The sequence below is a fragment of the Mytilus californianus genome, unplaced genomic scaffold (genome assembly GCF_021869535.1).
Source record: "Mytilus californianus isolate M0D057914Y unplaced genomic scaffold, xbMytCali1.0.p SCAF_1, whole genome shotgun sequence".
In the NCBI taxonomy this organism is placed as follows: Eukaryota; Metazoa; Mollusca; class Bivalvia; order Mytilida; family Mytilidae; genus Mytilus; species Mytilus californianus.
Genome location: NW_026262581.1, coordinates 104,317,342 through 104,461,520, shown reverse-complemented (window position 1 = coordinate 104,461,520; position 144,179 = coordinate 104,317,342). Strand labels below are relative to the sequence as shown.

Below are 144,179 nucleotides of genomic sequence, written 5' to 3'. Positions count from 1 at the left end.
AAATATTAAATGTGGCGTGGTTAAACATGTTTGTTAGCGCTCAACCCTCTTCCCAACGACTCAATATTCATGATGACTGGCAGTTTTCGTGGACTTATATAATCGAATACTTAATCATCTGTCGTATCTGTCGTAGAAAAATAACACCAGAAATACTTTTCATGTAATAATTAGAATATTTTTTCAACCAACGAACGGGTATAATGAGAAAATTAAGTCTGAGTTGTAGTTCTGTTGGTTTGAAAAGTGCTTATTAGTTTGATATTAAATGTTTGAGAAATAAATAGCAGGTGAACAGATTTAACATATATATCCAATCTTCCTGTGAAGTTTTAGGGATCTTGGTTGAAAACTGTAGAAGGAGTTGAATACACAAAATAGGTACCCACTTTCCCTAGCCCGCCCATACGCCCGACATCATCATACTACAAGCCGGTTTTACTTCGTCCAACCCGCCCCAAAAGTCATAATAACTGGTTTTATCCAAAATGACCCCGTAACAATGTCTTGTTGGCTGTAATATGCACTGTTTTTACTTTGTTAATAACATTTTTCCTCTGATTAGTTTGTTAATAAATGTATTAAGCAATGGGTGTTTTCATAATGACGCTCTTGTATGTGTCCTCGGTCAATGATAATGGTCTTGGATGCTGTAAAGCTCTTCGGCATTGTCTTGGGTTATTACAGACACCCTCAGACCATTATTCCAGACCTTGGTGAACTCCAAAAACAATTGTATAAGGATTTTTAACTCAATTTTAGTTTGTACCCATATGAATATCTATGACTTTTCGACAAACATATAGTGCTGTATAATCATAGGTTGTCCGAGGAAGAACGTCTGTCGTGAAGTTGTCACATAATCAGACGTATATAAAAAAATACAGATAAAACTGGTGGATTGGATCATTTTTTGAGGACAGAGCTCGTCTTAAAAACACACTGAATATGTGTATTTTAAATGGCGGTAAACGATTTGAGACATATTTATCAGTCTATGACTGGAATGTTTCCTGTGAGGTATTGACTGGAATGTTTCCTGTGAGGTATTGACTGGAATGTTTCCTGTGAGGTATTGACTGGAATGTTTCCTGTGAGGTAATGACAGGAATGTTTACTGTGAGGTACTGACTGGTTTGTTTCTTGTGAGGTATTGACTGGAATGTTTTCTGTGCGATACTGACTGGACTGTTTCCTGTGAGGTACTGACTGTGTTTGTTACTTTTGTGCCGTTCGAAAGACAGTGATTAGTTACTGATGTGAGACTTTCGTTTTCGCAAGCCTATGATATTTTTCCAATTGATGCCAGATATGTTTTGTCTGCCAAACCCTTGGTATAAACTGGTTCAGGTTATTTGACAAGCAAAGAGAATTCAATATATCCTCCAGAAATAGTCATCTCTCAACAGTGTATTTGAAAATCAGGAGAAACCATACGGTTACAAGTAGTTTATAATCTCATAAACATCTAATAGTAACGGTTGTCACTTGAAACTGTAACTGTCACAGCAAATTTAAGCCATGCCTAGATTATAGAACTATTTTTACTGCTTTATCATATTATATATAAGCGTCCACTATAAAACAACAAGAGGCTCTCAAGAGCCTGAATCGCTCACCTGCATTTCAGAGGAGAAGATTTTTAAATGTTAGCAAACTTGATGAACAAATTGTGTAAAATTGTCTTAAAAGGGCAATAACTCCTTAAGGGGTCAATTGACAATTATGGTCATATTAACTTTTTTGTAGATCTTACTTTGCTGAACATTATTGCTGCCTACAGTTTATATATATCTATAATAATATTCAAAATAATAACAAAAAACTGCAAAATTTTGTTAAAACTACCAATTCGGTGGCAGCAACCCAACAATGGGTTGTTTGATTCGTCTGAAAATTTCAGGGCTGATAGATCTTGACCAACTGAACAATTTTACCCCATGTCAGATTTGCTCTAAAAGCTTTATTTTTTGAGATATAAGCCAAAAACTGCATTTGACCCCTATGTTCTATTTTTAGCCATGGCGGCCATGTTTGTCGATGGATCAAAACTTCGGATACAATTTATAAACTAGATACCCTAAGGACATTTAGTTAAAGTTTGAAGGTATTTGGCCTAGTAGTTTCAGAGGAGAAGATTTTTGAAATAGTTTACGACGACAGACGACGACAGACGACGACGACAGACGACGGACGACGACGGACGCCAAGTGATGTCATAAGCTCACATGGGGCACTTCGGGCCCCGATGAGCTAAAAAGAAGAGAAATCGTATCTGTCAACGGTTAAGTACCATTAAATTCAGAGAAAAGGAACGCAGCTACCAAAAAATAAAACAATAATAATAATAAATAAATTGACATTAATGATATAAAAATTACAAAAAAATATAAAATTTCAATAATTCACAAATGATTAAGGTTAACTAAAACGTGATTTTATGAAAAGCTGTAAAATCATTAGTATGTGTATGATTGTTTGATATTTATTTAAAAAAAAAGGAGAAGGTTAAGAGCTTATAAAATGCTACAAGTGTCTAACAAACGCCATGCCTATAAGTACCCCCTACCTCCGAATCTAGTTATGTATTTTCCAGTTACGTTTATGGCCTCCTATGAAAAAAACAACAACAAAAACAACAAAAATTTTAAAAAAAAACGCTTATAGCATTACAAAGACGGTTTAAGTAATTTTATTTCATCAAGTACCTTGTTTATAAACCAAGGTCTCTTTATCACTCTGTAAATTCATTTTGTGATGACGTTTTTTTTTTTAATATCTCCCATGAAATGTTAAATACTTTAGACAGTTTCGCAGGATTCAGATTGCCATTTTGTTAACCTTTGGTAGTTACACCGTGGACACTTTTTTTTTAATTTTTGCAATATCACTTTCCAAATTTTTAAGGTCAGACCTTGGAAAATAAAAATTCAATCATCAGTTTATAACATATCAAACAACAAAAGATTAAATTTGCAAATGATTTAATTGCAGGACAATGGGGCTTCCACTATTCACAAAAAAAAACTGCATATGACATGTTTTTGCAATGTTGGGTATACAGACGCATTTAATATGCAATTTTAACGTGATATATAATAATTTTAACGATCGAATATCAAAATATTAAAATTGAGAATTATTATATTTGACCAGATAATTGAAGAAAACCTTATAGTAATCATGCTGTAATTTAGGCGGACTATAAGTAACAATAACTAAGGTAGGTTTTATGACGAGATAGTTGTCTGAGAAATCATTTCTATTATATCAAGATCTCAAATACAATGTGTTGCAACGTTTGATAAATTGCCTCTGTTTGATTAAAATCCATGATTGCATCTCACTTATAGTTATTATTTAGTGAAAGTTTTGTTATTTCTTTGTGGTTTTTAATTTAAAGATTTCAAATCTTTGAAAAAAGTTAACACCAAACTAATCTTGTACAACCATCTTTGATTATTGAGGTCTATATACAAATATTACACACCCTTCATATAGAAATAAAAAAATCAATTTTGAAATCAAACACGCTGCACTTCATAGTAGTAAACTTCTGAAGCCTGTCATCAAAAATTATGACCACTGCATTATTTCGTGTCATATTTTGCATCTTGCAGAAAACAGTTTCAAATAACCCAAACGTACTTATATCGGACAAAGTTTACACATGCAGAGGAAAGCATATTCATTCAGAAATTTGATACCGGCTTCCTTCAGTACTGTTGTACAATCTAAATATACCATACAATAACAAATACGGTTCGAATGAAAACTATTTCATATATTATTTCATACATTTTATACAGATTACCATTGCATCGAATTATTATTATGACGAAACTGAAAATAGATTAACAAGACTATGATTACCGCACCTGGCACCGTATTTTTATAATTCGTGCACTTTCGTTTCGAAGACGAACCATGCAGTCTCTTGACAAAAAGACATTGATAATATACCGGAACGCTTTTCGAATGTATTTATACGGTATGCAAATAGCTTTGTAACTGCCAATCAAATTCATTAAAAGCAAGAAATAATAAATAACTAAAATTCGACAGATGTAATAAAGTGGAACAATATATAAAATATAAAACAATAAAAGATAGTAACACTTACACAAAAGTAACGAATTTAACATAAAGGTCGAAGTAAAAACCGTCTTATGTTACAAAAAATGATCAAACTAGACCCCCACCGACAAAGTAACGTTAAGATTGTATCAAACATTGTCATAATTTGTGATTTATATAATAAACATGTCAATTGTATCAAAATAGAAACACACATTTAACGCTGTTTAATTTTGTTTTGGTTTTCTAAATTTCATATCATGTAAATCTACCAAGTATATTTTTTTTCAAAGTATGGATCTGCATATAACTACAAATATATAAATAACTAGATGTGGTACAAATGTATGACTGCCAATGAGACAACTATCCACCAGAGACCAAAGGACGAGGATGTAAATAACTATAGGTCACCATACAGCCTTCATCAATAGGCAAATCCAATACTGTATACTTGTAGTAGGCTCTAAAAGGAAACGGAATGACAAAATGTGAAACAATTCAAAAGAAAAAATCTACGGCCTGATTTATGCAAAATCAATGAATGACAGACAAATACGGGAGACAGCAACCAAAGTCAACCACTAGGTTACAATATCCTGACTTGGAACATGCATATGGAGAATGTGGTAAGGTTAATCATGTTTGTGTGCGCTCAACCCTCAATTAAACTGGAACAGCACTGTAGTTGGTGTTACAGCACAATATAAGAACAAACTGAAAATCAGTTGGAAATAGCTCGACTCATCACATAGACATGAAGCACAACACAAAACTTTACGAAAAAACAATAAGCCAAAAATACCGATCTAAAGAGTATTTGCAGTTACTGGAAACTAGTTCAAAGCCAGTTATAATTAACAAATAAACCATGTTTTCCCAAACTTTAATATTTTTCAGTACACATTTAACGGATTTAGCGTAAAGACGTTGTAAACAGTATGATTTTAAAGCACGATCTTCTGCAATGCAAAATTATAATGTTCGTTAGGATGTAGGAACTTAACTGTTCATAACTGTGATACATAATGATTTATGTTTTAATTCATTTAAAAAGAAGATCAATGTTATTACCGATAAAGACAATATTAAAAGATCTCAAATGTTGAATTGAGATACTTAGGGAATAAGTTTGCACTTTTTGATAGGATATTCGCGTTTTTTAAGGACATTTGCGTTTCATTTTTTATGACATTTCCGCTTTTGAAAAAAGACATTTGTGATTTTCTACAAGACATTTAAGCTTTTTTTTTTATATAAAGACTTCCCTCCTCCTGTATCCGGGCTTAGGACAAGAAGGTTTAACCTGGAGGAGTTAAAGAATTTAAAAGTTAATGAATATCCAAACCACATCATGTTTATATAGTTATTTACAGCAATTTAAAAAAAGCATGTAGAACAAGTTAGTCATAACATGTCAGTTTTTGCTTGATCCCAGCAGCCAAAAGAATGAACAGAATAATTTGACTCTCGTAATCTGTAGTAACTGGTATGTACTCCAAATATTACAACTATAAATTCCTGACTAATGCCGCGCTCATCAATATGTCTGATTTCGATGAAGTTGGCGGATTGCTGTTCACGGTTATTCTACAAAAGGCCAAAGATTGCAGGATGAGACGAGTAAAACCAATTATTACATAGTTAGCATAAAATGATTCTGTACCATTTGTCTCGTTTGCAGTATAAATGCTGCTTTACCAAAAGTATTGGCTGCAGGCGAAATACGCATATGTCCGATCAATTTAGTGCAGGTGTATCAAGATTTAAGCGCAAGTGTCCATCATGTTTAGAGCGCAAATGGCCGTTCGTGTTACAGGTAAAACGCGCAAACGTCCTGTGCCCCTATAAACAAAATTATCGTAAAAATTGGGAGGTATATATCCCGTTTATAATGAGATTTCTACAGGTACATCATCCACGTTGTCTAACTTTGCGGGATCTGTAAACGTTAAAAGTTAGAATGATATATCCCGTTTGTAATAATGTTTCTTTTTTAATTAAGGTGGCGCGGGTGTCTTCCTCCATCCTGGATTTTGAAGTAGCAGATAACAATTGGTCTAGATCTTTAATGAAATGTGCAAATTTTGAGAGTAGTATGTAATTCATGTGTAAGATTTTTCATGTTAATATAGAAAATTATGTGTTTTATGATATTTACGGCTGTTTTTTCTAAAAAACTTATTATTTTTGTTTGATTATTTTTTTTTCAACTTTGCCACATAAGGGGAGATAACTCAGATAGTAGGTGAGATAACTCAGATAAAGTAATTTTTATAATAGAAAGTGTTGTGAATTTACCTTTTTTAATATGTAACAAGAAAACAAGTCCGGTGACCCCATTTTTTCTTTTTCTTATCTGAAAGCATGTTATAAGAGATATCTTTTCACATTTTATCTTAAAATTCTATAGTGTAGTTTTCTTTTTATCACACTAAATTGGATTTTCCATGCATAATCTGTACAAAATCTGACAATTTTGCACAACCTGTAGCGTGAAAAAAAGTCCGGTGACCCATACTTTTTATTATATTTTTGAAAAAGCATGATAAAAACTACATGTTGACAAACCCCCCCAATCCACCTTAATGCAACAACTTCCTCAAAGTGTTCGCTTCTTAGGTTGATTTGCTTCTATTTTGAAATTTTCCTTATACGTTATAACAACATAAACAATTCAAAAATATCAAAAATTATAACGTGTTATAGTTAATTTTTGTACTTGTGACTTGTGTAAAAAAAAGAGTCCTAAAGTATAGATTTAATTATTAGAAAATGCAGATAATTTTTTTAAAGTATCTTTAGTAATAGATACGTGTAACACTTCAATTAAAAGAACAGTTACCATATTTCTCTTTTTTGTTAAGTTTCGATCATGTAACACATTTTTTGTCCATATTATATTGATATTTGATACATGAAATAATGATATTGCCGTTAATGTTCGTCAAAGGTGACCTCTATAGTATCATTATAAAAAATCTGGTGTGTTCATTACAGCTCTATTAAATAAAAAATGAATAAAACAATCCCGAATAAGGGACACTTCCATGAACCTATAACCAATTTGTAATGATCAGGATGATCTTTATACCTCACGTTCACAGCATTTCCAGAATTGAGGCTCACTTAATTTAACCTGCATGGCTATTAACATATGTCGCACCATTTCTACATTCATATGAATTCTTTAAAAATGTATGAAATCGTAAAACAATTTATAAATTAAAGCTCGATTAAACGATAAACTTTCTTGTTTATAGGCTGACATAACTGTGTAAAGACATTTTTATGCAATGCCACTGAATGATCAAGGTAGAGTCCTGTGAATAGTATACGACTAGTCTTGCTACTAGTCATGATTTGCCCTCTACTATCCTGGAAGAATTTTTACTCCCTATTACCCCTAGTACAACTTTCTTCTTTTTGACAGTGGTGTTCCTCTAGCGGTATTGTATGACATGTACATATCAAAACTAGTTTTATATCCTTGACATAGGAAGGCAAGTAAAGGGAGAGTGTTCTTTTCTATGGTATATATCCTACGAAGTCTATTCAAAAGGTGAGGGGGTAATTGACAAATCAAAAAGAAGTAATGCAAAAAGACAAACAATAGTTCACAAATCAATACGCAGAACACTAGATTGGGCAATACGTCAAAACCTACTAAAACAGGAATTGAACTCAGTATTAAAAGGCATTACAAGTTAGACCATTAGCATAATTCACGAACGGATGCTTTAATGTTTGTAATCAAGATAAGATAAGCAAGGAGAATTTAAAGAAAATTGTTTATAAGTTGAAATATTTTCTTTACCTTCTATTAAGAATCTACTTGTACAAGACTCTTATAAACCCGCTGCATTTGTTTGCACCTGTCCAAGTCAGGAACCTGTTAATGTGGTTCTTAAGTGTTTCTCGTTTTTTATATAGATTAGACCGTTGGTTTTCCTTTTTTGATTGTTTTACACTAGTCATTTTGGGGCCCTTTATAGCTTGCTGTTCGGTGAGAGCCAAGGCTCCGTGTTGAAGGCCGTACTTTGACCTATAATTGTCTACTTTTTACACATTGTGACTTGGATGGAGAGTTGTCTCATTGGCACTCATACCACATCTCCTTATTTATATCTAATATACACCAGCATCATCAACACCCATCATTATTATCGCTTGACGAGTTATATCCCGAATTTAGTAACAATATATCTGGACAATGAATTCTTTTTGATATACATTGAAGTCTAGTACATTTCTATTCTTTATTTTTTTGTATCAGAACATTCATTTTATGACAGCTAGACCGTATTATATCAAGCTGTCTGCAGGAATATTTTGATATGAAAAATAATGTTTAAAATGTGATGGCGCTGCTTATTTTGCTAATGATAATGATAGATTGGTGTTGTAAGGGACAACTATAACAGGCATATCAGGACAAGATCATCTTTATGTGATATTTTGTACTGGACCGACATATTGGAACGGTGTTAGTTCACAAGGTAACAGTCCACAAGAAGACATGGATTACTACCCGAACACATTATCCCTACTCCAAGTATTTGTTCTTACTCTAAATGCTCTGGTGTTTAGTGGAGAAGCAGCAAATACCCATTTTCATTTCTTTAGTTGCGCCTCCCGCACTCGTAGCAAGCACACTACCACGCAATCTTCCAGTTTTTATATCGGAAAATAAACCTGACATACAACAAAATTAATTTACATCACGAATGCTTTTAAATGGCGTAAAACTGCAATTTTGATCGAGTTTTGGTTTCCCTAAAAAAATTGGATACATTCCACATTTTTATAGGGCATACCAAAAACCATGAGCATGTAATCCAATGCATGGTTGTCGTTTGTCATCCACATTTACTTTTCGTTTTCACATTTTGTCATCCCGAGACCTTTAAAGGCTTGCTATACGATGTGACTGTTGTTCATTGTGAGTGAAACCGTACAGTTAAGCTGTAGTTGATCTCTTTTGGAATCATACCATATCTCATTATCTTTATATGCGAAGACAGATGTCAAGCTCTAAATATCTCTGAGTCTCATAAACTAGTGAATATGCAAGAGATTATCACAGATCTTTCATCAACACCAGAGTCCCTCAATTAACAAACACACAATCAGATATATGAAAAGACAAACGACAAGCACTAACGAGGTTCCTGACTTGAGACGACAACATGCACATGTAGTGGGTTTAAACTACTTTTTGATATCTCAGCCCTCCCCCCTTTTTTTTTTATCTTAATCAGTGGACTAACAGTAACGTAACTAACTCTTTAACAACGATAAGAAAACAAAAATAATTCAAACAAAGCTATAATAAACAAATATATTACACCGTTTCAAAGAATGCATGTTGTTATTGTAAGAAAACTCAAATTACTTAACCTGCTGATACAAGTTACAAAACTATAATTTAAATAATCTTGACAAACTTGACTCAACTAGACACATAGTTTCTCATAGAATTTAAAAGAAAATGACTAACTACAATGAACAATTACAGAAACCTACGATTGGAAGCTTTTGGTTGAAGGATGAAAGGATCATGAGAAGAAGAAAAATCCTTGCTGAAATTCGATTCGAATATTTGTATTTGTTGTGCTTTTAAGTTTCTGTCGGCTAGATCATACAAGAAATTGTAAATACTAGATATTATATCAAAAAGCAATAACAACAAAAACATATTATTGAGATATATTTCATTTTTAATTTTAATTAAAGTATTCTGACAGATTAAAGTGACATAGTTCACCAAACAAATATATTTTTGCAATTTTATTTCAAAATCATAAAAGTGTTTTTTGAAACATAACACACTATTTCAATACCAAAAAGATTGCAATCTTATTCATGTTCATAACATATAAGATAGGACATCAACTTGCTACAAATAATTTTCATTTATAGCAGAAACATTATCTGTCTATGCTATTGTAAAAAATTCTCATAAAGATGTATATCATTAAATAAATGTAAATGAATTTTTATTTCGAAGTGAAGCTTTCACAGTCCGTCAAGAAATCAAAATATGTAAAAAAAAATAAGCAGGAATAGATATGAATTAAATGTTCAGAAAGTTGACTTTTAGGGTTCATCTGTTTATCTCTAATCTTGATGTGAAATGGTGTGTATACTTTACTTTTATTTTATCTTTGCCCCCTACTAGCGGTGAATATTCTAAAAAGAGAAACTATGTGAAATCTGACACGCTTTGTATTCACAAATATGCAAATTCTTATTTTGTTTTACTCTGAGGTAATTTCCCTTTATGCTTCATAGGATTTGTTTCATGTTTTTTTTGATATACGTTGTTGTCTTTCGATTATCAAAAGTAAAGCACAATTCTCGCCTAACAATACACGTATCGTCGATACTCAACACAAATTTGAAAAAGACTTTTAGATTTAATACAAAGATGTCCTCATATTTTCAGGCAATGTATATTTTTTTATTATAAATTGACAAAGCATATATGCACCTGGTGCATTGTGGATGTATATGGTGTAATACCACTAATTCGGGCTCGGTCAGAAAGAACATACTGGAAAGTAGTACATATTTAAGAAAAAATAGTTATTACGCAGGGGTATAACTTACAAAAGATGCAGAGTATTTGGGGATTTTTGTAATAAAATGAAGCTAAATGACTGGTGATTATTTTAGAACACATTTTGACTAATAATTTTGAATAAAAAAAATGCATTACATTTAAAAAGGAGAGTACATTTTGCCTGTTTCTCCGATCTGAAGTACCTATGTCGGTACCTCCTAAGTTCCGGGAACCAGTACGCTCTTATATGCAATTAAAGGTATGATGATTTTTTTCAGTAAAATACAAGCTAAGGTAGTGCTTTGACATAAACTGACTGTCAATTTAAGACAAAAGAACAGTTCAACCTTTAGAAGTAGTTAATAAGCAGCCTGGGGAATCTCATTCAAAATTTGTACGATCACGGAAAATTATTGAATTAAATTGGATTAAAAAAATACAGACAGTCTATACTCTCGGTCTTAATGACAATATCAAGGGAATTGGTAATATATCAAGAACAGATTCTGTTAATATTTTGGATGTAATTTCTAAACACGTTCGTAAAAACCGTTCTCATGGGCGTAGAATAAATCTCAATCAAAGAAAATTTCATACCAACAATACAAATATTTCGGACCTAATTTCTATTTCAAAAAACAACGGTAGACATTATCTATTAACCAAGCTCTGTTCTTTACCTGTTAATAAATTACATCAAATTTTGGAGGAATGCAACACAATTCCATATTGCAGTCCTAAGTATGAAATCGTCCAAATTATAATTGCATATTGTTATTCTAAATTGTTTCCCAAAATTGATCGCCCTGAAGATCACCAAAAAACATTTTATTAAAATTAAATATGTCAATAAAGGTTTTGATTTTGTAAATATTGCCGGTATTTTTAATGATCATTCTGTTAAAGAACAAATTCCTGGCTATTTTGATAATACTGAGCTCCCTCTTATATGTTACAAAAAATCTACCCGGAAATATGTGTTTAATTACAGCGAAGTGTGTAAAGATGTTAATATCAGTGACAATACACCTACGTCATGAAATTGCAGTAATTCTGAATACATTTATGGCCCCAGTTCCCATGTTATAACAGGAGACCTTAACATCGTTCGTGACCGAGAGTTGAAATCATTCCTCAGTAAAGGACCTAAATATCGTCCCCCGTCAATTGTTAATTGGAATGAGTGTCGTAACATCATCCACGACTCACTCCGTACTTACTGCTCTAAATGGATAAAACGAGAAAAAGCTGACAAGAAATCATTAGATTCTTTTTTTAATTCGATAATGAACATAGTTGATATACGTATTCAACATTTTAAAGAACATTTTACTCCTAACAACAACCATAATAGCCCTATTTCTCGTATCAAACATAAGCTAAAAGAACTCGGCAAGGAATTTGTTTTTGTCCCGGCTGATAAGGCTGCTAACAATATCATTATTGTTTGACGTAAATTTTACATTGCGGTTCTGAAAAAGGAAATCACGAATTCACCAACATTCCAACTGACTCTATTTTCGGAAAATGACATCTGTAACAAACATAAACTTTTAGCTACCTCTTTACAAGCAGAACCAAATACAATGAAAGTTCCAACTATGTTCCGGCTTCCGAAGCTGCACAAAACTCCTTACAAATATAGATTTATTTCGTCTTCAAGCCATTGTTCCACTACTAAACTATCTATTCTACTTACTAATACACTTGGTACAATCAAAAACGTGGTAATAAATTGTTCAAATAAGGCCTTTGAAAATAGTGGAATTAATTACTTTTGGAGTGTAAAAAATTCGTTGGAAGTACTTGATAAATTGCATGCTTATATTGGTGATTTCGAATCTGTTCAAAGTTTTGATTTTTGTACCCTATATACCACTTTGCCTCATAATCTTATTAAGAAAAAATTCACACACCTGATTAAATGGGCATTTAAAAAGTCATAATGCGAATATATATGTTCAAACTCTTTCAGGTCATTTTTAGTAACAACAAACAAAAGAACTATGGCAATTGGACCTGCTTAGATACTATAACTGCCCTTGAATTTTTACTAGATAACACTTTTGTTCGCTATGGAGATTCATTATATTCACAAGTTATTGGAATTCCCATGGGGACTAACTGTGCACCACTTATTGCGGACCTGTTTCTGTATTGTTATGAGTTACAATTTATGACTAAAATCAGCAAAGACCCATCGAAACAACATCTGATTCAAAAATTTAATAACGCTCTTAGATATTTAGATGATTATTGGCTATCCAATAATGACGACATCAGTATGTACACTAAAGAGATTTATCCTGCCGAACTGACCTTAAATAAAGTTATCACTAACAATGAACACTGCCCTTTCCTGGATCTTGATATCTATATCTTTAACGGGAAGCTTAATACCAAAATTTATGACAAAAGAGATGATTTTTCATTTCCTATTGTTAATTATCCATTTTTAGATGGTGACGTTCCCTTGTCACCATCTTATGGTGTTTATACATCTCAACGTGTTCGATTCGCTCGTGTATGTAACAACGTATTTGATTTTAACGAAAAAAATCTCTGTATTACTGAAAAATTATTACACCAGGGTTTTCGATATCACGAACTAGTCAAAACATTTACTAAATTTTATCATCGGTACAAGGACATCATTCCTAAATATAAATTAACATGCAGACATCTTATACGTTCAGGTATTTCACATCCAATCTTCTATGGTTATATTCTTTACAAAGCACAAAAATGTCGGCATTCACCTCAAAGGCTAACCAACCCTTTAAACAGACTTATTCGGAAGGGATATAGTTACGAAACTGTTGTCAAGTCATTAAGGACTGCATATTTTGGTATTAATATTGATTCACTCATAGGGTCTCTGCATCGGAAATAAACACATTTATTCTAAAACCAGTTGTTGGCATGATACGGGTTATGTTCTTCTCATATATTTTATGATGGTATGGTACTAAACCCCTAACGGAAGGGACTGTACTTGATTTTCATATGATGATGAAGACATAATCTTTCAATCAGTTTAATTGAGGTCTGGAGCTGGCATGTCAGTAACTGCTAGTAGTCCTTTGTTCATTTATGTATCATTGTCATTTTGCTTGGTTTCTTTTGTTGCCTATTCTGACATCGGACTCGGACTTCTTTTAAACTGAGTTTTACTGTGCGTATCGCTGTGTGTTTCTTTATTCTACATTGGCTATAGGTATAGGGGAGGGTTGAGATCTCACAAAACATGTTTAACCCCGCCGCATTTTTGCGCCTTTCCCAAGTTAGGAGCCTCTGGCCTTTGTTAGTCTTGTATGTTTTTTTTTAAATTTTAGTTCATTTATATGTTTTGGAGTTTAGTATGGCGTCCATTTTCACTGAACTAGTACACATTGTTTTTTAGGGGCCAGCTGAGGACCACCTCCGTGTGCGGGATTTTCTCGCTGCGTTGAAGACCCATTAGTGGCCTTCGGCTGTTATCTGCTCTTTGGTCGGGTTGTTGTCTCTTTGACATATTCCCCATTTCCATTCTCAATTTTATAAATGCTTGAAATTGAAGAATTTAACATAGAAAGCTAAGGGGCCAAAAATTAGTGGTGTGTGTCCATATGTCAGAAAGAATAAGCGTATTGTACCAATTACAGTGCATACAAAACGTGTTTCAGGAATAAAAACAAAACTTCACCAAGTACACTTGAGACTAAATTATTTGTAAACAACATACAGGAAAATCGAATGACATTGAAAAACATCTGACTAACAGAAATGCCAACATCGTCTACGGTCATCTTTGACTAGGAGGTAGCAACTCTATTTATCTCAGTACATTTACATAGTATATTTATAGACCATAGATATAAGAAGATGTGGTATGAGTGCCAATGAGACAACTCTCCATCCAAGTCAAAATTTATAAAAGTAAACCATTATAGGTCACAGTACGGTCTTCAACACGGAGCCTTGGCTCACACCGAACAGTAAGCTATAAAGGGCCCCAAAAAATTACTAGTGTAAAACCATTCAAACGGGAAAACCAACGGTCTAATCTATATTAAAAACGAGAAACGAGAAACACTTATGAACCACATCAACAAACGACAACTACTGAACATCAGATTCCTGACTTAGGACAGGTGCAAACAAATGCAGCGGGTTTAAACGTTTTTATGGTACCAAACCTTCACCCTTTTTCCGAAACAATAGTGTAACATCACAACATAGAATGACACACTATAAAATATCAACTGAAATAGCTTAACTCAATCAAAGGACATATTAACACCATTGAACATACACTGAACAAATAAATTTGACCTATGACACAATGTAAATACAAAATAAATAAACTAAGGGAAGAATAATAAAAGTAACATGTTATATCGGTAAGAAATGTTAAACAATTAAAGAAAAACAATATGCTCGAACAAAAATATCAGACATTCCACTTAGAATGTATCATGCAAGTACCGATGTACTGGCTGCCTAAGTGACTGACAGTACATAACGCACGAATATCGACCACAGAAGAATTAATATTACATATGATGCCACATAATTACGAAAATCGAGAAGGGCCATCCAGAAGTCATCATTCAGAATTCCGTATGAAGTATGACCAGATAAGCAGAAGATATTCATCATAACTGCTTATCGTTTCTTTTCCAAGACTTTATTGTTTTACACATTCCGTCGATCTAGGACGATTTTAAACAAGCTGTAATTTTGTAAAAGAGAGACGAATGATACCAAAGGGATATTCAAACTCATAAGTCGAAAACAAACTGACAATGACATGGCAAAAAACGAAAAACGACCAAATAACAAACTTGTAATTTTCTTTTAAAAATACGCTCCTTAATGCTAGATATTTTTTGACAACGGTATAAATCACTGTATTTGGGAAGTTTTTATATAATGGCTAAGTCTTCGTCTTTTTCTTTCGATCAACGGGTATAAAGAAAAAAATGGAAATTACCAGGTACAGAATTTGATTCCATATCCCATATGTGCATCTTAAAAAAACATTAGTGGTGTTAGAGACCGATCGATAGTCTACCTCTATTATAAATAGGCAATATGATTATAATGGTAATAAATTAAATGAATATGGTCTGTCCAGTGAATCGAATTCAAATGCATTTTTAAAAAGAAACTTTAATTACACTTTAAAATCTCATGATCAACTGTCACCTTTGAATACTTCTTTCGAAATTATCAGTGACATATCCATAGCTCTTCAGGCTTTTCCTTTTATCAATGAATAAATGTCCGTAAAAATAACAAGAAATGACCCCACGTAAGGAACCAAAAAATCAACCAGTCAAATCGTAATATTATAGAGTTCACAAATGGGTCATACTAATGGGAACCATTCAGAAACTTAATATTTCCAAGTCAGGATCCAGTAATTCAGTGGTTGTCGTTGGTTGCTATCTATCATATATGTTTTTCGTTTATTGTTGTGCAGATTAATTTGCTTTCTCGTTTGAGTTGTTATATATTTTGTGACGTCGGGGCCTCGTAAGTTAAACTATAAATTTAAGTGCAACCAGGAAAAACCCTCAGAAATTTCTTTGCACTTTTCTATAACGATTTGTATCCGGCTAATTTTGAAAAGCCTGAATTTTGATCTGATGTTATAAAACATTCAAGGAATGTGAAAATAATATAAAATTTGTTACAACGTCTGTGGTATCTAAACACTAGTATAACCCCGTCACATGATCATGTGCTTGTTCAAGGTCAGGAACCTCGTTAGTTTTAGTTTTTTTCCATGTCTTAATGTGGTTTTTATTTGTGTGGATGGTAGGTCTTTGATACCAAATTAACCTTATCTTTTTCAAGATTCAGGGCGAAAAAAAAAAACCAACGAAACTTGTAATAAAGCAAATGTCAGAATCACTGTCCATTATTGCACAAAATGCCACTGCTGATGCCACAAATTAATGATTGACTCTGACGGAACTATTTACTTTTCTTATATGGCTCGCTAACGCTCGGTGTAAAGATATTAGCAAATATAATGCCTACCCATGTAAAAATGAGCATAGATCATGTACAGATTTTTTTTCTTAAATTGACACGTTTGTTTCGAATATGAGCTTGAAGATTTTCTAAACAATATGTGGAATTATATAACCTACATGTATTAGCTCAGGAATGTCCAATTAACTGACTAAATTTTGTCTTTTATATATATATATATCATTTGGTTCAAACGAAATCATCATTAATGAAACAATTGGTTTACTTAATTCAGACGCTTTTTTTCTGTGTACAAACCACTTCACTAGAATTAACGACAGTCCTATGTGATTCAACAAAGTAACAACTGAGCAATGCACACAGTCACAAAGTACAGATGTCAAATCACAACTTGCAACCCTGAGGTTCATATCTTTGACCAAAGACAAACAAAGATTATTGATCACATACAACAATCATCAGGACTTAACGATGCAATCCTTGATTCATTACCTCATAAACATTTTCTCTTCAAACCTTATATGGTTGTATTCTAATGTTTTATGAAAAGAAACATGCATTTATTTTTTCAATAGTTACATACTTGTGTATAAATTTTAAAATGGTGTATCGCGGGCAGAAGGCTAGTAGAACACATTTTAAATACCAATACTTTAAAAGTGCAAAACACTCTTCAAGATATATTAGAAATAAGATCCATCTGTTTTAGGTGTAGTAACCGCTCCTCTCAATCAGTCCGAAAGACCGTGGCCTTGGATACAAAAAATTCGTCAAAGTTTTCTTGGCTTCTATGAAAGGGAATGATTTAATATTTGGTCTGCAGTTTTGCCGATAGTTTGAAATTGTATAACACTCATTGTACAAGGGAATTTTCATCCAAGTTTTTTTGGCTTCATAGAAATAGAATGATCAATTATGTTTCCGTATACATGTTCCTCAATCAATTGCATGCAGCTACGCAGGTCAACCACCGGTATTTGTCTTGTTCTGCCTTGAAAGAGAGATTTTAGAAGACCAAGGAATCGAACTCGCCAAATGATAGCGAAATCAATGCAAGTTAGTTCTAGGTAATACCATTACTTTCTCATTGTGAACTTTGATTAACCGAGTTTTAATGCATGCGCTTGATAAATGATAAACTTTTGTCTGTAGTTGCAATGACGTAAAAATAAAACAATATTTGATATTTATTTTCATGTTTTGCTCCAGATAATGATGCCACCTGCACAAATCTTTTGTATGATGGGATGGTAGGCGACGTTTATGTCAGCAAGTTAATTGTGCATTTCTGTAATCAAAATACCTAAAAAATGCAATGTTTGAAAATAGACATTCTTAAAATGATTAAATTAAAAACATTCATTTTTCTCAAATTAATTATAAATATGACAGACTATACGCGTTAAATTGTCATTAATATTTTTAATAAATGAAAGTAGAGATACTGTCGTATCATTGTGACTATTAACTTTAGACGGTCGTTTCTCTATACAATAGTTTAAAAAGGCTTAACGTATTAACCATCAAATTTCAAATTATAACATTATAATAAAAATAGTAATTTTCACATCGATACATCTAAACAACGTCATTATGAATAATTTTCAAGGTAAAGTTGTAAAAGACACTCGCTTTAATTTAGCCCTAAAAGCCCACACCTGTCCTGATGAGGTTTACAATAACATACTCGATGGTTAATGCTGCTACTGTAAAAATTTAAAACGCCCATTTGTATTGTTTTCATATTGTAAATTGTTGTCAATTGCGGCCACATTTTGTCATTGATGCATTTTTATTTTTCAGTGATAATTCGATATTTTATAATAATTTGTCTGCTTAATTCGTATATCATTTGTTAGAAAATATCAACATTTAGTCATCTGATATAGCAATAACTGCGAAATTGCAGTTGTAGAAAATTGAAAGTTGAAAGTTGTAATCCTTAGATTGATTCGGCTTTTTTAAGGTCCTTTTTGGTCATGTAGCTCTTCAACTGTTTCTGTTCTTATACATCCCTGCATGACTTTCAAATATTCAGCACTGTGCGTTCCTGATGGTGATAAATCCAGAAGAGTCACTAAGTGGTCGGGGCCATATAGTTTTACCCTTATTCGTCATCAATTCCCTCATTCCGCAACAAATAGTTATACGGACTTTTTTCCGTTACGCCTTCACATATTGAGCTGATTTTTAGTATGTGAGTCCACTATGTGATTTTCGAGTTTTCGTTTGGTTCCGCTCCGCTGATTTTTGCTGAAATTACTGGCTTTGGACTTTGAAAATTTTCAAGTGGGGCCAGCCGTGTAGTTCCGACACATCTAGTATATTTTGTAACACATTTTCTAATGGTCAACATTAAACATTGCAGGGCCTCGGTGGTCGAGTGGTCTAAGAAGTAGTGTATCACTAGCCTGTCAACACTGAGGTTGTTAGTTCGAATTACGCACGTTGCAGATGCGCTCGACTCCAATCTTTTTGACTAGACTTTTCAGTTTTCCTACCAAAGGCACTCCGGCTTCCTCCACCAATAAAAACTGACCGCCACGAAATAGCACAATAGTTAAACACCAATCAATCAATCAATAAATTTACATTGTGCACTTGTATATATAGATATTGTAATGGATGCTAAAATAATTTATTTCTTATCATATATATAAAGTTTTATTTGTTATCAATATAGCCGAAATTAATCGTATCAATACTGTAGAAAATTATCAGTGAGAATTGATCAACATTAGTATCAATCCATAGCAGCAAATATCCTTTTGAAATGGCAAGTAGCATGGTATAGTGCAGGGTCTTGGATTATGATTAAAGGGGCATAAGCTTCGATTTAGACAAAACATTGAACATTAAATTATGAATTCTTTTGTTTCCAAACTTTATAAAAACGGAATGTATAATATTGTTTTGCTATTAGCAACCAGTTTGATTCACTTTTGTCAAAATAAGCTCTAAAACATCGCTTATGTATTATTGAATTGTAAGTCAATAATTCAACCCCATTTGAATTCGTATTCATGCGACCTTCAATTTGACCCTTAGCTGGAGATGGGTTACGCATTTGCTAAGCATGTTCAGTTATTTAAAAGAAAAAAATGTCAACACAAAAAGTGAAACAATAGAGCCATCGAAAAGAACTATTTCGTTGACTGATTCTGCCCACAAAATCATTCTTATACAGCTAAAACAATGATTTACATATTTTTTTTTGATACAAGACATGAAATTATACAGTCGTAGAAAAATCGTCATGATGCAAGGCTCTAGCTTGTCGTTAATCGGCATTTCTCGATGGTTAATATAATGGCGTCTACTATAAAATACACACGAAATGCTGATACATCATAATGAGTCCATGCATTGTTAATGTGTCTTTTGGACTTTTTGTAATGTTATAAATCATATATGAGCATATGAGTCAAATCGATAAACATAGATTTGACAGCTAATGCTCGTCATTTAAAATACTAAGATAATAGCAATACCAATAAGGTCAAGATAAAATTGATCAAAACGAAGTTTTTAGAGATAGGCATCACATGGAGTTATCATCTGGAAAATTAAAACAACAAAAATGCAGAAGAAGGCAAGAGATGAGCGAATGCATGGTCAATTACATTTTCATTGATGAACTCTGGTTATTGCCAACAAAATTTCGTCATGATAAAAGAAAAACTGTTGGTATTAACAAAACAGGAAGTATTAAATACGAAATCTAAAAGAATACTGTTTAACTGAAAAAAATGCCTTACAAATATATGTCCTGTCCGCAACACTGTTTCATACATTGATTACGAAAGTTATATGGCATTCGTATATTTCAAAATAAAAAAATATAAACTGCTAAAGATAAATTTGAAATAACCGTATAGTTCAATTTCTATTAAATGAATTCAACGCCTAAAGTAGTAGGATGTAAAAAATGAAGAACAAAATATAATAAATAAAAACCGTCCTGTTTGCCTAAGCAATATTTAACCCTTTCTTGATTGGAAGATTAAAACGAAGCTACCCCATTCGACAAAAGAAGCCGAATTATTATGTATACATTAAATCATGACTAAAAACAAAGGGTATAGAAATATGGTAACCGGGACATCTATTCGGTACTAACCCCAATGCTGAAGGGGTGTTGCATGTGCCAGATGTCTTTTTTGAGTATTATTTATACGAAAAGTGCTCTTTCAGTAGGTCAATTCTCCTTGATGTATCACTTTAAGTTTTATCAAATGACCCCAAAATTATCATTTATGATTTCCAACTTTTGATAACTGGGATGCCGTTCTCTTCACTGAACCAGAATGTATATGAAATTGAGTTTGATGTGTTAAGAATACGGAAAGTATGTTGGATATAATTAAGTCTGAAACAACCCTTTTGACATTGTTGTGTTACATTGCCGGAAATTTAAAGTGTAACTAAAGAAAAAAAAACATCGCTCAAATCTTCAGACGCCAATAAAGCTAAATGATAACATTGAATAATAATCTTATAGACAGTTTGCCTTATGAATTCGTTGCAGAGAATAAGAACTATTTGAGATGTTATATTTTGTTTGAATACTGTTTTGCAATATCACTAGAAAATAATTGCAGTTTTTGTTACCTTTTGTAATATTATCTGTAGTTAATTAAGTATTGCAGGAGAGTTTTAACATGCAACAATTGTCATTCACAACATCAAATCTTAACAAATGATATGTATGACAAAATTAATAAAATTCAATAAAATTGAAATGAATAATTTTATTTTACAGACAAATTATTGCAATTATGAATTCAAATTTTTATTTGGCCGAGACGATAAAAATATCATGAACAAAACCTTTTGATCATTTGATGGAGGTTTTCTTATCTTCAAATTAAAACGGATTTGACTGTCAATTCACAGTGTTGCCAATATAAATGAATGTGATTTGTAAAAAATCCATCTTGAATCGGCAATTATGTATTTAGTGAAAGTAGTTCTCATAATTTTGATGTCATATCTTTTTTTCATAAAGATTTTGATTCAAAAATTAGCTGTCGAAAGTTACATCACAATGGCGACCACAGAACAACAAACACAAAAGAGCTAATCTAAAAAATAAACGTATTGTATAAAATTTTACTATCCAAGACAGATTTACATTTCATTGTTGTCTCAATTTAAAAGAAATATGAAAAAATTATCTATACATGCAAATTTTGATATTATAATAAATATAATATAAGAAATTGGAACATTTAAATATTTCCTTCTGAAATTGGATATATGTTGCAATATTCTTTTCCTTAATATTTGATACAAGTGATATTGTCGTCTGAAATGTTGTAGGAAATTTTATCATATAATTTCATCAAAATTGAACATTTCCCTGTTATATTGTTAATTTATCTGATCTAGACCTGCTCCTGTACTGATAGCCCACAAACGGGTACAGTGGTCATGTTAACAGCATTTTTTTATTTTTACAAATTGAAATTTTCTAGGAAAAGTCCTAGTAAAATTGAAGAAGGTCGATCAAACTATTTTACAAGCACAATCGAAATATTGTTTAATTAAAAACTGTTGTTTGCTTAACCAGCGGCAATATGTCATACATGTTCAGGACGAAAACAAATTACTTTTTAGCTTTCAATAAATACAATAGATAGGTCATGAATTAGGGGTCGACCTGGATGAAGGGCGGTAAATTTAGAATATCACTGGAAAATTAGGATATTGTGGATAGTGACAGAAATTAATCCTTTCAAAGCTTGAATTTTATTAAAGAACAAATAATGTATGCTTCTTACAGTAACTCTAATCTGGATACATTTTATACATCTAATCCCCCAAACAGTGCTTAATTATCCAGTTTGTCTTTAAATAAACATTTAATATTTGCCACTGGACCCATATTAAATAATTTGTTTTCCTCTGTCAAATTCTAGTTTAAGTATTGGGTATTTACAATTTCTATAGATATTTTTATTAGACCTGTACGTTAGCAGCCTGAAAATAGTCCGAATTGATTAATAAGCTAGGGTAAAGCGTATTTTGCGAATGAAAATTGGGAAGCAGACTTTTTGGGAAATATAAATAAGGATATCTTGTTGCCACACGTCGCCATGATGGGAGCGGCTATGTTTAAACTACTTGTCATACAAGTTCACTCATGACCAATTTAGGCACTAAATCTCACGCCATTTTCAATGATTAAACGTCAACCTTTAATTAAAAGCTCAAAAGACAATGAAATATTGGTAACAATTGTAACTTCAAGGGTATTTTAAGACACTATCTATTGGTCTACTATCGAATCAGACCCCCACCGCTAAAACCATTGTTTTGATCCTATCACACAGAAACCAATGTTAATGTCGTGTGTCACTTTCAGATGATCTATTCATTGATCCATAATTGTTACTTTGTTGTTGTTTTAATTGTAGAAAACCGACCTTATGAATGAACGATAGCAGACACGCTGCTTAAACTTCAGTCAATTAACCTTAAAAAACAATAACACACAAAAACCAAACCCAAAGAGAAACGATATTAATACATGAAGGTACTGTTTGAACCCTTAAATGGTTCAGGGTTCATAGTGTTAATTAGTGTAATTCATTGTTTTTGGTTGACGCCTAGCATTTATTCTAACAATGTCCAAAGTCTGAATTGTTGAATCGGCCTATCGTTAAAATCCCCTTATTTTTTTATAGAAAGTTCTGTCACAAATAGTCTTCATAAAAAATCATCATCTTCTTGAAGATGACCATAAATTGCATTCTTTTTAGCAATGCTTTAATTTATAAAAAAATGACAACTATCAATGCAAATTCTACAAAAACATCTACGGTCATTTTAATAAAAAAAATCCGTGAATTTATCAGAGATCTAATCTTTTAACATTTTGAAGTGATTTTTTTTTTTAACAACTGAATAAACGCGTTTGAATTTGTGTAATGCGGAAATGTGTTGAAAACGACCATCATTGCTTTCGTGATTTCTTGTGAACGTATAAAGTTGTTGAAGCATGCTCTTATCAGCAATTATCAACGAGTAAACGTTCCTTAACGTGTTTTTCTGGAGCCAAAACAGAAAAGACAAGGTTCAATAAAATAATCCTGACAAAATTGTTATCAATACAATTTAAAATAATTATAAGTTAGAATTGTGAATTCAACTGGTGCAATAAGGCGATAATTCATTATGTTACAATGGTCAAATTCAACACAGGCTTTTCAATTTACACAGCGTAAACTGTACTATGATTTAGATGGAGAGTGACAAGAAAAGTACAAAAGCGACTGCGTCACAAACTAAAACTTTAAAAAGTGTAGAACATTTATTGGACCATGTACTTCCGATGACCCCTTCCAAATATACAAAATTAAAGAAAAGAAAAGAAATAAATAAGTTGTCTTTTCGTCTTTTTTTATCTTTGACCATAGAGTTGTCTGTTTTTATTGAACTTATTATTTTTAGATGACAAAGGTTATCTTCTCACTCAATGTATATAATATAAAAAAATTTACAGCACTTAAACCCCAGTGTATTGACTGTGGTCTAGAAGTATAGAAATATGATCAATTAGAATTCCCTCGTTAGACAGCGAGACATTTTACTGTGAAGAATGTATACATACGTAGTTACGTCCGACTTGAACGACGGTACTGGAACTAAAAACTCCACCCGAAACAACAGTCAACCAATAACATAACTGCATTACTAGTACTTCACAAAACATGTTAGATCGTTAGATCACTGCAAATAATCAGTTCAGATCACCAAAACCAATACATCTAATAAAACATTTCATATCACTGAGATTAAAGTTATTTGAAACTTCAAACAAGAGTTGATTATGTCTTATATACTTGAATGATTAAATTTTACTATAAAACAAGTGTACATGGACTTTTTTATAAAAGAAATCTTATCAAATCTTCAGAAAAGTATTGCTATTTTATTATAATTGTCTTCTCGTACTCTAATTCACCCATACCTTTTCCGCAGACCTCTCGTTCGAACTTCGACAACCACACAGCGCAGTTTGTTTCCGGCCTGTTTTTTGTTACCTTTGTTTTGTATCTGACTTGTACGACGTTTCAAGAAAGAAGTAGTACATCTTGCATTTAGAAGAGGTAGCAACACTAAACAGATTAGAAACTTAAATGGCCATATACCAGTTAAGGTAAGTTACAGTTTAAACAAACTTTATTTTCACTTCCCTTCAGCCGAGAGTTTTTTCTCAAGAAATTCAAGAATCTAATAATTTTATAAAAAAGAACCATGTCAAGTAAAAGATGAATTTCGTATACATTTGAGACTTTTTAAAATACAACTTCGCAAGTAACTAATGTATGGAAAACATTTCAGAGGTAAGCAAGCTAACATTTGAGGGAAAAATGAATTTTAAATAAACAGGCTTGATCCTTTTTTGGTTCAAAAAATGCAGGATGTGCCATTCCATTCCCCCATTCCCCCTTAAAAAATAAAAAAAAATCGTACGTTTGCTCCCAAATATAAGAATACAATATATATGAATTCAATATATATGCATTCAATAACAATATAAATGCATAAAAAGAATGAATTTCCTATTTCATTAGTGAATGAAATGTTATGAAAAAATGGATTTTGTCTTGTTATTAGATATATATAGGCATATATTTTGGATTTTTTAAAAAATTTTCATGCTTATAGGTTTTTATATTTCTCTAATAGTGTTGATCAGGATTAGACATGTGTCATAATATGATCCAATCGCAGCTTACCGTCCAAAATTGGTGACATAAGTTGAATGATTTTCTTCAAGACTTGCTGCCTATTTAAACATGTAATACACGGACACTTTTTATTTATAGGATCAATCGTGCATTGGTGAGTTGATAAGGATTTTATCTTTTGATTAGATTTGATTTTTTTTATATATATGTCCTGTCTTTTTTATTGAAATATAAACGTCGGTACCAGCATTTCTTTACTTTCAGCATTGTCCAGAATACTATTCATGTCCATATATTGAAAAAAAAAATACATTTAGCTTCAAAAGGAGAGTATGTTTTTTTCTGAGTAAGAAAATTATTTCGTTTTTCAACGCTATCACCCAAATATTTTTTTTCGAAATTAGCACTATTATATACGGTATTCGGAAAATCAGGAATAAGAACATTATTTTGTCATCTGCTTGACCACAATATATTTTTTGTCTCATAAAATTGGGGATCAGAATATTTTTTTAGGAAAAAACCATAACCCCTCTTTTGAAGTTAAATGGTCAATCCCTAGTGTACTGATATGAATAGTAATATACTGGAATTGTTTGAAAAAATATAGTTATTGATGCCAACGTAAATATTTTAATAAAAAAGACAGGAAATATGTCGGTAAAACAAAAAGTTCAAATCTAATTGAAATTTAAAGTGCCCATGAACCCACTGATCATGCACGAGTGATTCTATTCATAAAAAGTGACCGTGTAACAACAAAAAAGTGTCCGTGTATCATCTAAAAAGTGTCCGTGTAACAAATGTCACGATCCGGTAAACTTCACCAACAAACCAGAAGATTTATTAGACGCGAGATTTTTTAGATCAACACTCACTGAATGACATATTTTCTGTAACTTATACATCATGGGTTTGTAATAAATGTAAAACAAAGTGCATAGTGGATTTATTTAAGTATATATTCATGCATTGGTTCAATAATTTCCATAAAATTATAATTACAAGAAACTCGTTTCATATGATTTAAAGACATTTAACATTTTTCTTTACTGAACTTGATGCATGTAGAAAAACATTTAACATCACTAGACACCACATTTTCACATAACAAATTCGTTCATCTAAGGAAACATCCTATCATCAAATAAAATGAATCAAACTTAGCAGCATATTGCATATTACCTCTGACGTCAGAAGACCAAAGATAATTACAATATAAACCACTACAATCCCTCAAAGTAGCCTTGGCCTGAACTTTTGCAGGAAAAGGTTATCCCGCTCCGCATACTGATTCCGGTAATATTCGGTATATTATCTTATAAGAATTTTCGGTAAGTAAGCATTTAAATTTATTGATTGTTCGTTGTTTAACTCTTTTGCGTTGGAAAACAAGAACAGATTTAGTAGGGTTTAGAAGTTAAACCTTAACAGACCACCAATGGAATACGCCGAAAGCTGATGATGTGTAGAGAACGTGGTAGATTCCCAAACACGTCCTTTAGTATTACGTCTATAATCAGAAAAAAAAAGTTTCTACATAGACATACATACATTCCGAATGTTTAGGCGGTTGCCCTTAAATCAATGATATAAATATGATAATGAAATTAAAAATAAATATGATAATGAAATTAAAAATAAAATTTCTAAAAAATACAATAAAGAATAAATATATCAATTTCAGTTCAAATTTGTATTAAAACTGTTTAATTTATTTCAGTTTTACCTACATTCAAACAAAAGTGGTCGAAAAAAGCATTAAATCAAAGTTAAACATCATCGTTACAACTATGTTTATATAGTCGTTCAATAAAGCCTACCACAGACTTTGATCAGTATCAAATATCACTTAAGTATAGCTATCTAGTTACTGGTACATTAGAAATAACCAAGTGACAACTACTTCAACAAAAGATTATACAAACTGTGTAGTCCATTAAGACCATTGTGGTGACATTATAGTACTTTTTCTGTCACACAAGATATCATGTTAAATAAATTCGTCATCTATTTGTCGCCGCTCAAAAATTAACTTCCGAAGAGCAAAAGTTATGGATAAACTTCTCTATACTATAACAGTATCACAAATTAAAAAAAGTTCAAACTGTTGTGAAAACTTTACTAAATGGAAAGAAAAAACAACAACCAAATTTACCAATATTAAAAACCTATGAAATATAACAAATTTCAAATTTTGAAGACAATTATCACTCTTGGCACCATTATTCGTTCAGAGAAAGGCCTTTTGGGCCGTATTTAAAGTAAAACATTTCGGCCTAACTGTTTATGTATTACTTGTGGCAATCAATATTCAGCCCCTTTTGTGTCTCATCCTTTATTCAACGTTCCTGTCCATTTCATGTTTATCGCTCGATATAGTTTTATGTGATGCTTGAGGTGGGATTCATTAAAAAAAGCATGGTGATCATTTAACACTGCAAAGAAATGCATTAATCAGCGAAATGAAAATAACACGTGATACATTTCATGTGTTCGATGCGCTTTTCTGAATTTACCCTCATCAGGAATACTACTATAGGGATGTATAAATGCGAAGAAACAAAAAATTATTAGTTGAGATATCAGAAAAAATGTTCCTTACACTTCAAAGCTGCAAAGAAAACATAAGAAGCCATAATATTTCTCACTGGATTCTATTTATACCCCCAGTCTGGTCTTTAACACATCTAAGTTGTGCTACAGTCTAGCATTAACATCAAAATGCAAAAAAAGGACAATTATAATTCTTGTTTTTTTTGTTTAAATGATATTGCCATAAAAATTTGGTTTGAAATACCACTTTTGATTTAATTCTGACAGGTATATGAACATTCTGCCACAACAAATATTTCTTTGTCGTGAAAATTTTTTTTGACCAATTCTAGAACATTGTTGTAAAAGTTCGTAAGTTGCATTCTTTTGTTTTTTGTAAAATTCTGCATCGAATGACATCGTTTACAAACAGAGATTAATTGTAAATGAATCGTTATAGATTAGACCGTTGGTTTTCCTGTTTGAATGGTTTTACACTAGTCATTTTTGGTGCCCTTTATAGCTTGCTGTTCGGTGTGAGCCATGGCTCCGTGTTGAAGTCCGTATTGACCTATAAAGGTTTACTTTTACAAATTGTGACTTGAATGGAGAGTTGTCTCATTGGCGCTCATACCACATCTTCTTATATCTATATCCATCAAAATTGTAGATTGGCCCATTTTAAGAGATTCATAATTTGGTCACATGCTAAAAATATCCCTTAATATTGTACGCATATATGATACTTTAAGTTTTAGTAAGATTGATAGAGTTTTTAATGACGGCCCTGGTGTGAAATAAATTGAGTGGAATTTAGTTCTATCTGTTTGGTCTATATATTATGAATAGCGGCATTTATTTATGGTAAATAAATAATTTACTGGAATAATTAGAAATGTAACTAGTATCAATTAGCTTACATTGAGAGTATTTTCTATCATTTAGAAGTTACTACGCTTCATTATGCTGGTAATTTCATTCATTAAAATGTGGTATCTGTTTTCACATTTGACAATTTAACCAATCAAAATCTCGTTTGAAAGGTTAGCATATGACTGGATTTTAAGGAGGCAATTAGGAAGTCATCATAATCAATAGATAATCTTACATACCAAATCATTCATGTTATTTAAGACTAAACACCCGTTATTTGTTTCAAAAGAATTACAACTATAGAGTTTCACTATCAATACCTACCCAAGGTAATGGCTATTATGGCGAAAGAATGTTACACTCGCACATGTTCATCTTCATAATAAAGGTCGAGTATCAAGTATCCGTCAACGTACGCCATGGCACCAGTATATTCGTCGGGACTTTCATTTACACGCAGATGTGCAACAAAGGAAAATGAAACACTACAATACTATATCTGATAAAACCGATAAATCATAATTCTACATGACAAGAAAAAGTTTTTTCAACTCATCGTAAACAAAGGCGGAAATATTCTCTATGTAACACTATGTAAACTTAACAGATAGCAAATACTATCAGTTTAACAAAAAATTAAAGAAAACTATAAAATTTCTTTTATGATTTTATTTAGCAGAAAGCAAACAATGCATAGATATATAAGAAACGGTCATTTAAAGGACAACTTTAAAAGATAATATCAACTACAATTGATTCATATAAAAACAAAAATCATTTAGACATATCATATTTTGTTTATTTTAATGGTTTGATGATTACATAAAAGAGTAAACATGACTGTAGATATATCAATAACAAATATTTAAGGACGTAGTCGAATAAAAATCAATAAATGAAGGCAACTAATATATTCAAGTTAATATCTTCTTCTGCACTCTTTGGAAAGTTCATGTTTGTTTGGTCGAAGGAAAGAAAAGACGATATGCATTGATTGTCTGGATTTTTTCAAGAACAATGCCAACCACGAGTTTCAAGTTAGAGTTGTTTACAGGTTAGCGCTACGACCTATCATAAATGTCCGAAAATTGTATAGAACGAAAAAAAGTTATATTGTAAAATTTTACTTTGATGGAAGTTCTTAAAAGAAATTATAACCTCTTTCTCTCTCTCAAACGACTCTTATAAGTTTGTTTTTGTTAATATGTTACCAACTTATATAAATGTTTAAAGATGGCTCGAAAGTGCTACTTCGATAGATTTTTCATCTTCAAATTTTTAGTAATTATTCAAAATACGAATAACAAGAACATCCCAAACCCCAACCATCCGGTCAGAATGGGGACGTTGGATCCTATGCCTTGTGTAGAGAGAGAGTGCCACATTTTTTGTTAAACTGATAGTATTTGCTATCTGTTAAGTTTACAGAGTGTTACATAGAGAATATTTCCTCCTTTGTTTACGATGAGTTGAAAAAAACAAATAGACGCACATACAAAGACAAACAACAACGAACAACACAAACTTACTTCTGATAGATGGTTGCTGGTTTGGTTGACTGATTTTTGTTCTCTTTACGTCTAGTGGCAAATATTTCATGAATGTTCAGGACGAGAACAAATTAGCAATTTTAATAGATACGTATAGCAATAGGGGGTCGACCGGGAGGAAGGGCGGGAAATTTGGAATGTCACTTGAAAATGAGATTATATTGGATATATACAAAAATCAAGCCACCTACTGACCCCCAAAGAGTTGTTGCAATGCTTCCTATTGTAGCACTCTCTCTACACAAGGCATAGGATCTAACGTCCCCATTCTGACCGGATGGTTGGGGTTTGGAATGTTCTTTTTATTCGTATTTTAGATAATTACTAAAAATTTTAAGATGAAAAATCTATCGAAGTAGCACTTTCGAGCCATCTTAAAACATTTATATAAGTTGGTAACATATTAGAAGTCCAGACATAAGTTTATTAGCAGCATAAATTGCACATGAAATCTATACTTTTATTTGTTTTTAAAAGTGGACCCTCTGCGATTTAAATTACGGTGAAATTGGCCACACCTCTTTTGATGATCATCACAGTCAATATACGGGTATAAGGCATCACGGCAATTACATAATCTCAAACATACACATTTGAATAAATTAAACAGATTAACTGTAATTCTGACTAATTTCAATTTTTTCCCATTGACGTGGCATTTTGCACTTAAGAAAATTTATAAAAAAGTAAGTGCAAGAAAAGAAACTTAGTGTCAATTATCAGGATTGCATATGCTCGTACGATGATTTGTTACAAGCTGTTGACGTGCCTTTCCTACAAATAAGAAGAAAAACAAGGCACAAGACACCTTTATAATAGTAAATTAACTTAACCCATAATTGTCTATCGACTCCCATATATACAAATATTCAAATTTTACTTCCCCGTTATTAAAAAAAATGCATGTCTTTGAGTAAGCTGTTGCTAGTTTAATGAACAGTCTTCCATGCCATTAATGGACTGAAAAATAGTTTTCTGAATTCTGGAGTCTCCATTAGTTACGGCATGGTTGGACATTCCTGGGAGTAGATGTTTTATATATGTATGCGCTACCCTCTTTGTTGTTTGTTTCAATTGACTATTATATGTACTAACTCGCATATTCTAAATAAATGTCTTATTATTTTCATAACATAAATCTTCTATACTTATTTCCGTTTTTAAATCTGAAGCATACATGTTTAGCTATATGTATATAACACTTCACATTGTTAAAATTTTTCAAACTTAGAATCCGAGGTTTATCAAGAATTTTGAAATTTTAAAATGGAAAATGGAATTATCGCGAATGGCTGCATGTTGTTGTCAACGGGGTAAAGTTGTAGAATCTGTTGCTCTAATGATCTAATTGAAAATACCGAGTGAAATGGATATGGCGGGAAATTACAAGAGAAAAAAATTAATCAACGTAATTTAAAAAAACTGGTTAGAATAGTTTTTATGCATACAAAATAAATATATAAATATACATAGAAACTGCATAATATGTGAATATAATTGTTGACGGTGTTATATCTATAAAAAAAATCCCTACTCAAACCTTATTCGCGATTTATCAGTATGAGCCTTTTTGGCGCGTTTGTTGAGCTATCTTGCCGAGAATAGCTTCCCTTTTTTTTACTCGCGGTACCTTCAACCCTTTTATTATTTTACCATGTTCATTATTATAAAATGCAGTTATATTGACATATTAAATGTGAATTGATACAGAATCTCCACTCTGTCCCAGAATACATACTTAGTAGTTATTTCATCTATTTGACTATGAATACTATAGTAGATTGGGGTTTATGAATGTTGATTTTTTTAGTGAGCCGAAAACTAAAATTTAAGATTTTAAAAATCAAAATTTCGAATTAGAGTCGAGATTTAAAATATTAGATGTCAAATTTTCGAATTTACAAAAAATTCGATCTATCCAAAGTGATAATTGTATATCCATTATAATTGAAAAAATAATAAAGCAGACAGTCTATCAATGTAGCACATTTTGACAAAATTTGAGTATTTGATACTTTAATTGAGTATAATTGATAAACCATGAATTATGTTTATACGTTTGTTGACACGAAGGACCTGTCAAGATACAGATAAAGATGTACCATAAGATAACAATCTCTTCCGTTTTTTTATTGAGATAAATAATCTTAATTTGCTCTCTCTTACGAATTATCTGCATGAATATTCCGACGATTTTAAAAGATACTATGTTCACATGTTAAACTTTGGCGTCAGTTCATGCTTGTGGATAAAATTTGAAAAAGCAAAAAAATATACATTTTGAATGTATTTTTGCAATAAATCAAAATATTAACAAAAAAATATGTATGGGCGTTATAATTATGGAAATGACAATATTTAATGATGAAACGTGTTGTGGCTCACCTCTAAGTCTGTAACACGCTGATAACATCAAACCGAAAGAACGCCTATTCGTTCAATGTCACGAAATTCATATTTGTATTCCTCGGTTTTTACATATGTCTGGTTTTTCTAAAGTGTACTTAAAACTTCACTTTTAAAAGTAAATTGGAAATCTTCTTTCTCTTAAAGAAATTATTACGAAGAAATGTTAAGGAATGCCACTTTCAAGGAAGATGTTATTTGTTTTCAATCAACACATAATGTAATTAAAGTATAGAAATAATGTTATATAAAAAAAATATTTCGTTGCTGATTAATAGCAAAACTTTCTAAAATTATTCGTTAATAAATTTTTAAATTATTTAAAAGCTAAGGTTCAACTCTGCGTCAGGCAAAGTTGACCTTAGATGGATTTGGCTTCATTTTAGGTTCTTGTAATATAAATCACATAGCTCTTCAACTGTATCGGTTCTTATACATCCTTGGCTCTCCGTATCCGTATATCTTTATTCTCAATAAACCATATACATAGGTATAGAGAATACATTTATGTAGAATATTTACAATAAGACAGAACAAACAAAACAATTTCTAAGACAATATATGAAGTACATTTAAGCCGTGAACACATATACATGTATTGATAATCTTTATAAATTTACAAAGTTTAATCAATTGTGATTTGTTTTTTGAAGATATAATCTGCTTTTATTTAATAATATTTGCGTTTTTAAAATAATAATGTGACATACAATTTTTCTTCAAAGTATTAACATTTTAATATGTAGTGGAATTCATCGCCAATAACATTTTTATTACATCGAAGACAAAGTCTATTATTTCTAAGTATATTATTCCATCTACCCTATATATTCAATAGGATGCTTGTGATTTGTGGTCCTAAATCTACACAAATCAATAGATAATTTGTTCCCAAGAATATCAAAATAATCTTCTTTTTTAAAAGAATCTTTAAAAAGTTTGTAGTTAAGTGCTTTTGATGAGTTTTCAAGAAAAGAATGCCAGACTTGTACAAATTGATCTTTAAGTCTGAGCTTGATGAATGAAACTAACAATTTGCAATTCATAAATGATTGCGTTTCCCACACATTAGGGGTAATATATATTTCAAATATTCGGCTTTGAGCGTTCTTGATGATGGTAAATCCATAAAAGCGCTTCAGACTCATGAAATTATAAAGTGTTGTTTTCATAATTTTATTTTGCAAAAGATAGAGACATCTTCTTGAAAGTTTAACCTACACCTTTAGCGACATCTCCTTGAAAGTTTAACCTACACCTTTAGCGACATCTTCTTGAAAGTTTAACCTACTTTAAAAGTAACCTATCTATACATTCGACCTTTTTAGACGAATGAAATTAACATTGACAGTGAAGTACCTGTTTCATTTGATAAATAGATACACGTTGAATAGATTGTATTTATTTCAATTTTCGGCTTATTCTTACCGAGCAAACAAATTAAAACTGATAATAAAAGTAGCGGAACTATTCAATTGAATTGCGATTAATAAAAGGTAACAACTTATCCAATTGAAATATGACGAACATATTTATAGCTTATGAAAAGGGTAAATTAATTGAAAGTCATATGTATAAACCATGGATTAATAGATAAATAAATAAATAAATAAGTAAGGAGTGTATGGGGAATTTGCATCATTTTGTTGCTAACACATTTTTTATGGTAATTTGTTGAATTGAATTGAATAAAATTGCCATGCGGTGAGATTTGGTAATGTTTCTGGTTTTGTTTTGGTATTTAATAAGATTTAGGCTGCAAGTTATCAAAGTTTGAAGGAAAACGATGTCAATCCTTTTCAAAGTAGCATAAAGAAATTTGCAAGAGACAAGATTATTATGCATTATGACATGAATAAATATGTGGATAAAAGGGACACCTATGTATTAACAAATTCTAGTAACAGTATGCAGCACTGTCATTAGAGGCCAATAAATCCCCATACGGCAATAACTAAACACGAAGTGTACTCCACTTTAAACATTTTCTCATAAAACACCAGACATCTGTAAACAAATTGTGGAGAAAAAAATTAACAATCATTATTTATTTTATTTTAATAAATATTTGATAGATTTGAGATAGCTTTACATGATCGGCCAGCCGCAAAGTGGTATCATTTTTCTAGATTATTTTAGACAAGGGCGTAAGATACATTTAGTTTTGTTTAACAGGTTTTAATCATTCGTGGTCTGCGGTGGTTCAATTCAAGATCCCATGGCTTAAATGGATTTAGATATAATAAAGATGAAAACTTATATAAATAGTTATGAATTTAAACGAATTTTATTCATATTTGAAAGCTTGATAGATCTTTAACGCTGATTTTAAATGTAACGACTGAGGAAAATGATACATCAGTTGATAAAATATTTATAAAACTTATATTCGCATACTAAACTGCTAATAAAAAAGATCTGAAACAGGAATATAGATTTTAACTTTATGTTTTCGTTTAACGCATCAATTAAGGGTAAACTTGACCAAGTCTCAAATTTAGCAAAGTTAAAAATGTTTGAAAAACCTCGGAAACCGTTATTTTATTTACAAACTGTTGATTGCAGTATTTTCTATCTGTATATAATTTTTTTTACCTCCTTAAAATTGAAGCGTTGTGAGATTCGGTCAAATATTTATATTTTTGGTATCTGCAACCTCAATATTGTCATAGTTTCGAAAATATAATTAAAACAATCATTGCAAAATATTTCTAATTTAGTGTTATACTTTTCTTTAATTCTGCACCTTTGCTTCGATTCTGACACCCATTACAAACGTTCACCGTGCACAAATACAGAGAATTTTCCAATGCTTTATTTGTCATTCCCTTGGTATTTTTGACTTATGACTGGATATGAATCTGTATATATATCTCTGATTTATGACTGGATATGAATCTGTATATATATCTCTGATTTATGACTGGATATGAATCTGTATATCTATCTTTGACTTATGGCTGGATATGAGTCTGTATATCTATCTTTGACTTATGGCTGGAAATGAATCTGTATATATATATATATCTTTGACTTATGGCTGGAAATGAATCTGTATATATATATCTCTGACTTAAGGCTGGATATGAATCTGTATATCTATCTTTGACTTATGGCTGGAAATGAATCTGTATATCTATCTTTGACTTATGGCTGGAAATAAATCTGTTTATCGATCTCTGACTTATGGCTGGAAATGAGTCTGTATATCTATCTTTGACTTGTGGCTTAATATGAATCTGTATATCTATCTTTGACTTATGGCTGGAAATAAATCTGTATATCTATCTCTGACTTATGGATGGATATGAATCTGTATATCTATCTTTGACTTATGGCTGGAAATGAACCTGTATATCTATTTTTGACTTATGGCTGGAAATGAACCTGTATATCTATCTTTGACTTATGGCTGGAAATGAACCTGTATATCTATCATTGACTTATGGCTGGATATGAATCTGTATATCTATCTTTCACTCATGACTGGAAATGAACCTGTATATCTATCTTTGACTTATGGCTGGATATGAATCTGTATATCTATCTTTGACTTATGACTGGAAATGAACCTGTATATCTATCTTTGACTTCTTGCTGGAAATTAACCTGTATATCTATCTTTGGCTTATGGCTAGATATGAATTTGTATTTCTATCTTTGACTTATGACTGGATATGAATCTGTATATCTATCTTTGACTTATGACTGGAAATGAATCTGTATATCTATCTTTGACTTATGGCTGGATATGAATCTGTATATCTATCTTTGACTTATGGCTTGAAATGAACCTGTATATCTATTTTTGACTTATGGCTGGAAATGAACCTGTATATCTATCTTTGACTTATGGCTGGAAATGAACCTGTATATCTATCATTGACTTATGGCTGGATATGAATCTGTATATCTATCTTTCACTCATGACTGGAAATGAACCTGTATATCTATCTTTGACTTATGGCTGAATATGAATTTGTATATCTATCTTTGACTTATGACTGGAAATGAACCTGTATATCTATCTTTGACTTATGGCTGGAAATGAACTTGTTTATATATCTTTGACTTATGGCTGGATATGAATTTGTATATCTATCTTTGACTTATGACTGGATATGAATCTGTATATCTATCTTTGACTTATGACTGGAAATGAATTTGTATATCTATCTTTGACTTATGACTGGATATGAATCTGTATATATATCTTTGACTTATGGCTGGAAATGAATTTGTATATCTATCTTTGACTTATGACTGGATATGAATCTGTATATATATCTCTGACTTATGGCTGGAAATGAATCTGGTTGTCTATCTTTGACTTATGGCTGGATATGAATCTGTATATTTATCTTTGACTTATGACTGGAAATGAATCTGTACATCTATCTTTGACTTTTGACTAGATATGAATCTGTATATCTATCTCTGACTTATTGCATGAATCTGTATATCTATCTCTGACTTATGGCTGGAAATGAATTTGTATATTTATCTTTGACTTATGACTGGAAATGAATCTATATATCTATCTTTGACTTATGACTAGATATGAATCTGTATATCTATCTCTGACTTATGGCTGGAAATAAATCTGTATATCTATCTCTGACTTATGGCTGGAGATGAACCTTTATATCTATCTCTGACTTATGGCTGGATATGAATTTGTATATTTTATTTTTATCTTATGACTAGATATGAATCTGTATATCTATCTCTGACTTATGGCATGAATCTGTATATCTATCTCTGACTTATGGCTGGAAATGAATCTGTATATTTATCTTTGACTTATGACTGGAAATGAACCTGTATATCTATCTTTGACTTATTACTAGATATGAATCCGTATATCTATCTCTGACTTATGGCTGGAAATGAATCTGTATATCTATCTCTGACTTATGGCTGGAAATGAACCTGTATATCTATCTTTGACTTATGGCTGGATATGAATTTGTATATTTATTTTTATCTTATGACTGGATAAGAATCTGTATATCTCTTTTTGGCATATGACTGGATATGAATCTGTTTATCTCTTTTTGACTTATGACTGGATATGAATCTGTATATTTATCTTTGAATTATGGCTGGATATGAATCTGTTAATCTATCTTTGACTTATGGGGTTTGATTTTCTCCTTTCTAAATAAAAGATAAAAAATAATTCATATTAAAAATAAATTAAAATTTTTTACAATTATCAAAAAGCATCCAAAGTTCATTGAAATTACAATTATCTCAATAATGAGGTAGAACTGAAATTATATTTTGAATTTATAACACACTCTTATTGAACACTGGTCAGTGCTTGCACCAACAGAAAGTAGGAGGTAATTAATAAGGGCATTAAGGCCAAGTTAAATTTTCGGTCAAGATTTTATGCAATAGAAAAACTGAAAATCACTTAATTGAATTATAATGTTTCATTGCACACATTAGTCAATTCAAATAAACATGTTCATTGATCTTTATATCAAAAGTCGTCTTCAGCTTCATTGCTTCGGCCAATTACATCTGAAATTAGCACATTATCCTTTTACTATTTACTCGTCACAAAGATAATTGACTGTGGGGAACTTTTAGGTTAAAGATACTTCAAATGGATCTATTTCAACATCTTTAACCAAAGTGTGGCATTAATATTAGTATAAGTGTTAAAAGTTCGTAATTCATTTTTCAATTGAGTCGTATTTATGTTAGAAACCTCAAAGCGCATATGCTCAGGTAGTTTTACCAGGAATATATGTTTTAAACGTCTGTTTGCTGTCACTCCTTCGTGTGTATCCAGTCTAGGGGTATTATCAAATGTTAAAATGTAATTTACCAAAATCAGATGGTCCATGAATTTTGTGATGTGTTAGGGTTAGAAAATATATATTTAAAAAATCCTCTACTGAGTGATGCCCAATCACCGGATATGACTCATCAACGTATTTTAACAGTAACATGGTGGGTGTCACTACTGGAGCAGGAACCACTGATCCTTCCCGAGCACATGTATTTACCCCCTTTGTTTGGTGGTCTTCGTGTTGTTCCATTTTTAGTTTTCTGTATAGTGTTTTCTGAACCGTTGTTCTATTTTACGTGGTTTTCTAATGCCCTCACTGTATTTTATACCTTCTTTTTTTACCCAGAGGTATTAAAATTATAAACTTATACTCTACAATAACTGATAATGCCCTCATTGTATTTTCTACCTTCTTTTTTACCCAGCGGTATTAACAATACTAACTTATACTTTTACCCAGAGGTATTAAAATTATAAACTTATACTCTACAATAACTGATAATGCCCTCATTGTATTTTCTACCTTCTTTTTTACCCAGCGGCATTAACAATACTAACTTATACTTTTACCCAGAGGTATTAACATTATTAACTTATACTCTACAATAACTGATAACGCAACTCATATGATAAGAAAATAGAGATGCAGGTAATATGACATGCAATGATTGGTCTTTTTAACCTGATTGATTGATTGGTTGGTCGATTGGTGTTGGCGTCAGCACTTATGGACAAATTAGTTCAAATAGGATTCATATAAGTAACAGTGGAATAATGGAAGAATTATGGTTTAGTAAATCTGTATGAAGTTTAAAAAACTTTAATACTATGTATAGAAATAACACTTCATAGATGTGGTTCATCTTTTTTGATTTATCATACTCAGCAACGCTCAAGCCAACAACAATTGAAAGCCAAGGATGTATAAAAACTTGTATACGCTTGGAGCTTTATGCCCAAAAGGAACAAAAAAGGAATAGCCAAATCAACCGTAGGTTAATTTTGCCTAATGGAGTTGAAGCGCTTTTTTCGTAATAATTTGTCAATCTTTCAATGTAGAATTTAAAGGTATGTTATAAATCATGTCAATGGTAAAGCCCTGAATACTGGGTTTATGATACACTCCGGACAAGCACTCTAACAGCAGCGATATTGACCCTGTGCCAGAAAATGAAGAAAAAACACACTTTATAGATTTGGTGCGTCCGAAGCGCTTTTCAGGATAAACCTTAACCAGGAACGTTCAAGCAAAAGAAATAATAATAAAAAAAAAACAATAATGTATAAATACTTGATATATAAGCGTAGATATTTGGACCATAAAATACAAACAAAAATAATTGAGGTTTCCCGTCGGTGGCTTTCATAAACAGTTAATTTTTGTAAACATAATCCCAACTAATGATTAAAACCAATGTCCACACACTTTATACAGAAAGGCACGCGTCATATGGGCGGTTTAATAATCTCCAAAGATCATTACTAAAAGACGGTAGATCATTTGTTCAAGCATATATAGTTGTTAACCATAAAAAATCAAAGTACTGAAGTACTGAACATCGGATGACCGCAAGTTCTTGTGGATGGTTACAAGCACTTGTCTATACCTGAAAGTGAGGTTAATGTACAGAGATATATATTTTTCTGAGACAAGTTCGTGCGTGGATGATGAATAAATGACGGGTATTCAACCTCACCGTAATAACTATTATATTGTAGTGATACCAAGGATTTGTATAGTAAGATCTTACTATACAAATCCTTGGTGATACAAATCAGTATACTCTGGTTTGTTGTTGCATATCATATTAATATTTGTATGTAACAGTTACATGTATATATAATTTTCATCCATTTGTATATCATTCTATTCTACTATTCTAATGATAGTGCAGTGCAAGTGCAAGGTGGACACTCTTCTGTAATAATTCGATTTTTCTAATAGATTGGATTTGAGTAGGCATTCATATTTTCCCGCAACACGTTCTTGTGATATTCTTCCGCATGCGTTAGCACAATTTTTCTGTACGTGTGCATAGATATTAATGATTTTTTTACTTATTTATATATATATATATTTCTAATGACAAAACATTTTTATATTATTGATTTAAGTTCTAAAAAAAATATTTTTATGAGCATTCATTGAAGAAATGAATTTATAACAAGCGATAAGGAATGTTATTTTGCACTCGATAACCAGTCAAAAACGAAAGTCAAATCTCTGTGGCAACAATACATCGGAATGCCCTCACGGTCATCGCGATGTAAAAATGGGAATACTCAAAATATAATTGTTGAAAAAATCAGATGTGATTGAAAGAAGCATCTTAAACAACGAAAAACTGCTACAGACACTAGTTCTTTAGGATAAGAAATAAAACCTTTTCCTGATTTCAATTTCTTTGGTTAAACGAACTGTAATATATTCTCTGAATGAAAAAAAAAAACATTTAGGAATAAATTCATATATTGATAACGGGTTCAAACTGCTTTTAAAATATTCTAAACAGTTTCATACAAAAGTAATGCATACTTGTGTTCAATCGTTTACAGTGTTGTGTTTGTGAGACCGTTAACGAGCGACCTGATGACAAACTTTCATAATGGCATGCATTACATTTTTATCAAGAACAATAGCTCTAGTGTTCCGTGAAATACAAGCGAGAACACCACATACCACCCGATTGAAGCATCATCCATCCTTATCTCACGTCTCTTGCTTTTTCGTTAACAAAAAATCTGAAAGCAGACGTTGCCTTTCCTCGAATATATATGACAATTTCTGCTCACTGCTCAAAACCGTGATGCGAAAATTAGGGAGCGACTGAGCAGGATGATATAGGCGAAGGGAAGGACGATCAACAAATGATTCAAATGATTAAATAAGTCAAATGACTGTTTATTGGAATAACTGCCCTTGAAAATGAACATTTTAACCTGTTATTTGCATTTTTTGTTTACGATCATCACTTATGACATAACTGACCCAATTGAATCGAAAGATCACATGCATTAACCTTAGTGTGTTAAAATTTTAGATTTTGAATTTGTAAATTATATTTGTTCTATCAACCAACGAGTCTGCCTTGACTAAAACAGAACATTGTGTTAACATGCAAATAATATTCTTATATATATGGTAAACTGTAATAGAAAATATGACAAATGCTAAATGCTTCAGATGTTTTGTAAAACTAGCAAACAGTGACCAACAAATCATTTCATTAGTAGTTGGTATTATAATAACTGCTTAGATATGGCTTTTTGATTTGGGGAGGGGAGAGAACTTTTGTAAATATTTAGTTTAAGGAAATATCTAGATGAACGAGTCGGGTCTTTATTTATGCTCTCAAACCTTTTTATTTATTTAGTTTACAAAACATTTCGGTCATTTAAGACGTGCGTACTGGGAGAAGGAGCAACAGTGGTTTATCGATAAAAAAAAAACTCGTAAATTTATTTCAAATATATTCATCAGGAGAAAAAGCTCGAGGAAATCGCTACAACTTAAAACGGTGCGTCGACAGTTTTAATGACTCCATATATATATATATATATATGCATGCGTTGTCCGCCATAGATATTCAAAATCAGTTAAAAAGGTACCATAGGAAACGTAACAATTCTTGGGTCACAAAATTATAGTTTTATCCTTGTTTCTCTAATTCTTACCCGATTTATATTCACACCCGATTGATTATTTTCTTATGATTAACGTGTGGTTCGTTTGATCTCAGCACTTCATTGGTCGAAATTAAATTATAAATTCGTTGCTTTCCTCTGTATTTTCTATTGTGACATCACGAAAAAAGGCGACCATGCATGATGACGTCTCATATAAAGGACACATCGTTTTGCAGATCATTGAAAAAGAAAGATAAAGTTTCTCCATCATTATAGAAACAGATTCCACATCCAAATGTCGTGCAATACGATATTTCTCCTCTCTCGACAGTAAATATTTTAAATATCTTAAAAGCTCGGCAAACCTCGCGTTTCAAATATGAAAATTTTATTATCTCGAGAGAAGAAATATCCACTTATGGAAATATTTTGTCTCCCTCGATGCCGTGGTAGTATCATTATTGTAAGACATGAGTTGTTCTGTGTTCTAATGTAGAACGAAGGTCAATTATCCTGTCTATATACTTATACCTCCCTGTACAGTTTTTTTGTATGTATAATTTATGCAATTTGTTAACAGATTTTAATACTACAATTGTTTTGATACGTCTGTTGTATGTTAGATATCAAGAATGACAATGCATATATCATAAACAAATGACGGGATTTCCTAGCGCAAAACACGTGTTTCTTGATTAACCTTCATGGTACTGCACGGCTCACGTGGTACGGCTCGTGATCGAAAGTTTGGAAAGCCAACAATATGATGCGTTTGGAATAATAAAAACCAAATGTTCTGATAGAATAGCCAAACTGACGCGTAAGAACATCTGAGGAAGTTGCGACCTTAGTTTATGCACAATTACATAGTTTTGATGAGGCATTAGATTATACAATGTATAAGATACAAGCAAATTTGACCGTAGATGATTTGTCTATTTTAAGGTCCCTTTTGCATGTCATATATGCTCTTCACGAGTCTAGGTTTTAAACATCCCTGGTTTTCAAAAGTTTTGATTTGAGCGTTCCTGATCTATTTATAGGCAAATCTAGAAAAGTGCTTCGGACGCACGAAATTGATGAAGTGTTATATATCAATATATAGATTTTGTTATACCTAAGAGCCTACAACATTATTTCTGTAAGCTCATATGGTATTGATAATAAAAAAAAATCAGATATATTTAGTGTTATAACAACTTTTAACAAGTATTGTCGAGGCTGTAATATGTAAGAAAATTATGAAATTCATTGACTTCTGGTCAATATTGAAGGAAGTCGAATCCACCTAATAGACAATAGATATCTTGACAGGGAATGCTAATTTCTATAATTATAAAACAATTAGTCATTTTAGGCACATACAATAATTACAAAATTAACATCATGGGAGAGATACAAATTCTGCTATGTCATTTTCCTGTTTACTTACGATTATTTATTACTAAACATCTCCTTTCAACGGTCTTTTCAATAATTTTAATAATTTTACAGGTATCAAATGTACCTTTTCATTGTAACTTTTAAAATTACCCCGTTTGCGTCATGAAATTGATCGCGGAATCTTATTTAAAAAACAACGTTGATTATAATCATAGCTTAAATATTGAATTTGAACCTAGTTTCTCTTTTTACGGAACAAAACTTTACATATATATCTTCATCATTTTTTATATTATGTACAAGTTTCTGACGCTGGGGCGAACGAAGTGTTTTTTTCTCTCGAAATTATCATTTATGTTTATCTATTATATAAAACTCATTAATACTTTTTTCCATTTGCACAAACGCATTAATACTTTTTCCTTTTTGCACAAACGCATTAATACATACTATCTTACATAATCATTATATACAATTACATGCTGTCACATTGTACAGTTGCAAATGATGCAAAAAAACTAAATCTGAATCTGATAATTTTATATTAAGAATTTGATGATGGTTGTTAATCAATAACGATTTGCCAAAGGTATAGGATTTCAAATGTTATAAAGATGACGAGATTCCTACGTGCAAATGACCAGACCATGCAATTTCCTACCTCATTGGATATTCAAAGTCGTTAGATGTCCAGATAATTTTATGATTTTTTATAATTACTGCTCATGCTGATGGATATGACTTTAAAAATCGTAATGCCTTTCAAAGAAAAAGATAGACTGGTGGAGATTTGGTATTACTGTCCTAAGTGGTCATTTAGGATGCATTTATTAGTGGACCAAATAGATCCTCATTGTTCTAAACTATATAACTGCTTATAACATGTCACATAAATCTCAATTGATGATCTATTTACTAGCATGTTACTTCAAAAGAAACATGCATTCAATATTCCTATTTAGTTTGATTAGATCCACAGCTGTTCTAAATATGTTAACGATCTGGGTTGATGATCTTTTTCTTTCCCGAATCCATTCATCACATGACACAGAAGTGCTATCGATGTTATAAGATACAATAGTATTACATAATACTCGCATGCATTAGATCACTTCATGAATAAAAAATCTCAGATTTAACTGTAAGGTACATTATGTGGTGTTTTTTTCGGAATCGATATATGTAAATCTAAAATGAAAAGGGTGCTTAAATTTCGTGGTGAAATGTTTTTCGCGAAGATAACCAAAATTTCGCCGATATACGGTATTTTCATTGCCATCACATTCTGAGTTTAATTTTTCAATGACTGATTCGAACCCTTGGTCATAATCAGTTAAAGAGTGTCAAATTTCAAAAGTACATGGTATTTTATAACTTACCAACAAACATTGCCGAAGTCATTACAAGTAAAACGGCAAAAGGAGATTTTATTACTATCCCTTTATGGAATAGTTGATTATTTTTAGCAAACAAAAGACTACCAAAACGAAAATGTAAAGAGTAACGGTAAAATACACGATGAGGGTTAGTTCAGATAACCTTCACAAGTAGCAAAGGACCAGTGAAGATAAGAGGTCCTTTTGGTTTTTTGAGTAACTGTTCTTCAAATAATTTTGTATTCCCAGATTATTTACTCCAAGAGTTTACTGCTTAAAAAAACTAATAATACTTTTTTTTACATTATTAATTGACTACTAGTATTTGACATCACAATAATGAAATTACCCGTACCAATTGTACTGTGTCAGATTCGACAAATAATAGAACAGAGAATGAAAACGGGGAATGTATCAAAGAGGCAACAACCCGACCAAAGAGCAGAAAACAGGCCAAGGCCACCTTGAATGGATCTCAGCTGGCCCATAAACAATGATGTATGACAGTTCAGCGAAATGGAAGTTAAAAGGAGCCAGCTGAGGCCCGCCTCCAAGTGCGGGATTGTCTCGCTGCGTTGAAGATCCATTGGTGGCCTTGGCCTGTTTTCTACTCTTTGGTCGGGTTGTTGTCTCTTTGACACATTCCCTGTTTCCATTCTATATTCTATATATGTCATTTCACTGAACTAGTATACATTATTGTTTATGTCCCTGCTGATTACCGCCTCCGGTTGATGAATTTTCTCGCTGCGTTGAAGACCCTTTGGTGGCCTTGGCATGTTTTCTGCTCTTTGGTCGGGTTGTTGTCTCTCTGACACATTCCCCGTTTCCATATCAAAATATAAAGGTATAATACAGTGTAATTTTTCAATTTATAACTAAATCATACCTTCTCCTTTTATTAAAACAAATTCGTATTTTCATGCCAGTACCAAAGTACCAAGCTACTTAGATACGACCGGGAAATAACAGTCCATCAGTAGATGTATCAAACCAGTGGTACCCAATTTTACTAGATAATGGTATAATGCTGTGGTATTTGTCAATTTATAGTTGAATTTAACTGCCCCCCCCCCCCCCCCCCCCCCCAAATGGCAGTGCATAATACAATGTACTTTAGTTGTGAGTTTAGAGCTGTTGGGGAGTCGGATTGATATGACATTCATAACACTAGAAAAGTCTGATATATTTCCTCATTTTGTACAATTTTCAGATTTTTAATCAATTTTTCTCTAAAAGCTATTATTACGTGGGATATCGTCTTGGTCAAATTCTTCATGCTCGCTTAAGAATGGATTCAAGTTCATTGAATTCTCACCTATTCCTTCGCAATTTAGTAGACTCTCCAGATTGTCGTTGTGGTGATGTAGAAACAAATTCTCACTTCCTGTTATCTTGTCCAATATACACTGATTTAAGACATGAACTATTAGCTTCTGTTTCAGTTCTTCCTGTCCAAGTTGACACAAAAATATTGCTTTTTAGATCAACGGTACTCTCAGATGAGCAAAATAGTCATTTATTTAGTTTGGTGCAGAAATATATTATCAAAAGCAAACGTTTTAACCCTTGATGTTACTGCTTCACCATTCAATAGGAACCCAAGCATTTCACACTGTATACATTACAAAAATTCATGTTTATTTTTGTATTTTTTTCTTCTTCTTCTGTAATGTATTTTCTACTTTTAATATTCATATATTTATTACAGAGCATGTCAGCATTTATATTTATGTATTGTTCAATAAGTGTATTATTTGTGTAAAAGGAGACAGATTTGTAAAAGCAAATTTGCTTGTTTCTGAATCCTTAATATTTATTTCATTTGTATCATATCGTTTAATGTTGATTTATCTGAATAAATATTGCTTAAACTAAGTATTGAATGCTTCTTTTAGTAATTTTATAGGGTTGTAAAAGCGTTGACCGTGCGCACATTTTTAGAATGAAGGGCTTCCGCGCTTCATACAAAATGTACTTTGGTCAACGCTTTTACACCCCAATAAATTTACAAAAAGAAGCATTCAATTCTTAAATGAGTTGCTTAAAAATGCCATTTAAATGTTCTTTGTATCTGTCATATTTTCTTCAAAAGCAAAAAAAAAAAAACATTTTACCCCTATGTTCCATTTTAGCCATAGTGGCTATGTTTCTTGACGTACAAGGAAATAAAATACAAAATTTATACTAGATACCCTGAAACTCATTCAGCCCAAGTTTGGCTGAAATGATTCAGCATTTTCAAAGGAGAAGAATTTTTAAAGTAAGCAAACTAGATGAACAAATTGTGAAAAATTGTCTTTAAAGGGCAATAACTCCTTAAAGGGGTCAATTGCCAATTTTGGTCTAGAAACTTATTTGTAGATCTTACTTTGCTGAACATTTTTGCTGTTTACAGTTTATCTTTTTCTATAATAATATTCAAGATAATAACCGAAAACTGCAAAATTTCCTTAAAATCATCAATTCAGGGGCAATAACCTAAAAATCAGATATCCGATTTGGCTGAGAGTTTCAGGGCATGTAGACCTTGACCTAATGAATACTTTAACTTCTGTCTGATTTGCTCTAAATGCTTTAGTTTTTGAGATACAAGTCAAAAACTGCATTTTACCCTATGTTCTATTTTAAGCCATGGCGGCCATGTTTTCTGAGGAAACAGAAAATAAAACAAAAAGTTTATTCTAGATAATCTAATAATCATTCAGCTTAAGTTTGGTTTAATTTGGTTTAGCAGTTTCAGAGGAGAAGATTTTTTAAAGTTAGAAAACATGATCAACAAATTGTGTAAAATTGTCCTTAAAGGGCAATAACTCCTTAAGGGGTCAATTGACAATTTTGGTCATATTAAACATATTTGTAGATCTTACTTTGCTGAACATTTTTGCTGTTTACAGTTTATCTGTATCTATAATAATATTTATCAAGATAATAACCAAAAACTGCAAAATTTCCTTAAAATTACCAATTTAGTGGCAGCAACCCAACAATGGGTTGTTAGATTCATCTGAAAATTCCAGGGCTGATAGAACTTGATCTAATGAACATATTGACCCCCAAGTCAGATTTGCTCCAAATGCTTTAGTTTTTGAGAAATGAGCCAAAACTGCATTTTACCCCTATGTTCTATTTTTAGCCATGGCGGCCATGTTTTTTGACGAAACAAAAAATAAAACACAAACCTTATTCTAGATACCCTAAGGATCATTCAGCTTAAGTTTGGTTGGAATTGGTTTAGTAGTTTCAGAGGAGAAGATGTTTGAAATAGTTTACACCGGACGGACGACGCGTCGGACGACGTGATATCAAAAGTTCACATTTCCTTTGGAAAGGTGAGCAAAAAACAGGATATAAGCGCGGTTAACAGAAATGTACAAATACATTTTACAAGCAAAAATTACTACAATGTTTACCAAATTAGGTTTCAAATATACAAAAAACGGGTGCATGGAAATAACAAATAATTTCCGCTTCCAATAATATATTATACAAGAATTTAAATCATACTTGATCCAACATATTTGATTTTCAGTTAAATTCAAGTGAATTCAAAGATTGATATTTTAGTCTTAGATGCATATTTTTTTTTATTAGTTGTCAGTCTGTCAGTAACTGCAAGTACTCTCAGATCTGTACTTAGTGTCTTTTTGTTGTGGGGATGTAAAAGTATCCTGCCACGTCCACTCTGTGTTTTTGTTAGATGTATTTCTATTTGTATCCATCAGAAAAGTTAAGTCTTTTTCAACTGATTTTTATAGTTTGTTCTTGTGTTGTACTGTTACACCACTGTCCCAGGTTGGGGTGGGGTTGACGCCTTCAAACTAGTTTAACTCCGCCACATTCTATATGTGCCTTTCCCAAGCCAGGAGTCTGTAATAGAGTGGTTGTCGTTTTTTGCTGTTTCTCATAGTTGTTATTCGTTTATTGTGTTTCATAGTCTGTTCTTGTGTTGTGCTGTTACACCACTGTGCCAGGTGAGGGGAATGGTTGGCGCCTTCAGACTAGTTTAACCTCGTTTAAGTCAGGAGCCTGTAATTCAGTGGTTGTCGTTTGTTGCTGTGTAACATATTTGTTTTTCGTTCATTATTTTGTACATAAATTAGGCCGTTAGTTTTCTCGTTTGAATTGTTTTACATTTGTCATTTCGAGACCTTTTATATCTGACTATGCGGTATGGGTTTTGCTCATTGTTGAAGGCCGTACGGTGACCTATAGTTGTTAATTTCTGTGTCATTTGGTCTCTTGTGGAGAGTTGTCTCAATGGCAATCATACCACATCTTCTTATTTTTATATTAGCTGTGCAAAATAAAAATTTACATGCCGAAATAACAATGGATCGATAACACTGTTGGTAGATTTTCAATTTTTCAAGCGATTGAGATTAAAAGGGGGAGGGTTAAGATGTCAGATGATAGGTTAACCCCACCCCATATTCACGTGCATGTCCCAAATCAGGTACATCGTAGGTTGCTGTGTGCTATATATGATATGTTATTGCAATTTGGGTATTTTGGTATTGATGGCAGATTTAAAATAGTTTATTTTAATTATATAGGGATATTTAGAACTTGGCATATTATTTAGACTCTTGTCTGTTGTTATAGACTTGTGACGACCTCATAGCGTGTTTTGCTTTTTGTGTTGGGTTGCTTTCATATTTCGTATACCACACGTCTCCTTTTATTTTGACCCTACGAACGATTGGAGAATAGAAATATGGTCATACCAGGACTTCTTCATTCGGACAGTAAATAACCGTGCGTCCGTGCGACTATGTTGGATTCATAAATACGCAGCCACGCTTGATCGAAATTAGGACATTAAATCCGATGTTTTCTGTAGGGATAATGTCATAATCTCTGCACATCAAAGAACCACTGCTTTAACTCGTTTAGGGAGTTCGTAGGTGGCCTGTTGCACAATTTCTGCCCCTCTCTGATATATATTTTCCATTGGCAGTCTAAATTTTCTGACCGGCTTTCATCCCTATTGACTTGCTTTGCAGATTCTACCTAATTGAATAATTGTTAGCTTGCTCCCGTCCTGAATATGCATGAACTATTTGCCACTGGACGTTAAGCAAGCATTGAATCCATCAATCCAGTTTATTCATATATGCTTCGATGGTACCATTCGCCTACAGTATCCATTGTTTCGTAATGGTAAAATAAGAAGATGTGGTATGGTTGCCAATGAGACAACTCTCCACCAGAGACCAATGACATAGAAGTGAAAAGCTATAGGTCACCGTACGGTCTACAACAATGAGCAAAACCCATACCACGTAGTTAGCTATAAAAGGCCCCGAAATGACAAATGTAAAACAATTCATACAAGAAAACTAACGGCCAGATTTATGTACAAAATAATGAACGAAAAACAAATATGATTCACAGCAACAAACGACAACCACTGAATAACACGCTCCTGACTTGTGACAGGCACATACAGAATGTGGCGGGATTAAACTAGTTTGAAGGTGCCAACACCTGGGACAGTGGTGTAACAGTACAACATAAGAACAAAGTTTACCTATAAAAATCAGTTGAAAAGGGCTTAACTCATCAGATCGATACAAAGAAGAAATACATCTAACAAAAAACTCAGACCGGAGTGGTAGGGCACTTGTAAAGAATGTGGCGGGAATAAACATGTTTGTGAGCGCTCAACCCTCCCCTAACCTGAGACAGTGGTGTAACAGTACAACATAAGAACAAACTATAATCAAAGTACTGAAGTACTGAACATCGGATGACCACATGTTCTTGAGGATGGTCAAAAGCACTTGTCTCAGAAAAAACAACATATCTCTTTACCTGAAACTGAGGTTAATGTACAGAGATATATTTTTTTCTGAGACATGTTCGTGCGTGGATGATGAATAAATGACAGGAAATTCAACTTCACCGTAATAACTATTATATTGTAGTGATACAAATCAGTATACACTGATTTGTTGTTATATATTATATTAAAATAACAGTTACATATATATATGATTTGCATCCATTTGTATATCATTCTATTCTACTATTCTAATAATAGTGCAATGCAAGTGCATGGTGGACACTTTTCTGTAAAAATTCGATTTTTCTAAGATTGGATACGAGTAGGCATTCATATTTTCCCGCAAAAACAATTACAGAGTTACCGGTCCTTGCCGGTATTGTCGCATAACGTTCTTTGGGATATTCTTCCGCATGCTTTAACACAATTTTTCGGTACGTGTGCATTGATATTATCAATGATTTTTTACTTATATATATATATATATCTAACTACAAAACATTTTCATATTATTAATCTATGTTGTAAACAAAAATATTTTTATCAGTATTCATTGAAGAGATGTATTTATATCAAACGATAAGGAATGCTATTTTGCACTCGTTTATGTGCGCATATTTATCATGTTTATAGATCGGTTACAAACCCAAAACTAATTTACATAATGGAAATCTAGGCGATAGCAATACATCGGAATGACCTCAAGGTCATCGCGATGTAAAAATCAGTTGAAAAAGCTTAACTCATCAGATGGATACAAATAGAAATACATTTAACAGAAACACAGTGGACGTGGACGGGTACTTATATATACATCCCAAAAACAAAAAGACACTAAGTACAGATCTGAGAGTACTCGCAGTTACTGACAGCTAGTTCAAAGCCAATAACAACTAATGAAAAAAAAATCATGTATCTTAGACTTAAATATCAATCAGTATACATCCAACATCAAATGGAATTTAGAATAAGAAAAAAGAAAAACATGACCTTGTGCAATGCCAAGATACAGGTATCGAAAGATTGTAGAGCCATGGATGTGCATATGTATATAAAAAATAATATTAAGTTTGATTTTAATTTACTGATAACAAAATCACAGTGTTGAATTGGTAACCTTTTAGAATAAGTTTATTTAAAGGATCAATAAGTTTACCCGGATCGTATCTAAATTTCCGGGCTCTGTAAACAACATCTCCGTTAAAATTATGATGTGCTATCCCGTTTAAAGAAAATTTTCTACAGGTACAACCAAACATCCAAACCAAATCATTGTATCTATGGAAATATTTATTGAAGGTTTTAAGTTATTCGTGGTAACGAAATTCCTGAATTAATAATTTACCAGTAATACATTATAGATTACGTTCATTGAAATCCAAAACGTCACAAAAGACACGCGCATAGCGAACGAGTTGGGATATGAAATACTAATAAGCATGAATTAAAATATTAGTAGTAATTTTCTATCCATGGTCATCTGTGTTATTCTATAAGTCAACAAAATCATGATGGCATCCGTTAACTTTGAGGAGATAACCTTTTTCATTTAACCTCCTTAACCTCCTTAAGTCAGTAGCTTCTTTGAATTCAACGTCCCTGTATCAAGGATATTCAAGGAGGAAACACAAACACTTGAGTATTGAATCGAAATTGAGTAATATACTTCTTATGAGGGTGTTGTTGGAATGTTGCTGTATTAAAATCATATTTTATCGGAAAGTTTGGTTCTCAATAACATTCACTGAGAGAAGATATTGGGCAGATCTTGCTGTATATGTGATTTTCTTCATTTCAAGTTCGATGTGATGTTTGCGTTCAATAGAGTAATTCAGTAAAAAGACAAAATCTGAATCGTGGAACTAGAAACTAAAGGGTAAAGTTATCCATTCTACGAGAGAAGCTACAGTTTGTAGTCATTCTCATTCGCATAATGCAAAGTAAATGAAAATACCAATTTATTAATTTCGTGCGTCCAAAGCGCTTGCTTTACTTTAAATTACTAATAAATGTATATCTTTTTAAATTGTTTAACTTTGCATGGAAAACTTTTAATTTCAAGTGTTTAAAGGCAGATATCTTAAAGACTGTCTTGGAGGCTGTCTAAATGACCAAATTGGAAGAAATTATTACTCTTGGAATAGCTTTAAAAGAAAAAAGAGAGGCACCGAATGTATAAAGGACAAGGGCGAATGTAAACACGATGCACAAAGGCATTATATAAATATCACAATGATATTAATTTAGGTTATTTACCAAGTTTTAGAAAGATTAAATATGAAAACAGCTGATTAATACATGATAATGTAATAGCAAATATAACTACCAATAGCTGCGTGTTTTGATACAACGCGATAACCTAGTAACTTCTCTAGCAAGGCTTTAAGAAAAAAAAAACATACTATTACTTTTTTAAAAGTTGTATAGTCGGTAACACAAATTGTTTAATCGTTAATGCTTCAGTTTCTCCGCTTGCTAGAAACATAACTCTGTCATAGATCGCACATATCCATTACTATCCATCTGATTGTATTACCTGTTTCGTCATATTCCTCCTACCTTTCACATGTCATATCCATCATGACTTTAGAAATTCTCTCCATTTGAGTTTTATTGGATTCCTTTTCTGTTTTATCCGAGGGTTTGTTTGTTTGTTTGTACTAGGACGTTTACGTATGTTTTAATTGGCGTCGATACACAAGATTCGTTAAGAAAATAACGAAATTATGGGAAAGTGAAGAAATATAATTCCGATATGTATATTTTGAAGGATGTATGTGGCAGCCTTTTATGAACAAATACCTATTTTCTGTATCTTGCTCTAGTTTCTTCATGTTACTTGATCAGATTGTGTTTTCATAATTGATTAGTATTAATAATTGTCTTTCCTTTTGGTGGATACAATTAACTTCTAGTTTTAGTTGGGTTGAACTTGATGTTGGTCTAGGAAAAACGGGTTATAAGCGATGTGGAGATGAGCAATCATTACCAATTAAGAGATTTACGAAAATAACCTAATGAGTCTGATGTTTCCTTTCTAAATCTTGATCCTAACGATGAGCAAATGAACTCACATACTCGGACAGAAACAAAACGATCTAAAGTACATCCATACAAAGTTGCTATGCTTATTGTTTGTATATTTTATCCGTTTTGGGGTTTTTGTTTATAATTCCTTGTCATTTTGAACTTAGTCCTTTAATAGCAGACTTGTTCCTTTATTGTTATGAATCGTAGTGTATGACCAAACTCAGTCAAGAACCGTCTAAATTCCCTTTAATTGATAAATTCAACAACACTTACCGTTATCTTGATGATATTTTTTCGTTAAATAATCAAGAATTCTCTAACTATACTGCTGAAATTTACCCAAAGGAACTTACTTTAAATAAATCTAATATCAACAGCAATAACTGTCCTTTCCTAGATTTAGATATTTCAGTATTACACCAGAAACTTTACACAAAAATTTACGACAAAAGGGATGATTATTCTTTCCCTAGTGTTAATTTTCCCTTATTGGACGGTGATGTTCCTTTGGCACCGTCTTACGGTGTTTATATATCACAACACGTTCGCTATGCTCGTGTCTGTAGTGACGTTTTGGATTTTAATGAGCGTAATCTCTGTATTACTAGTAAATTATTAAGTCAGGGATTTCGTTACCACAAATTACTTAAAACCTTTACTAAATTCTGATTTGGTCTGCAAGTTTGGCTGTACCTGTAGAAAACTTATTTCAAACGGAATAGCACATTTTACGGTGATGTTGTAAACCGAGCCCGGAAATTTAGAAACAATCCGTGTAAACTTATCAATCTTTTAAATAAACTTATTCTAAAAGGTTACCTATTCAACACTGTAATTAAATCTTTGAATATTGTTTTTTTATTGGTATACATATTGATTTTGTTATCAGTAAATTAAAACCATACTAAATATTACACATATGTACTTTCACGGTACTACAATCTGTCGATACCTATAGTTTGGCATTGCACAAGGTCATGTTTTTCTCTGACTGTTAATGATGTCTTTATACTAAATTCCATTGGATGTTGGATGTGTACTGATTGATATTTAAGTCTAAGATACATGATTTTTTTTTCATTAGTTGTTATTGGCTTTGAACTAGCTGTCAGTAACTGCGAGTACTCTCAGATCTGTACTTAGTGTCTTTTTGTTTTTGGGATGTATATATAAGTACCCGTCCACGTCCACTGTGTTTCTGTTAGATGTATTTCTATTTGTATCCATCTGATGAGTTAGGCTTTTTCAACTGATTTTTATAGTTTGTTCATATGTTGTACTGTTACACCACTGTCTCAGGTTAGGGGGAGGGTTGAGCGCTCACAAACATGTTTATTCCCGCCACATTCTTTATGTGCCTGTCCCAAGTCAGGAGCCTGTAGTTCAGTGTTTGTCGTTGGTTCGTGTCCATCATATTTGTTTTTCGTAAATTGTTTTGTTATAGATTAGGCCGTTGGTTTTCTCAATTGAATTGTTTCATATTTTTCATGTCGGGGCCTTTTATAGCCGACTATACGGTATGGTTTTTTCTCATTGTGAAGGCCGCTCGGTTGCTTATAATTGCTTACATCCACTTCATTTGTACTTTGGTGGATAGTTGTCTCATTGGCAATCATACCACATCTCCTTATTTTTATATTTAGTCAAGTTTAATTTAATCGTATTTTCTTATCCACAGTGTTGTCTATGGTTTATTATATTTTGGTTGTTTTGTCATAACTTGTCTTAGAATTGAACAAAATTGAGAATGGAAACGGGGAATGTGTCATAGAGACAACAACCCGACCAAAGAGCAGAAAAAACAGCCCAAGGCCACCAATGGGTCTTCAACACAGCGAGAAAATACCGCACCGGAGGCGGACTTCAGCTTGCCATGGCCCCGTGAACAAAAATGTGTACTAGTGAACAATGTTATATCAGTGAAGTACCTTGTGGTGCATGATTTGACATTTATAGTTGTCTTATCTAAAACAAAAATTACTAGTAGTACTGTATATTTTTTTATCCGTTATATTCCCATTTTAATTTTTTTTATGTACATTAGTTAGAATGATTATAGTTAGATCTTATAGCCCAGATCCTGTTTGAAATTTTGAGCAATACAATTTTACCTTTTTTTTCGTTTTGTAAAGTCCTCTTAAGGATTTCTATTCAATTTTCAAATCCCAAGAGTTAAGTGGGTATAGAAATAAAGTCACCTTCGCCCGTCCTTTAATAGAACCAATATGCCAAAGATGGGCGTCAGGTTTATTGTGTGGGATATATACATATGCATGCCCGTCTTGTCGGATTATGACGTTGAATCTGATACCTAGGTTCACTGTCAGCTAAAGAATTCCGTACAAGAACTATTACAAAGCAACATTTCTTCAACTGTCCAAGCAATTTTTTTTTCAAAAGACAAACGGAAATAATTTTCTGCTGGTACACTAGAGTCAAACGTTGGTTAGTAAATATATACACATCATTTAGATCGTTTTAACAAAGAAAGTCTTTAATATACTAGTATCAACCAAAGCCGTTGTAAACGTTCAGTTAAATAAAGTTAAAACTAAGCTTAAACGAAAAGAGATTTAACTTCATTAAATCAAAATTTCAATAAGTAGTTGGTATCTTTTGAATAATATAGTTCGCAAATCACAAAATCATTATACAATCTACCCGTAACAGTATCGACACCATAGATTAACACATAACCTATACTACTGCTGCGATATTTCTTTGGTATGGAATGGGTTTTACTCACTGTTGAGCGCCGTATGGTAACTTATAATTGTGTATATCCTTACCCTTTGATCTCTGATGGATAGATGTTGGCTCGTTGGCAACAATACCATAGCACCTTATGTTTTTATTTAGAAAGATATTTGATTTTTTTTTTAGCTTCAGTTAACTTACATTTTAATGACAACACATTTTCAGTGTTTTTTGTAAACATAATACTTGCAGACATTAACTTTGGTACAGGTACCAAGTGAAAAGGGGGCTAAGTGGTGATTAGGGTCTCACATTATGCTTTCGGAATTATTAAATCTGTCCTTCCGAAGTATCTAATGTTCACCAAATTTCAAGTAACATTTATACACAATTCATATGACTTAAATGTTTTATGAATAGCACTATATAAATAACACATAGCTGAGAGGGTGATAGATTGTTACCCCGAGAAAACATTGTCAACTGAGGCGAAGCCAAGGTTGACAATGTCTTTCGAGGGGTAACAACCTGCTCTATCACCCTCTCAGATATGTGTTATTTAATTTATTATACTGAATGTTCTGTTATTACTGTCGATTAAATTTCAAATTCAAAGTAATAAACTATGACGTCTTGTACATAACAACCATCCGTATTTAATAAAGCGCACACTTGATCAAGCGTCTCCGTGAAGGGTAATAGAGTATTTGCCATAGGATAGAGTCGTATTTAATAAAGCGCACACTTGATCAAGCGTCTCCGTGAAGGATAATAGAGTATTTACCATAAAAAAGAGTAAATTAACACCCTCGTATAAGCCAATCAAAATATTGCATTTTTACGTGAAGTATAATAAATCATTTTAGCTCATTTCGAACGTTAAAAGGTCTATACTCGCTTTTATCTCCAATGAAATCAAGATGCGTGTGTTCATGTATTTTTGAGTTTGCGTTCAATTGTTTAATTTTACTGGCCATGAACAAACTTTGATATAGTAAATGAGTATTATTTCAAATGCACATACATTATCATATTTTGTACAGTAACCAAAAAAGGATAAAATTCAGAAAAAATAATTTAATTGGCAACAAATATCTACATAACTACAATATCTTTGACAAAGCTATATGCAACAAATAACTGGAACACACATTTTGTGATGTATAAACATATTAACGTGACGTGACAAACAATATATATATATATATATATAGCTTAACCTTTTCATTAACAACATCCCACCATTCAAAACCATTTCTGTACATATTTGAGCATTCAGTTATTGCACCATTATTCTGTGAGTGAAAGCATTCACAGCACCATGTTATATATACTGTTTAATCGGTAAGACAATTTGATTTGTCTGTTGACGATTGAGGAAATGGTTTTGTTGGACAACAAGGATACATGCTATAATGAAATGGCTTCGTACCATTGCTGGATAGTCCTTCAAAGCTTGAATAATTAGCACCGACACTTAAACCTGGTAACATAGGTGGATACGGCATGGCTAATGCAAGACCTCGACCGCCTATTCCTCCCCAAGCATACCTCATGGCATTTAATGATGCAGCGTTTGCTAGCGTTGAGATAGGTGAAAATGCAGATTTAAAGTTTGTACCGGCTAATGGTGACGATAATGGCGACATTAATGGATTTGGTGCATGTATTCCACTGTCAGTTTGTTCCGAACAATGGTTACTCAATACTTGTTCAATTGACTGTACCATATTACCGCCACACCCTTGTAAGATCAGCTGCAAAACACTACGTTTCATGTGTGGAAATATACGACATAACATATTTAGTGAGTTTAGATTGTTGATTTCTTCATTTGATTTGCGAAATGCAGAGTCAGCTGTTGGGCTTGGCGTTTCGTATGATTTCGGTGAAGGTACAGGAGAATGTCGATAGTTTCCGGGTGATGATCGTGATGATTCGTTAATATCCGGAGAAGAAGAAGGAGAATTTCCTGATGGAGAATGGTCTGTGTCTTTATCAAGTCGTTGTCGTTTAGCTGAAAAATACAATTTCTTAATATACAATCTACTTTCATTTCAAACATTATCATAGTTAATTTGAATAGTCAACCTATCAACTTAAATTCATTAATTTTTAACTGATTATGATATGGTTATAATATAATTCTATATGAATTAACAATTTTCATGTATCACTCCACTTCATTCAAAGTCGAATAAAATGTAACACTAAACCAATAAAAACACCCATTTCCGTCATAATTACCTCATTTATGCATAACAAGGCAACAATTACTCGATCTGATACATTGTCAATGGACATTAATCATATTTACATTTGATGGAGTCTAGAATCATTATTTTCAATGACTTAACACTTTCTATAGCGATGTGTGTGGCTTAATACAAATTAATGCATTGAAGAAAGCGAAAAATTAAAGTAATTCCATATCACAACAGTCATAATGAACTTTTTTTTTAATGTGTTCATGATCAGGGATATTTAAGAAAACTGTAGTTATTATTCAGCAAATTGTTTGAATCTAGTGTCTATACAATTTTGATATTTAAAAAAAAACTTCAAAAGATTGTTTTTGAGAAATGCATATTCTATTAATTCATTTTGTAATATGATCGTCGTTTTTTTTTAATTTCTAATTTTAATTAACTTTCATCGCCACGAGCTTGCTAAAATAAATAAAAACTTCAAAGCTTGCCCTGCTTGTATTTTAAATTGGAGACATTTGTTCATTGGAAAAAATGATAATATTCAATTCTTCTTGAACATATTGTTTAGAGAATTAAAATATGTTCAAACAGAAAAGAAAATGCACAAGAACAAAAATGACCGTATTCAAACAATCGTACAATGGTGTTGATCAGATAAATCAAGATATGTTTCAGCCAACTACTTCACGGCTGGTGTTCAAATAATTCCTTTAAATAAAGTTAAAATGTGAAAGAAAGTGTTACAAATCGTGTTATCTCTAATTAAATGTATTTTCTGATCGGACAATGAATGTGCACTGAGAAAGATATAATTTTTACTCTCACTTTAAAAACAGGCGAAGTGAATCAGTTAGAGAGTCAGTTCGTCTCTGTATAAAAAATATAAACTATTTAAACCTAGTCATTCGATTAAAAACTTCATTTTCACCCTTAAATGTCACTTGATACTTTTAATGAGTGCAACAGAAATATAGAAATATATACAGAGTATACAATGATATAACTTGAAACCGAAGAGTTTCTCGTTACAACAGCATTGTTGTGAGGGCTATTGAGTTACAACATGGCCTTCGACATGACAGCGACTTCTATTTCTATATTGTGAAATTTTGTAGCAATCTGATTATGATTTTACAAATAAATTGTTTCTTTTTGAATTGGTTTTTACTGATAAGATATGGTGTTTTGTTTGTTGAATAGCTAAAGCGGAAATCTTTGCACTAACAAAGGTGATAAACAAAAAGAGTTTAAATCACTTTTGCGACCTACGGTAACCTGTTAGCAAATTAAAACCTTTTTTCTTAAAGCATTAATTAATGCACTGAAATGGTGCAGTCGTTTTGATAAAGTGATACGTTCTGTAATTTAAGCTTGAAATATACAATTACACAAGTTATTAGGATTAACATTGAAAAAATATCAATTTGTTCATGAAAAAGTAATAAACAATTGCAAATCATTTTCAGTAGACATATATATTACACTATGTTCATTTGCATTTTGTTTGTACAGAACACTGCAGCGGTTTTAATAATCATCTTTGAGAAGTAAATGCAGACATTTTTTGTTATCTATTTAAACGCAAATAATTTTAATCATGAGTTCGAATTTTTCAACAACAATATTATTTCATCTGTTATAACATCAAAAGTGACGGCAAATAAAAAAAAAGTGCATTTGTCCATACTATATAATAGTTAGATGTACTGTAACAATCAGATTAGGGGAAAAGAGAAAATTAAGTGATATCTATATTGCAATCAAATATATAAGTTGAAGAACTAACAACTCAAAAGCAAATGAACTAAAAGACGAATACAAGTACTATCGACTGCGAAACAGAAATATCAAAAAGTCTGAAGTCCATTGGGTAAGACTACAGCAACACAAAAGACTAACAATCAATTAATCCATTAGGCATGCACACGTTAACTACTAGTTTGTTAGTCTTATGGTGTTGTTATAGAAATAGACAATACTAGGAACATAAGATCTATGGGTATTCGTTTACAATTTATACTTGTATGATTCGTTGACAATTTATACTTATATGATTCGTTTACAACAATTCATACTTATGGATAAATCACATAAACTTTTATTTATCTCATTCAGTGCATTTGTATATCTTAAGTAGATAAAGAAAATAAGAGTTTATTTTTATATTAAGGATCTTCTTATCGAAATATGCATTATTCGCGACTACGGAAAATTTCTTTCAATAATAAAAATTTTAGTATCTCAATGAATAAATGAAATACTTCAGTTACAGCTATACGATAAATCCATCTTTTTAATTTTATATCTTTATGATCAAGAACATGTATTAATATAATTATATATTTAACACTTTAATAAAGAAAGTTATATTCCTTATTTTAAACATTTATATACTATAATTCCAGGAACAATGTAGAGTTATCTTTTTATACTTCGAACAAACAAGAATATCATTATATCCAATAAAAATTCGCAACCTAAATCTTATCTGGAAGGTAAACATGATTGTGATGAACAAGATGGTGATAACAATTCTATTGATAAAATGATGCAATATGATTCAGATTTAAACTTTTGATTAGCATATTTTACTGCAACATCTTGAACAAACGATATTTAACTTTTTTTAAATTTTATTTGAAAGGAACATAAATTTAACATAAAATTTCTATTTAAGTATGTCTATAAAATAAAATGCACAATAGCTTTTTCTTCAAATTAAATAACGACTGCAGACACATACTTTTTTTTTATTTTCTCATATAAATTATATAATATTAAACAATGTATCAATAACCATGGGGATCGTTTCTTCTTCCTACATACACGTTTTTCAAACAAGTTTTCAACAAAAGATATTTGGAGGCCAAATATTTCTAAATACACAATTTGTCTTTATAATAGGGATTCAGATTTTTGTTGAAATCACAGTAAATTGAAACAAAATGTCCACAGGACTGTTTATTTACTGTGATTACTGGCAGTTATTTGACATATATACTAGCAAGTAAAAAAGTATTAACAAAAATATCGAACTCCAAGATAAATTAAAAAAGAGAGAAGTCAATGAAACCTAACATAATCAAAACAATAAATAAACTCTTGGAGTTTTTTCAGTACTAATAGGTGTCTAAATCAAAATTATGAATATGCAAATTGAGGTATACTTTTCTATTGTACTCTGTTTACTTTCGACATTGTATTTTAAATGGAATGAACATGCACTTTTATTGACGGATATCCCTTTTATTTGGTATGTGACATTTGCTTTATTGTATTTGTTTTAATATACATTAAATGTAAGACTAACTATTTTTGTTTATCCTTTTAAATGGCATATTACATGTATAACTTTATAAAATACCTACCGGGAGTTTCTTCAGTACTGATAGGTGTCTGGAATTTCTTGGTATCAGGAAACATAGTAACTGTCTCTGGATTTAATTGTAGTAGTCCAGTGGGTCCGTACAACATCCCTAGTTCCCTAGCTTCGTTTTCTTCTTGAGCTTGCTGTCTTCTCAAAGCGACCTGGGCAGCCATTACTCTCTGTCGTTCTGCTATTAATGTACATTTAGCACAAACACAGTCCCGCCATCTACAATATCGTTTATGTCCTTTCAAGGCGGAAACAACACCATGATTACGACATCTTGCACATTTTGGAGTTCTAGGGTAGCGATCTGATGCTCTCATAAACAATGAATTTGCAGAATCACCCTTTTCCTCGTCAGAACTCATCCTTTTTACTTTAAGAAAAGACGTTAAAGACGTTAAAAAATGTTGCCGTAGTATGTTGCAAGGACAATGACAAGAAATGTAATGATAATTGATGCTTTAATCTTGTGGTATTTGATTTTTTCCTATTGCTAATGTTACCCGCCCAGAAAGGACCGCCCTATATAGAAAAATCGTTTTTTTCTTGTCAATACGATATGCGACTTCGTTTTCTTTCAATAACTTTAACTATTTCATTGGTTAAGATATTTTAAGACCAAACCCATTGATTGAAAAATAGCGAACGAAAATTATGTTTGATTTTTAAACAATTATATCCTTAAATGTTTGGTTAAATGACAAGTCAAAAAACGACGATCTGACTTCTTAATCGCTTTATTGCAATCTATTCAGTCCTTTTAATCGACACAAACAATTTTGGTTCAATTTTGTTTGAATTTATTAGCAAAATTTTCACGCTTTTATAACAGTAATGAAATTTAAGCATTTCTGTAGTAAAGAAGCTTTAATTCTCCTCCACTCAGTTTAGAAAGATTTTTGATATTATTTGTTATTCATAATTGAAAATTTGTTAGATAAATAATTCAAGTAATTTTAAAGAGATATTGAAATATATGATATGTAAAAAAAAAAAACGCTTTTATAGAAACGAACGCAAACTGCATAAATTGTTAATATTTAAACTTGTCAGATATGGTGCATAGTAAGGAAAAAGCAAGTTTTGCATATACAATAAACACACATTGTAAGTATTTAAAAGATGAATTAATAGAGAATCAAAATAATAAAAGAGTATGAATTTTACAAATTGAATAAAATATTCTAGCTAGAGTGGTTCAGAAAGATTCTTTTCTTTTTAAAATGCTATAAAAGCCTGTGTGACAATGTGGAAACAATTATATAATTACTATAAGCGTTTGCTGAAATGTTATAGTCCAAGTTTAAAATATAACTTTTGTTGGCAATTTATATATATTCAATATCATAGAATATATAAATATTTTTTTTAGGGGAAACAGTTTTAAAGTCTAAAATAAAAAATCTCATTGGCCTACACCTTACTGATACGTTTAATAGACAATAAATTGCATCGCAAACGATTAAGTTTTAAGCATGGCTCATATCTAATTTAAGTAAGCTATTTAGTGTTCCCAAATGAGGAAGACATAATTAGAAATTCGGAAGCGTGTTATTAATCTGCAGAAGAGAGGTAACAGTATTTTTTTAATCTGCAGAAGAGGGGTAACAGTTTTTTTTGCCCCTTTTCAAATTTTTTAAATAACAAAAAAATTGAAAAGTGGGAAGTTAATCGTTTATCTATATAAAAATAAGGAGATGTGGTATAATTGCCAATGAGACAATTATACACCAAAGACCAAAGGACGAGGATGTAAACGTGACCTACAGGTAACTGTCCTTCAACAATAAATTAATCCCATACCGTATATAGTAAGCTGTAAAAGGGCCCGGGATGATACAACGTGAAACAAATCAAAAGGGAAAACCAATGGTGTGATTTATACTAAAACCGATAAACGGGAGAAAAATATTACAACTAGCAACCAACAACAACAACTAAAGTACAGGGGCTCTTAACGAGACAGACACAGAAGGAATGTGGCGGGGTTAACTGGGCATGTTTGTGAGCGACATTGGTGTAACTGCACAACATTAGAACAATATGTAAAAATTAGTTGGGAAAGGCTGGACTCATCAGATCATTACGGAGCATAAAACAACGACATTTGTATACATGTATCTTATTCGTAGCTAACTTACTCAGCTGCTGTTTTGATCACTAGACCTGATACCATATGTTTAATGTTACACATATCGAAATTCTTGCGATTGCCCATAACTTAAATTCACATGTACAGTAAATACCAAAACATAGCCAACTCTGTTTTAAAGAACAAATAATATCCTAATCGCTGCATAAAGTGCAAATATTAAATTACATAATTAATTGTTCAATTCAATACATGATTATTGCGCCTTGTTTTTTGAAATGTTGCTGCTTTTGAACATCCGAAGCATTTACATACAAAGAAATAAGAAAGGAAGACTTTGTAATGAAATATTATGTCTAACTATAGTATGATGTCTGTATATTTTCTGCTCTCTGTTATTAAATGGTGGTCAAAACTAGGATGATTATAACTGTAATATCACTTTAAAAATCCAATGCTTAAATCAGAACAAATTTAAAACATTTAAAAACTGATCAATATAACTCAATAGAGTTCTTCACAATGCATATTAACAAAAATTGCATATTTCATTTCAGTTTAGACAAATCCCGGGAAAATGAGAAATATGTGAGAAAAAAATGGTTAAAGAAACAAAACAAAGACTTAAATTATTACCAGAATATTAACCATGAAATCGACCAATCAAAAAATCACGTCATGTGGAATCAAACTTGGAAGGAAGTGCGTTTTATTCTTTGCTTGTCATTTTGAATCCATCATGATCAACGTCAAAGATGCGCTTTAAGCATAAAATGTTTACAAGTTTGTGATTTAGTAAATGATGTTAAAATCATAATGCGTTTTAAAAATTGATAACAAGTATAATTTCAATTTGTTTTTACAGGGCGCACGAGTAAAGTATTTTATGGCCTGTTATTACTGTTTCCTTTCGTGTTGAAGTAGAGTGGCTCCAGGGTGAAAGAACATACCATCCAGTCAACTCAAATAAATCAGTTAAATGTCCCACAAAAATGGGCAGATGATATGCAGTAACATATGGACTATTCAAGCAAAGAGGAAATTTACTTTTTACAAAAAATATATCTACAAACATGCAAATAATAAATGATTTAAACACTTAAATACATCATAAATTAAAATCTGACAGGAAACGAACGCATTCTGTAAAAGGAAGGTTTTTGTTTTAAATTTTTGTTATTTTCTAAATATGGTAAGTTACACATAGAAACTTAAAAAAGCTGATAAGAAGCTTTTTGTCGTAATTCATTTGTACAAAAATTGATTAACGGAAATAGATAAATAGATAACAATAAATTTATATACGTCAACACATTCTACTTTATTATTTGTATCATATACGATGAATGGTTTTATTTCATTATTATTATTTTTATATACATTGATGCAGACATTTAGTTTCAGTTTAATGTGTGTTTTTGTTGAAAGCTTATGATTGAAACCGAATACAGTATTGTTATAGTGAATTTAATAAAACCTGTCAAATTTATTACGAATCATGCTCCTTTATTATATTTAAGAAGTACACAATATAGTGTAACTATTTTCACATAAAACATGATACCTTTTCACTTGATACAATTTGGAAACAATTCAACTACAAGCTGCGGGGATGGTGAAATTTTAAGATTAATGTTTCAAGTATAGACTGGCATCGGAGAAATTATATCATTGGAAAGGGAAGTGTTCTTTTTTATTTTGCTTAATGGCGAATTATCACCTTGAAATTTTATCTCTTTATGTGACATTAAATTTTAAATTGTCCAAAGTTCTTATTATCCATGACATTTTTATGATTTATTTTCTACAACATGATTTATCATATCCCAAGGAATCATTGTTTACACCAAAAGTGTACTGTTGCACTATCATGTTCAGCAAAAATATGTTCAGTTATAACTTTCTACACGAAGAAAAACATTCAAATAACTCTATATTACGTCTAAGACTAAACAGTTATGTAACAATTAGCACAATTTGTAATTCATACTCACAACCTTTAAATGATAAGAATACAAAGAGATGTGGGGTAAACATGTCACTTTAAATAACATCTGTCCTGTATGCACGCAAATCAATGGGATTAATTCTCAAATAAGCAGCGTTAATATGTACCATGGAATGGTATAACGTCTGAAATTCAGTCCAAAAACGGGTTCGTCAAGCAATAATTTGTTTCAGTTTTAATTTACAAATAAGTTTAGGAAATGTATATCTTTACTGAAGATACAGGCATTTATGACGAACTGATTTATCGATGGTTATTGTCATACAGTGGCGAATATTACAAGCTTATTCCTGACGAGAACTAATGAAATGACAGGTTTTTAAGAAAGGAGTGAACAGAGAAAATAAACGAACACAAGAAAAATTCGAAAGTTATGATAAATTAAAAAAAGTGATACAATATGCAATCATCACATGACCACTTGTTGCTTTTCATAGTGCAAAAGCTTGCATCACCCATTAGTGGCATTTAATATATATCTTTCAAGGATTAGTTGCTTATGAATAGAGTTAGCAAAGAAATTTCAGAAAAAAGGAACAGCAAAATGATGAACAATACCATATAATACCGTAACATGTTCGCAATTAAAAGCGAGTTCAAATTTCTTTGTTTTATGAAAAAGGAAATCGTGCTTTCTAGCACTAAACTACCAGTTACTGTACTCGCCATAGATTTCATAAAATAATCTGATCAACGGTTTAAGAGAAACCTCAGTCTAGCGCAGGTGTAACTTGTTTTCTTAATCGTCTTTTTTTTGTGGAGTATTTTGTATTCGTCTATTTGTATTTTTCTTTTGAACATATTGTCTGCTTATCTTCTAGGTTCTGGTTTTGTCCTATTTGTATCGTCTTCCTCCTTTGTACAACTATATTAAGTCCCGTTATGTTATTGTTTACCACGTATTTATATATACATATACTCTGCTGTCTAAGCATTGACTTGATAGGAATTTTTAATAAAGTTTTTCTTCGCACGCAATAAATTTGATTTTGTTTTACTACCAAAGAACCGAGGTCGATGTTAATGAATTGGTACTCCGAAAGACTATCATTTTCATGTATACTACGGTTTGGCTTTGGTTTCCTTTCTCAAAAGGCACAATTGACTTTATACGGATTAAGCTGTTATTAAGATATCGTATGGTTATACCTCCTTGTGTATTATTGCATCATCTGGTTCTTAGTTTTCCCTATGCAGTTAATTTAGAGAAAGTCGTCGGATGCATTTATTAAGTATGAAGAAGAAGAATATTTTATTTCCAATTATGGGCCCCAAAGGGCATAAACATTACAACTGTGAATAAAAAGGATGTGTGAAATAAGTCAAGAACATACGATCTTTACTAATAGACACGTGCCATATACTAGAATATATGAATATATGCCCCGATTTCACAAAAGTTAAAAAAAATACAAACTATGAAAGATCTGCCATCAACACAAAATTTCCCAAATTGATAAAAAAAATGAAAAAAACTGTAAGGCAACTAAGGAGATTCTCGGCTTGGAAAATCACATAACATATGGCTGAGTTAAACTGATGTCTGAGACATTTAACTCTATAATACTGGTATGATAAATAAAAAACATAGAAAAAGGTAAAGAAAAATAAACAATACCAGATCAAAGAATGTTATTAACTTATAATTACAGTTACACGTATGTTTCATAAATATCCGTACTTTAGATTGGCTGTAAGCATTCGCGAGGCATTCAATTTCAAATTGTATTTTTATGAAATTTAACAATCATGACTGCACGTACTTCTCATGATAACGTAACTACAATGCATAGAAAAACAATAGAAAAGCTTGATATAACTCGTTATTTCAGTTATAGCGTATAAATGTAATTATAAGAATTGAATAGGGCTGTAAAAGCGCTTCATACAAAATGTGCTTCGGTCAACGCTTGTTCACCTCAATAAAATTACAAAATGAAGCATTCAATTCTTAACTGAAGTAAGCTCAGAGTACTTGACATGCTGATATGAAATCACGTCGCCTTACAATGATTAATCGGGGACTGTACTTCGGGGTATATAGTTCATATAGCAACGCCATATTCAATATGTAAGCAAGAATCTTGTGCAGTGTCAAGAATAGATTTGTACTGGACAAAAAACAGGAGCATTTAGTCCCTTTTCAGACTTTAAATAATCTATGATCAGATTTTATTTAGAAAGATCAAAGTCTTAAAACAGGTTTGCTAATTTATCTTATAGATATTGTCATCTTCTCTCGTAACGAAAAACGTCAAATGTGCATAGATTTACCCGACACGTTCAGGGTATTATCATGTAGATTTACCCGACACGTTCAGGATATTATCAGGTAGATTTACCCGACACGTTCAGGGTATTATCAGGTAGATTTACCCGACACGTTCAGGGTATTATCAGGTAGATTTACCCGACACGTTCAGGGTATTATCAGGTAGATTTACCCGACACGTTCAGGGTATTATCAGGTAGATTTACCCGACACGTTCAGGGTATTCATCAGGTAGATTTACCCGACACGTTCAGGGTATTCATCAGGTAGATTTACCCGACACGTTCAGGGTATTATCAGGTAGATTTACCCGACACGTTCAGGGTATTATCAGGTAGATTTACCCGACACGTTCAGGGTATTATCAGGTAGATTTACCCACACGTTCAGGGTATTATCAGGTAGATTTACCCGACACGTTCAGGGTATTATCAGGTAGATTTACCCGACACGTTCAGGGTATTATCAGGTAGATTTACCCGACACGTTCAGGGTATTATCAGGTAGATTTACCCGACACGTTCATGGTATTATCAGGACAAGTACAAAAACCATGGGCTTCTGTAAATTTACGAAGCCCAATTTCACAGACTCATAAAACCACAGAGAGGAAGTTGTAACAGGTGTGAAAATTCTAACACTTGCATTAACAGTGTTTTTTACTTTTCTTTTACAATTATGTGACGTCAATTAATAGAAAAATAAAAAAAATAGTAATATTAAATGTTCGTTTTCTATACCATAATCATTCGCCTGATTTCTACATGCGATATAGTGTCTTTAATTTATTATTTTTTGTACAATTGCTTTTAGTTAGAGCGAAGAATAACTACTTTTACAAATTGATTTAATAAATAGATATTTAAACATTTTCAAGCCATTTAAGAAAAAGTTAACTTTGCATAATTACCATTAGAAACAACATTTAATCGAAAAGTCACACCAGTTCATCTTGGCATGTTAATCATTCATGCTTCATAGTACAAAAGTAGAGTTCAATGTATAGATACATGGATACATTGTGTAATCGTCACATAAAGTTAAATAGTTTTTGATATTAAATAAAGTGAAAATTTGATGAAGAAAATTTGTAATAGAGCATACCTTTTTTACTTTTCATTGACAAGCCGTATCTCTTAATACAAAAAAGACTGCTATACATCAATCATTACATATTGGAACACAATTGTATTTTAAACGAAATATCATCAACAAGTAGGAAATAAATTATCTTAACGAAGGACAGGCAACTACATCGTAAACAAATCAAACGTAAACGATACAACTTTAAAACACACACACATATACACGTATTTACACACACACACACACTTATATATAAACTCATAAAATGAGCAAATCGAACCTGGTAATTGAGCTTTTTTATTTACTAGTGGCAACTTTAGTGTTATTTTTTGACGTTTACAAATCCGTTGTTAATACGGCGGTGATAAGTATAAAGGTGATAAGTATAAAGGTGATAAGTATGGCGGTGATAAGTATAAAGGTGATAAGTATAAAGGTGATAAGTATAAAGGTGATAAGTATAAAGGTGATAAGTATAAAGGGAAAGGAAGATTGAATTGTGACTATAATAATGAAACCTAGTTGTTGTCATCTGTGGCACAAATATTTCTTAATTGTCATTCTGGCTATCTGAAAACTTTCGAAGTGTTGAAGTCAGCTTAAACTTAAGGAATCTTTAGTTCAGTAGCTTCCCCATAAACAGCAGCTCACTCTCCACAAAAACATAGTTAAATCAAAATTCTTAATTTAATCTAAACCTATCTTAAATGACTGAAAAAGAATTAGTTAATTATGTTCATTCTTTAAGACGTATACACTGCGGTAAAATCAGTACTATCCAAACAATTCACTTGCGGAATAGTCTGTTTATTGTTTTTTATTTGCTTGTTCAAACTATAAATACTGAATTGTCTGAAAAGTGAAAAGCTGCTGATCAAGACTGAAATCGAAATATATACAAAGAAGTGTGTTGTTTTTAAAAAATTAACTTCAACTTCAACTGACTTTTCATTTTTATGCTCAGATATTTCAGATTTTGGTAATATCATATAAGTTCACCACAAGTATATTGAATTTTAGTATTGCTTAGTATTGCTATACGCGGGTGAAATTGGTATATTTCATTTATATATTTAGAAAAATCTGGGTAGTTAACATAGGTAAATCATCATTCTATGTCTATTAAATAGTGCTTTCTTGTGTAATGTGGAGGCAGTTAAGTCATAAACTAAGTAACAAAAAAAAAGAATTATATTTTTGATCGGGAGACATATTTTCTTCAACAATCGTTGAGCGACTGCATTGTAAGATTGTCAAATGTGGTTCCAAGAAAATACGTAGACAGTTTATTTTGAATTAGAACGACAGACAAAACTACTAGCACTTCATTTTTCAACAATATTAGGTGTTTCTTCAAAACCTTTTTAAAATAACCGTCAAATTCAGGAGTTACTCTTATTGCCAGTATTAATGATAGTATTGGTAAAACTTGTCTCATATATAAATACTTCTTCTAAATTGCCTAAGTAGTATATATATTCTAGAAAGAAAAAAAGTAATAACTGTATCACTAGCCTGTCAAGTTTAAGTTGTGAGTTCGAACCCCGCACGTGCATGGCAGGTGCGTTTGACTCCAATCTTAATTGACTAGGATTGCTAGTTTTCTTACAGGAGGTCGATGGTTCCATCCAAACACTCCGGCTTCCTCCACCAATAAAAAACTGTCCTCCACGTAATAACCAATCTAAATAGTCAAAGTCGATGCTTCCAATCAAAATAACATGAGGAAAGAGAACAAATTTGCATTTTAGATGAAAATATTTCAAATTTTAAATTGTTGTTGTTCCGAATAAATATGCCTTATTTTTTTATTTGAACGCCTTTTTTCATCAACAGAATTACTTAACGTAATTACAATATAGCATCAATTAACGGAGAATACTTGTTTTTCAGAAGCAAGACGTTCATACATTGTGATTATTGATTCGTTAAATACAATTGTACACTGTTGGAATCTTAACAACAGACTTACGTGTAACTATCATCTTTGACGAAAAATGAGACACTTTTGTTTATGAAAAGTAATATTATAAAGAAACAGCACTTTCCAGCCCTGGAAGAAAATTACAAAAATAATTACTTATTAAAGATAAAAGACGATTTCTATCTAATGTTACAGACTTGCACGGTTGTTCTAATATTTCATATTTTTTAGATTCTAATGTTTCTCGTATGTTATCAAACTCATAATACCTTATCATACTGTTTCTTAATAGAAATACGTAAAAATAACATAATTCCATATCATTTCACAAAAGTGCAGACTAATAAAGAAACAAATCCTTCGGGTGTTTCCCGTTGTTCGAAATAAAGCAAGGGCCTCGAATGAAGGTGTGATAAATGGATTTTGTGTTTGTAATTGCTAAATCGATTTTTTGCAATGTACAGAATGTATATAAAGGAAAAAGGCGGAATACAAACTTTTTCATCAGGTATAATTCCCGTTTAGAAAGCTTGATCTAATCTTCGTTTTCGTCCGCGTGGATACAACATACCCCATGACCAGCTTTTTGAAAGATTTCGTTCTGTTGTTATTTACTTTAACATGATTTATATGAAAAACATCTGAGATCTCGTGATAGAATGCTCGATGCAATGCGAGAGGTAGTGGGTTAGGTCTACAGTAGATGTTAGACTAGACTTTAAAATTTGATTTTTTGTTTCTGCAATGTACTTTAATGATCAACAAATAAGACTTCTTTACTATTGTTCATTCAAATTTAGTGTATAGTATTTGCTATTTGAGGAGGATACTAATAATTTGTTCACTCAAAAAGAACATTGTATCCGTCTTTTTTAGTCATTCTCATGTATTACATAATCTAGAAATGATGTCAATGATGGGTTTTTTTATTTTTTTTTATAGAAAAGACAACAAGAAAAATGAACTCCATTCACACCGAATCGCTCACCTGATAAAAATTTAGTGACTATATGGTAACCGTTAGGTCTAACTTGATATAATAGAAGATTTTAAAGAAAAAGCCTTCTTTCAGTATTTTTTCCCATATATGTTATGTGATATTCATCCCAATTTACCTGCTCAATTATTTTTTTATATTCACATGTATTTGAGTACACAAAAGCAGTGAAATCTTTTTTCAACACCATTCAGGAGAATTTGGATACCGTTTCTTGGTACCCTGCTTATCTGGGTTGTCCTGCTAGAATTAATTTAAAAATACTGCTGAAAAGTGGTTTAAGGCGTATCATGAATATTGATTAATCAGTTGCAATCATTTGATTCCCCCAAAATACAGCGAAGACTTTCTAAATCCCATTCATGAAAAAATGAGCAAGTATTCCGCATACAATACTAGCGTAATATATTCTCCCAATATAATTAGCCCGATTGTCATTGTTTTACATTTGCCATGCTTCATTTCGTTTATTTAGATTAATTGTTAACATTTTTACATAACTCCAAGGAAAATTCAAAACGGAAAGTCCTTTATCAAATGGCAAAATCAAAAGCTCAAACACATCAAACGAAAGGAAAACAACTGTCATATTCCAAATTACAGAACATACGTGACGTATTAATCAAATATTATCTTGCACAGCCAAACGAATGCCTCATGAGCTAGTTTCTAACTGCAGGACTAAACAGATTCAGATGACCATACATGTTTTTCCTTAACTTAGCTCTGAGTAGCCTTTGGATGTGACATGGAGAACCTCCAAGATAAACCCAAGTACGTTACACAACTCTTGCAGTTTTCAGATATTCGGTCGCCGATCGTGGAACAGAAGATATTAGCCTTATACGGGGGAACCTAATTCATCTGTGTTTTGTCGAGTTCAAGTTTCTGGTTTCCTGTGTGGAGGGTTGTGAACCTTTTGATTTAAAAAAACTATTTTTTTATTTATCTTCTTGCTATGATTTTGTCTGTCTTCCTTTGTCTTAATGTTTTTACTGCTACCCTCCTTTGGTATAAAAGTCTTTAAAATCCATTTAATACTTTAAAGGGTTCTAGAAGGGACCAAACATTTTCAAGAGAACAATATGCGCAATATATTTAATACCAGAAATTTAGAATGACTGTTTTTAGGTGCAATTTGCATCATTTCACACACATACAAGTGCTAAAAAATTACACGACTTTCTTTCTGTAAAAGAGGAAGAAAAGTAATTGCCATTGTTGTTGAGAAAAAGAAACAGCATCTTAGACATACATGCATGCCGTCATAAAAAAAAAGAGAGTACAACTGTGGCTTTTTAGAATATTACTAGTATTTAAAGCGACTATGAAACTACATAAAACAAATATCATTGATCGAGTAAGACATTAATGCGAAGACAGTTAAGAGTAATCGATTCCGACTGGGCTAAAAATGAAAAGATGGAAACCTTAAACATAGCTATTCTGGATTGCACTGTCACCGGTAAAAGATTCTTATTATCCAGTAAATCGTCTAACCCTCAGTTTTGTAGACAGATGTGTTCAATTCAGTAGGAGACCGAAGAATAATTTTACATGAACTACTATTAATCTCGACACGTGAGCAGCTATCATCACTTTGCTGTCTGTTCGAGTTGCACATTGCATTCCTAAATGCAACATTTTGACGGCCACTAACTGGTGCCGATAGTATGGTATCGAGGGATTTATAAACGAGCAGTAATGGTCATTCTGATTGTAGAAGTTAAATCTGCGTCCCGTTTTAAAAGTTCTAATGCTCTCTACTTGCAAAAACCGTAGAAATGTTTATGGACAGGTTCGTTTACAAAATGTCGCAACAAAACTTTTCTGACCCTACTTCATACGAACTTCTTTTTCAATGGCAGTCTGATCTTCCATTTCAATCACTTTTAGAATTTTTACTTTTGTGATTGTATCAATTGATTATTCAGTAACTTGTTTTCGTCCTGAATATGCAAAAGCTAATTGACAATGGACGATAACCAAACAAAATTCAAAAAGCATCTAGTTTTAACAATGATGACTATTCTCTTTAAGAGACTCCGTCATTTGAACGATAGTTTGACTTTAGAATCCTACCTCTTTTGTATTAGTCCTTTTGGTGACTGAATAAAATTTAAAATTTTGGTTTGCTATCCTTATTATTGTATTTTATAAAGTTAATTGTGTATTTTAAAATTGGTTAGTTCTTTTTTCTTAAACGTCTAATTATTTACGAAGCCGATGTCCTTTAGATAAAATGTTTACAATATTTGTCAGCCTTCTGTTGCACGATCTTGCCTTCGGTTTTTTACTTATTTTTAACAATCTGTTAGTCGTGCGTACCGACACAGACAAATTTGAAGGGTGTAATTTTTGTAACTTAATATATAGAAAAACACTCTACATCTTATAACAAAATTAGGGAATGTAAACACGACGTTAACTTTTAGAGGCCAGAGAACAAAGCTCTTCTAACATCTTGTCAGAATGTATTTATTTATTGCAAAATGGCACAAAATCTATGAAATAAAAATCAATCAATGTCGCAATAAAATGACAACGCCAATATTTGTTCGTTCGATTAATTGTGTTTATAATTTAACTGTTCATTTTTAGAAATCATCATGTTATTATACTACTCAAACACTTAGAAACAGTGTAAACGAGTGACTGTTTGGTACTGTGTATTATTATGGTGATATTTTACCCATATAAGATGATAGTCCTATCAATTGACTATGACTGGTTAACATTGCAACTGTTACGAAATAATTAAAAAGCAAGATTTCTAATACACTTTTTTCCTGCAATAAGCTAACTATTGTTCAGATAACAGGTATACAAATAAATTTAGTTTTATTTCCGGGGGTGGGGGCATTTCTACTTTTGCGAATACAGTCTCCTGTTATCTTGATTCTATGTTGGGCGAACAGTAATGTTGAAATGACTGATTACATCAAATCTCATTTCTGTGCCATCTTCACGGTTCGCTTTAAAGCCATGTCGATTTCTATATGAAAATCAAAGACAATGGTTAAGAATAAAAAAGAGTCTATCTTTTAAAAAAAATCGAGTTTTATCCAAGATATTCCATGGATAAAAAGTTTGGCTAAAGGTTGAAATGTCACCATTTATCAAAACAAAAAATACTCATAAATGGCAGTTTTGAGATATCTTTAAGATTAAGGTTTAGAAAATAAGATATCATATTGTCATAAGGTCCAAGTACACACATGACTGTGTATTATGGAAAAGATTCAAAGATTTTTTTCTGATGACTTCCAGTGGGAAAGTGAACCTATTCCGTAATCCTATTATACCTTTTCCGTCCAAAATACAAATTCATGAAGGCTTGACAATATTATTGCACTATGGGATTGTATAAGTTAAATTCATCTAAGAAACGTGGGTTAACATTAATACACATTCAAAATGTGTTCTCTTATTTTAACAAAAATATGATTTGCTCTCCTAGCACCTTTTGAAATCTTTTCCTAAGAAAATTCGTTACTTAAAGATTAAGCGATGAAGCAATATTTACTAATTCAAGTTTAATCCTACAAAAAGTATGTTGCTAGGCAACTTACTTAATGTTTTCTGGTTTTCCTATTTGAAAGAAGACGTTAACTCAGATTCAGTTGACAAATAAAGTCATTAAATTGTAAGTAAAACTTCAATCAACAAATAAACAGAATAATATATCATTTCCGTTTGCTAAAAATAACGCAAGAAAACATAATTATCAAGCGTCCGGAAACTTATCTTATTTGTATATTCATTTGCAAAGAAAGGATTCTTTTGCATGAGCGATTACATATTTCAATAAAGCAAATACAATTTCCGAATGAGAAACTAACCGATGCTGTAAATGACAGAGGGTTATCCGAGAATACTCTTCAAATCGTTACCAGACCGATATTACCATGCTTCATTACTCGACCCGAGTCGACCAACGGTCACATCTATTCAAAATTCCCTCAGAAATGTCCCTTTAAAACTAGGCAGCTAATTAATACTAGATTGATAGCAGGAAACATAACGTACCATACGTTGATTGCAACATTAATTACAGCTTCTGTGTTCAACATCATTTGATTGGCTGAACTTTGCTTGGCGACTCTGCGCGCCTGGTCGATAAAACCAGAGAGAAACATCGTCCCACTAATTTATTTTGTTTAGTACACAATTGCTTTGGGGAAAATGTGACACTATTATGAATAGTAACACAAACAAATTATGTAGAAATTAGATTTTCTCGTGTAACATTATTCCAATATTTATTAAAAAAAATAACTGACGTTTTATTCATGTAACTACTAATTGATTAACTTCTCTCTTAGTGTAATAACAATTTTATTTCTATAAATAAAATCTAGAAAATGTTATTAATTGTTCAATTTATACAGAGTTAATATGAAAATCTTTTAGAAATTCTTATTCAATAAAATAATTATGCCATTCAATAAGACCATATGGCTTTCAGCCAAAGGCTGGTTTATCTGGGACAAATATAGTCAAATGCATGAAGGCAATTGAAAACAACATAATTTATATTTATTAACTGCAGACTTGAGCGAAAACATACTTATGTTGAGAACGAACAAAACACCTGGCCTATAGATAATCAACTAATCAACTCAATGCATTTGGCGATTGTTTGTTGTGAGTTAAACGATGGATTGTTTGACTTCAAACCTTACAGCATGCATTCTCACGCTATTATGTATTGTTATAAAGAAAATAATCAAATTAATTAAACATTTACAAAAGTATCTTCTCAAATATTTTTGCACTAGAATGATAAGAAAGCTTAGACTATTCAAACATTAAGCACACTTACTTTAACTCAGGATACTTCGTTCATAATCATCTATATTGTAATTTGAAAGAGACATTTTCATTGATAACATATACAATATGCTCTTCAAAAAGATTATTGTCATCTCAATTATTAATAAAAATCTTGATTGATACTTGTGCAATTAGATTGACACTGATTTCACTTACGACATAAGAGATAAACGTGTTGAAATCAGTCCAAAACGCTACAAGATTATTCTTCATTGTATCCATTTCAATCGAATAACTTTGTACAGGAATACATGCAAACATTAGACTTGCATTAAGAGTTATTCGTATGAGAAGAGGCGTGGAGGGTAGAATACTTGAAACACTTATAGTTTCTACAAATTATATACATAGTCTCAATAATTTACCAGTGCAAGGGGTTGCACATGGAGTATAGCTTATACCTTGACTTCACAGGTGTTGCAACTATTTTTGTAGAACTTGCACTAATAATACTACATGCAATTGCTTCAAGTGAAATTTTTTTTTAAAATTTACTTGACAGTTTTCAGTATAGATTAGAAGAACAGCTATGTCATGCACTTGTGGTCCTTTATATATAATGTTTCATGTAAATTCACCTCATATTTGGCGAAATGGTCGTAGTAAGCTTATTCGAAACAATACTCCATAACCAATTGTACAATTGATTTGAATTCTGGGATCAAACACCAGCGAATCACATTTTTAACGACATGGGACTATTACTTAAGTTTTGAATGTTTTATTTTGTGATTTTATTGGGGCGTACAAGCGCTGACTGTGCGCGCGCAATGTTCCTATAACACTACCAAAACATTCACTTCAAATAACTACTTTTTTAAATGCTTAAACCTGAAAATTATGAAGAAAAAACGCGTTTTCATTGGGTTTTTTTCAGTATCCCCACGCATTGTTGTAGTGCTGTCAAGGAGAGCTCGTGCATGCAGTCATGGATGTTCCGAGTTATTGGGACATAAAGCACCCTTTAAAACATCTCGTGATTGTTTGATGCCAACCGGAATGATGAAATTCCTATCAAACATATATGTAATGTTATAATAAACAAAACACTAGACATATGCTCAAAACAACCGAGGATTCGCGACTGACAAACATCTGTAAGTAAAAAGACTTTTTGACTGATGAATAAACCACTTTTTTCGTCGTTTCAAAGATTTCATATTCTATCTAACTCAAGTTCATCAAAGCTTCAAACCACCTCTCGTATTTTAATATTTAACGAATTTGGCTTGAAATTGAAAAGCAAAATGCAGCGTTTTCGACAAAACTATTTGCATTGTTCATGGTTTGTCTTTTATTCTGATATTAAAATTTGTTCTCTTAACAGATCTATTATAAGTTAAAATGATAACATGACAAGCAAATTAACAACAGCTTCTGCTTTCAATGACTGTACATACATGTATGGTGATGGGAAAATATGAGTTAGAAATATTTTGGAAGAATGACATTCGGATTTCTTTGTTATAATGTAAGTACATATTAAAATTATTACTTATTGTTGCAAAAATAGCAAAAACCCATGGGAAAATGTCAAAATGATACACGGAATAAAAACTGAAGAGGACTGACGCAGAAAGGAAATATAAAAATAATGCACAAAAGAAATGCAGTTTATATAATTATACGAGTAGAAACCAAAAATACTGCCTTCATTTATAATAACAAATCATACAGGACCCATGTATGACAAACATCACTAGAAGAATCAAAATAGTGTCAGTTTGTCAATGGAAATAATTATGACTTTTAAGAAACTGCAAATATTTAAGAATAAAAAAAGACTAAAGCTCAGATTTCAACATTTAAATATGGTCAAATTTAAACAATTATTTACATTTTATTATTAAATTGTTTCCCGTTTTTATATTTGGCATTGGAACTGTTCAAATAATTTCAGTAATATGATGCATGTCAGAGTTTATATTAAAAATAATGTAATAATTTTCAACAAAACTTTTCATTTACAAGGCGTTTATTGACCACGCCCATATACTGGGTGACAAAAAACTGTATAATGACAGAACGGAATTTTTGAATACATTGATAAAAGTAATAATTAAGGGACGATTTTCTTGCTTTAGATACAAGGGTAGATTTGTTAGTGAATAACACCTTTCTTATTTCAAAATATTAACAGTTACAAATTACAAGTGACTTTTGTAAACTTGTCGAAAAAAAGAAATGTTATAATGGAAAACACGTACAACCGATGTTGGTCAATGGAACATTGCGTGTATACGTTAGAGACTTTAATTTGTCAGAGTACATTTCAAGGCTTTTATGAACAAAATAAACATGCCTTTAACATCCCAAAAATGTTTAAGAAATTAAAAAAACACTGAAGCTGACATACATGTAAAACAAAATGTATAACGAAATTGAAGATTGAACAAGAATAACTGAATAACTGAAAAGGAATAATAATGAAAGACAAAAGTGTTTGACTTGAAGGTCTTTAAACAACACAAAAGTCTTGTATCATTGACGAAGAGTTTAGATACATAGCTGCAGATTTATTTGCTAATATATTACAAAGCACTATTTGATATGACTTAACAAGATCTTGTTTGTGAAAGTAAAATATGCATTACTGCCGAAACATTCTGTTTAATCGGTATAATATTGATTGCAGTATAACACTTATGTTTAAATAGGTCTCGGTAAATATTTTTTGAATTGACCAGTTACAGGAGGGCTGGTTACCACACGTAAGAGTTTGGTTACAAACTTTATATATCTAATTCACTTTCTTATAGAGCGACAAGTAAAAGCTAAGTAAAAAACATTTTTTTTTTCATTATTATCATTATATGTAATAATTGTAGTTTTGGTTTATAAAAACAATAAAACACAAACTTTTAAGGCTTAATACATTTAATATGAGCTGACAACTAAAACTAAATATTCAAGTCACCGAAATATTACTGCATACATAAAAACAAATATGTGAACATACAAAATAGTACTTTAAAACTAAAAATTGTGAAAAAAATGATGACTGCAAGTTCAAAATTTAGCCTCACACTAAATCTGTAATGCTTAAACCAGTGGCGTAAACAATTGTTTTAACAAAAAAAAATCATCTCAGTATCTAATCCATTAACAAACAAACTGGTGGCAGGTGGCATCTCTGTTTTGGTGCCGTAATGAAAAAACGAAAACACTTGCTGGTGAATAAATGTAAATCATAGGGAAAAGCACTATTGTAAGTTTTAAAAACCGTTTTAAAAAATCATAATTCACATATTCTAAAATCTATTTAACAATATAAAACTACTAAAAGTAGAAGAATAATGGAAAATCCATTTTTTGTACTTTGTGACAAGCTTTTTGAACAATATATATTTTACTTTGTGACAGCCTTTTTGATCAATATTATTTAAAGAAGTTGAAGTATCACTTTTCATGTGGAAGACACACACCTACAGAATACATAATCGGTGGTTATTAGTGTACATTGCTGCTTTATTTTTGTCAACTAATCCGTAAGTTTCATTTACATAATAGATTTTGGAGTACTTAGCCCTTTATATCATTCACTAACTAGTAAGTGTATAACAAATAAAAAGCACGAAGTCTGAAACAGATGTGCTTAAAAAAGGAGACGGGTGTCCTTTGACAAACATATTGAGGCGCCTTTTAAGCTTACGACGAATATTTAAATCAAACAGAGAAAATGACATGTAACGTCTATAGTTACACTGTAAACTGCAACATATTGCTAAGTATGTCCGAACAATAAAAATCGCTTGTCTGTTTCTTCAAGATATTACTGTAACAATCATATAAGAATGAAATATATCCATCATAAGTAGGAAAGAAAGCAATACTGAAACATTTTTAGGCCTATCAATAGTTCACGGGTTTTGGACGTAACAATATGGCGATCGATCCTAATATATGGTTGGAAAAGTAGAAATGTTCTTGATTGGAAGAGAAAGAATCATAATTGGTAGATGTACAGAAAAAAAAATCTCAGGAGGTACTAGGAAATAACTATTATATCATGAAAACAGTTTACAAAAAGCCATAACTAACTGTACGCAAACAAACTGTACTTTAAGAAAATTGGAATTAGTAACAAGAAAGTACCACTCAAGTCGACGCTGTGGCTATATGGTGGATGTTTATCGTGTTCTCCTAAATAATTATCAGGTAGAACGGTGCACTATTAAATTAGCCCCCCCCCCCCCCCACCCCCCCACCCCAAAATAAAAAAGTTAAAATATAAGATTTGGATTACGGTTACTTGTTGTTTGCTATACGTCGATCTAGTAGCAGAAAATATTCCTATAAATTCAGAACGAGTACAAATTAGCAACATCAACACCTTATCTCTTAAACACTGGTTGTAGTCCCATAAATTCTAACAGATTTTTAAGTACGTAATTTTATTTGTACCTAATGCTTAATTTCGTATTTTCTTATTTGTTCTCTAGTGGAAGTCCCAAAGAACTGTTCCTTCTCCTCTAACCTCAGTACAGATTCTGCATAGTGAACTTCTGATATGTGAAAATTCTAAAGTGTCCATCTTTTTCTATAGTCAACTCCATAAGATTATGTCAATTAAAATAAATGAAATAGAATGTAAGCAATTATATTATGCAAAAACAATTTTGTATAGTTAGATATAAACTATGCAATGAAATAGGAGTTGCGATAATGCTATCTGCAGAAAGACGTATGAAGGGACAGACTTACTTCCACATCACTATAAAGTATACCAATGCTATTTCTAGTGGAGTTTTAAAACGTGACTCTGGCTAAAAGTTCACAGACAGTATCACAACAGTTTAAAAAGAAGACATCAACAGGTCGCCTTAATTTTCTTAAGTACTGAGACTAAATACAAAAGTTTTGTTTACGCACAAATCACGTGATTACTTAGTGAAAAAGAGATTATTATTGTCTTGTGTACATCAATATTTCCGTTCTGGTTTGTAATATCAGGACTAAATGATCCCAATAATTAGAAGTGGAGAAGGCGTGCAGTTTTCATAATGATTGAAAAAAGAAACGTCATGTACGATTGAAAAATGCATGTAACATTGAACCACAAATTGGTTAACTGTCGAATGTCTTGGGAAAATAATTAAAGAGTTATAATGACGTGGAAGATAAAATGCTTCTCTAGATTTAAAGATATAATTAAACTAAAATGTACTCTTAAAATGCATAAATCTTATTAAATTAAATTTATTAAATTCTAGAGTATCAGCTACAAAATAATTTAAAATGTTACAAGTAATTTATGAACGGAAACATGTTATTATTTGATTCCAAAGACAGATAACACAAATTAGCGACCAATTTAAAATCCATTCTTATACACTCTAACTTGTTAATTCAACTCACTTTATTCTTTAAAGGTTATTCAAGTGTTAGATCAGTAGAATATGATAACTTTGAATGTACATTGAAAAAATATATTTTGTAGCTACTTCTCATATCAAATGTTTAAATTCCTTTACTTATAATTTGTTTAGTACGTAATAGATTATTTATGTCCTTAATTACTATATTAAATACGAACATGTAATTATCTATCTATGTGGAAGGAATGAAAGTACCTTATGTAGACGTCCTTTAGTCACAATGTACAGGATCAAAAATACATTGTACAAAAACACATACAACTATAATGCTTTTCCGACAGTGACGTCTTTGACACTAAACCCTTGGGAGATGCACTGATTGATACTTATGAACAAGGCAACAGACAAGGCTTTGCACTATAGTTTTTAGTAATCCATACACCCTTAGGTCGGCACATTGTGTCTTTGTCGATTTGTTCGTTGTTTTTGTTGTCATTTGTTCCGATCTATTAGTAATTAGTCTAGCTCATTTTCAGCTGATATTTACAGTTTGTTCTCTTGTTATTGCTCTGTCCCAGGTAAAATGGATAACGGGGGAGGGGGAGGGCGTCCACAAACATACTCAACTCCGCAACATTCTGAATATGCATATCCCGATCAAGGAGTCGTTGATCTATTTACTATGAATGTTGACGTCTGTAAAATGTTGCCCAGTAGCTTCGATTTGACTGACTTATAACGTTATGCATTCAAATACCTTTTCCATTGATCCAACAGAAAACTTACAAGGTTTACGTGTTTTTAATAAACATGTTTGTTTGATGCTAGAATATAAGTTTTTAGTTTGACAATATGACAGCTTGAAATCCTTGTAAAAAGTCAGGGTATACTATAGTACGAAAGCCTGAAATCTTTGTAAAAAGTCAGGGTATACCACAGTATGACAGCCTGAAATCCTTGTTAAAAGTCAGAGTATACAACAATACGACAGCCTGAATCCTTGTAAAAAGTCAGGGTATCCCACAGTATGACAGCCTGAAATCCTTGTAAAAAGTCAGGGAAAACCACAGTACGACAGCCTGAAATCCTTGTAAAAAGTCAGGGTATACCACAGTATGACAGTCTGAACCTTGTAAAAAGTCAGGGTATACAACAATACGACAGCTTGAAATCCTTGTAAAAAGTCAGGGTATACCACAGTATGACAGCCTGAAATCCTTGTAAAAAGTCAGGGTATACAACAATACGACAGCGTGAACCTTGTAAAAAGTCAGGGTATACAACACTACGACAGCCTGAAATCCTTGTAAAAAGTCAGACTATACCACATTACGACAGCCTGAAATCCTTGTAAAAAGTCAGGGTATACCACAGTACGACAGCCTGAAATCCTTGTAAAAAGTCAGGGTATACCACAGTATGACAGCCTGAAATCCTTGTAAAAAGTCAGGGTATACCACAGTACGACAGCTTAAAACCATTGTAAAAAGTCAGGCTATACCACAGTATGACAGCCTGAAATCCTTGTAAAAAGTCAGGGTATACAACAATACGACAGCCTGAAATCCTTGTAAAAAGTCAGGCTATACCACAGTACGACAGCGTGAACCTTGTAAAAAGTCAAGGTATACAACAGTACGACAGCCTGAACCTTGTAAAAAGTCAGGGTATACAACAGTACGACAGCGTAAACCTTGTAAAAAGTCAGGGTATACCACAGTACGACAGCCGGAAATCCTATTAAAAAGTCAGGGTATAGACAACCTGAAATCAATGTAAAAAGTCAGGGTATACAACAATACGACAGCTTGAAATCCTTGTAAAAAGTCAGGGTATACCACAGTATGACAGCCTAAAATCTTTGTAAAATGTCAGGGTATACCACAGTACGACAGCCTGAAATCCTTGTAAAAAGTCAGGGTATACCACATTATGACAGCCTGAACCTTGTAAAAAGTCAGGGTATAACACAGTACGACAGCTTGAAATCCTTGTAAAAAGTCAGGGTATACAACAGTACGACAGCCTGAAATCCTTGTAAAAAGTCAGTGTATACCACAGTACGACAACCTGAAATCCTTGTAAAAAGTCAGGGTATACAACAATACGACAGCCTGAAATCCTTGTAAAAAGTCAGGCTTTACCACAGTACGACAGCGTGAACCTTGTAAAAAGTCAGGGTATACAACAGTACGACAGCCTGAACCTTGTAAAAAGTCAGGGTATACAACAGTACGACAGCGAGAACCTTGTAAAAAGTCAGGGTATACAACAGTACGACAGCCTGAAATCCTTGTAAAAAGTCAGGGTATACCACAGTATGACAGCCTGAAATCCTTGTTAAAAGTCGGGGTATACCATAGTACGACAGTTTGAAATCCTTGTAAAAAGTCAGGGTATACAACAATACGACAGCTTGAAATCCTTGTAAAAAGTCAGGGTATACCACAGTATGACAGCCTGAAATCCTTGTAAAAAGTCAGGGTATACCACATTATGACAGCCTGAACCTTGTCAAAAGTCAGGGTATACCACAGTATGACAGCCTGAAATCCTTGTAAAAAGTCAGGGTTTACAACAGTCCGACAGCCTGAAATCCTTGTTGGTTTACTAATTATTGACTCCCAATCTACATATATGTTTCGTCTGAAACGTGTGCGCCACAGATATGGCAAATTTCAGCTGTACATAATGCCTCTGTTAAAAACTTCCATATCTTCTTTAACTTTTAAAACCTGTACTAACTTATTCAATTGTTTATCATAACGATAGTGGTTCGTACAAGTGCATAAATCTATCTGCATAAATATTGTCACTATACTATAGCGGAGCGGATTTGGTCCACCTCGGACACTTAACGTTCCCGCCATATGAATGTAAGAATGCTTTAAAAGATTAAATTTAATTCATCTTATAATCAACAATAGTTATACATCATCTTTATAAACCATAAAAACGGATCCTAAAGTCTTGACTATATACATGTACACAAGTGTCCTCTTTTATTTTAATAAAAGCTTAGAGATATGCATATGGACTTTCGCCATTCAGAATTAACAAAATCCTGCTGTCAAATGTGGAAGTCTGTCAACAACTACACACAGAAAGGTGCTTAGGACACACGTTTCTGTAATACACTTATTCATTACAGAACATCCGTTCGTAAGAGGGCAATATTGAATGAATATAGTTCACACAAGGGCCATTTTCAAACAGTCTTCTAGTCTTTACCTAAATTCATAGTAAAAGATAGCTTCGTGTGTTTACTTTGAGTTTCTAACACATCATTGCGCGTTTATGAATATATACTAGAAATCAAATTATAGATTCCCAAAAGATAGCTTAAACTGCAATTTTGGTAGATTTGACAATCTTTGAGTAATTGTCGTAAAACTCAATAGGAGAAGCATTATTTAGAGCTTTGTCATGTCTTACAGATACAAGCTTATTCTTGTTGGTTAATGTTGTCCTTTGATGCAAATTTTACGAAAACTTGACAATTTTCGACTGTTTTTCAACAACCATGTATGTGTAGCACTGAATAACATTTTAATTTTATTGATATGTTTTAAATCGTGTTAAACTTTGTGTTTTATTTATACTTTTCAATATTCTAACGTAGGGTTTAACGTAGGGTTTACAATTTTGTAAGTACAATTTAATATTGAGTATTTTTTATGGTGTTTAGTCAAATTCAGTCGTTTGTTTCATGGAGCATTTTGTTTTCAGAAAATAAGAATATCTCTAATTAAACCAAGGGTTACGTTTTTGCTGATTTTCCAACCGTATCTTCAATAACTCGAGTATTTGGCTATACATGTGCAAGACAGAATAACAAAAAATAGAAAAAAAGACTTGATTCTATATTTAAATTTAAAAAGCACACGAACAAGTGTTGCAAATACGTCACTTCACGGAATTTGATGTCGTTTTGTAGTTTCAGATAAGCTCTAGATAAGACAGATACGTTATAGAATTACGTTTGTAATTTTTTTTTATTGTGCAAGACAATAATAAATTTGGTAACGTAGTCAAATCAAGTGTGGAAATACGCTAACGTTTATTTCAGTTTTAATCTAAAATCATTATTGTGAACAGATATATCATGTTATGGAGGGGTATTTGCGAAAAATACCAGTCAAGGGACGGTGAAATTTCCCAAGCCGCTAGGCGAGGGAAATTTGGTCCCAAGACTGGTATTTTTCGCAAATATCCCTCCATAACATGATATATCTGTTTAATTACACCGAATAGATTTTGATTGAAACTGTCTGTACATGTGAAGGGAAATCGTAGTACCGCGGGAATTATACATGTACTTATACGCGTTAGTGCTGTCTTTTTGTAACGTCATGGTATCTATATGTGTAAACGTCATTGTTATACCATCATTATATCGTTCATTTGTATAGACATTTTCCCCCCTCTTTATATGTATATTTCTGACAGTTTTCGGTTTAACTCAATCAATAGTGCTTAACCATGTTGTCGGGATAAAGTGAGAAAGGTTCCGAATAATTTTGGCGGGAACTGGCTCGCGAGGGTAAAAAAGGAATATCCAAAATGGCAAATACCACGGCAGAGAGGGGAATTTGAGGCAATTTCACCGGCAGTGGTGAAAAACAGGCAAATTCGTTTGAAATGAGGAAAAAATGTTAGAATATGCGAAAAATACAATGGCTAACAACCAATCAAAATCCGGCATTCTTATATAAGGTGTAATTATACTTATAAACATCCATGAATGGCTTTCAAATTTTTGGGTTTGATTGTTCCTCCTGATGGTCAATTAAAAAAATGTATTTCTTCTTTTTATTATAGCACGATGCCAGTACCGCTGCTGATTGACTGCTAGTTCCAGAAGGTGTCGTCTGCTGTTGTCAGTGTTACGGTACTGACAACCTATCTGTAATTCTCCATTTCTAAATAAAGAAATCATTTAGAAACTAAGGCTCCAACTCCTCTGACCTCAGTATTCACGTATTCACGTACTCTATACATCCTTTGCTTTCATTTTTGTTTTTTGGTTTTAGCGTACCTGAAAAATGTAAATCCAGAACGCATCAAATTTATAAAGTGTTGTTTCCCATTTGCAGTGAAAATATATTCATGTATGGATCTTGGTTGAGAATATTGTATAAATAAAAATCACATGCTTTAACAACGAAATAGAATGATATCAAAAAGCGAAATTTGTTGGTTAACGTCAACTTTGTGAGTTTGAATTACATGTAAATGCTTTTCATATCTATTGCTGAGGGAAATAAAGATAAATAAAAAGAAACTACTAATTTTAGTTTATTTACATGTTTTCAAGAACTATTTTCTGCAGATCATCGCGTTCAATTGCTGTTAAATGTTAAACAGAATATAATGGTAATTTGTTATGAAGCAGTAGGGTCTCCTTTTGTTACTGTTTCTTTATATTCTGGTATTCTTTTAAACACCGGGGACATTGTATTAGCATAAAATGACCATTTAAAGATGTTAGTCGTGTAAATAAACTTTCATCTATTCTAAAATGTATTTGATATAGATCGTAACAATCAGATGGATCGAGGTAGCCTTGTGATCTTTACTTAATATTTAAAATTTATCTCTTCATTTAAATACATTACAAATTAATCAAAACATTATTTTCATACCCCATCATAGTTTCTTAATAAGGCTTAACGATGGCTGAAAAGAAATTACAGATACGCATCTGAACCGTAAATCTTTTTTCTTGAACACGTCTTTCTCAAATCGTCTATATTACTATATCTCCTATATCTTAAACATATATTTCAATTTCTTTTGAATATCAAAATTGATTACTATGTTCTGAAATCGTGAACCATTTACCTTAATTTCTTTAATAATAACCATATTTTGGATATTTCTTACGTTCAAAAGTAGCTGTCATATTTATACATGAGAAACTCTTTTTTTATTCCGTTTTTTACTGAACCTTATGTTTAATGGAGTAATATGATAGCACATATTTTGTGTATGAGATTTCTAGATATATCTAGGATTCTATAATTCTGAACTATTTTATGCAAATGATAAAACAATTGGACTTCAAAGGAGTGCTCATTTACTAGATGGAATGTCAACAGCGAACTCGGTCCGTAAAGAAATTGCAAATGTCAAATACTGCATCTTCTTTCTTGCAATCAACATTTGTCTCATTTTATAAGCAAAGTTCTGATGGAACAAATATTTTTCCTATGAAAGGGTGAACTCGGCTTTGATGGAAAAGAGAGATTTGATTAACTTATATAAAGCAATTATTATCCCTAAGAATATTCTATCTTACTTTCTTATTGATTTCTGACACATTTAAAAGGAAAAGACAAGATGGGATGAAATGATTTTTTTCACTATCTAATCGGATTTCACTTATCGAAATTCAAATTCCTTTTATGTAGTTGCAATATGAAGCTGTTTTATCCGTGAAAATCCACTTTTGAATGAAAACAATATTTTTGTAATAATTGACATTGGCATAACTTTTTGTAGATGTAACTGTGCGATGCCTGTCACTAATGCAAATTTGAAATTAAACACCCAAAAATTTACATTGTGTAGACAATACAAAACTCTTATCAAATTCTGACTTATGCGTATTTGAAATTGAAAAAAATTAAATTTCATTGATAATTTTGAAATTTTAATTTGTTAAATTTCACGCAATAGACACTGTTTGCACTCTGCAAATTATCAATCTTTTTATAGAATATGTTATTATTTGGTTATGTTTATCCGAAATGTCAAATCAACCGAAGGGGTATATTTTTGTATTTATATAAGAAAACGAGTTACTTTGTATAAAATAAGAAAGTGCACAAATATAATTTATATGACAGTTGCACCAACTGGCAATTTTAAGTAATATGGCACTTAAAATAAATTGACTGAAAAACGTCCTAAAATCTCAAAACCAGCTTCTATATTAATTTATAGAAGTACATATTGAGTGTCACAAGATTTCTATGTAAATCATAATAAGATATGTATTATTGAAAATAAACATATCTAATGAGACTTTTTGAAATACAAATTTATAGCTTTTCATTACAAAAAATAATCGATCATAGGAACTATTTGAAAGGAGACACTTTGAAGGAATTGCAACTACAGTTTTCTTTCACCTTCAAAATACGATATAAAAAGGTTTACGAGTTGACGACAATAACATACATGCAAAACCACCAGACTTCATACCTTTTTTAAACAAATCTCGTGTAATAGTATATGGCATTTTAAACATATGCGTCACTGTATCTTTGTACGTGCTCACTTTCTAATGTTGCCTTAACTCAATACAATATTACTGATATTAATTATGTTATTGTTTCATTGTCTTTTACACGTTTTAAGATAATAGGGTGGCGTGAGTCAGTGGTCAAACCTCAGACACATTGTCGAGATCGTATCATCTAGCTGTTAAAAGCTTTACCTTTGCTGTATTGTTTAAACTTACTTTTTATGATAAGAAACAGATAACGAAATATAAAAATGCACCCACTGAACTATAGCATTCCTTGCTTATCTCAAAACTTTAAAAATGTCTTTGTTTTTTCTAACGTTTAATATAATTATTTACGATAATTAAGACATGCATGGTATACAGTTTATACCAACCTTTAAGTGACTATATCGACTTGCCAGAATGCTAAATTAAAATAGAAAAATAATAATGCAATAAATACGTATGAAATACAGTGTACATAGTTCTGTTTATAGTACTAATTAACACACGTATTATTAGTATTAGATTTGGCGTTTGTATAAAGATATTTCGATAATTTTCTCTGTGAACTTTTTCGGTACTGTATTTCTACCGTTTTTTAATTTTTCAGATGATTTTTTGTTCCAATGCTTTCTAGAATATGATGACAACCTATTAATTTTGTAAAACTGTTTTAATCCCCTTTTCTTAATATAATTCATCAGAAGAAACAATGACCCTTTCAAACAACTAAAGATGTTCTTAGATAAAGGGTAAGCCTTAACTGTAAAATAAAAATGCATATTGATATGCAATTGATTGTTGGTTTTAAACACTCGGCTCATTCGTGCATATATCATTACATTTTCGTGTAAATAAGGCTAGGATACGGGAGAATTCAGCCGTAAAATAAGTATTTTAATGTTCGAATGCAACTCGGTGCCATACTAAACACCTAACAGTGTTGCAATAGACAATGAATAATCTGGTTAAAATTCAGACCTATCTCGACTCGTCAAAGTAATAGACATTGCGATATCACAGATCTTATTTTGATTAGATTGCAAGACTGAAAAATATGCAAGAATGACGATACAATATGTTGAGTACTATCTATCACGAGGAAAGCGACACCTTCTTGTTTGGTATATCAATATCTTTTTGCGTCTGGTTACTGATTTTAGTTAGATATTTTACCCCTCTTTTTCTGTAACTTGTCATTTAAAGCTTTCCTAATAGTATTCCAGAAGACTTTCCATTGCTACCATCAAAGATTAATGTGTTGAAAGGAAATAACAATGATTTCATTAATATGATTCTTCATGTTAAATATAAAATACATGTATAATTTTTTTACTCCATTTAATGTATTAATCATTGTTTTATGAATTTGCTCATAATTGTCCTCTATTGGATTTTTTTTTTTTTTTTTTTTTTTTTTATATTTAAAAAGTAATTTTTTCTCTCTTCTCATTATCATAAATTGTGAAAAGACAATGCCCTGTCCGCTAACTATGGTAAACACACAAGGAACTGTCTTCTTCAGTGATGATCGTGATAACAACTAAATTATAAGTCTTTTATATACTTGTGTCGACCACCAGCAAAAGTAAACATTTTAAAATGACGCTCAATTCCAATTTCAAAGAAAAACTAAATCAACATCATACTAAGTTTTTATGTTAAATCACGGTCTGGTCAGCCAAGTATTAAATATCTTTTAGTGCAAAATATATCAAATATGAAATAGTATCAAATTAATCAAAAGTTTGCTTCTTTGCATGAGCTGTTCAACAGAAATAAAACAACTTTGGGGTAAATGATGGACCATTTTCTTTCAAAAATGTAACTATATAAATAATTGCATAAGAAAGAATTTACACTCTTTGGCATGACATCCTACAGTGTCTAATAGGAAAAGACCCAGGACACGGAACACAACTTCCGAAGACCGAATCGGAACAATGACTACGTATTTATTTAATGAACATTTTAAATCGCAAATTGTAACCATAACATTAGTTAAAATTACGAAATGAAGCCGAAAGTATGTTGCAATTCTTGATAATAGAATTCGTTTGCCGGTTCTTTTGCTATGAATAACATTGCGGTTAATTTTAATGAGATCTTAAGTGAAGAAATAAAATAAAGTCCAAGGTACTCCTCATGTATTCATGGTATTTAATTATATATGTGTCGATACATGTGAAAAAATGGCAAGTTGAAGAATAAATGTTAAATTGTATCAATTAAAAGTAATATAATGCATTGCTATTATAATGTCTTTTATATTATATATTAATCTTATATATATTTCTCTGTAGTAAATTCTATTAATACTTTATAAATTTGGTGCATTCTAAACGCTTTTTGGAGTATCTTTGACAGGAACACTCAAAATCTAAAATTTGAAAGCCTGGGGCCAGTTTCACGAAGCTGTCTTAGGACTAAGACATGTCTTAGGATGGTCTTACGACATATCTTAGTCCTAAGTTGGTTTCACAAAGTGGTCATAAGTTACGACATCTCTTAAAGATGGTCATAAAGTTAGGACTACACGAGAGGTGTCTTATGATGGTCTTAGGATAGTCATAAGTAAATTTATATAAATTACACTTATTTTCTATAGTAATTTTGAAAATAATATAATTATTATTTTATTATCTAATCTCCCTTTCCTGCTCCTAACTAAATCTTTATAGGTTGACGGATTATCAACAATGATTTATCAATAACGAACATTCGATGCAGTGTCAAATTGAATTCAACTCACTTGTACAAAAAAAAATGATCATCACTTTATTAGGTTTTTTTTCCTCAAATTTGTATTTGAATTTGAATTTTTATAAGTATATTAGTGTATTATTGGCACTCATACCACATCTTCCTATATCTATCTATACACTAATGTTTTATATCAATATTTACAAATTATCTAATTACGGATTATTAATAAATACGTTTAATAATTTATGGGAAACACATACTACATTTACATGAGTTTTTCCATAAATCCATTTTAATATTTAAAAACTTAAAGAACTGGCGACAGGTTTTTGATATCTTAGCTAAGATCATCCTAAGACAGCTTCGAGGCGAGGTCTGAGATATGTCCTAGGATAGTCATAAGAGTATCATAAGACATGTCCTAAGATATATCATATGACAGGTCTTACGATAGCTTCGTGAAACCGTCCCCTGGGGTTTATAAATACTCGAAGACTCATATACCCAAAGGGGACATTAAGAAATATCCAAAATTTAAGCTTCTAAGGTCAACTTTGGCAGTAGGATTCCAACCTTATTTTCTTAGTAATATACGTTAAGGGGGTGAAAGTTTACATTGTACGTTTTTTATTTTTACAAAGCAATCTGATTAAAATTCAGATCTATCGTAACTCGCTTACTCGTCTTATAGGCAAAGGGAAATCACAGATCTATATTTCAAATAGATTGTTAATAAAAGTGTGTTCTCCTCCAGCAAAGTCACAAGGAAGTTTTGACGTCACCATCACGAATTGATAGACCGATGCAAAATGATTGTTTCTCAACAAGCGAGAGATGTGTTTATTTCTTATAAAGACAGCAGCTCTGAAAATTTACCGATTGTGAACAATTGTGACATTTTTATTGAGTCTGGATCCGCATGACGCATGACGGGTAGACATGAGATGATTACCTTTTCGGCTCTAGCTACGTTTGCAGCTCATCCGATTCCCTCAGGGTTTCTGTCTTTGTTTGTAAATATATTCTAAATGGGATTACGATACTGAGGAATCGCTCAATTACTGCTTAACCCCGACGCATTTTTGCGCCTGTCCCAAGTCAGAAGCCTCTGACCTTTGTTAGTCTTGTATGTTTTTATTTGATTTAATTTCATTTATATGTTTCGAAGTTTAGTGTGACGTCCATTTTCACTGAACTAGCAACATTTTTGTTTAGGGCCAGCTGAAGCCCGCCTCCGGGTGCGGGATTTTCTCGCTGTGTTGAAGACCCATTGGTGGCATTAGACTGTTTTCGGGTTGTTGTCTCTTTGACACATTCCCCATTTCCATTCGCACTTTTACTGTCTCTTATATCGGCATTTATTATTTTTTTCTAAATAGCCGATAAGAACGTACGAGGACTTATCGCTTCCAGTCTGATAGTTTTTTCAACCCTTTTTTAAATGTAGTTACAACGAGTTACAATTAGTATTATTGAACCAAGTACTTATTCTGGTTTGATTTTTCATTGTTCGATATATGTTTTGTTATTTCGGTGAATGAGACAACAGTTGCAGTATTACTGATGATAGGGTTTTTAACGACCTTGACTGACTATAAAGCCCTCGCACGGCCGGTATGTTCAATAATGGGTACTGGTGTTATACTGCCATTTAATAATAAGCCTGTTCAAAGTCTCAAAACTCGACGGTGGCTGTCGATTTATCGGCTTTATTGTCTTTATATCTTTTTTTTTAATAAGGTTTATTATATCTAAAATATGTCATATCGTTTGTTGTCGCTGTTGATTCCATTTACAACTTGGCTATATAGAATCTTTTTTTTTAATATACCAAAAGGCACAGTCTCTTGTTTGTCGATTATTTTTGTGTTGTTGGATTCACTATTTAATTGACCTCTTTCCTCTCTTTTTTATTTACAGTTTCATTTGAAAGTATTTTCGCTAATTTTAAAGATGATTTTCTAGCATGATATATCAGCACGTCTTTTTACAAACTGAAATATTCAAAAAGCAACGCCAAACAATGTGTGCTATTGATACTGTGATTCCGCATCCACAATTATTAAAACATACACTGACATTACTTTATATATTTCACGAAATAAACTTAACACACGAAATGTAACAAGAACGATTGTACACAGAGTACTAACAGTCGATCTTAATTTTTTGATAGCATTATGCTGTGTGTCGTGACAGGCATGGGTTTTCGATAGGGTGGACGATGTGACATTTATTAAATGAAAAGGCAGTATTTTACAAACTACAATAATGTATATCAGATCAAAGTTCTCATATAAGAGACTGATGGCTGCGGTTGATATGTTTTAAAAAAGTAACAGAGTTGACGGCTTATAGATTGGAGATAACACACTTTCATCAACAGAGTATTTAGACCTTTGCTACAGTTACAAGGGACCTTTTATCATAGGTGATTTCAACGGTTTAGGCGATAGTCCTTTAATACTAGATAACATCAATTGATATATGGTTACAATTCATGACATACTTTATTTTGCGTTAATGAAGGGTGAACTATATCATGAATGATTCATGACTAACTGCTTATTATCTTTAAGTTTTAGGCAGAATACTTTTTAAAAATCGGAAAAAGTATAAATAGTTACAGAAATTGAATGCAATTTAGAACGGTTACCCTATATTTTATAATGCACTAATTGTTCCATACCCTCTAGTATTATATGAACATCTACTAGTATGTCTTTGCAGCAAATGATCAATCCTATCATTTTGGTATACGATTTCACATTATGATAATAAGCGGAAACAGAAGGGAATAAAAACTAAGTCATACAGATATAACTAAAGTAATGAACTACGAACTACCGATAATATATTCCACAGTTGGTTTACTTAATCCAGTTGTCCCGGTTTGTTCCAATCTAAACCTCTTGAACTAACTTGTCTCTTCTCAGTAACAAAGTCGACTTGGACAGTTTTCACTGTACCTTTTATGCCTATTTATTTTATAATGCTCTCAAACGTTTTACATACTTGATGCCTGAAGGCGTACCTTGATGAAAGTTATTCTGAGAACACGTGACGTGCGCATATAAACGTACACATTACTACTACTTTGTCGCTGCCCCTGCTGATGAATAATTAGTCCATCCTAACAGTTGCTAGTACTTTGGAACTAACACGAATCAAACGACACTCTTTAACAGTAAATTTTCAGTTTATAAGATAAAGTTAAGTTTTCAATTCCTCAGTCAGAATGAGGGTTAGCTTAGTGTTGGCTTTAACATACATTTTGTGTATATATTTAGTCCAAATTTACAGTGAAAAAAAAGCATAACTTTGAATCAATATTTCTATGTTTCAGAAAACAAATGCAATATGGAACCATTTAACATTATCCAAGTATATTTTGGATACCAACATATTTTTTTCTGGTTGGTTAGATGGTATTTAAGGCAATACATGAGTATAATACAGTATCAATTTAGATAACTATACAGGTTATTAAATGATGCTATAGAGACCACCCATTATTTGCATGCAACATTGCTATTCAGTCTAAGTAATGCTGATACTTGCACTTGGTCTTTGAATGGACCAAAAGCCCAAATATGGGAATATGTTTGATAAAACTGCAGATTATATCTTAAATCTTGTGGGAAATGTGGCAGAATGTTTACAAACAAACCAGATGCACTCTACTTTACACTGAGTTAGACGGGTTTTGATTCCAATTGATACAAATAATTAAAAGTGGTCTATTTAAAAACAACAAGGGCTATAAATCAATATTTGTAAGAAATTTAACGTAACGAACACGTAATGGGCGTATAAAATTAGAATTATTCAATGCATAAAAGATAAACTTGTTTCTTGCTTCATTTATTTGATAACTATCATATTTTCATGAATGTCAGTTATACATTGTGGACTGTTTTATCTATAGATAACTAGCATGCAACTGTTTTTCTGGTAGTTATTCATATACATTTTATTTAAGAGTATTCAGTCTATAAAATGAGGATTCTTTTCGGAAACTCTTAATAATTAGAAAATATCAAAATTCATATATCTATACTTTTAGTTGGATAAAGGACTGGATAGACTTACTAGCCTAAGAAGTAATGTAAATTTCCTTTGATCTTTTTTACACCAGGATAATTTTTAATTTTTACTTTAAATCAACAGCTTCAAAGTTTGATATGTGTGACCGAAGAAAGTCTTAGCAACAATATACACTTTTAGGTGGTATTTTAGCCAAAATCTAAATCATTGAACTAAAAGACATATGCAAACCATTTCTAAATTAAAACATTGATAAAATTACTACTATAAGAATACGAATTTACTTAATTATGTTAATTCTGGATTTCCCTCAATTTTAAATTTTATTTGTAAACTATTTTACTATAATATTATTAATCTAATAATGAATAGATATGGTATGATTGTCAATGTGACAACTTTCCACCAGAGACCAAATGACGTAGAAGTTAGCAACTCTACGTACGGTCTTCAACAATCAGCAAAATCAATAACGCATAGTAATCTATAAAAGGCCCCGAAATGACAAATGTATAACAATTCAAACAAGAAAAATAACGGCCTGATTTATATACAAAACAATAAACGAAAAACAAATATGATATATTGCAACAAACGGCCACCACTCATGTACAGTCTCATGACTTTGGCACATATAATTTAGCGGGATTAAACATGTTTGCCGGCGCCCAACCCTCCCCTTAATCTGAGACAGTGGTGTAACATTACAACATAAGAACAAACCATAAAAAAGCAATTGAAAGGGGCTTAATTAACTCATTAGATGTATACCTACCTACCTAGTCCTTTTTATGCCCGGAGGCACATAGGGCATTGTATAAAAAGCACAAAAAAAACTAACAAACCACTAAAGACAGAAAGTACTGACTTTTAGAGTTATTTCAGTTAAACAAATATAGTTGAAATGAGATTGACCTATTGTCCTGTGTGGCATATAATTTAGAATGATGGTCAATTCTACGTGTGCATATATATTTCAGTCAAAGTTTACCAATCGCTCCAGTATTTGCAAAACGGTAATACTTTACTAGATAAATATCATCCTATATATGAGAATTTGTCAGTTGCTTCCGAAGAAGGTAGGTAATTTACAATCAAACAAACACAATTTCTGCCATTTGAAAACAGTAACTTTTAAGTACTAGAAAAAAATAGTTACGCTCCGCCCAATGTCTGTAAAGCTCATCGCTATATCTTTTTGTGTTGGTGTCTATTTAGGAATTTGGTAGTGATAGGAAATCTATAGTACATGTTACAACTAAGTTGATTAGTATTGTGAAGGTAAAATCAATCCAAATATCTTTAAAAAAAATAATGATAAAGATTGGTATCAAACGAAGAAAAAGAATGAGCAAAATAATATATTTAGCATCAAGAATCAACTTAAAATGGTTTATTTCTATTAAAGATATTAGTAATAATAATGATCAAGTAAGAACTTAGTAGATGGGTCAACTCGACCTATTCTTAGAGAGACCCGGTTACCATATACTCGGGTATATTTCTAGAATCGGTCAAATGTTGCATGGACATACTGGTCTCTAATGTATATATAGGTTTATATATAGCTGTCGAACTTTATCAAACTATTTGAATTAATCCTCCATTCTCCGATTTGCTTAATTCTCCAATGGTGACTGGGGAATAAAAACATGGCCACTTAGGTCTTCTTCCGTCAGGAAATAAAATCATTGCCAACGTGAGGCGTCCGTTTGGCTGCGCGGGTTGTAGAAGTACGCAGCCACGTCCGGTCAAAATGGGGACGTTAAATCCGATGCTTCGTGTAAAGAGAGTGCCACGCTCCCTTCACGTTAAGAACCCTTCAACATGTCTTGGAGGGGTCAGTAGGTGGCCTGTTGTAAGGTGAAATTTCTGTCCCTATCCACTACACCCTCATTTTCCAGCGACAGTCCAAATTTCCCCAACTTTCATCCCGGACGGCCTTTATTATAAGACCTACCATTTTTTTTATTGTTAATTAGCTCGCGTCCTGAACATACATGAAAATTTTGCCACTGGATGTTCAGCAACAAAAAGTCAATCAATCAATCTGATTTGAATCATCATCAGGTCTAAAATATAAAAAAAACATTATTCTCCAGAAAACACAAAGCTACTAGTGCAAATAAAATAAGGTATGTTCCTTGGGCTATATTTAAGAATAACGAGGCTAAACAAGTAAGTCCATTTCCCGATTGCTCTTTATCATGCCGTTTTCGTGTGAACGATACCAGGATGGAATGCAGATTTCATACTTAATATGAATTACCAACGGAATTACCAACATCTTTATTCGTTCATCTTACATAAGATATTGGCGCAAAAATAAATCAGCAGTTCTATCTTTTGAATCCATGTGCACGCTGGATAACTCCCATGATTCCTGTCGACATATTCAATTAATTTAAGGAGTTATAACCGAAAGCATACGTTTAAAGGCTATCAAATGATCATGTGAAGTGATTGGTATTCCGATGGGACCAAACTAAGCCCCTTTAGTTGCATGTATTCTCCGTTAGTTGCACTTTATGGATAAATTTGAAAAAACCACATTGAACCAAAAACTTGATGGATAATTTCAACAATACCTGCTAATATATGTAGAGTTTTCTTTGTATATATTCTAGATTTGTCTAAATATACCGGTACAAATTGAATTTTTATCCACCTCAATTTGATAAAACCTAGATATTTCCGAGCAAAAAATAATCTTACAATGAAGTTATTACAATAATATATGATTGGCACACTGATCTAAAAGATATTTTAATCACACCATGAGGAAGACATCTTATCGCAAAATATTGTGTTGGGGTAGGTAACTCGTAATTTGTAATTGCCGCATGTGGAGCAGGATCTGCTTATCGTTTCGGAGCACTTACTCAGTTTTCGGTGGGGTTTGTGTTGCTCAGCCTTTAGTTTTCTATGTTGTGTTTTTTATACTGTTGTTTGTCTTTTGGTCGTTTTTCAGTTTTTGCCATGGCGTTGTAAGTTTGTCATCGACTTTCGAGTTTGAATATCTCTTTGGTATCTTCTGCCGCTCCTTTCTAAAAGTTAAATAACATTGATATAGAACGGGGCATTTCTGTTAGCTTGCCATGATAATGCATCATGTGTCTTGTTATCATCTAAGGAGATTTGACTAATTTATGACATTGGAATCCTGTTTTATTAAAGGTACTAAACAGAGATCATATGGTACATTTTTTGGCTTCGTAGATATTGATGGTTTAGAGTATTACGTGGTCTTTCAGATTCTGTTTATCATATTCCGCCTTCAATTAACTGAGCATTTTATTCTATTTCAATAGTTTCTGGCAAATTATTTATCATCTCGGCCTCCGTTTGAATATTTTTTGTAATGCAAATTAAGGAAGAATTGTAACAAACTGTATTTTATTCTCACGGTTTAACATATCACATTTTTATCTGTCATAAAAGAATGATAATATCGGAAAATAACGTCATTTGTGTTGAATTTTGATGAGGATGGTTTATAAAGGGAAACGATATACCTCTTTATCAAATAAAGAAAAAACTTTATACAAATCCAACTGACAATAGAATTTATGTAAACTGGGGTCATTAAATATGTTAAACATTTCTTTTATAGACTTTGTTCGTATATTTTGGTTTCATTTTTGTGGTACCCCCTACTGATATAAAATGTTATAATACAAACAATACAACCCTGGAAAGAGAGAGAAAGTAAATGAATTAGAAATTAATGTTAATACTCCCAAGTTGGCGACAATTTATTCAGAAGTATCATTGATGAGCTTGGTTATTATGTTGATGTGTCCTGCTTAACATCAAAAGAAAAAGACAATTTTAATGAAACGTAAAAACTATGAGTGGATGATTTATAATTTACGGAAGCCGATAAGGGCCATTCAAAAAAAAAATTTTATGTCGTAATTACGACATAACATGTCGTAATAACGACATCACTATGTCGTAATTTCGACATAACATGTCGTTAAAACGACATAACATGTCGTTTAAACGACATCGCTATGTCGTAATTTCGACATAACATGTCGTTATAACGACATCGCTATGTCGTAATTTCGACATAACATGTCGTTATAACGACATCGATATGTCGTAATTTCGACATAACAAGTCGTAATTACGACATCACTATAGCTATGTCGTAATTTCGACATAGCATGTCGTTATAACGACATCGCTATGTCGTAATTTCGACATAACATGTCGTTAAAACGACATCGCTATGTCGTAATTTCGACATAACAAGTCGTAATTACGACATCACTATAGCTATGTCGTAATTACGACATAGCTATGTCGTAAAAACGACATCGCTATATATATAAAAGAATATGTATTATGATTGCCAAGAGACTAAATGACACAGAAATAAGCAACTATAGGTCATCATAATGCCCTCAATAATGAGAAAAGCCCCCGCATAGTCAGCTATGAAAGAGGGACGAAAAATACCAGAGGGAGAGTCCCCGAAATGACAGCTGTTTAACAATTTAATTCAAACGAGTGAAAAAAACGGTTTTAATAATGTACAAACAAAGACCGAAACACGAATATGTAACACAGCAACAAATGACAACCACTGAATTACAGACTCCTGACCGCTATCTGATAATAACGACAACCTTATAGTTTAACTTTTCACTTTTTGAAGCGATAGGAATTTCAAAATGGTCGCCAGTAAAGGCAAAGTTTGTATCGTAAACAGATTCATCTTTTTTTTTTTAGAATATTGAACACTTTATGCAATCAAGCTTAATTAAAGTTATTCACTAGCACCTCAGACTTGCACATACTAGAACTTTATTTATAATCAAGTCAAATGAGACCCAGTTGAATAGGGGAGCAATTTTTAGCTCCCTGGATCCTCTAATTATGTTTGGCATTGCAGGTTCTGAATAAGATGAATTTTAAGCTTTTCCCAATAAAGACTATGTTAAACTTTGGACTCATAGTGCTCAGACCCACGGATCTCTGTACCTTCATTTGTACACACTTGAATCTTAATGAACTACTGAGGCTTGAAGCAAATTATAACTGTATTGCTATTGTTGGTTCTTAATGAGATTCTTCAAGCGTCCTCCCCATTTAAGCCCTATTAAAACTTTGTACCCCAAATTCTTTTAACCACTGTTCCCCAGGACAACTATTCCTACAAACTTAGAGGGAGGTTTGGGATCCCGCTAACATGTTTAACCCCGCCACATTCTTAATGTATGTGTCTGTCCCAAGTCTTTAATTTACATATTTGTTTTTCGTTTATTTTTGTACATAGAATAGGCCGCTAGTTTTTCTCGTTTGAATTGTATTACATTTGTCATTTCGGGGCCTTTTATAGCTGACTATGCGGTATGGGCTGTGATCATTGTTGAAGGCCGTACGGTGACCTATAATTGTTAATTTCTGTGTCATTTGGTTTCTTGTTGAGAGTTACGTTTTTGAACAAACCAGCGTATCCCAAAGCCTTGATAACCTCTGTAGGCCCCAAATAAGACGAAAAAACATCAAAATTGGAGAGAAAACAGAAAATAAATGGTTTCTAACCTCAGGGATATTAACCCTTGGCATGCTGAATTTTTATCAGAAATTGTCTAAATTTCGAGTATTTGTAAAAATATGCAAATGATATGCAAATGAGCTGTACCCTGATGCTGATGCATACTGATTGCATTAAATCTAAGATAGCCAAGGGTTAATATCCCTGAGGTTAGAAACAATTTTTTTCAGTTTTCTCTCCAATTTTGATGTTTTTTTTTCGTCTTATTTGGGGCCTACAGAGGTTATCAAGGCCTTGGGATACGCTGGTTTGTTCAAAAACGCAACTCTCAACAAGAAACCAAATGACACAGAAATTTACAATTAAAGTCACCGTACGGCCTTCAACAATGATCACAGCCCATACCGCATAGTCAGCCATAAAAGGCCCCGAAATGACAAATGTAATACAATTCAAACGAGAAAAACTAGCGGCCTATTTTATGTACAAAAATAAACGAAAAACAAATATGTAAATTAAAGACTTGGGACATACACATACATATAGAATGTGGCGGGGTTAAACATGTTAGCGGAATCCTAACCCTCCCCTTAAGTTTGTAGGAATAGTTGTCCTGGGGAACAGTGGTTAAAAGAACTTGGGGTACAAAGTTTTAATAGGGCTTCAATGGGGAGGACGCTTGAAGAATCTCATTAAGAACCAACAATAGCAATGTAGTAATAATTTGCATCAAGCCTCAGTAGTTACTGTACATTAAGATTCAAGTGTGTACAAATGAAGGTACAGAGATCCGTGGGTCTGAGCACTATGAGTCCAAAGTTTAACATAGTCTTTATTGGGAAAAGCTTAAAATTCATCTTATTCAGAACCTGCAATGGAAATGCAGGACTTCATAATTTACACAAATCTGTACATGCCAAACATAATAAGAGGCTCCAAGGAGCTTGAATTGCTCCCCTATTCAACTGGGTCTCATTTGACTTGATTATAAATAAAGTTCTAGTATGTGCAAGTCTGAGGTGCAAGTGAATAACTTTAATTAAGCTTGATTGCATATAGTGTTCATTATTCTAAAAAAAAAAAGATGAATTTGTTTCCGCTACAAACTTTGCCTTTACTGACAACCATTTTGAAATGCCTATCGCATCAAAAAGTGAAAAGTTAAACTATAAGGTTGCCGTTATTATCACATAGCGGTCAGGAGTCTGTAATTCAGTGGTTGTCATTTGTTTGCTGTGTTACATATTCGTTTTTCGGTCTTTGTTTGTACATTATTAAAACCGTTATTTTCATTCGTTTGAATTAAATTATTAAACAGCTGTCATGTCGGGGACTCTCCCTCTGGTATCTTTCGTCCCTCTTTTATAGCTGACTATGCGGGGGCTTTTCTCATTATTGAGGCCATTATGATGACCTATAGTTGTTAATTTCTGTGTCATTAAGTCTCTTGGCAATCATAATACATATTCTTTTATATATATATAGCGATGTCGTTTTTACGACATAGCTATGTCGTTATTACGACATAGTGATGTCGTAATAACGACATGTTATGTCGAAATTACGACATAGCGATGTCATTATAACGACATGTTATGTCGAAATTACGATATAGCGATGTCGTTATAACGACATGTTATGTCGAAATTACGACATGCTATGTCGTAATTACGACATTTTTTTTTTTTTTTGAATGGCCCTTATCGGCTTCCGTAATAATTCTTCTACAATTTCAAAGCATTTATATTTTAAGAAAATTAGCATCCGATATAATTATAAAAAAGTCTACACAAGTTACAAAATTATAATGTTATACTATTGAGTCTTAGATGAAAATTGAAAAATGTCCAATTATCATAATTTAGTTCGACGAATATAAGTTTTTTTATGTCTGAAAAGCTTTCATCAGCAATTGGTGCGTACAACATCCTTTGATGAAATGTAACTTAATCTTGTTCACTGTAAGGACGTGTCTTGCACTTTAAAACCGATCCTTGAATGATTATCAGCAACCCTTGTGGAACCATCGTGTGACAATCCCGTTACCGAGGTACGAATTTCTTGTATGGTTAATTCCAATGGGAACAGAATACACTGGCCATTGAATATGTATACCATCGCAATCGTTTTTAATTGGCTTAACTTGCAGGAACACTGAAAGGTTGGAATGTTTCTCTTTTTTAATTTTTTTTTCGAATTATCTTAACTAACATAAAAGTTTAACAATTCAAAGTTTACATAAAAAGACAATGGAATGAAGAAGGTTTGAACAGACTATTTTTTTCTGTCCATTGAATTCGAAAATCCAAAGTCCTAGGAATATATCGTTCAGATATTCACAAGACATTAGAAATTAATATTATTTTTTTAAACTTGTTTTTCTAACGTGCTTAAGGCATTCAAACGAACTGTTGCATTTAAGAAAATGCTACTTAAAAACTGTTAAAAAGGCAACTTCGTACAGAGCTCTATTTCATTTATTTGTAGACACAAGCAACAGCCTTACTAAAGAAAATATTTTGATTCAAGATCTGTTTCAAAAAAGATGTTGATGTGAGTAAAATATCTCTTTCCTTTTAATTTTTATATCTAATTTAACCAAAACGTATATGTAAAATGACATAATTCATTTCAGTAACAGTTGAATAACTTTTTTGGATTTTGCGTCCTCAATTCACTTCAACTTCGTAGTTTTTTTTTGCCTTTTTAACTTTTTTGATTCGTCAATATAGCAGCAAAACCTGTCTAAGATTACCTTTGCTAGAAGGAATTAATAAAGTACAAATGTATTCGTATTCGTATATCAAACCAGAAAAAAGCACTGGTTACCGAGGTGATCCTACTCTCGGAGACAGATAGTTAACATTCAAAGGAACAATAGAATTTATATAATTCCATTAGTTTTCACCAACCTAGGTCCAACGATTCCCTGTTAGATAAGGATGATTTGTCAAGCTCATATGTCAAATGGTACGAATAGTACGTAAGCTTTATTTAGATTCGATTTAGTTACACTCTACAATACATAAGCTCTATAGTGCCTTTAACCGAATACATACAAACATAAGCAGCAATATAAAAAGTATAATCATTCATACAAACTGAAAATAGAGAAGCACACATAAAAGTAAACACAGCACAAACATGACACAGCAATTTATACATGCTAACATAACTATAAAAGAGCAAAGTAATGTTAAATGGTACATAAAAGGTCATCTGAAATAATATGCATACATGTTATTTTCAGAACACGGTTAATTATGGACACCTATATCATAGCATGCAAACCATCACGCATTGTGAAAAATTGTCACCTGTTTCCAAAGTATTGGAACAGTTCTTGTTGCAATTACCGATCATTTCCAGTTTGACAAATTACCTTTTTAGAGCTGTTTCATTAATTTTATAATGCATCATAATCTTGTCATATAGTGTTATTTGGTCATACTATTTACCGGCATCAGTCAAGATGATGCCAGATTATTAATGATTAATACGTATATCATTAATATCTCACATTATATATGACAAAAAGTTATATGAATTTAAATAATTCCAAGGTACAAACTAAAATCGTATGCATAAATTACCGATTTATCAAATCTCATTTTCTGTCTAATTAAAGTTTGTGTGTCTGTAAAAATTGATTCCAGGACTGGCTGTATTATCGGTCATTCGTCTGCCTGTATATTAAACATAGTTCGCATTAAGTCTTTTCTTAATTAATTATTATTTTACCATACGCCTAAAAATGTCCCCAATGATAAAATTACTCTAATTGAATACACGATATTAACAGGTCATAATTAGTATGCAACATGACGTAATCTTTATTCTATACAGAACTCATTTCTTATCGTGGAATCACATTTAATCTATTTCGACACAATACAGTTCCTTAATACCAAGGTAACATACAACCTAAGATAGTATTTTACATAATTGGCCGAATGATTTGGACAGTTCCTAGATTAAATATACCATACGTCCATTGTGTTACAAAATAAACAGAAAACATCAAAAGGGGTTGGGCGCTCACAGAAATGTTTGACACTGCCATTAGGTGTGCCAGTCCCGAGTCCGGAGCTTGTAATTCAGTGATTGTGGTTGCTTGCTTTCTGTTATGTTTGTTTTTCGTTAATTGTTTTTTCATAACTCAGGCCGTGATTTTTTCGTTTGAATTGTTTCAAATTTTGTCATGTCGGGGTCATTTATAGCTGACAGTATGAGTTTTCTTAAAGGCCGTACGGTGACCTATTGTTGCTTAAAAACACGTCGTATGGACTCTGTTATAGTAGTCCTATTGGCAATCATACCACATCTCCTTATTTGAAAGTTTTTTTTTATAGTAGTTAAAGCTCTGGCAGCTGCCATTATCTTATTTAAAGAGTACCAAGTATAGAAAATCAGCAGTGTAATGGATAGAGCAGCGGGCGCTATATATACATCGACTGACTGGATCCGGAGATGCACTACACGGTTATTTTCAAGCTACAGGTCAATAACTTTTAACAAGTTAAACCTCATTTTTATTCATGACTTTTTATGCCAGTTTCTTCCGTGTGCGCGAAACACCTTTAAGTAGTGGCGAATAATCATGCCAAGTTTCAATACCCAACTCTAAGGGGTTTTATAGCGAAACTATCTTTCTAAGTATGCACAGGGGTGACGAAGTTTAAGTAAGATTTCAACATTGACCTTCAATGTACTGGAGTTTTTTTTCAGATTATTCAACACACCTTCTAGTAGAGGTAAATAATCGTGTCAAGTTTAATTACAAAACTTCAAAGAGTTTGACAATTGAGAGCGTTAACGATTTTTCTACATTTCCTAGAACTAGTAATGGTGAATAATTCTGTCAATTCTATTTACCATTTCAAAGGGTTTAAAGTAAAAGAGCGGAAAGGATTTGTGACGGACAGACAACTGATTCTTGTAGGCCTTCACTCGATCAATCGACGGGGCCCTAAAAAATCTTACGATTTCAAGGAACTGCGTTGAATGGGAGAATACGGCTAATTCAAAATTCTAAAATTGACAGTCATCATTTCAAAAATACTAATTTATCGAGTGCTGTCATTGGCGTCAGAGAAAATAAGAATTGTCGTCATTGTGATGGTAATTTTTGACATGGTTATAACAGCATATTTCATGTAATACCATGCTGTATATAGTTATGTCTAAAGTAAATAACAAGAAAGGTTTATGAAATACTTATGATTTATCTAATTACTAAATTAACAATCGTAAACAGAATATATAAAGAAACAAAAGAAACAATACTCAAAATTAGGTAGTTACATTTTATTCAAGGGTATTGAATAATTTAATATTATTCATCTTTTGAAAACATTTAACGCGTTACTCATTTAAATAATCTGATTTGAAAGCATTGTTTGCTAACCTTTCGGCATGTGTCACTTGTGTTTCCTCTACTTTTGTTTTAACATTTTTTTTTTGTTTTCAAATCTATTGTGTCGTTGACCTGGTTGTGATCATATTGATACTGTTTCTTTGCAGAAACAAAAATCATGAATGAACACGAAACTGCTTATTTTAAGACAGGAGAAAGTTATATTTATACGTACTTATTGACTTCTTAAAGTGTATTCATTTCAATTTATTAGAATGTTTTTTGTTTATGTCTTTTCTTGGGGGGATTTGGGGCTGGGGTGGGGGCGGTTAGGAGAATGGGAATGTTGGGGTGGGGTGGGGGAGGTTAGGAAAATGGGAATGAGGGGGTGGAGAGTCAAATAGCCATGTCGATGAGTATAAATACTCAAGCACTTTGAGGATTTGCAACGGCCAATGCATTATAAGTTGTGTTATCGATGGAGCAATGACCACTTTCACTCGGTCAGTATTCAAAATAAAGGGCGTAAATGAAGCTTTAATAACGGTTTGTGACAATGAGGGGTTTCCGTATTCAGGCACACATAAATACTCCTTGTGTGTGTGTTTTTTTTTTATAAATTATAATTCAGAACACTAAATCATTTATAAGTATAAAAAGTCTCGATATGCCACAATGAAACACGACATATGTTTAAAAAAAATTTTAAACAAAAAGTGATTTGCAAATAATGTACTGGAACTAACGGGGAAGGATAACACCATGTCCAAAGAAAATGAGACGAGAATACTTGTTCATGTACCTGTCCTAAGGATGGAAACTCGGCAAGTACTGACTTAAGTTATACCTTTTTTGGGGAAACGAGGTGGTAAGGGTAGATATGTGTTTGGTGTTGTTTAATTTATTCAAAACTTTAATTGGGTCGAAATGTTAGGTGAATATTTTGTCTAGACTGTCACTTGTTCAAGACGGTATGTTGCCCTGTATATGTCAACTGGTTACTTTGTCGTTGGATTGCTCTCTAATTGACGTATATACCCTAAATCCCCTTTTATTATTCATATCTGTTTAAATCAAGCACTGTTTGTATATAGGCTCTGGACAATCTACCGTTATTATAAACGTATCCTTATATCTCCATTTACTCAAATAAACAACACGTCACAAAATACAATATAGAAACAAATGATTCAGCGATACCCATGCAAAAATGGGGTGAATCATGTGCCCCGGAAGGGTAAGGGTTTCTTGGTTCACTGGTTTTGCTTGTGACAAGTCAGAATGCAGCAATAAGTCGAATTGTGTGTTAAATATTAATAAGAAATGGAAAACGAAATTGTGGCTTATGATAAGGGACTTTCAGTTTTGAATTTTCCTTGGAGTTCAGTATTTTTGTTATTTTCCTTTTTATTACATAAATATGCACAACCTGCCACAATACATTTTTTATTATTGTTGATTTGCTTGTAGCAGTAACATGTGTAACCGTCTTCTGTTAAAAAAAAAAACATAAAAAGATCAAGAATTATATTTCAAACAACAATCATGTATAGCGTTTTTGAGTTAGAATGTCATATCTGAAGAAAATCAAGGAATTGTATTCAATGCCTATAATACCGTAAAAGCATTATGATTGCTTGATTGTTGACTGATTAACGTCCAGTGGCAAATGTTTCATGTTCAGGACGAGAACAAATTAACAATTAATGCAATAGGTAGGTCATGTAATAGAGGCCGTCTGGAATGATGGTTGGGCAAATTTGGACTGCCACTGGCAAATAAGGATATATTGGATTGAGACAGAAATTTTACCTTGCAACAGTTGCAAGGGTTCATAGCATGCAGAGAGCGTGGCACTCTCTCTACACGATGCGTCGGATTTAACGTCCCCATTCTAACCGGACGTGGCTGCGAACTTGTACATCCCGCACAGCCAAACGTCCGCCCAATTTGGCAAAAGTTTTACTGTCAGTTTGAAGAAGACCAAAGTAACCATATTACCCATTCATCCTTTGGGAGGGGGAGGGGTAAGAAATAGCATTATGAAATGATTTGCTATTAACAAAAAAATATTTAGATTAAAGTCAGAATCAAGAGAGAGCTCGGAGAGTTTACATTCAATAGTAACCCCTTCTGGGCAAACCACTGGAACATGTTTAACGACTTTTTGCAGAATGCATATGATAATTAAACCCACTGATAACCTATAGTAAATGACGTAAATGTACGTAAAACTGCTGCGTCATCTTTACTGCACTATGTGTAATCACAACTAACAAGACATGAAATACTAGGATGAGTAGAACCACCAAAGTTGCAATGGGTATATTACATTTCACTTTGTGTTCCCCCAATTATAAAAATATGAAATATTACATTTCAGTTTTTATCTGTACGTTCTAAATTCAATATGGTCCTTTGTTCAATGGTGGAAGATAACGTTAAGTATATTTTTAAACAAATTTTGGCCCATTTAACCTTCAGTTAGAATTTATATCTTTTTAATGAAAATTGTTTATCATTAAGCACGTCGTGTCATTGTCAAGTAATTTTCATAAAGCTGCATGAAATTAAAAAAAAAATAAGATAATATCTCAAATGTTAGTTTTAATCGAAATGTAATTAATGATGTACATACACTTTAAGATTGAAAAAAGGGAAAGACCGGAAAGGTGAATGAATAATTACCGATGTAGTCTAACATGTGAAAAGGTCAATAACTCTTGCTGCAAATTTAGAAATCTTTCTAATGCAAAATAATTTCAAGATTTTTTTTTCAGGGAAAAGAAAAACTATGGCAACTGTGTGGGAATTACGGGTACCCCTATGTTACTCACTAATTTCATATCACCAATTAAGGTTTACGTTTTCATGTTTTATAAATCAAAGTTTTCAACAGCAATTTGAAAGCTACGTGGAAAACATCCTTGAAAACACGAAGTGTGTGAACTCGAGCAACTTGTAAAACGCAAAACTGGATTTTACGATGCATAAAATAAATTCTCTAAATATACTGCCGATATTTACCCAAAGGAACTTACTTTAAATAAATCAATTATTAACTAAATTACTGTCCTTTCCTAGATTTAGATAGTTCACCTTTACATGAGAAAATCTACACAAAAATTAACGACAAAAGAGACGATTTTTCTTTCCCTTTTAATTTAATTTTGGACGGTGATGTTCCTTTGGCACCGTCTTACGGTGTTATTATATCCCAATGTCGTTCGCTATGTCCGTGTCTGTAGTGACGATTTGAATTTCAATGAGCGTAATCTATGTATTGACTCAACGATTTCGTTACCACAAATTACGTAAATCCTTTATTGAATTCTACGATAGTTACAAAGATTTTTTTGCAAGTTTGGCTGTACCTGTAGAAATCTTATTTCGAGCGGAATAGCACATCCTAATTTTTATGGAAATTTAGATACGATCGGGGTAAACTTTTCAATATTCAAATAAAACTATTCTAAATGTGTTATCAGTAAATTAAAACCATTCTAAATGTTATTGTTTTACACATATGTACATTCACGGTTCTACAATCTGTCGATACCTATATTTTGGCATTGCAAAAGGTGATGTTATTCTGTGACTTTTAACGACGTCTTAACACTAAATCCATTGGATGTTGGATGTGTACAGTAACTGATTGATATTTTAGTCTTAGATTTTTTATTAGTTGATATTGGCTTTGAACTAGCTGTCAGTAACTGCGAGTATTCTCAGATCTGTACTTTGCGTCTCTTTTGTTGAGAGGGATGTATAAATTCCCTGCCACGTCCGATCTGTGTTATTGTTAGATGCTTTTTTCTGCTTTGTATCGATCTGATGAGTTGAGACCTTTTCAACTAATTTTTTCTAGTTTGTTCTTGTGTTGTGCCGTAACAATACTATCCCAGGTTAGGTGGAGGGTTGGCGCCTTCATACATGCTTAACCCCTCCTTATTTTTGTGTGCCTGTCCCAAGTCAGGAGCCTGTAGTCCAGTGGTTGTCGTTGGTTCATGTCTGTCATATTTGTTTTTCGTAAATTGTTTTGTTATAAATTAAGCCGTTAGTTTTCGCAGCTGAATTGTTTCATATGTTTCATCTCGGTGCCTTTCATATCCGAATATATGGTATGGGTTTTTCTCATTGTTAAATGCCGTACAGTTGCCTATAATTGCTTACATCCACTTCATTTGAACTTTGATGGATAGTTGTCTCATTGGCAATCATACCACATCTCATAAATTTATAAATATCTGGTACTCAGAAAAGATAAGCAATTCCTATACCACTTGTGGCACTCTCTCTAGTAGTTATAATAGTGTTGTTCAGATAAATATAAGAAGATCACGATATTTATTTCAAGATTTGAAGAAATCCCGTGACTAAAGCTATCGAAACTTTTTGTCTAAGTGTTGAAATAAAATATAATCATGTTAGCGTCATAAAATAATATGAAAGAAAATATTACAATAATGTTTCGATAAGTACAAAATCATCAAACGAAAGACTTCTCAGCATGATCCAGAAGTTACTTCTTACCATTATTAATTCAAATAAACATCGCAATATATTGCTTGGTTGGTCATGTGCTTATATCATTTGGGCATACATTGAAAATTGAAAAGTGACTTTGTTACAAATTATAACTTTGTATATGTTCTTAAATATTTCAATTAGAAATCAAACCGAGAGAAGAGGAGTATATCACTTGTCAGAAAAGAGACTCCCCTGTTTATACATTCAGTAACGAATAAATCTGCACTCTGTAGCCATATTTCCTGCAGTTGTCTATATGGTTAGACCCAGGGTACCTTTCAAAGTATCTGTTTTAATTTAGTTTCCCTACTAGGAATCATAAAAGAGATTACCTCTATTTACCAGAGATTATTTTCCTTAAACCAATGTCTCATAGTAATAATTTTCAATTAATGTTTTGATTAGCTGAATTCAAAGCTGCCTTATATGATCATTTTAGGGGTAATTGAACGTCTTTATGTACAATAAAGTTAATTTGACGCCAAGACCCACATTGCATTCGAGGCGTGAGTTTACGAATAAGGTTTTAGTGCATTGTATTTTGTTAACCATTTTAAGAAAACGGCCTGACATGTTGAAACCATATGTGACGCACGCGACATCCGACTATAAAATACTATTTATGATAGCAACAGTCAAAGTTCAAGGTTAACCTTTTTTTTTATTTTTAATTTGAAAATTCTCATTTTAGTGAACTCATTTTTTCTTGGTTAGAATACAAACGCAGTTCATTCTTAAGAAAAAATAGTCATTTAAACTCTTGACATCTCTGAATGTTAAAATTATAAAATTTAACGAAAATTGACGAAAAAACAATTAACTATTGGTTTATTACGCCCCAACAGAACAAAAGTCTATACCGAGGAGTTGAACATACAATGTATGATAGGAAATTAACACGAATACTTTTACTTAATAGTATATATTGATTCGAAAACCAACTTTGAAGGTTTTTAATTTACAAGCAAACCTACTTTTTTCTAAGTACTTATTATACATAGAAATTAGAAAACATAATTTAATCATCAGTGGGCTGGGAGTTTGTATCTTTGTGTGTAAAAAAGTTATGTTAATCCATGTTGTCTATATAGTCCAATATGTAACTCTTTTTGTGTGTGTCTTCTTTGTGTATTGTCTCTAGGTTATGATATTTGCAGACTTTTGATTCAATAAAACATTTTGTCAACTTAGAATAGTTATGGGACAGACAGCCGAAATACGAAAAAAAAAGATGCAGAAGATACCAAAAATCCTAAGTCGAAGAAAACCAACATTATACTAGCAAAAAACGAAAAACGAAGAAAAGGCAAACAACAGTCTCCAAAACAACAACAGAAAACTAAAGACTACAGCAACACGAACCCCACAAAAAACCGGGGGTGCTCTCTGGTGCCCCGGAAGGGTACGCAGAACCTGTTCTACGTGTTGTAGGCGTCGTGTTTGAATGGTCAAATGTTGAAATGGCAAGTACATTTTGTGGTTAATTCTCATTCGATGATGGCATAATTGTGGAAAAGAGGACAGGGTTGAGGCTTCGTCTATTGTAACATATTTATGGTTATCTGTGAAACAGAAATTCTATAACGGTCAACCTAATTATGATGGCCTCCGTAAAAATTTCGTAGAGATGACTTCAACTTTACGATTATAAATATTTGATTCAAAATAAAGTCAAGGGAAAAGGCGTGTTTTCAGTGATAGGGCTTACGTGCTGAACTACATATTTCACAGTCGTTTAATGCTGCCATCGGCAGACATTGTTTTACATATGACCTATGGTAATAGACAGGAAATAAATGGTACAACTTTATTAATTTTACTTATTTTAAGAACTCATATTTACAGCCGACTTTTATTTTTTTCCCCATTGGGTACTCTCCTCATTGGAATTGATTGATTTGATTTTTACAACAAACGGAAGTTTTAAACGACCTTGACTGGCTATACAGATTTTTGGTGTTTTAACGCCACTTTTAAGCACCGCTTTTGGACTATTTCGTGGCGGCCAGTTTTTATTGGTGGAGGAAGCCGGAGTGCCCGGAGAAAACCACCGACCTTCGATAGGAAACTCCTCATTGGAAGAATCGTTTGTTATTCTAGTAATCGTAATTTATTAAATGTAAGTGGCTTCACATCTGATGTAAACATAGCATGCTTACGAATTGGTTTATATACTTAATTCAAATCAATTTAACTCAATTCACATATTTTAAAAATGGTTAGGAAATGAAGGAATATAATGACTTTATCAATTAAGGTTCTTTTGGTTTCCTTCAATGCCTCATCTTTTTGCAAGTCTACAAAGAGGATGATTAAACTTCAGAGATATTTATGCACAGCCAAATTTCGAATACGAAAACCAAAACCGTTCAGACAAGGAGCGACAATTGAATTATTTAACCATTATATGGTCCAATTAGGGACAATGGTTCAAGATTGAAACACATACACACATACAATAGACACTAAATTTTACTCAATTTGCCTAACAGTTTTAAAAGAAATATTTTTTATATACTCTTCAACAATGCAGACTATGTTCAAGGCACTCGGACAAAGAATTTGGGTTTGGTTAAGTAATAATGACCTTTATTGCCTCTGATGAAGGTCTGTAAACAGACCGAAACCGCCAGTTATAAATCGACTCAATGCTAAGTTCTATTTTCTAAGATAACAACTTTTACTTCATTGAAAACGTTTTTAGTGCAGCAAACTCAGAGATGGGCATAAGTTTGTCCATTGTAAAATGACCATATATATGTTAATAATCTAAAAGCATATCAGTTATCGTTGGCTTATACAATAGAAAATCAATTGGGTCGGTAGAAGGGTTGTATTTCCTCTACCACGATTCTAGATACAGACGCATAAATAAGAAACCAACAGCAAACTAGATTTGAATAAATTCCACCAAAAATACAGTCAGACATTCTTTTTCAGAAATGGTACACTAACTAGTAGATTTGTTTAATGTAACATATTTGTCACTGAAGTAAATAATGATTTGTTTGTTTTAATCGGAGCAGTGTCACCAGAAGGAAGAATATAATTCGTTATTTTTAAAAGCAATATGATAATACTTTATACAAATATATTTTGAATGCATCAAAATAAAAGTTTTTATAAAATTTTCTTCACAATATTTATAAGAGTAAATAGAATATAACACAATACAAGCGGAAGCGAAACAACTATTAACAAATACAATATAATCTCATTTGTTATTATATTGGTCATACTGCACAAGCTGCATTTCCTTTCATAATTTATATTCATCCTCATTATTGAAAAAAACACTATGATTATCCTTCGAAACTTGATGTAAAGGCTTGATGAAGAGTTTATTGTTGTAAACAGTATTTGTTCATATGATGTCTAACCTTATAGTTAAGTATTAAACCAAGAACTATCTCGATGATGTGTTATACCTTGCATCTCCTAAGATAATCCAATATTGCGTTTTATAGTGTACGTGTATCCTTGTGTAGTTTTTTCAATGTTAACTAGTTTTAAGCCATAATTTGAATAAAAGAACAAGTGCTAATAAAACTATTTATCAAAATATAATTCTAACACTAAAAAAAAAAAAAATTACATTGGAAAAACTGGGGACTAGCATAATAAAAAATAAAAAGAGTTAGCCCCCTTTTGACATATAAATGAAAAATAATATACACAAAACTTGGGATATAAGATAAAAATTGTGGATAAAAGAATCCAATTTTATCGAAAAGTCTAAGCATGAATAAACATTTTAGAACTTATAAGTAAGCCTGAGTGGACATATCAAGAACTCATACGAAAGCATGAGGAGTAAATATAAAAGAAACTCAATACGTAAGCATAAGTAGTAAGAACTCATACGTAAGCATGAGTAGGTATAAAAGAAACTCATACGTAAGCATGAATAGGTACAAAAGAAACTCATACATAAGCATGAGAAGGTAAAAAGGAAACTCATACGTAAGCATGAGTAGATAAAAAGAAATTCAAAAATAAACATGAGTAGGTAAAAATAAGAAAACTAAAGAACATATGGTTCAAAATATAACAAGTATGTAAATCTAGCGGATAAAATCTATAATCTAATAAGGAAGAACTACAATAGTTACAATTTCTTTCAAAGAAGTTAATAAAACATAACTATATAATCCCCAGAGGCACTAGCAACAAAAGGAGAGAGGCGGGGATGGTGGTAGTAATTTCAATAGTGAGAAAATTCAATAATTATACTTTATGAATATAAAAAAATAATATAACTAGCTTTAAAAGTTACAATGTATGTGTTGGCTATTATCTTTTTCGGACGTCAAAGCGATTAAACCATTGCGGTTGTCTAATTTTTTCACTTGGTATCTTTTAACTTTTGTCTTGTGTAACATTTTATTTTAGAACGAATGCATGGTCAACTTTCAATAGTTGTGCAATTGTCACAGTGGAAAAATGGACAAAAGTTGATTTTGAGACTTTTCGGACATTTTGTAAAAGATTTTGTAGAATCACTGTTTTTGTTGTATTGGCAATATTTCAAAAAGGGATTTTGTTAATTTTATTGTGAAAGGTTTAAAGACAAGTTTAGAAGATTAAGATAATCTAATTTCATGTTTTAATTTGATTTTCAATTAGCAACATTTTACTTCAATTGGTCTATTATTCGTATATGACAAGCCAAGACTTTAATTCCATAAATAAGTCTGTATGTTCTATTGTTAATTATTATCTGTGTGCTAATTTTTCTGTAATCCCTTAATTGAACTTTCTCACTCATTTAGAGAAATATTTGTCAAGTCTATTCAAGTAATTTTTGGTTTGTTATATAAACTATGTTGTTATTTTGATGTAGCAGATTGGATTTAGTGTTACACTGAGCAGTTCCAACTCTGTACAATTGTATTCCATGCTGTACTTATTAAATTATACATCGCGCTAACCAGAGTCGTCTTTTGTTGCAAGAGCTAGTCCCAGAGTCAGAGTCCTTGCAGACTTGTCGTACTGTTTATTGTGTGTGTGTGGTTCCAGGCCAACACATTACCCAGTCACAAGATACACCCAGTTTCTATTTGTGACACAATTACAAAACATAGACCAAATATACTTTGTTCGGTCTTTTTCGTACTTGCAAGATATCGGACAGTAAAAAGCTATTTGGACCAAGCCTTATGCAATTTGCATTTTACTTCACGAAATACTATTAGGTAAAATGTATAGTTTGGTGTATTTTGGAAACTGGAACTTTTCTGCTAACTACCATAAATGTGAAAAACTCTTGGTAGCAGAATGATTATGCACCGACTATTCTTCCTTTTCTTAGTGTGTGTGTGTGTGTTGGTTATTTTTGTGAGTGGAAGGGGGGGATTGTTTTTTTCCCATTCACATAAATGAACATTACTTTTTTAATCTTAGTGTCGTATTTTTTTTCGTCCTTAACTTTGAATGTCAATCAATTCGTTTTTTATTTTCCTCTTTTTTCTGAAACAAAGTATTTTTTTTTCCTTTTCAATTTTTTTAGAATCAATTCATTTTTTTTTAATCGGCCCAACTTACACACACACAATAATTGACGCAGTTTATATATCAACGTCGTCCTTTTTAAGATCGCAATGAAAATGTGCATATATACGTTTAAACCCGCTGCATTTGTTTGCACCTGTCCTAAGTCAGGAACCTGTTTCAGTGGTTGTCGTTTGTTGATGTGGTTCTTAGGTGTTTCTCGTTTCTATATAGATTAGACCGTTGATTTTCCTGTTTGAATTGTTTTACACTAGTCATTTTGGGGTCTTTTATAGCTTGCTGTTCGGTGTGAGCCAAGACTCCGTGTTGAAGGCCGTACTTTGACCTATAATTGTTTACTTTTTACACATTGTGACTTGGATGGAGAGTTGTCTTATTGGCACTCACACCACATCTTCTTATTTCTATATAATATATGTATCATGCAGGAAATTAATTTTTAGAATGAGTTCAAAATTTGCTCGAAGCGGAATAAAGCAACAGCTTAATATGGATTGAAATTGAAATAATTGTTATAATTTACACAACGTTTTATTTTGATTTACAACATTTTTTTCAAAGATCCCATTGTGTGACTTCGTGATTGAGAACAACCATGAAAGCGCTTTTCCTTTTCTTTCTTCTGCTGTTAGTTTAACTCAGTTATTTTGAGTCATGAATTGGTATTGATGTCATCTCGTATGTTTTTGAATATGAAGAAAAGGGGATCTGGTTGTATGTCAATGAGACACAAACAACGACAAAAAAAAAAAAAAAAAAAACGGCAACCTTCATTCTTCAACAGTAAAATACGTTACAAGAAAAAAAGTTTTGTAAGTAAAAGACCCAAATTCGTGTGATACAAGAATGTTATATCGACGAGTACTGCAATTTAGTTTATTACTAACTATCTTTTAGTCAAAGAGACAAAAAGGATCACACACACGCGTAACAGTTTCCCCTGTACATAAAAGCATTATACAAACAGTAAGTCTTTTAATTAATTAGATATACATATAGATATATTTATACTGCAATCAGCTATTTTACTATACAGATAAAGCTATACGTATAAACGTTAGCTTTATACGTCAATGACCTCAACTAACCTATTAGCCACGCCTACTTACCGGAACTACTGTATTTCATCAACAACGTCACGTCACAACCATGACAACGTGTAGTAACAATTGTCAAACTTTTGTAAATTTAAACTTGTTATGTCTTGAAATTCGTAATTTACATACCATATTTATTAAATACTATTAAATTAGTTTATTTTCTCTTTCTAATTCCTAAAAATGTCAATGTCTTATCGCCTGGACTTTATGAGTTACTACGCTTATAGGGAAATACCCAACAATGGTACCCCAAGGGAAATTCCAAACACTTTTTTTTAACAATAAATTTGTTACGTATTTTATTTTATTTTTTATGTTTTTTATCGATTGCAGTATAAAGACAACATACGTATAGTGTCTTGAAATATGAAATTTATTTGTATTCGGCACGAAACATGGGGAAATGCTCGGTAAACCTCGCATTTCCCCCCGTTTCTTAGCCTCATACAAATAAATTTCATATTTCAAGACACTATACGTATATTGTCTAAACATAAATAGAGGCAATTGAGTTATGTAGTACTGGAACTAATCATATGAGTTCTCTGTATGACTGAATGATTCAGACGATGATCTATGTGAAAAAATATCCAGTTAAAAATGTTTTTGTTCATCTTCCGGAACTCTTTTCACAAACAAATCCTATGCATTGAATAGTTGATAGGTTACTCTTAAATGATCACAACGTAGGAGTATTTTTCTCTGAAGATATTTTGTGAATTAACCCCATCGACTTAAAGTTTTTACAATAAAAATCCAAATGTGTAAATGTATTTTTCGATTATTTAATGATATTAGCACTGAACACTTATTATTCTCTAAAATGAAACTGTTGTGTGTGCTGATATAAAGAATATTTCAAACAAATTCCTTTAAAGTTTTGTGAAAAGAGTTTCATTTTATGTATCGAAATGTGTAACAAGTGTTTATTTAAATCCCCACTGGAGGGCCTCTGACAGACTGAGTGAGCTTTAAAATCATTGTTATCGTGAGCCGATGACAAACAAGTTAAAGGTAAATGATTCAGTATTATTAACAACAAAAGTACTACGGTTGTCCACACTGTTACGGGAATACCTTTAGTTTTAAACCATAGTTTAAATAAAAGAACAAGTGCTAATAAAACTATTTATTAAAATATAATTCTTAGACTAAAAAGAAATATTACATGGGAAAAACTGGGGACTAACAGCTGCATACACATAATAAACAATATAAAGAGTTATCCCCCGTTTTCACATATAAATAAAAATTGATATACACAAAACTTAGGGGTTAAGATAATAAACTGTTATCACAGAGATATGTCTCGCCTTTTTGTAATTTTGATAATGCAAATGTTGAAATTAAAATAGCAATACTTTAACATATAAGTTATGCAAATATTCAAAGTCGATGAACCATGACTGAAGGTACATGGCTAAACAATCTCCATGGAATGTGATGTGCCAATGCTAATACAACTGCATACCAAATACCATTGACTTATTATAAGTTGTTCCCTTTAAACAAACCTAAACACAAACATTAACTTGTAAACTATGTAAAAGTTTCAAAGTCAATGAACCATGATCAGGGGTGGGGCTATATAATCTCCATGGAAACGATACTTGCAAATGCCAATAAATTTGCATACCAAATATCATTGACTTAACATTAGCAGTTCATCTTAAACTGATCTAATCACAAACTAATACATGTAAACTAAGCAAAAGTTTCAAAATAAATAGACCATGACTGAGGGGGCGGGGCCAAATATTCTCCATGGAAATGAGATGTGCTAATGCTTATACAACTGAACACCAATTAACATTGGCCTACCACTAATGGTTCCCCTTGAACTGACCTAATAACAAACTAATACATGTTAACTTAGCAAAATTTTCAAAGTCTATAGACCATGACTAAGGGGGCGGAGCCAAATAATCTCCATGGAAATGAGATATGCCAATGCTTATACAATTGCATACCAAATATCATTGACCTACCACTAGTGGTTCCCCATAAATTGACCTAATCACAAACTAATACATGTAAACTATGAAAAGTTTCAAAGTCAATAGACCTTGACTGAGGGGGCGGGGCCAAATAATCTCCAAGGTAATGAGATGTGCCAATGCTTATACAACTGCATACCAAATATCATTGACCTACCACTAGTGGTTCACCATAAATTGACCTAATCACAAACTAATACATGTAAACTATGAAAAGTTTCAAAGTCAATAGACCTTGACTGAGGGGGCGGGGCCAAATAATCTCCATGGTAATGAGATGTGCCAATGCTAATACAACTGCATACCAAATATCATTGACCTACCACTAGTGGTTCACCATGAACTAGACCTAATCACAAACTAATACATTGTTGACGCCATCGCCGTCGCCGACGCCGGAAACAGCATACCTATGTCTCGCTTTTTGACTCCGTCAAGGCGAGACAAAAATTGTGGATAAAAGTATACAATTCTATCGAAAAGTCCAAATACAGATGCATAGCAGCTGTAGCCCCAAGTTAATTTCTCCTTTTATTGCTAGTACAAATAAATTATTGCACCTGAATTGATGAAACAAGCTGATTTTGAGCTTGTTTAATTACTCTCGGACTGGTGTGGATATACCGAGTATAACAATCAGAGGACCACCTGCCTAAAGTTTTTATTAAGTGGTCCTCAAGTCGAACTTCTTGTGCAGTTGTGGCTGCTCCAATTCTGAAAGAATGACCATTATAATTTTTCTTTGTAGACCTAAGCTGTCTAGGATAATTTTAACATGTTTGATAAAGAAGTTTCTACTTAAAGGATTGCCATCATCAGAGACAAAGAAAGCATCGGATGTAATATTTGGTGTATTTTTTCGTAGAGGCAAGTAGCTTTTTGAAGCGATATAAGGACAAATAATGTGACCATTTTTGTAAAGGGGTATCGTAACACCTAGTCTGAACGGGTTTGTTTTAAATTTTTTTAAATGTAACAAAATATGTTCTTCAGAAATCTCTAATTCACTAACACACAATTGTGTTCCTGAATCAAAATTGCCAAGTACTGTAAACTCTCCACATCGCAAAAATTCAAAAAAGGCTACAACACATGCTGTTAAAAAGGCTGAAAATATTACTTCTAAATGACGTTACAATTTTGTATAATATAGACATAGTAATTGGCACCAATTAGATCTTTTAACACAACCTTTCTGCTTCTTTTTTACACCATTTAAAATAGTTTGCAGGCATAATAAAGGCTTTCCATACTGTTCTAAAGAGATAAAACCTGCATATTGTAGGTAAAAATACCTGATAATATTCAAATAAAGCTTAATAGTATTGTGTTTTAAACTTTATGTTCATTGCAAAGTGCAACAAATTACATTACAACTTTTCTGAAATCGGCGGCATTTCATTTGTTGTCCAAAGGTTCCTTGCAATAAGGAAAACATTTTTTATAAATCATAACCTGTAGTATAATGCGATTTTGTACTATCGGTGTCTGCATATTTCCATAAAATATCTATTGAGCTATCCAAAGAATGTCTGAAAGCTGCGGGCAAAGAGTGGCTGTTACTTCTGCTAATGGTGCTAATTGTCTGAATTTGCTCATCTGAAAACGAGATAAGGCATCAGAAATTACATTAGGTTTCCCTGGTAAATGCTCACTATACACAGCAAAGTTATTAGTTGCAGCACACATAGTAAGTTTTCTCATAAGTTTCATAACGTTTGTTTCCTTCGATCGGCCTTTTGCAAAAATGTGAACTGTTGCTTAATAAAACATAGTCCTTTTACCACACCACTCATTACCCCATAGAACAGCCGCGACCACTATGGGATAAAGTTCCAAAAACGCCATTGAGACATCGAAATTTTCGGACCAACGGTCAATTAACCATTTATGCTGATAATATCCACCAAATTTAACAGATGAGGAGGCATCTGTATAAAGCATCATATCTGCTGCTTTAGTTAAAGTCTTTCCATAAAATAAATTGAGGCCGTTCCAATTTTTCAAAAAATTTAACCACATATCAGCTTTGCACTCCTTGTTCAAATGGACATGATGAAAACTCTCTTTAACAGATGATATTAACCTGTACAAATAACTAACAAAAGAGTATCCTGGAAGAATAACTCTAGTTGCAAACTTTAAATGTCCTAACAACTATTCGAGTTCTTTTTTAGTACAAGACTTTTTACATAGAATTAGACTTATAAAGTCTGTAATCCTTATCAGTTTATCTTGAAGCAATCTAGCTAGCTTGCATATTGACAGTATCTAATACAATGCCTAAATATTCTAATACACAAGAAACTGTCTTTTCTTTGCGAAAGGAATATTCAATTTGTTGAAAATTAAAGAAAGTAAAGCCATTGTTCTTTCTCCACAATCAGTTGGCCTATCAATGGTTAAAAATCATCTGAAAGGTGAAAAATTACATTAATGTTGTAATTATTTTTTAGCTTTCCAACAAATACTACTTGACAACATATCAAATAATTTGGGACTCGACCGACAACCGAAAGGAAGTCTAACATAGTGATAATAAAAATTATTCCATTTAAAACAAAATAAATGCCATTGTGTAGGTGATATAGGCAATTGTTTGAATGAGTCGGACACATCGACTTAGCAAAAAATACTGTTTAAATCATATTCTTGAATTACTGCAATTGCATCATCAACTTTAATGTAACTAAGTGAACATAAATCTTTGTTTATCAAATCATTTACACTTTCATGATCACAGCTATTGTGTGGCGAGGAAAGATTAGTCTTTTCTTAAAAAAGCAATACCAATAGGGCTAACTCTATAAACAGGAAAAGGGAGGGAGGGTGTAAAAAAGGTCCATGAATAAAGCCTTTCTCCGATTCGTTATTGATTAGAGTTGTGACTTTTTACTTTCAAAAAGTGAAATATTAATATCAGACACTAACATATCAAACCATATCTTATACTATTACAAAGAAAATTGACAAAATTTTGATCAGGGTGATTTCTTAATTCAAATTCTAACTGATACTTAATACTAAGTATGTGAAGAAGCTGTGGTAAGTTAGTCATTTCTTTGGTACCATTTTAGTACTGCTAACTTGGTTTGGATTATTAGGTTGTTGACCTCCTTCGTAGCTTTGACAAGTAACTTTGCCATGAGTTTTACTCTTACAAATTTTACAAGCATGTACATATTTACAATAAGATTTAGTGCAACCTTTAAACCAATTAAAATTGTTACACACAGGTAAACCACCTACATAAACTACTTCGCGACCAAGAGAATCAGATGTGCTTTTGTTGAATGTAGAATTCCGTTGAGGCTGGGCATAGCTTTGCTATACACTGCACATAACTGTGGAGTGGGTTGTTGAATTACATTTTCTACATGTGGTTATCTTTGATCCTGCGCAAACCATATGACGTAACTCTGGACCACCCTTGGACCAATCTATCTTGATATTGTGCTGAAGTAGCATAATGACTCATTTTGCTGAGAAGAATTTATAATATTCTTAAAAACAATCAGGCCAAATGTTTACGGTTTCAATAATGTGGGCAAGGTAAAAGGCTAACTCTTTATTTCTGTTCTGGAATGCTGCGCACATAAATAAAGGCAACAGTAGTAAACTGCTGTTCAATAGTCATAAATCGATTAAGCGAAAACAAATCCTGGTTACAAACTAAAACCGAAGGAAACACATCAACTGTAAGAGGAAAACAACGGAACAACAGAAACACTGAACTGCAACAAAAACAAACGCCAACATACATAGAAACGGACTATTTGATCTGATGCATTTGTTTGCAACTTAAGTGTTTCTCGTTTCTCTTTTTTTATTTAGATTAGACCGTTGGTTTTCCTGTTTGAATTGTTTTACACTAGTCATTATGGGGTCCTTTATAGCTTGCTTTTCGGTGCGAGCCAAGTCTCCGTGTTGAAGGCCGTTCTTTGACCTATAATACTTTACTTTTTACACATTGTGACTTTGATGGAGAGTTGTCTCATTGGCACTCATACCACATCTTATTTCTATTTGATAACAACTGCCATATTCCTGACTTGGTACAGGACATTTTAAGAAAAAAACGATGGGTTGAACCTGGTTTTAACCCTTTCATAGCGCCCAAAGGCAGTTACAAACTCATCCATAGAGATGTTTCTCTGAAGCCTTTCATCAGATTCTTTATATTTCTTTCTTGCTGGATTGTCGTAGTTAAGAATAAGAAGCATGTTAAGATTGATATATTTTCCAGCGATCATGTCGTTCCTTGTTTTTCATTGGACCTACATGTATGGCAATAGACAGGAAATAAATAATAATACTTGAACCCCCTTATTTATTTTATGCATTCATCTTAACAATCGACTTGGATTTTGGATTTTGTCCCGTTGACTACTCTCCTTATTGGCAGTATCGTTTGTTATTCTAGCAGCCATTATTTATTGAATGTAAAGGACTTTTTGTAAGTCTATGTTGGGGATCTTTGAATTTCAGAGATATTTCTGCTACATAATTCAGAGAAGGAGCGATAATTTAAACAATCAAACCAGCATATGATCCCATTAGACACGATGATTTCAGATTGACACACACACACACACACACTTAAAAAGGAGACTAATTTAGGCTCAAATTACATAACAATATCAGAGGAGATATTATTTCTATACTCCTTAACAATGCAAACCATTTTCAAAGCACCCAGACGAAGAATTTATGTTTGGCTAGGTAATAATTACTTTTACTGATTCTGATGAAGGTCTGTAAACCAACCGAAACCGGCCAGGCTATTAAACAACTCCGGTACTCTAACTTAAGATGTGGAGTGTTATCCTCTATTTTCTACGTTTATAAAAAGACTTTTTTTGAAGTGCAAAGTCAAGGATGGGCATTACTTTGCCGATTGTACAATGCATGCCAATATGTCATTAATATACAAATCGGACAAACACGTGTATCAGTCACTATTGGCCTACAAAAACAATTGGGGTTGAAGAAGGATTGGACTTCTCTTACCATAGATACAGACGCATGAAGGAGAAATCAACAGCAACCTTGATTCAAATAAATCCCACTAACAACACAGTCATACAGTCTTTTTTGTAAATGGGACACAAACTGGTAGCTTTTTTAATGTTACATAATTGTCACTGTGGAAAATATTGATTTCTTTGTTATAATCGCAGCAGTGTCACCAGCAGGAAGAATAAAATTCTTTATTTTCAAAAGCAATATGATTTTTCTTTGTACAAAGATATAAAAATGCACCAAAATAAGATCTTTTACAAAATATTCTTCACAATATTTATTAGTGTAAATAAAATACAACACAATTTAAGCGGAAGCGAAACAACTAATAAACAAACACAATTTAAATCCAATTTGTTATTATATTAGTCATATTGCACAAGTTGCATTTCATTTCATAATAAAGATTTGTTTACAATAAATGTTATGCTAACTTCTAGATACATTTAGTTTATGTATACTTGTTATTTTGGTAGAGTATTGCTGTCTATTGACACAAAAAGTATGAACAAACTTAATTCTCAAATTGTGGAAACATCATAAATGATACAATTGACCAGGCGTTAATGGCTAGGAGTGAAAAGAGCAGAGAAACCCTCTCCGTCAGTTTTTTTTTAATAAAAGCCTTCCGCGCATTTACATTTTATGGTTGGATCAGCGTCATTGTCGCAAGTATGCTTATCTGTTCGAAATGAGTCGTTTGTTGATGTGGTTTATAAGTGTTTCTCGTTTCTCGTTTTTTATTTAGATTAGACCGTTGGTTTTCCCGTTTGAATGGTTTTACACTAGTGATTTTTTGGGGCCCTTTATAGCTTACTGTTCGGTGTGAGCCAAGGCTCCGTGTTGAAGACCGTACTGTGACCTATAATGGTTTACTTTTATAAATTTTGACTTGGATGGAGAGTTGTCTCATTGGCACTCATACAACATCTTCTTATATCTATTAAAAGGATCTCCCTTTCATTTTATAGAGTATGAAAAGAGTTGCCTTCACACTTTTAACGAAGAAGAAATATAAGAATTGAATAGGACAGCTTGAAAATATGCCTTTAACAAACACGTATTTCACAAATCGAAAAAAGAAAAAGAGAATAAAAAAACTGATGATTTTATACAGAACCTCCCATAAACTATTTCTACGAAGTCTACTCTAGATTATCTACATTTGAATATAAAAGAATTGCCGACTTTAGTAAAAAGTGGTATATTACAATTCAAAACAAACATTGAACATATCATCTTTTTGTTTTAAATGAGTATGACCAAAAAATCGTAACGCACAACAAACTAATGATAATCTGAACATATATACATACTATGTTAAACGGTGTTATTTAATACATTCATAATGTGCATGATGCATAATAATACAATAAAAACAATTAATCTACACCAAACATCATGCAAGTACAAACAATTAAATATCATATGTGTATAGTGAGAAAATATAAACAGATAATTATAATAAGTGTACAATGATTTTTTGTGCAAATTTTAAAATCCATTAATCCATTTATCAAGTTTTCACCTAAAAGCTCAATGTTTTCATTTTCTGAGTTTGCGGAGTGTTTGAAATAGTATACACACATATTTAGCGAATAGCTTTCAATCTAAACGCATGGAGTAAAATGATATATAACGTATGGATTAACCAGCATCATATATTTCTACAACATTTGCAAGAAAAGTAACAACACTAGATTTATATGATTTATATGATCTCAACTCGATCTATACAACATTCAATCAGCATTGCAGTCTAAATATGTTTATTTTTTTTATTGCGTTTATTTTTTATCGCATTGTAAATAATTTTAACATTTTAATATTTGCATACTTAATGGTGTGTTAAAATAACATTGTTAGGCAATTATATATATATATATATATTATATACATCAGTATGCTAATGATGATGTAAAATGAATCATATCAATCTATTCTGATTTAACTAAACAATCTTTACGTTATTCAAATTAAAAACCGAACCACGCTGGTATACGAAAGTTAAGTTAATACAACAGAGACTGAGTAGATATACATCCCCAATGAAAAGCACAGTACGGTTTGAACTGGTATAATTCTAAAATTTCAAAGTTGGCGAAGGTAAAGTAAGAACTGTAACAACAGAGGCTGCGTATTTATACATCCATAATGAAAAACACTGTTCGATTTGAACTGGTATAATTCTTGAATTTCAAAGTAGACGAAGGTTAAGTAATTACAACGAAGGCGGCGTATTTATACATCTCAAAAAGATAGCACTGTGCTATTTAAACTGATATAAATCTAGAATTTCAGTGTTGACAATGGTAAAGGAATTACAACAGAGATTGCTTAGTTATACAACCCAAATGAATAAAACTGCGCGATTATAACTACACCTTTTAATTGATATACATTACATATATATAATTGACACTGACGAAGGCTATTTGTTAAGCCGAAATATATGTCAACACGATTTTATAAGATCATCATCGTATATTACCATCTTATATTAGTACCGTTGTGCAAATCTTTAGAGAACATTTTCCAAAAGACCAAAAAAGTGAAAAAGTATATTTAAACAAATCGCATTTGACTAGCAGGTCGAACAACGGATGTTCTTAAACACTACTAACTGCCATGGAGATTGCCAAATAAACGGATCACCAGATGTAACAAAATGGATCTTAATTATTAATTTGATATCAGACAGAAAAACAATAAACTTGCGGAAATGATGGTATACCGCAAACATGAGCTGCAAAAATTGGCACACCATATCCGGATTTCGACATTTAATGTCTCTTTAGTGATGTTAGGAATCGAAACGGTATTTGAAAGGCCATTTCATTTACCTCAATTAAGGAAAGACTCTTGAATTTCGAAGAGTCGAAATAGGATGAACGGATTATATAAACCCGAAGGCAAATATAATACAAGCCCAAAAGAAAAAAATATAAACAAGTCTAAATCGAAAACAACGTTCAAACCTATGATTGCGTTGGATAAAAACCGCAATTTTTATACGTGTGCATGCACAACAAATTTCTTGTTAGAGAGGTCTAATTACAGCACGAACAACATTTTCCAAAAGACCAAAAAAGTGAAAAAAGTATATTTTAACAAAACGCATTTGACCAACAGGTCGAACAACGGATGTTCTTAAACCCTGCTGACTGCCATGGCGATTGCCAAATAAACGGATTGCTAGATGTAACAAAATGAATCTTAATTTTTAATATTATACCAAACAGAAAACAATAAACTTACGGAAAAGATAGTATACCGCAAACACGAGGTGCAAAAATTGGTACACCATATCCGGATTTCGACAATTAATGTCTCTTCAGTGATGTTAGGAATCGAAACGGTATTTGGAAGGCCATATAATTTACCTCAATTTAGGACAGACTCTTGAATTTTAAGAGTCGAAATAGGATGAACGGATCATATAAACCCGCAGGAAAATATAATACAAGCCCAAACTAAACAATATAAACAAGTCTAAATTGAAAACAACGTTCAAACCTATGATTGCGTTGGATAAAAACCGCAATTTTTATACGTGTGCATGCAAAACAAATTTCTTGGTAGAGGGGTCTAAATACAGCACAAACAACATTTTCCAAAAGACAAAAAAAGTGAAAAAGTATATTTTAACAAAACGCATTTGACTAACAGGTCATATATATATATATATCACTTCAGAATCGTCATAAAAATATGTTCACCAAGACATTACTGTTCAAGATGTTAAAAATTTACTTGTGAAGCGATGACCTACTTTTGTATTCATCATTCAGTTATTCTTCCAAACATGCATTAAAATATACCGGTACGTCACCTCTTATTTTGTAATACATTTTTATTAAAATTGCAGTCTCAAACACATACCTTTTAGACTAAAACACAATTGACTGCAAAAAGCAACAACAAAAAGAAAAAAACAAAACCAATAAAAAACAAAACTTTTACCCTGACCTGACAGCTGCCTTTTTCAATATTTTTTTTATTATCTAAATATACATTTGTACACGTATACATATACAGGACTCTAAAATATTATAAAAGTATATAGATATTGCAGAACAGGGATTTGTTAATTGATCATAATGATAAACACATATTACTAATTAGTTTGAATCAAACTTTTTATAGTACCGGCGTGTGACAATCATGTATTATAGTAAATCATTGGTGTGTCTTAATACTAACACATGACCACAATACATGTATTTAAAAAAAAGAAACAAAACAGAGTCCTGTCAATTTTTTTGTGTCAGTGGTTCTCACAAGGAACCACAAAAATAATACATTTAGTGTGGCATTTGATAAATTAATGTCATAGAATAATAAAGCGAATCGAACTATGCACATTAGTTTTATGTCAGTATGCTTAACAGAGGGAAAAAAACACAAAAGATATTAAAAAAACGACACCACAACAACAAAAGAGTGTTTCCTCTTCATTTAACAGAAAGTAATTAAGTACGAAGATCAAAGATTAACCGAGAACTGTATTTTGACTCATAACAAAACTAGTGCCAATTTTTTTTGAAACAAAATTGTCATTGGAAAGACTTTGTGAAGTAAGCTCATATGGTAAGTTCTTCCTTTCCTGCTTGATGCATTATTGATGAAAATTTGATTAAATGACATCCTGATTTAAAAGTCACTGAAAGAATAATCAAATCGATGATATTCAATAAAAAAAATAGATAAATACTTCCGGCAAAATATCGATGATTAACATGTTTTCTCTTCCAGGTTTCAACATTAAGTCGTCCCAAACCTGTTACAATTTTAAGTAAGAAAGTGTCGAATGGCTAAAAAGCTCCCTCAAACGGCAATCATCGAAGTTTTTCGTAAGTCCTTTATAATCATATTAGGCAAACAAATAATAGTTTGATCGTTTTATGTGAAATAAAATAACCTAGATATAAAAACTTGAAGACTAGTACGATTGGCAATTATACATCTTTCCAACGAAGCATAAAAGGACAAGAATGTGAATCGACCTCTGGGCACCGTATGACCTTCAACAATTAGGAAAAAACCTACTAAAAAGTTGGCTAAGAAATTCCAAGGACAACAAAATGTGAAACAATACAAGGACAAAAAAGTAACGGCATGATTTAAGTTAATGAAAATATATGAAGATCAATTAAAACAATCGCCGACTAACAACACACACTTGACTACAGGCGCTTGGCATGGATATGCCCAATATTGCGGCGATAAACATGTTTTGTGAGCACCTAATATTCCCCTTAACCTGTGGCAGTTGTGCAATAGTATAACATTAGAACAAACTGACAATATCAGTTGGAAATGGTTTAACTCATCAATGAAAAACACCAGTTAATGCAAAACCAATATCAATAAAGGCAACAGTAGTATACCGCAGTTCGAAATTCATAAATCGATTGAGAAAAAAACAAATTCGGGTTACAAACTAAAACTAAAAACTCCTGTCTAGAATGGTCATAGATAAAGGCAAACCGCATATAGCATATATATTTGTCCATTTGTCTTTCTCTAGAATTTTTTGACTGTAAATCATAATTATAGAATGAGATACAGGAGAAGTTTTGTTTTTATAGAGTTTAACCTTTATTTCAAATGAGTCTTTGTATAAATCGTGATTGGTAAGGGAGTATTTATGTAATAAAAAAATAATTTAATTGTAGTTCTCTTAAAAGAGAGGCAAAAGATACCAAAGGGACATACATTCAAACTCATAAGTCGAAAATAAACTGACAACGCCGGGGCTAAAAAAGAAAAAGACCAACAGACAAACAATAGTACACAAAACACAACATAGAAAACTAAAGACTGAGCAACACGAACCCCACCAAAAAATGGGGGTGATCTCAGCATTTGTTACGAAAGGGAGGTGCTCCGAAAGGGTAAGCAGATCCTGCTCCACATGTGGCACCCGTCGTGTTGCTCATGTTAGTACAAAGCCGGTAATAGGTCTAATTCGGTATGTCACATTCGGGAAAAGGGGACGGGATTGTAGTTACGACATTAAGAACATATCCGCTATCATCTGTGAAACGGATATTCCGTAACGGTCAACCAACTCGTGAGGGCGTCCGTAAAATTTACGAAGGGATGACTTCAACTTCACCACATGGAACTCTTGGTTTAATAGCTTCCTTGTGAGCAGCAACCCTCTATCATGGAAATCATGATGGGAAATACAAGCCCTTGAGTATCGTATCAACTGGGAGATATAAACTTCGTATGCAGGCGCTGCTGGAATGTTGCTACATAAAAATGGAAAGTTTACAATTGGGAAGCTGAAATCATCTCTTTTGTCATAAATTTTTGTTTTCAACCGACCGTCATTGTCAATTTCTAGATGTAAGTCAAGATATGAGGCAGACTTAACTGTATCTGTTATATCCTTTATCTCAAGTTCGATGGGATAGATGCGTTCAACATAGTCACCAAATATTGAATTAAGTGTTGTATGCCTTTATCATCACAATTATAATGCAAGTTGTTCATTAAACACATAAGAAATTTATAACCCGTTTTACCTTGTAACATGTTTTGGTTCCGATCAAACATTTGCAGGTAATGATGATATTATACTTTAGAAATGATTAATATTGGATAAAGGAAGAAAAGATACATTTAGAAGCTTAAAAATATGTGTTTATAGCTAATCCAGACATAGAAACTATGAAGAAAATAAACCATCGACCAAAGGAACAGGATATTCTTACAAAACACTGGGGACTTGTAAAGCAATCCGTGGTTCTCAATCATATTGTGGACCCATTGATTGAAAACCATGTGATATCAGTAGACCAATGGATGGACCTGAAGAATAGAAGAATGACGGAACCAGAACGTATGGAAGAACTACTGTATATAATACTCAAGTCTAAACAAGATTCTGTATTTATATTTTTAAAAGCATTGAGAAAACGTGGATACAAACACGTTGCAGATGAGCTTGAAGGAAAAATTTCAGTTCAAGCACCTTCAACAACATACGTTGGTAAGTTCTTGTTAAGGAAACCAAGAAAAGGGCCACTGTGTCTGTTACCTTTGAATAAAGGGGATATGGAAGACACAAAAAAAAAAACACAAAAACATATCCTGTTTACTTTCATTTATTGTAATATACTAAGTGTACAATATGAAAACAAAAAGGGATACAAATGGTCGTTCTTATGAAATAGTGCTTACTTTATTAATCATGAAATTGGAGATTTTTTTTCTTTCTAGAAGTTTGACATTTCCATTTTCAATATAGTCAAAACTAAACGACCAAGGCAGCAGTGAGGTATTTCCATTCTTTATAAATTCAGTGTCTTAAAATCAAGAAACCGCTTTGCAAAATGATGTATGAACAATGTATTCTGTCTACAAATGGTCCTTCTTTTGAAACTTTGAAGGAACAATAACTGTGAATTCCTCGTTAGATGACGATAGGCTTTGCAGTTAATAATATTATCGTCCCTTTTATCTCTTATGTCTGACTTCACTTCCTTCATTGTTTTTATGACTTCCCATTACCGGTAATGTAAAAACTTGCATAATTTCTTTATTTCTCACATCAGACAAATCACTGTTTTCCGGAACCCACCTGTCTTATACAGACTTTCATCACTGTTCTTTGGATTCCCTTTGTCCGATAAAGACTTCCATCAATGTTCTCTGGATTCATAGTGTCCAATAAAGACTTCGATCACTGTTGTCCGTTTCTCCCTGTTTAATAACTATCAGTTCTATAAGTGCATCCGATTTAATCAAACTAGCACCACTGTTCTTTCGATTGCCATTGACTGATTGAACGTTGGTGGATTCCTCTTGATTTCTTTTGTGCGTGGATAAAATTGTCCTCATTCGCTTTTAGGTTTGTATTCTGTTTTTTAAGCTTTTATCATTGCTTTGTTTGATGTCTTAATAAAGAAGTCCTACATGTTGTATGTAATAAGAAACTACATTCAGCAGTTCATGTACGTATTATCTAAATAACAAAAGCTAATTAATGGCTTTATCCTCCAGTTAAATTTGATAACAAAACAGGTAGTACATACCAAACCATCAAGGTTAAATCGCAAAATTATGCAATTGTCATACTTTAAATGGGATTGTGTTTGTTTTTTTCTTCTGTTTTTGTATTAATATTTTGTATTCGTAACTCATCTTTACCCTTGTTTCTAGTGAAACTTTTACATAATACTACTTATATACTGCTACAATAATTAAATGTAAAAATAAGAAGTGATATGATTGTCAATGAGTAAGCTTTCAAACAAAAAAAGAAGATAAAGAATGTAAACAAATTGTTCTTTCTAAACAAAACTTTCGAACAAATCGAAACTTTCATGGAAATTTAGGCACCTATTACTTGTGTGCACCTCTAAATTAGTTTGTTTACGGAATGGATTTTGGAAATTTCCATCGAAAAACATGGATACAGTTATATCCGCACAAATGAGGAAGAGGTGGTATAAATTTGTCAGCTCAGCTCACAGATAATTTATGGCTTTCATTTGTAGAACTACAATGCTTGACTACTTTTTAAAGATAAATATAATCTATTGGGGCCAAATCAGAAATCTTTGTAAATTTGGGAAACTGATAAAGCATGTTAAATCGTTGTTTTATAAATTATGGCAACAAAAGTTAACTTGCCAATGTTCAAATCTCATTAATCGATTAATAATATACAAATATAGGTAACAAACAAAAACTGAGAGAATCGCATGAACTCCAAAAGGAGTGAGACTGGTTGTGTCGAGATGATAAGCGTCTCCTCCTAAGTATGCATCACCTACCAAAGTAATCCAAATCTGAGTGATACACAAACAGCTGAAAATAATATTAGTAACAATACAAATCTGTTTAGAAGAATTTGAACCATTGTCCCGTTTATTTATGCTTATTAATTGAAAATTTATAAAGAGAACAAGAAATGTCCTACTTTCAGGAAAGACAAAAACTTCACACAGGCCTTGATATGTTGCAACATTATGTAATATAATCTCAAATGGTATTTGAAACGAAATTGAATACAAGTATTTCTTTTCTTTCTTTAAATCAAAACAAAAACAAAACTAGACTATGACATGCACAAATATAATTTTTTTTTATTGTCAAAGTTCCAAATTAAAAGCCGGTTAGTTTGTAAAGCGTAGAATAAAATCAGTATAAAATTACTAGTTGAAAAGGGTAATTTTTAACGTATATCGAATGTATTGATCTTACATTCTGACACATATAAATACGCACACCTTCCTGGCAAATTCAATAGGTTCTTTTGAACTAACAAAAACGTTGAGATCACAGTCAATGCCATTGCGGTTGTTTCGTTGAATATTCTTGTCTATCTTTTCTCTTCTATTACACATTTTAAAGTATTCTCTCTTATTCAGGTATAGCCGATAAACGAGGAACTATTACAAGATTTAAGCAAGTTCCAGTGGTCGTAAGTAACGACTTACATTATATGTTTTGAAAAAAACATGTTTTAAAATACATGTATTATTAACCGATGTTATATTAGAAAAACAAGAAAAATATAAACTGCATTTATCAAAGATTTCCAAATATCAATGCTTGTTTATTACTTTTATTACATGTTTATGCAAAATTCTCAGATATGATCCTGAACATGTTTAACTGACATTCGTTCCATGTTTGAGTGGTTCTTTATATGAAGATTTATTAGTACACTCTTGATAATAAATATTAGTATATTGTCATATTGTATTAATATCTGATTGCCTGTTATTTATACTGTGTCTCTCCTTGTTCTGTGTAAGTATCTTATTTAAACAGACTTATTCCGAAGGGATATAGTTACGATACTGTTGTCAGGTCATTAAAGATGGCATATTTTGGAATTAATATTGATTCACTCATATGGTCTTTGCATCGGAAATACACACATTTATTCTAAAACAAGTTGATGGCATGATACGGGTTATGTTCTTCTCATATATTTTATGATGGTACTAAACCCCTAACGGGAGGGATTGTGCTTGATTTTCATATGATGAAGACATAATCTTTCAATCAGTTTAATTGAGGTCTGGAGCTGGCATGTCAGTAACTGCTAGTAGTCCTTTGTTAATTAATGTATCATTGTCATTTTGCTTAGTTTCTTCTGTTACCTATTCTGACTCGGACTTCTTTTAAGCTGAGTTTTACTGTGGGTATTGCCGTGGCCGTGTGTTTGTTTATTCTACATTGGGTAGAGGCATAGGGGATGGTTGAGATCTCACAAAACATGGTTAACCTCGCCGTATTTTTGCGCCTGTCCCAAGTCAGGAGCCTCTGGCCTTTGTTAGTCTTGTATGTTTTTTTAATTTTGGTTCATTTATATGTTTCGGAGTTTAGTGTGACGTCCATTTCACTTCTTTTTCTTTTTATTCCTGATCTCTTTCAAAACTCTCCAATTGAACTTACGATATTTAAAATAAAATAGTAAGTGCTTATTATATAAAATTATCAACATAACAATTTAAACTTATGGTTCAAACAGGTTGTAAATAAAATCTTGTGTAAATAGTGTGTATCAGTGCCCGTGGTATCAGGTTTGAGTGAATCATAAAACATAAAACATACGTGAAATAAAACTTTTATTATTTTGATATTCATCACATAAGTTGGCCTTTAGGAAATCTACTCTTCTAAAAATATAAATGTTTCTCCATGCGTAAACTACGAGCCAAATACGTACTGAAAAGTAGAAAAGCATAGACCTGGCTTGACAATACACTAATCCAATAGGAACGATGGCTCCGAATAAAAGAGTCTGAAACTATGGTTCCATATGGTTATAAGGAAGCTATTAGGAAATTGGGGCTATGATGAAGCCGATTGGTGTCGATGTTGAATTGGTGGTGGAATGAATTTCAATGAATCTTATTGAGAATGAGCGAAATTTGTTAAACAACCAGTGATAAAATTTCATAAATGTCCCAAAACTCAGATAGTAACGTAATGGAAAACCATCAATAAAGTTATAACAAAATAAATAAAAATAAATCATAAAAGCAAAGCTAAAATAAACACATTCATGAAATCATTAGTCAAACAATATTGTATAGAAATATAAATGCATTATGAAAACTTTTAAATTAACATTTACTTAAACTCTCTTACTTAACTACAAACCTCCATTCAAACAAATATCATCTCGGATATTGCCAGTCACAGACTTTTCAGACCGAGTTGCATTGGAAAAATAAATAGGACAAAAGATCCTTTCTAAAAACTTCCTATGCAAACAAAGGTATCGATGCCATCAACTTGGGCAATATCCTTCATCATAAATCAGTTCACTCGAAAATACCTCCCTAATTTAAAGATCAATCTTTATCTATCATTTCTTATACCTATACCGAACCAATTATTATTGTAGGATCTCAATATTGAGGACTTCAATTCTAAACCTCATGATTGTACCTGTGCTAGATTCCCATTCCTATATAATTCGGCTGGCCACGTTATTACTTGCGATCTGAACATTGTCAATAACACTTCGAATCGAAATGTGTTATTCAAAGGCCCGAAATTTCGTGAGCCTAAATCCATCAATTAGGAACACAACTTCAAAACACTGATGGATTTAGTCGAGGATTATGCCAGCAATGGGTTAAACGCCAAAAAAGAAAATGTAGATACTCTTTCCAAATGGGTTAAGGCTGTGAAGTCGTTGATACGAATTGAAAAACTGAATGGGTCTATGAATACACATGCTCAATCGATCTGCTAAGACCCAAATGTTGCTATGCACCTATCCTACCTCTATGCCATATATAATGTTGTCCACGCAGATAAAGCCCCAAACAATATCGTTTATGTGTGTAAATTACATAACATAAACTGCCTGATAAAGGAATTAGGTATTGACAATTCACATGGAAACATAACATACACCGCCACGACACTTACCATGGAGGAAATACTGAATAATTGTAGGTCTGATCTATGTTCCTTTGGAATTCCAACCAAAGATGAAGAACTGAATCTTTCTTCACTTTATTGGATACCTAAATTACAAGCAACGTTATATTGCTATCCCTCTGTAATCTTTCGCCCCCTTTCTACTAGCAATGTTTATGGACGATTGTGTTACCCTAATGTATCTGACGTAAATATCTGAAGATCAGCATCCTAAAGTAATTTTTTTCAAATGATCTTCAATTTTTGCCATTCCAGCACTAGTGGCTTAAAAAGTTCAAACAATGAACATTAATGATTAAAATAGTGCAACATATTCCTCATCAACAATATCAAATATTGAACTAAACATGAAATGATTGTTCTAATCATTCAATAAGTGAAGATATATAAATGAATGAATATAATACAAATTAGCATGTTTTCAACATACTGTAAGATCTCAAGCTCCCTATCCTATGTAAATAGATAAAATAAAACATGTGTATATCCTTACTAAAGGACAACCGAAGAAATTGGTATTATTCAATAATATTTGATACGTGAATTTTTGCATTTTTTCAACTTTCGATCTATTTTCCTTTTCTGGTAACGATCTTAAGTTGTAAAATATAACAATTTATCTTAGACAGTTCTATACAGTAATTTTCCTTTTACTACTGTTACATAAGGTCCCTTGCAATTAGAAGGATCTCTGATAAGATAATGGTTAGTAAGGTTCAATCATTCTGTACTTATCGTTCGGAGATGCTATCGGTATGCAAAAGGAGAAACATTGAATGTCCTATCAGATCTTGTCTTTTAAAGTCTTGCATAAAAAAGTATTAACAAAACTACCAAACTCCAAGGCAAATTCAAAAAGGGTAAGTCCTTAAACACTGATAAAATCAAACATTACACTTTATCAGCTAACGGAACGAATGGAAAACAACTATCATATTCCTGACTTGGTAGAGACATTCATTTTCCAAAGAAAATGGTTGGTTAAACCTGGTTTTATAGCTAGCTGAACCTCCCACTTGTATGACAGCTGTTTATAGTTACATTATATTGACAAAATTGGGTGAGCAACCCACTCAATAATCGAACTTCAGTTACCTTTAGTCAGCTTCTTTTAACTTTTTCTTATACGTGTTTCTCTTGCAGTTAAAACTATTTCTACTATTCTTATTTAACATTTTCGTATTGCAGAAAGACGATATCGTAGACTCATACAATAACCCATCATTGTCATCTTCTGCATCATCGGATGCTAGAAATGATGATTCTGTTAAGCAAACTGACCTAGAAAAAATGAAAGATGAAATTAAAGGAGAACTGAGACAGCTTCGTGCAAATCTAGAAACAGAACGTAAAGAGGACAGAGAAGAAATGAAAGATCTCAAAAGACAACATACTGACTTAAGGACAAACTTTGAAAAAGTACAAGCTGAGCGCACAGAACTTAAAAGGAAAATAAACGAACTATCCAATAACGTCGACCAGTTAAAGACTAACTTGGCATCTAAGGAAAAAGAGTATGCAGATATCAAACGGAAGAACAATTTCTTGCTTGAGGAATTGAGCAAAAAATCGGATGCAATCAGTAAAGCTGTCCAAGAGAAAGAAAAAGAGAAAAGTGACATTGAAAAGAAATTGGAAACCAAAAATATCGAATATAAAGAACTGCAGGGGATATTGAACACTCTTAAGGAGGACCACGAAGAAAGGCTAGCAAGGTTAAAATCAATTAACAAAGAAAAGATCAGATTAGAGCAGAATATGAAAACATCGGAGAAGCAGAAGAGAGATCTCGAAATGCAGATAAAAGCACTAGAGGACCAAATTGCACGTTCCAAGATAGATCATGACAAAGAAATAGGCATACTTCAGCAAGATTTAGACAATCAGACTGACTTGATATCTTCCCTTGAAAAAGATAAAGCGAAACTAGAAAGCAAATTGATTGAAATCGAAGAGAATAATGAAGAATTGCGAGACCAAAATGTCGCTTTACAAGAAAAACTTCAAAGCAGCGAGGAAGAAAACGCTATAATGAGAGCAAGACTGCAAGCTTTTGATATGAAGAAATATGCGGTGCCTCCGTACAACGCTGTTGTACGAGGAAAAAATTACAGGTCATCAACTCAGAGGTCTTCCTGGTCGTATGTTTCTACTTATTTTTACAATTTTAATTCCTACAGGTTAATATAGTAATTGGGAAGCTTTACCAAATGTTTTGTTGGAAATAAATACCAGTAATGATAATACATATGACTAAAGCATCTTATATCCATAGAAAAGAACTAATTATCTGCACATATCAATTATAAGCGGAAATCGAAGCCCATAAAGTAGAAAAATGATAAAGTAATTTGAACTGCACCTCACGCATTTTATGTCTGGAATAAGGGTACACTATCACAAGAGAGTTTTGTCATGTTGCCTAAGATCAATGTCTCGAATCCATTTTGTCATCCAATTCTTTAAGATGCTCTTTAATTTAAAAAATGGCCTTCTGCGATACGTAGATAGTTCAACCAAAAGAACATAAGCAGAACCAAAATAAATGATATATCAAATACTCGGAGCAGGTAATAAGATCCAGAAAAGATGGGATAGTCCATGGAATATATGGAATCGATGTACCTAGAATAACAATAGAAATGTCTTGAACAGGTTATTATGGCCATATAAAGTTTTCCCATAAAAATCTTGCTTCCGTGTCATCCTCTTCCTAACATCTGATAGCTTAATCGAATTTATAATTGATTGTTATTTAGGTTTTTGAAATTTAGAAAGGGTTATTTTTGGTAGGATGGGGGTATTAAAGTCGTTTTTCACCCAAGAAGTTAAGTTATTTTAACTATTTCAAATTTGTACAGGTCAGAGATAAATGTATAATGGAGACAGTTGTTTCTTGCGTATAAACATACTTTTCCAACCCAAAATATACTCAAGTCTTGATACAAAACTAGGAAAATTAAAAAAAATTTACAAATATACCACAAATATACCACTTTCGTTCTTGTGTGTTGCCATAGTTACTCTTGGATTTATTTTAAATCATGGCCATTTACAAAATTTCTTTCAGTCTTTACTTAAATTCACAGTACCACAGCTCCACGTATGTGTGTACTTTGAATTTCTGACAATACTTTGTATCATACCTAAACAGATTACCAAATTAAAATGCCTCAAATGTCTCAAAGCCTGAATTTTCACAGATTATGGAAAGTTTGAGTATTTATCCCAAAAGTGTATTAAAACCGAAATTCTGTCGAAAGTAAGGCTATATATATATATTGTCTTTCACGTGCAACGTTGCATACCTTCAACAGCAGCTTTTAGCGCTGATCAACATTTTTATTTTATGGAAATATGTAAAATTGTTGAAAAATAGTTTCTTTTAGTATATAGACTCTTTAATATTCCAATTCAAGTACAATTGGCGTACAACATTATAAGCCTGGTATCTTTGACAACTTTTAGATTTTGACCATGGCAGTGAACCAAATACTTAGGAAATTTTCTCTACCACTTTGCTTTAATATCCTGATCGCTTTTACCTGTAAGGACAAATTTAAGATTGAAAATGGTATTTTATTAAGGTTTCCCTAAATTTTGGGTCCCTTTTGCTTTGCATCAATGCATATAATGCATATAACACTGGTATGATCGATCTCGGGAACACAAATTCTTCCGAAAATAGAAATACAATTGCAAAAAAAAAAGATTTTGACCAAAAATCATTTTAGTTCTTTGAAGATCTCTCTCTCTCTCTTTGTAAAATTTTATATAAATTATTTAATCATGGATATTTTGAAATAAACTATTTAAGTGATTTTTAATGCACGAACTCCTCGACATCTGAAATAGGTTTCGACTAACAATGGGGGAAAAGAAACTGCATGAAACGAGTACATGTAGTCACCAAATCCAAGTTCTAAAAAATCTCAAATACTTCTCTGAAATGGCTTTGTTCAATCGTTCAGTACATTTTAAATTCAAGTGACGGTAGCGTTTCATCAAAATTGTTTTTCTTGTTTTTTTTAATAAGTTATGTTGCCCTTTTCGTTTTTATTTATTATTTTTTTAATTTATTTTACAGGTTATTTGAAAAGAAATGATGTTTAAAGAATATAATTCATGAGTTGTCGTCTTCAGCTGAATGTGTAAAAGGAAGAATTTGTTTGTTTAAAACATGCTTTTGCTTCGACATCAGACATAAATCAGCTACCATATATATGTGTATAAGTAGTTATAAGTTTTTAGACTTCTTTGTATCCTAAAAATATCTTAATGTTATTTTGAAATCCTCAGGCATGACAGTGTGTCTGTTATTCAAAACTAACAGTAAGTGTTAGTATCATATTTGTGAAAGGTTGATGCGTGTGGTTGTAGTCGGTTGGAAAGACACTAAAACTTTATCTGTATTTAGAAATGTTTATTAGTACCTTTTCATACAGTTTACAAATGTAATATTGTATCAATATATTTTTTTATTATGCATATATATGAATCTAAAATTGCTTTTGAAGTACCAGTCTGCTTATAATAGCGATTATATCATCTACAAAATTGAATCAAAAATCCAATTTATGACTCTGTGATTAAATTTTGTCATCGTGTACATATGTATAAAACAGTAGCATTTCAGACAAAACACGAAACATTTTAGCCCATACGTTTGGGAACAACTCCGGATCATCTTATAGAAATGTTGAAACTATTCTTGTCTACAAGAATGCGAGTAACGCCAATTTATTATGATCCACATATCAGCTGTTCTGACAATATAATTAATTTAAACAATAAAATCTTTGAATTATAATAATTTGTCTTACGAGTGCCTTGTTAAGCATTAGTATATGTTTTTACATCTTTATTTAATAGGAACATTTCCCTCTGCTTCTGTTCGGTCGGTTTTTGAGTGATCATTTAATTGAAAAGACGTAGTAACACTTTTATCACTCTAACTTTTCAGAATCTAAGCAAGTAAACCAAACAATTGAGATTGATGATTGATATTTGACAAATGACATTTTCTTTGTGTACGAAAAGCAAGATACCCATTGTTATTAGATTTTAAAACAGCGAGTTAAAGCTGTAATTTAGAACACCCAATTAGCAGTTGAGCTGGATTTTTTTAGGGGGATGATTCGGGTATTCTTAATTTTTTTTATATTGTTCTTTGTTTAAAATTCTTAATAGTTATGTATCTTAAGTGTATGAATAATGATACCAATTGCAATTCGAAAGGCTGCGGTACCAAATTTGTGGAACGCCTAATGCATACAACATAAGTTTGTCCATCAAAAGAAACTGCCCAAGTAGAACATGCAGTCATATTCAATGTAGAGAACTTTGTCTGATGGAGTTGCATCTTTGATTTAAGTTCAATTACTTGGTTAGTTTGTATATCGACTTTTTTCCTTAAAACCGATCAATTAGCCTTATTTTTTCTTACTTCAAGAAAACAATACTTACAAAGAGGTTAATGAGACAGCAATGTCGACGTGTATCTCTTCAAATTGAACAGAAACCATCCACAACTTATTGGAATGCTCCGTAAATGACCTGCTGTAAGGCAGCATTGTTTGGCACACTTTTTATTATTTTTCAGGGGCAATGCGCCATTTTTCGGGAAATCTATTTTCTACAAATTGATATATTGTAGACTTGTTTAATAAAGACGCCCTAAATTTGCCACAGTTGTTCGTATTCTTAAAAAGTCACAGGCGTCTTAACAATCCCTACTAAAATTGGTTACTAACATAACAGTATTTGAGTAACGCATAACCATCGCTTTTTTGTTTACTGATAAGGGTACATCTTCAAAATATTTTCTGTAGAATTTATTACTGTACGTAAATTATAGCATTGTCTATACTTTTCCCTAAGTCTGGGTTAAATTCAAAGAAGTGAAAATTCTGCTCATCGCGCATTTTAGAGTTTTCCCGCGCATCGTCGCGACTTGATGCATGCTTGTAAATTAAGTGAAGCAGAGTCGTTTTTTCGCCAATGTTATCTAGTTTATATATAAAAATAAGAAGACGTGGTATGATTGCGAATGAGACAACTACTCACCAGTAACCAAATGACGTAGACGTAAGTAAAATAAAGCATTTATTTTGCAGTTGCTATTTCGATAAAAGGGAATGTTGAATTTGATCAGATATGTAATACAATATATGATATGTCTGTTGTTTGATGCTTACTCTCATTCCGTTGCTTCATTATTTGTTATCCGGGATCTTCAGAGGGATATGGGCTCATATTCTCTGCCTGTTTTATATCTCATGAGCCGCCAGACGAAGGAGACGAGTCATAGGGCACTGACATGGAATCCACTGTGAAGCCTGAATACCAATTATATTATACTGGAGTATCCTGATTTCAATATCAATCACAATTTTGATCTTCGTTTTTATTCACTTCTTCTTCTTTTGGTAAGGAGTTGACCTCATACTTGAGTGATTTACTAACTCTGCTCGGTAAAACAGGAGGCTTCTCCATTGAATAAAAGTAAATATTAACCAAATAATTAAAACTATATACACTGTACAAATTGGCAAGCTGTTGTCTAGTTAGACTGCATCTGGGTCCAGGGCACACTGGCTAATCTGGCCCTGAACTCTGCACGTGTTGGTGCTGCTGCTACTGTGTCTGGCAGTAGGTTCCAGTCTCTTATAGAGCGTGGGAAAAAGGAGTTGTTGTAAACTTAATTAGTTGCTCTTATCTGTC

The 144,179-nt window shown here is 32.2% G+C and overlaps 2 protein-coding genes across 4 annotated transcripts; one reads left to right on the top strand and one right to left on the bottom strand.

Moving 5' to 3' along the window:
* Positions 1 to 43,261: 43,261 nt before the first annotated feature.
* Positions 43,262 to 142,269, top strand: LOC127728700 (putative leucine-rich repeat-containing protein DDB_G0290503). Of its 3 annotated transcripts, none has more exons than XM_052236345.1 (6): positions 43,262 to 43,277; positions 130,284 to 130,381; positions 132,190 to 132,531; positions 134,918 to 134,970; positions 138,645 to 139,636; positions 141,544 to 142,269. In XM_052236345.1, the coding sequence occupies exons 2-6, from the start codon at positions 130,339 to 130,341 to the stop codon at positions 141,560 to 141,562; spliced, it is 1,449 nt and encodes a 482-aa protein (XP_052092305.1). In that variant the 5' UTR covers positions 43,262 to 43,277; positions 130,284 to 130,338; the 3' UTR covers positions 141,563 to 142,269. The 3 variants fall into 3 exon arrangements, with proteins under 3 accessions (XP_052092305.1, XP_052092313.1, XP_052092296.1); XM_052236353.1 differs by lacking the exon at positions 43,262 to 43,277 and adding an exon at positions 130,054 to 130,118 and having other exon boundaries at positions 138,645 to 139,597; XM_052236336.1 differs by lacking the exon at positions 43,262 to 43,277 and adding an exon at positions 130,054 to 130,118.
* Positions 57,460 to 62,470, bottom strand: LOC127728742 (doublesex- and mab-3-related transcription factor A2-like). The gene is made up of 2 exons (XM_052236380.1): positions 61,976 to 62,470; positions 57,460 to 58,414 (listed from the first exon to the last, which is right to left on the bottom strand). The coding sequence occupies exons 1-2, from the start codon at positions 62,343 to 62,345 to the stop codon at positions 57,735 to 57,737; spliced, it is 1,050 nt and encodes a 349-aa protein (XP_052092340.1). The 5' UTR covers positions 62,346 to 62,470; the 3' UTR covers positions 57,460 to 57,734.
* Positions 142,270 to 144,179: the final 1,910 nt, after the last annotated feature.

Excerpts from the sequence above, each read along its gene's own strand:
- LOC127728742 (XM_052236380.1), bottom strand. The coding sequence starts at position 62,345 with ATGAGTTCTGACGAGGAAAAGGGTGATTCTGCAAATTCATTGTTTATG. Across the intron at positions 58,415-61,975 it reads CAGTACTGAAGAAACTCCCG|CTAAACGACAACGACTTGAT; the intron begins GTAGGTATTTTA and ends TGTATTTTTCAG.
- LOC127728700 (XM_052236345.1), top strand. The coding sequence starts at position 130,339 with ATGGCTAAAAAGCTCCCTCAAACGGCAATCATCGAAGTTTTTC. Across the intron at positions 132,532-134,917 it reads ACCTTCAACAACATACGTTG|GTATAGCCGATAAACGAGGA; the intron begins GTAAGTTCTTGT and ends TCTCTTATTCAG. Across the intron at positions 134,971-138,644 it reads TTAAGCAAGTTCCAGTGGTC|AAAGACGATATCGTAGACTC; the intron begins GTAAGTAACGAC and ends TTCGTATTGCAG.